The following is a 138,763-nucleotide window of genomic DNA, read 5'->3' as shown; positions in this document are numbered from 1 at the left end:
CACTGCATCATTAAATTAAAAGTGCACATTGCCTGGAATGGACATAACATTTTCATACAATGTGCCTGTTATGAACACCACAACAGAAAGTTTCGGGAATTTTTTTTTCTCAGTTATTCCCCTAATTTCTTGTCGGGTCTTCATGAAACTTGGCCCTGGATAAATTGTGCAAACGTTTCAGTTTCATGTCTTATTATTTTCATTGACAGATTACACTGTTCGTTTCCGGCTTGGCGCCTACAAATGTAAGTTCCCTCTGAAGTTTCCTTTTTGCAAAAGACTTAGATCAGCTTTCATGTTTGATTGGATTGGCTGTCGAGGGGTGTGGCCTATTAGCATGATTAGTAGCTAATGCTAATCAATTCCAACCAATCAGAATGCAACACACAAAAAGATTGACAGGTGTACATATTGTGCATTGTCTAATATGTCTGTCAGGAATTAATTATTGAAATAAAAGAAACAAGCCACAAAAGACTTAAACCCTTGTCATCCTCTTTGCTAACCAATATGTTGGCTTACTTTTGTGGCATGAATATTGAGGGTATATGTTTGTACTTTCAACATTGACCAACAAGCTCTTTTACCCAGGGATTGTTCAACAATTACATTTGTACAAGCAAGAATTAGGTTTTAAATACAAAATTCAGGAAAATCACTTTTTGTTTAAATGTTGCTAGTGTACACTTTTATTTATTTTATCACTGATCTTGCTTTTACACGCAAATTTGTTTGTCCTATAAAACGTATGTGACTTTTAGAAACATGGTTTGCCCTGCAATTTTTTTTTCAAATATTACAAGGTATCAGAAAGACATAAGAGCTCAAACACTGATTTGGTGATAGTACATTTCTGTATTATTTGTGTTTAGAGTTTTAAATTACACAAGGAAATAGCAGCTTTAATGAACATATAAAAAGCAGCAATTCCTCGGATACTGTGCAAATTAAGATACATCTTGTATGATGCTAACTTTACAACGACATTCATATTTTACAGCATTGATTTTTCAATTACCCAAATTCGAAGTACCCTTGAGTCCATCTAAAAAATGGAAAAGAATTGTAGAATGTTGCTTTGCATTCAAACATCATACAGACATGGAGCTCATAATGTAATACAACAGACTAGTGGTGCTACACAGATTATGTACAATTATAGAGCGTGCAAGTCTCGCCAGTTCACATTCACTTTTCATGTGAACATCTTGGTACCAAACACTGACTAGTCTAGCCACAGACTCCCGTCTTTGAATTCACCCAATGAACGGAAGTGGAGGTCAACATTTTTTTCAATTTACTATAGTAATCAACTTGCAATATTTTTTGAATGTGTTGTAAATTGGAATGATTTGGTTCTTATTCAGAACCCATTCTTTGCCCTTGACTGGATAAACCTAGTAAAATCACCTAGGTTTTTGAGGTCAACTTGCACATTCTATGGACAGAAGTGGAGTACAAAATGCTGACTTTAACTATCAACTACATTTTTTTCCAGCTAGTAGCTGTGAAGACACCTTTGATCCACCAGACTTAAATCCCATACTGTACATCTAAAGCCTACAATGGTCTCGTATATTATATATATGCATTTCTCCTTGCTAAAGGGTTTTTCAAGAAACTTCGAACAAAACAACAGCACTTTATTTGGTCTTCAAATAAAATTAACCACATTGTGCATAGCCTTGGTCAAGGCGCTAGTTGTTATTAATCCCGGCCGTAGCGCGGTAAACGATATCCTCGCTAGCGCTATGCATGCGGTGCTAAGTACAGCGTGATCAGCGACCTCACGCGGCCACCATTTCTATGCAAATCAGTTGGACCAAATCTAGCGCCTTGGTTCAATCGTCGGCAAAAGCTTCTGTTTTTCTTTATTTTGCGCTGGATTTCTAGCGCACGATCTCGTATGTGAATACAGATAAGTGTAGGCGGGGCTAATATGTGGAGTGTCCAATCACACCTTGGTAAATCTGGACGTCATCAAATTATTTGCAGGCATTCGCCTTTTGCGGACGTGACAGGGACCACAGTTTTTGTGCATTGGTGCCGTGTGCAGAGACACACAACGTGTACGTGTATGGATTATGTACGGTGCCACGTTTCACTCTGCAAGTTTCCACGCAACGATAGACCAATAAGAAAACGACATTTAAGGTCAGCTAAGGCTATTAACATAATGAGCACCACCCCCAAAACCTCACATGGACGATTGAACCAAGGCACTAGATTGGGTCCAACTGATTTGCATAAAAATAGTGGCCGCGTAAGGTCGCTGTTCGCGCTGTATTTTTAATGCACTGCATGCATAGACATATGACTGCATGCATAGCGCTAGCGAAGATATCGTTTACCGCGTTACGGCCGGATGAATAACAACTAGCGCCTTGACCAAGGCTACATTGTGCAACATGTATGCACAAAGATTGGTATACATTTGGAATCAGATGCTCCTAATGCATAACTTGCAACTTTGTTGATCTGTTACTTAGGCTGTGTCTGAAACGGGCTTCTAGAGCTATGGCTACGGCTATTGTCAGATTGTTCCCATGTAATTGTTTTGGGTGAAGACCAAGAAAATATAGCTTTAGCCATATCAATTTTTTTTAATCTGTTCATTTGTGCATCAGGTCTTGACCCACAAGATAACCATTCCACCAGCACCTCTGACGTACCAGTGACTGGCGCTGCCATAACAGATCCTTATCACTATCTGACACAACAGCACTTCACCTCAGAGATCTTCAAGGTTGGGATCCTAAACCTCCCAAGACATTTTGGATTTGGGTGAGTTTACTCCCTAAACATTCAACCCTCGATAATGATAATCATGCGCGGATCCAGGATTTTTTAAGATGGGTGGCACATTGTTGGAACATTTGCTCAGAGAACTATGCGAGCGCGGGAAATTTTGGATTATAGATGCTCTGTAGTGCAATCTAAGGTGATTCCTGGCCCCTGTTATACCCCGACTTATTTGAGCAAAACATTTAAAGATTACACAGCTATTGTCAGATTGTTTCCATGTAATTGTTTTGGGTGGAGACCTAGACAATATAGCTCTAGCCATATCAATTGTTTAATCTGTTCATTTGTGCATCAGGTCTTGACCCACAAGATAACCATTCCACCAGCACCTCTGACGTACCGGTGACTGGCGCTGCCATAACGGATCCTTATCACTATCTGACGCAACAGCACTTCACCTCAGAGATCTTCAAGATTGAGATCCAAAACCTCCCAAGACACTTTGGATTTGCGGTGAGTTTGCTCCCTATTAAATATTGAAGCCTCAAAAACGATAACCTTGCAGTTTGTGCCTTTTTAGGAGTATGTATGTATTGTGCTCCATGCTTGGGATTTGTCAAGGTTTGTTCATAACAGAATCAAAAGGCTGTCAAATGAATTTCACTAAAACATGAAATATCCTAGCCCTGTGTTTGCCACATTTTACGCACACTTTTTTGCAATGCCCGTGCACATGTTCACAATTGTTTCTAATGTTGCTGTGATGTTGATTTAGGTATTTTACACTTTACAGCTTTGGGATTTTCTGTATAATTTATGGGTTATCCATATGTAAGTACCAATACATGTATATTTTCACACTGAAAAAAAGTAACAAACTTGCTCATTTAAAGGAAGGGTAGATCATTTGTCATTTGTGCATTTTTTTTCGTTTGAAGCAACAAAAGTGCTCAAAATCTAAAAACGGGTGCTTCACAACTAACACGATGAAGTTTTAGCTCTGTGAATGCAGTATATTCCAAAATTATATTCTAGGATCTCAGGTTCAATTCAAAAGTTGCTGAGTCATGTTTTATATTGCGTCCGAATTCAGCTTCAGGGACACATTCTCATTCAGTCAATTGCAGCCACGCGATGTCATGCACTGAACTGACGTATAATAGCAACCTAGTGTGCGTGTGCATTGTGTCAACGCTTGCGCGCACATATTCATGGATTCACCGAATTTACAAACCAACTACGTGAACTAACTTGATGCATCGTTGGAAATAACTTTCTTTCATTGTTTCCTTCAAAATGACAGCATGCCAGAAAGAATGATATCACAAGGAGTTTAGTGCCATTAAAACCAAAAGCCTTTTAACAATAATTTTGTCAGTTACTTTTTGGATAGCTGCAAATGATCTACTCTACCTTTAAACACGAACAACAATTTGATTCAGATAACAATTAAATTATTTGGGATTTGTTAATTTCTGAACCATTTACATACATACATTGCATGAATACCAGCTGTTCCCTTTACTGATAGTTGGTTGCAATCTGCTCTGGGCAGGCCTGCACATTACTGATGTCATGTATTGGCAATTCGCTGAAGTAAATTACATTTCAACTCCAGCATAATGTGCTGTGAATGTTTCTCGATGTCATCAAATGTACTTGGCATTGCATTCCAATGAAGAAGATGTATGAAACAGCCTTAAATCTGCTGTACAGTTTAAACACGACAGCAAGTTCAAAAGCACATTGACTCTGCACATTGCTGCCCTTACATGGATAGCTTGCACTCATCAGGTACCAGAGAACATTTTTCCTGACAACTTTCCAAAGATTGACTCCCTTCTGGTTCTGGATGTGCATACTGCTGCCCTTGTGCTGATGGCTCAGTGCCAGTCAGCCCAGGACATTGTTCCTGAGTACTTGCAAGTGACTGCTGGCTCTCTGCTGGTTCTGGATGTACACACTGTTCCCCTTGCATGGATGGCTTGCAGTCAGTCAGACTAGAGCATTGTTCCTGATAGGAACTTACAATCGCTGGGGTCCCTGCTGGTTCTGCATGTACCTCAACATGCACTTGAACATGCTGCTGACTGTGCATGGATGCCTTGCTGCTGCTTGGCCTGGAACTTTGTTCTTGACAGCTGTCCAGTGACTGCTGACTTGCTGTGTGTTGTGCATGCCTTTGGCTTGGTGGCTTGCTGCTGCTTGGCCTGGCAGCACGGTGCTCTTGGTCATTTTCTGCCTGTGGAATCACATGAAGCTCAATCTGCTTCCCTGGCTGCGATGGTCGGCTGGGATTCCGTCTTGGGCAGCAACGACAACACAGTTTCAGAAATGAGAAAGCCTTGACTACAGCTTCACGAAAGTCAGTGTTTGTGGCACTGTAGACTAAGGAATTAATTGAGCTATTGATCAGTTGCAAAATTATAATGCATGTAGTCAGAATAAATATTATCTCTCCAAGTTCCAGATTGGCAACAATCTGACCAGTTGAAGTATACTTTGATGCCACTACAAGTACATGAATTGTCATAATTGCCTCTGCAGTGTACAGTGAGTTCAGAATGAAGAAAACAGCAGTATTGATGATAACCATGCAGAGGACCTTGCCTGCTCGCTTGGGACGGTTTGGCAACAGGGCTGATTGCTTGCATACTTTCACTACTACATAAATGTACAAAGCAAGAGTTGCTATCAAAGAGGCAACGTTGATAATGGAAAGAATCCCAAAGATGACTTTAGTGAAGACAGCGTCTGTTAATGGTAAGAAAATCAGAATCACACCAACAATAATTGTTGGCACCCAGAGTCCTGCTGATACCTTTGCTGCTCGAGATTTAGAGGCTTTTTCCTTGAATGCCAGAGGATTACGCACTGCAGAGAATCTCTCAGCTGCTATGGTAACCACAAAGAAATTAGAAGTTGCGATGAACGTGTATTGGACACTTGATATTGCATTGTTGACCAATAAGTTGTACTCTATAGGTGAAAACAGTGCAAGTATGAAGAAAGTCATAAGGTAGAGGGAGTTAGCCACAGCCAGATTGGATAAGTAGATGTTGATGATTGTACGCATGGACTTCACTCGAATGACTGTGAAGAGAAAGACAAAGTTTAAGCAGAGGCCGATTGGAGCAATGATTTCAGCACTTAACCATAATATTTGATTAGTTCTTTCTTCACTCATGTAAAGGTTCTCAAGATGCTTTTCAACTTCAGTGTTCCACCCAGTTGATGGAGTGGAGCTGTTTTGGTAGCCATCACCCATAGTTCATGCACAATGTCGCATTGAGCTCCGTGAGCTACATTTTATTCAGAAGCAGCAAAGAATGTTCTTTTCTATTTCAAGATCACTCCAGATTTATACTTACAGGGATTGTAAGACATTGAGCAATTGAAACAGAAAGTTTCTTGTTCTTTTTTCTCTGTTTCCCCCCAACATTTCTGTCCGATTTTAATGCATGTGACTATCTTGTGGTATCAGTTCCTAAACCAAAGCAGATGCATGTAAGTCAGTTTCACTACTTGCACTGACATGAAATCTGAGAATTGAATTTGTTTCAGTTTTAATAATTGGCTCCTGATTAAACATGCGTATTGTGTACATGTAATTGTTTTTATTTATGCAAGTCGTCCCTTCACAAGGCATAAATGCCACTCAATGTGAGGGCTACAAGAAGAAAAGACAGAAAAAAAGAGGATGATAGAAAATGAAGACAATTAAGTTTAGTGTGTGAGAGATGCATGTTCACATTGTGTTTACACAGGGTGAGTTAAAAAGAAAGTGACCCGCACTCAAAATTTGTTTTTTCTTACAAAGCAATCAAATTAGATACACCAAAGAAGTATGTCTTAAAAGAGCATGTTCTTCCACTCATCTGAAAAAAAACACAATCACTAACATTGATCCATGCCATCCAAAGTTATGCATGTTTTACTAAAAAGAACCCATTTGTGTAGCTGTCCAAGGAATGCGATAATATTTCAAGCTAAATGAGCTAAGTGAGAATTACAGATTACACACAAGCATTCAAATACAAATGAAATTGTAATGATTGAAATCAAGACAATTGTTACTATCAGGTTGTGTGTTTTGAATATGAGAAACAAGTCAACTCTCTTTTGTCTTCGAAATACTGATGGTGATTTTTGTATATTTTCCTTTGTAAGTTCTCGTTCATTCATGGAGGTGGGAAAACGATGGATGTTTCATTGTCCTCAATGGGAACATGTATTATCAGTTCACAGCACGGTAATTGATAAGTGGTGGACAGCCAAGTTTTGGGATCATTTTATAGAAATAGACATGAATTGGGAATAGAGTATGCAATTTAAGTGAAATTTTCACAGTTAATAGTCAATAAGATGTACTTTATCCGTGTTTTTTTTTTATTAACATAGAACGAGCCAAATATTTTAAACATTTTTTTCAAATTTGGTCACTTTCTTTTTGACTCGTCCTGTAGTTGGTTCAACCGGTCACGTGGGAATGAACTTGATGAATACATCGTGAAAATGGCTTTGGGGATAATGACAGTATGTAGATGTGATTGGACAGAGGAGCAGGTAGTTGGTAGTTGGTTTCAATTTGATCATGTTACTGACGATGGAAGTAACATTCACTCAAAACATCTTTAAAGCACTAATTTTACTATGTACAAAGGTAGATGTAGACAACAGCAAAAAAGAGGAGATTTTCTTTTCTATCAATCCATGCTGTCTTTTTTTCCCAAAATGAATTGTGTTCTTCCCTTGGATGTTGATTTATTTACCCATACAACAATTCTGTACTTCCCTTCTGTTTGATATTCAATTTGATCTGATAAGGAATGAAGTCAAATGGAAGTTTTTATTCACAAATCACGATTTGATTTCTGTTCATCAGTTGCCTTTTTTTCCTTTCCTGGGCGAATGTTGGTTGTCATCTGATCAGAGTTTTTTTTCACTTTCTGGGGTTGTTGTCATTTGCAATCAGTCTCTGCCTTGCCTGACAATCAAGTTGACATTGTCATATTCTCAGTTTTGTTGATGGAACATCTTTGCAAGACAATTTGCAAGGGCTAACTACTTGGTCTAACTACGTGGTGGCAGGATTTAGTAAAGGTTTGTGGTACCACTATGTAGAAGGAAGATATGTGGCTCTGAAAGAACCGGTTGGTTCTTTTCAGAACCACACATCTTCCCAAAAGAGACTCTACATGCCTACACGGTGTTACTGCAAACTGCAATTCTTCACTAGAACACTGTCTTCCACAAATGTGACAATTGGGAAGGGGAAAGTGTGTTTGTCTAAAACAAATTGGGGGGGGGTGGGAATGTAATCCCCAACCCCTTTTCTTCGCCTGACATCCCCCCCCCCCCCACGCACCTGATACTATGTAAATGTTTCAATAATTGCATTGTTTATGTTTCAGTGATAGATATAAAGTGTTTGAGGACCTACGTGGATCTGTTTGGGCCTACAACGTCGCCCATTCACTGAGCGGATTCGGGATTACCCATTGAAAACTCGAAAAGATAGGAGAGACCAAGGCCAGTTTCTTTGATAAAATTATCCAGTCAGGTAAGACAAACATCTGTGAAGACTCATTTGCATTGGTCCGCATCTCAATTCTATGTGGATGATTGTGAAATTTGAAAATGTGAATCAGAAAGTAGGAATCAACTTCAGTGCAAGTGGTTTTCATCCATTTATTTATTGCTATTCTTTTCATTTATGTACTTTTTGTTGCCCTTCCCTGAAGTATTTTACAAACACTGTACACATTGAGTTTTGTCAAAGGGTTTGCAAGAAAAAAATCAACAAGCTTACTTCTGGTTGGACACGAACCCCCAATCTTCTGCTTCCTAGTGCAGATGCATTAACCACTCGACCACTGAGCTTGCTGTGGCAAGCTGGTGGTTTGGAGTCTGATGTATCAGCGCTTAACCCAACTTTGTTTGTGTAGGAGATCATTAGTTGAGTCCCACCTAAGCCTTCGAACAACACTAAGTGTACAGTGTTAACAAAATATGTCGGTGAAGGGCAAACAAAAATCCAATATAAAAAAGATAATTTACATCTCGTAATTTTTTTTATCCAGCCCAGGTTCCCATCTGAAGTCCATCCAGATGATCCTTAATAAGACAGCAGACGGTACAAGCATCGACTCCAACACCCTGGCCTTACAGATGAAGGCCCATCCTGAGCTGAGGGACAAGCTTCATGTCGTCACCTCATGGGGGCCTTTGCCTGTCTACCCTGGGGTGGTCAACTCAGAATTACCTGGTGGGTACAGTGGACTCTTTGACCAAGTACCAGTGTTGTAGTCAGGTCACCAACGTCGAGTCCAAGTCCGAGTCTCCAATCATAGTTCATACCATGTACTGTTTAAGAGAAAACCCACGGAGAAGTATTGCCCAGAAAAAAAAAAAAAAAAAAATTAATCGCAACAAATCCAAAGAGTGGTCGGGTTGTGCCCGACCACTCAAAAATCTGATTTTAAATCAAATAAATCTGATTTTTTTTAATTTTTTTTTTTTGAAATCACAAAAATCACCAACCAGTTGGTTTAAATTTGTTCATGTTACTGATTATGGAAAGTAGAATTCACATTGTTCATGTATGCGGATCTTTGTATGGTAGATAACAACAAAAAGACAATTTTCATTTTTAAAAGTCGGTGCTACCTGTCCTCAACAATGTTTTCTTCTGCTGATGAATTTTTCAACTGCTATGTCTTTTTTAAGGGAAAAAGTACTTGTACTTGTTTTGCCAGTTTAGTCATCTGTATGCAACCCTCTGAAAAAAGTTCTTTTTGGTTGTATTTGCACACTATGAGACCCGCCTGCTGAGTAGACTGGTTCCTGGTCATTGTAAATTCTGATAGGGTTGGGAAACAGTCAACCACATGAGAACTGAATAAAAGTCAGGCTGCATTTGTTCCTTCATTTTCATTGTTGTGTCCCCACTCACAGCCAGTATTATACACAAAAAGTGTGAGTTTACCATGGGCAAGAGTGTAGATGGCATCGGTGAGTTAAACTCACATTCACTTTTATTTATATCCAATCTGTTCATGTTTGTACTGCATCCTTTGGATTGGATGATTTCTGGGCAACTCTGAAGTGTCATTGGTGGGATGTGAACCCCATCCCCCTGCTTATAGAAACTCTCTCATTCAGGGGTAGATTGAGACCAACTGTCCCTGGACTTACTGGCAAACTGGGTCTCATGGCATGAACACCAGGGGGTGGGGGATTTATCCCCACCCTTACCATGTTTTGGCCAGGGCAGTGGGGGATGGGCAATGGCATCATCATGTGTTAGGGGAAAATGCTGCTCGTTGAATCCTGTCAACATTGCTTTACAAAGAAGTTGAATTAGTTCTGAAATAAGCAAAGAGTAACCCTAGGCACTCTTAAATGAAAGTAAAATTTGACATAAAAACGTTTCTTTTCTTGGTTTTTTTTAAAGGATAGAGCACACCTATCCACCAGTATTGGTGTTCAAGGCACTGCATCATTAAATTAAAAGTGCACATTGCCTGGAATGGACGTAGCATTTTTATACAATGTGCTTGTTATGAACACCGCAACAGAAGGTTTCAGGAATTTTTTTCTCAGATGTCCCCTAATTTCTTGTCGTGTCTTCGTGAAACTTGGCCCTGGATAAATTGTGCAAACGTTTCAGTTTCATGTCTTATTATTTTTATTGACAGATAACACTGTTGGTTTCCGGCTTGGCGCTTACAAAGGTAAGTATTTCCTCTGAAGTTTCCTTTTTGCAAAAGACGTAGATCAGCTTTCATGTTTGATTGGATCAGCTGTCGAGGGGCGTGGCCTATTAGTAGCTAATGCTGATCAATTCCAACCAATCAGAATGCAACACAGAAAGATTGACAGGTGTACATATTGTGCATTGTCTAATATGTCTGTCAGGAATTAATTATTGAAAAGAAAGAAACAATCCACAAAAGACATAAACCCTTGTCATCCCCTTTGCTGACCAAAAAGAGCCCAAACACCGATTTCTGTATTATTTGTGTTTAGAGTTTTAAATTACACAAGGAAATCGCAGCTTTGATGAACATATAAAAAGCAGCAATTCCTTGGATACTGTGCAAATTAAGATACATCTTGTATGATGCTTACTTTACAATGACATTCATATTTTACAGCATTGATTTTTTCAATTTCCCAAATTCGAAGTACCCTTGAGTCCATCTAAAAGAAATATTAGAATATTGCTTTGCATTTAAACATCATACAGACATGGAGCTCATAATGTAATACAACAGACTAGTGGTGCTACACAGATTATGTACAATTATCTGCCAGTTCACATTCACTTTTCATGTGAACATCTTGGTACCAAACACTGACTAGTCTAGCCACAGACTCCCGTGTTTGAATTCACCCACTTCACCCAATGAACGGAAGTGGAGGTCAACATTTTTCAATTTACTATAGTAATCAACTTGCATCCTAAGACTTAAAATGCAGAGGTGGATTTCATAAAATCAAAAACTGAAATATGTTTCAAAGGCACCTAAAAAATTACATATTTACAGTGGAAAAATGTCGGGTGTATCATATATGTTAGTGCCAATATGTGTATATTTTCACACTGAAAAAGTAATAAAAAAAATTGTTCTTTTAAACATACACGAAAAGCTCATTAAAGTAACAATTAAAGCTATAGTCCATCATTGGCAGCCGTCCGAAAAGTAACTGGCGTAATTACTGTTGAAAAACAAACTTGGTTGAAAGATAGTAAGGGAACTAAACTCCCTGTGAAATTATTCTTTCTGGGAAGCTGTCATTTTGAAGTAATCAACGAAAGAAGGCATTTCCGAGGGTGATTCTTAAGAAGCACCGTTGGAAAATTTAAATTAGTAGTTCGTTTTGTTATTCAGCGCAGCGCGCACAAGTATTGGAACGACGCACACGCGCGCGCGGTTGTTATAATTCGTCGGATCAGTGCGCGACGCCGCGTATAGCTGCAATTCAAAACATGATTCAGTAACTTTTGATTTGAAATTGAGATCTTAGAATGCTGGTTTTCTCGGAATGTACAGCTGAAGCTTAGCTGAAACTTCATCAGGTTAGTTGCTCAGTATCCTTCATTAGATTTTGAACACTTTTGTTGCTTCAAACGAACAAAATGCACTAATTACAAATGATGGACTATAGCTTTAACATAGGCCCTAGTGGGATTTGTAATTTTTGAACCACTTGCATACATACATTGAATGAGTTCCAGCTGTTCGCTTCACTGATAGTTGGTTGCAATCTGCTATGGGCCTGCACATTACTGATGTCATGGCAGGTTCAGGTATTGGCAATCTGCTTTTACTAAAATACATTTGAACTCCAGCATCTTATGCTTTCAATATTTCTTGACATCAAATCTCCTTGGCATTTCAGTGAAGTAAATGTATGAAAAAGCCTTAAATCTGCTCTACAGTTTAAACACTACACAGCTCCCCCTACGTGGATGGCTTGCACTCATCAGTTACCAGAAAACATTGTTCTTGACAACTTTCGAACGATTGACTCCCTTCTGGTTCAGGATGTGCATACTGCTGCCCTTGTGCTGATGGCTCGGTACCAGTCAGCCCGGGACATTGTTCCCGAGTACTTGCAAGTGACTGCTGGCTCTCTGCTGGTTCTGGATGTACACACTGTTCCCCTTGCATGGATGGCTTGCAGTCCGTCAGACTAGAGCATTGTTCCTGATGAGAACTTGCAAGTGCTGGGGTCCCTGCTGGTTCTGCATGTACCTCAACATGCACTTGAACATGCTGCTGACTGTGCATGGATGCCTTGCTGCTGCTTTGCCTGGAACATTGTTCTTGACAGCTGTCCAGTGACTGCTGACTCTCTGTGTGTTGTGCATGCCCTTGGCTTGGTGGCTTGCTGCTGCTTGGCCTGGCAGCACGGTGCTCTTGGCCATTTTCTGCCTGTGGTATCACACGAAGCTCAATATGCTTCCCTGGCTGTGACGGTTGGCTGGGATTCCGTCTTGGGCAACAACGGCAGCACAGTTTGAGGAATGAGAAAGCCTTGACTACAGCATCACGATAGTCAGTGTTTGTGGCATTGTAGACAAGGGAATTGATCGAGCTATTGATAAGTTGCAGAATGTCTTCAGATATAATCAGAGCTTGTAGTTTTTCTGCAAGTTCTAGATATTCAACCTCTTGGGCCGGTCTAGTATAACTGTTACGTATGATTCTAATAATTGCACTTGCAATTTCTAGTGAGTTCAAAACGAAGAACACAGCAGTATTAATGATTATCAAACGGAGGACCTTGCCTGCTCGCTTGGGACGCTTTGGCAGCAGGGCTGATTGCTTGTGGACTTTCACTACTATGTAGATGTACAAAGCAAGAGTTGCTATTAAACAGACAATGTTGATAAGGTGAGCAATCCAAAAGATTATTTCATAGAAGACGGTGTCTGTTATTGGTAAGAATATGAGAATCACAGCAACGATAATTGTTGGAACCCAGAGTCCTGCTGATATCTTTGCTGCTCGAGATTTAGAGGCTTTTTCTTTGTGTATCAGAGGATTGCGCACTGCACAGAATCTCTCAGCTGCTATGGTAACCACAAAGAAATAAGAAACCGTTATTAACATATAACGAACGCCCCGGGCTGCGACTTGCAAGGAGTTTATTGGCTGAATAAACAGTACATATAGCAAGTCTCTTGAAAGGAAGAGCGAGTCAGCCACAGCCAGATTGGATAAGTAGATGTTGATGTTTGTACGCATGGACTTCACTCGAATGACTGTGAAGAGAAAGACTATGTTGAGTAGGATGCCGATTGGTGCAATGATTTCAATACTTAACCATTTTATTTGAAGAAGTCCATGTTTAGTCTCGTGAAAGTTGTCACGAAGCTTGTCAATGTCACTTTCCCTCCCAGTTGATGGAGTGGAGCTGTTTTGATAGTCATCACCCATAGTTCATTTACAGTGTTGTATTGATCGTCATGCCGAACATTTTGTGCACTATTGGAAGATCACTCCTGTTTTGCCTTTTAACTGAAAATTTACACTGTACATTTCTTATGAAAAATTTTCATAATTGTTTGCATTTGTAATGTTTTTTTGGTTTTGTTTTTACAGCAGTGTTACAAAAATAATCAACACAGTTTCATAATTGACATTGGCATGATAGTTGCCATTTTTGTATAAGTTGTGTATACATCCTTTTAGTTTAGTGTCTTTCCCTCCCATACATTGCATACACATGTGCGCCTTGTTCTCCAACCCAAACTATCCCGAAACCACAAAATCCCAGCCCCTGAATAAAATTGTACTTTGATGGATTCAGAATTTCAGAACACATGTGTTTCCGTTACAGATAATGTGATATTAGTTTTTGTTGGGATTTTGGAGAATTGATAAAGCTTCCTTGGAGTTAAAGAGTTAAATCTTGGATTAACCCTAACCTTTCCCAAATCCTTCAAAACGTGGTTTGCAAAATGGAGGATTTTGCAGGATTGTGGCTCTGTGGCAAAAAAATGTGTGGCTGTTTTTTACGGATGTACTGTTTTAATATCTTTATGGGCCAGACCTTGTTTATATGCTCAGCCGTGTTGTTTATATGCTCAGCCGTGTTGTTTATATGCTCAGCCGTGCATAAATTTAGGCCTAGATTATACTTGAAATCCTCCACACTGCTCCAGGATGTCCCTTGCCCTGTCTCAACATATTGACAGTGATTGCTGGAGGATTTTGCAGGATTGAGGCAGTGGTTACCCCATTCTAGAAATAATTGATAATTTTGCAGGATTAAGTTTCCCGTTTTCTAAGACCAAAATTCCGTTTTCTTAACATTGAAATTTCCATGTTCTTCGGGTTTCTTGAAAAACAGAAACCACGATCACAAACAACACTTGAAGTTTCGCTCTAGATGTCAACGCACGCACGCGGCTGAGGGGGAATACAGAAAATCATGTATAATACATACACGTCCATGGAATACAATGGAATGTCATTCTGTGATGCATAATTCGTGACGGACGGCTTGCCTGTGCACCAATTCGGAACCACTGTGCGCGCTGTGAGAGCCGAGAAGGTCGTTTAGTAGTTGTGATGCAGACGATGTGGTATTCTTGGTTTCAAGACGTTCTTTGCGGTATTCAGCATTTGAATCGCATGATACTGTGCGTGCGCATGTTGCACGGACCGCACTGCGAAAAGCGTCGTGGAACCAAGTTATGTACATCCAGTCGAGTGTCCATATTTGAAAAGATGGTAAACTGAAACTGTGTTGTAAATCAATCTGTTCAGCAAAATGTTGCAAATATTGCAGCAGTATTTGCTCTGAATCGAACACGATACAGTTTAGGGCAATTTCAGCATTATGTAATGTTCATGGCAGGGATTTACAAAGCTCAGTGATTTAACCTAAAAGCCTAAAAACTTACACATACATGATCTACATGTAGTTATGGTTATGGAATACACATTTTTTGGAGGGGGGGGGGCAAAAAAAAGTTTTGGTCCTCCAAAAAGTTGGTCCCAAAAATTACGGTGTGGGGTTCAGGGCCTGCAGGGAAGCGAACATTTTTTGGACTCTAGATGATCTGTGGTGTGATCTGAGGCAATTTCTGACCACTTAAACCAAATCTTTTTGAGGAAAAGATGATGGTGTATGTGGTACCTGCCTTTATTGCGACGTCACATTAAAAAATGGGTTCGTTTTGGAGGGGAAGAGTCATGGCCCTGTTGCCCCCCCCCCCCAGGATCAGCCCTTGGGTCCAGGAGATTACAAACTAGGAGTCTTGGATCAAGAAAGGAATCATCAATTAGATATCACGGTTAACTGGCTCTGTCTTGGACGTTACACTTCCTTTCATAATGCTAGAATTGCCCATGTGTGTATTTCTTTTTGTTCTGACAAGAGTCACAAGGGAGCTGTAATCTATTTTCAGCTGCACTAAATCTTCACAAATCGTCGCGTCAGTACAACAAGCTCGTATCTCCTAAAATGGCATGAACGACACAAAATGCGAGTTTTAGAATGTCAAAAGGTTGTATCTCGCTTAAAATAACCCGGATGTACACGCTAAGGTAAAAAAAAAAAGGTCTCTGGTTTCTGGTATGGAGCTTGCCCAAAAAGTCGTGCGGCGACGCGTTTTTTTTTTTTTACCTGTTTTTTTTTGCTTCAAATGTTGGCTGATGACTGCAAATGGTGCCCGACTAAACCTAGTACAAATATATGGGAGTCTAGAGAGGCCACATAACGCTTATTCTCGATCATAACCCCATCTTAAAACACGTTAAAATTGTGCAGCTGCAGAATTCCAGTCAAACTGGCCTGTGAGTTTGGCGGTTTTGAGACGTCGTCTTTTATTGGAAAAAAAACTTTTTCATTTTGCAGACGCGCATGGCTTCGGCGACGCGCGCGCCTACCAGAAACTGGAGACTTTTTTTGGCCAAAGTCAATGGACGTGGAGATACAACCTTGTTGCACGGAGCGTATTCGCGCGTGATACGACTTTGTTGCAGAACGGAGTTACGACCTTGTTGCACTGACGTAGCTTGCTTGCGTGTAATTTGTCTGCTCTTGATAAAATTGAGGGGAAAGGTTTTATTTTTTAACTTCCCAGCAAAAAGGGAATCTCTTACTTTTTTCTTTCAACGTGATTGTTGCAAAGACTGTACCATGGGTTTACTACACAGAGTTGGAATTTGGAGTGTTCAGGAAACTTGCTAGCACAAATATACAGCAAGATAGGGATGAATGTTTGAGACATGACAGAAAAACTGGCGCCAGAAAATTCTAGTCAGGAATGAGTGACATGGGAGCTTGTTAAAGAGTGAAAGTTGAGTGTGCTGATGTAATGAAACACAAATAAGAGCACAGGGAAACTTGATACAAGTTTTAGTTTTGATGTTTGGATAATCAAGAAAGAAATTTAAAATACAGATATAAATAGTCACTACATCAACATAGCATTGAAACCACACTCTCCTCCTTGAAATGGAAAGTGTACTTAGACTTCTGTTTTCAATTGTTATATTTAGAAAGCATCCGTGAACTTTTCTTGGTTTGGGGACAAACTGATCCACTTTGCTAGCAGACTGGTTCCTGGTCCACGCTTTATCGATACTGATTGTGGGGCGGGAACCAGGCTACCTCGCCAGAACAGAAATATCTTCTGACAGCCAATAATTTTAAATTGTAAAGTAAATAATTCAATAACTAAACATTAGCTGATTGTTTTGTGTTCAAAAGTGAATAGCTGTTGTATTGCTAAAAAAAAAAGCAAGTCAGAAATGAGTATACAGTGTTTATACATCGGAGAAGGGCAAAGCCTAATATTGATTTACATCACCCCAACGCAAAATTCCATCTTATGAATACAATGTAGTTAGATGTGGTACTCACTTCTATGTACAATGTACATCAGATTCGAACCAGCCAACCGATCCCACAAGCTTGGTGTTTTGAGTGGAGACATCTGCACTAGAAAGCAGGAGGTTGTGGGTTAAAGTCCAACCCGAGTGATTTTTTCCAACATTCACTTTGGAGGTAACACACTGAGCATACAGTGTTTATATGTCAGTGAAGGGCAAAACCAAATATTAATTTAGAAAAGAAATCTAATTTTTGGGATGAAACTCGAAAATAGCACAGGGAACGCAACTTTAAATCCCCCCCCCCCAACACACACATTCCATCTTGCAAAAATTCATCTCCTTTCCAGTTACATTCAGTACTTGCGATGGATTAACTGATGGAAATCCAATTGTTTGTTTCATCCCTCAGCTGCCAAGAAGATAAGGAGGAGGCATTGAAAGTACTCAACGGACACAAATGCAAAGGACAAGTGCTCAAAGCCAAGGTATTCACTATTAGTCAATTGTGGTTTTATTATTGACACAAGTTTCTGTTGGCACTTGTCATTGGATTTAAATGAATAAGAACTGCCTCAGCATTGGCTACCAGTGCAAGGGGTCTAGTGGCTGATATTGCTGTGGTTACAGGTTCATGTTCCTGCAATAACTCTTTTCCCGTAGCTCGCCAAGCCAGTTGAGGACCCGTACACTAAGAGCCTCGCTCGGAAGAGAAGCCAAGAGGAATCTGATGGAAACACCCAAGAAGCTAAGAGGAGGAAGGAGGAGGACAGCTTACCAGTAGAAGAGAGGTGAAGACATTGAGATAGAATGCAGGGTTGGGCTGGATTCGAACCACCAACATAGAAATGTACTGCAGTTCTAAACTCAGATATCGTGAATACAATTGGTGCTATTTGTTTGGGTCAAGTATTTTGTATTGACCCAAAATTTACCCAAACCAGCATCCTGAAATTGTGTCTGCCATATCTCAAAAAGGCTAATAGCAGTTGAACCATTTACTACTACTAAAACTTGATTAAGACTCTGAAATACTGAGCGCAATTTTTTCATCCTTTTCCAATCTGCAGGTTAAACAACACGGTGACTCCACTATGGAACCAGCTGTATGAGGACCAGTTATCCACCAAACAGACCAACACCAGGGAGTGTCTTGTCTTGATGCATGGCCAGTGTATGGAAGGACAGCAACCGGCATGTCCGGTGTGTTCGGGGTCTGAGACTGGTTCCTATTCGGTAAGAAGTTTTGATGTTTAGGTCTGTACCCATTGTCTCTTAGTATTGGATTGTTTGCGTAGGGGAGTTATCAATGTTAATATCTAGTTCTGCTCTTCACCAATGTAAATTTGAAAGCACTGTATAGGCCTACTTAGAGTTTTCTGGAGATAACTAGCAAGAAATTCCCTAGCTTTCTTGGGTGAGATTTGCACATGTTTTAACCACTTGATAACCAAGCATATCAAAGTTTGTTGGATAAATATCCCTGACATTGAAGATGATGTGTATATCCTTTGGGTTTGATGATTTCTGTCATTGGTGGGATGTGAACCCCAAGTCCCTGCTTATAGAAACTCTCTCATTCAGGGTCAGATTAAGACCAACTGTCTCTGGACTTATTGGCAAATTGGGTCTCACGGCATGAACACCAGGAGGTGGGGGTTTATCCCCACCCCCTCCCATGTTTTGACCAGGGTTGTGGGGGATGGGCAATGGCATCATCATGTATTAGGGGAAAATGCTGCTCATTGAATCCTGCCAACATGACTTTACAAAGAAGTTGAATTAGTTCTGAGAGAAGCAAAGAGTAACCCTATGCACTCTTAAATGAAAGTAAAATTTGACATAAAAGCGTTTCTTTTCTTGTTTTTTTTTAAGGATAGAGCACACCTATCCACCAGTATTGGTGTTCAAGGCACTGCATCATTAAGTTAAAAGTGCACATTGCCTGGAATGGACATAACATTTTCATACAATGTGCCTGTTATGAACACCGCAACAGAAAGTTTCAAGAGTTTTTTTTCTCAGTTAGTCCCCTAAATTTCTTGTCAGGTCTTCATGAAACTTGGCCCTGGATAAATTATGCAAACGTTTCAGTTTCATGTCTTATTATTTTCATTGACAGATAACACTGTTGGTTTCCGGCTTGGCGCTTACAAAGGTAAGTATTTCCTCTGAAGTTTCCTTTTTGCAAAAGACGTAGATCAGCTTTTATGTTTGATTGGATCGGATGTCGAGGGGCGTGGCCTATTAGTAGCTAATGCTGATCAATTCCAACCAATCAGAATGCAACACACAGAAAGATTGACAGGTGTACATATTGTGCATTGTCTAATTTGTCTGTCAGGAATTAATTATTGAAAAGAAAGAAACAAGCCACAAAAGACTTAAACCCTTCTCATCCCCTTTGCTAACCAATATTTTGGCTTACTTTTGTGGCATGAATATTGAGGGTATATGTTTGTACTTTCAACATTGACCAGCAAGCTCTTTTACTTGATAGGGATTTTTCAACAATTACATTTGTACAAGCAAGAATTAGGTTTTAAATACAAAATTCAGGAAAATCACTGTTTATTTAAATGTTGCTAGTGTACACTTTTATTTATTTTATCACCGATCTTGCTTTTACACGCAAATTTGTTTGTCCTATAAAAAGTATATGACTTTTAGAAACATGGTTTGCGCTGCAATTTTTTTTTCAAATATTACTAGGTATCAGAAAGACGAAAGAGGTCAAATGCCGATTTGGTGATAGTACATTTTTGTATTATTTGTGTAATAGAGTTTTAAATTACACAAGGAAATAGCAGCTTTAATGAACATTGCAAGCAGCAATTCCTCAGATACTGTGCAAATTAAGATACATCTTGTATGATGCTAACTTTTCAACGACATTCATATTTTATAGCATTGATTTTTCAATTACCTAAATTTGAAGTACCCTTGAGTCCATCTAAGAGAAATATTAGAGTATTGCTTTGCATTTAAACATCATACAGACATGGAGCTCATAATGTAATACAACAGACTAGTGGTGCTACACAGATTATGTACAATTATAGAGCATGCAAGTCTCGCCAGTTCACATTCACTTTTCATGTGAACATCTTGGTACCAAACACTGACTAGTCTAGCCACAGACTCCCGTGTCTAAATTCACCCAATTCACCCGGTGAACGGAAGTGGAGGTCCACATTTTTTCAATTTACTATAGTAATCAGCTTGCAATATTGTTTGAATGTGTTGTAAATTGGAATGTTTTTTTCTTGTTCAGAACCCATTCTTTGCCCTTGACTGGATAAACCTAGTTAACTCACCTAGGTTTTTGAGGTCAACTTGCACGCTCTATTGACAGAAGTGGAGTACAAATTGCTGACTTTAACTATCAACTACATTTTGTCCAGCTAGTAGCTGTGAAGACACCTTTAATACACCAGACTTAAATCCCATACTGTACATCTAAAGCCTACAATGGTCTCGTATATTATATATCGGTGCTCTGCAGCAAAAAAAGTCTATACAATGCATTTCTCCTTGCTAAAGGATTTTTCAAGAAACTTCAAACAAAAAACAGCACTTTATTTGGTCTTCAAAAAAGTTATCCACATTGTGCAACATGTACATGTATGCACAAAGACTGGTATACATTTGGAATCAGATGCTCCTAATGCATAATTTGCAACTTTGTTGATCTGTTACTTAGACTGTGTCTGAAACAGGCTTCTGGAGCTATGGCTACGGCTATTGTCAGATTGTTCCCATGTAATTGTTATGGGTGAAGACCTAGACAATATAGCTCTAGCCATATCAATTTTTTTAATCTGTTCATTTGTGCATCAGGTCTTGATCCACAAGATAACCATTCCACCAGCACCTCTGACGTACCAGTGACTGGCGCTGCCATAACGGATCCTTATCACTGTCTGACGCAACAGCACTTCACCTCGGAGATCTTCAAGATTGAGATCCAAAACCTCCCAAGACATTTTGGATTTGCGGTGAGTTTGCTCCCTAAACCTACAACCCTCGATAATGATAATCAGGTGCAAATCCAGGATTTTTTTAGACAGGGGGAACATCGTTGGAACATTTGCTCCAAGAAATATGGGAGCGCGGGAAATTTGGATTATAGATGCTCTGTGGTGCAATCTGAGGTGATTCCTGGCCTTTTATAGTCTTAATAAATATAGTCTTAACAAAAATTATATGATGACGTTGAAGAACTCATTTTAAAACAAGGAAATGTTTTGGACTCCGTGAAAAGTATAATTTGTACTTTAAAAGTGCGCTTAAAAAATGGTGACCAATGGTGAGTTCCAATGGCTCTCCAGCTTGCTGTGTCATACAGCCAGTACACAATGTTTGCAGGATGATGTTTGATATCGGCGCCGGTATATTTGTAAGGAGGTTGCCCTCCTCCTTCCCTCCTTCTCGCTCTTCTCCCCCTCTTCTTGTCCTTTTTTTTCTTTTTTTGTTGACTCAATTTGATGGCAGCACGTGCCCCCGCAGACCACCCCTGGATCCGCGCCTAAATTATCATACAGTTTGCGCTATATCGAGAGTTCCTATTGCCAACAATGGTTGGAATTTCTCAAGGTCTTTTAATGGCATTAAGAAATTAAAGGGCCCGTGAAATGAAATATTGAAATATAAAATATTGAAATATATAAGCCTACTGTATTTATCAATGTAACAACTACATGTACTTATTTTTTTCTTTTTTTCAAGTGCACTTTTTACAATGTCCAAACAATTTCACTTTATAGCTTTGGGATTTTCTGTGTAATTGATGAACCTAAATTTCTCTGCATTGCACAAGTACACATAGCAGTTTCTACATTAAAGTATCACATTGAATTCAAGTTCAAGAGCAACTGCACAGTGCTCCACTTACCTGGACGGCTTGCACTCATCAGTTACCAGAAAACATTGTTCTTGACAACTTTCCAAAGATTGACTCCCTTCTGGTTCTGGATGTGCATACTGCTGCCCTTGTGCTGATGGCTCAGTGCCAGTCAGCCGGCCAGGGCATTGTTCCTGAGTACTTGCAAGTGACTGCTGGCTCTCTGCTGGTTCTGGATGTACACACTGTTCCCCTTGCATGGATGGCTTGCAGTCAGTCAGACTAGAGCATTGTTCCTGATGAGAACTTGCAAGCACTGGGGTCCCTGCTGGTTCTGCATGTACCTCAACATGCACTTGAACATGCTGCTGACTGTGCATGGATGCCTTGCTGCTGCATTGCCTAGAACATTGTTCTTGAAAGCTGTCCAGTGGCTGCTGACTCTCTGTGTGTTGTGCATGCCCTTGGCTTGGTGGCTTGCATCTGCTTGGCCTGGCAGCACGGTGCTCTTGGTCATTTTCTGCCTGTGGAATCACACGAAGCTCAATCTGCTTCCCTGGCTGTGATGGTCGGCTGGGATTCCGTCTTGGGCAGCAATGACAGCACAGTTTCAGGAATGAGAAAGCCTTGACTACAGCTTCACGATAGTCAGCGTTTGTGGCACTGTAGACTAGGGAATTGATTGAGCTATTGATCAGTTGCAAAATGTCAATGCATATAATCAGAATATGTATTGTCTCTCCAAGTTCCAGATTGGCAAAAATCTGAGCAGGTGAAGTATACTCAGATGCCACTACAACTACATGTATTGTCATAATTGCAGCTGCCGTGTGTAGTGAGTTCAGAATGAAGAAAACAGCAGTGTTGATGATAACCATGCAGAGGACCTTGCCTGCTCGCTTGGGACGGTTTGGCAACAGGGCTGATTGCTTGCGTACTTTCAATACTACATAGATGTACAAAGCAAGAGTTGCTATCAAAGAGGCAGTGTTGATAATGGAAAGAATCCCAAAGTTGACGTTATCAAAGACAGCGTCTGTTAATGGTAAGAAAATCAGAATCACAGCAACAATAATTGTTGGCACCCAGAGTCCTGCTGATATCTTTGCTGCTCGAGATTTAGAGGCTTTTTCTTTGAACGTTATAGGATTGCACACTGCAGAGAATCTCTCAGCTGCTATGGTAACCACAAAGAAATTAGAAGTAGCGAAGAAAGTGTATCGGACACTTACTATTGCATTGTTGACCAATAATTTGTACTCTATAGGTGAAAACAATGCAAATATGAAGTGAGTCATAAGGTAGAGGGAGTCAGCCACAGCCAGATTGGATAAGTAGATGTTGATGATTGTACGCATGGACTTCACTCGAATGACTGTGAAGAGAAAGACAAAGTTCAAGAGGAGGCCGATTGGTGCAATGATTTCAGCACTTAACCATGTTATTTGAGTAGCTCTTTCACTGCTCATGTAAAAGTTCTCGAGATGCTTTTTAACTTCGGTTCTCCACCCAGTTGATGGAGTGGAGCTGTTTTGGTAGCCATCACCCATAGTTCATGCACAATGTAGCATTGCGCTCCGTGAGCTACATTTTATTCAGATGCAGAAAAGAATGTTCTTCTCTATTTCAAGATCACTCCAGATTTATACTCACAGGGATTGTAAGACCTTGAGCAAAGTGTAATTGAAACAGAAAGATTCTTGTTCTTTTCTCTCTTTTCCCCCCCCCCCCAACATTTCTGTCGGATTTTAATGCATGTGACTATCTTGTGGTATCAGTTCCTGTAACCAAAGCAGATGCATGTAAGTCAGTTTCACTACTTGCACTGACATGAAATCTGAGAATTGAATTTGTTTCAGTTTTAATAATTTGCTCCAGATTAAACATGCATATTGTGTACATGTAATTGTTATTTTATGCAAGTCGTCCCTTCACAAGGCATAAATGCCACTCAATGTGAGGGCTACCATACAAGAAGAAAAGACAGAAAAAAAAGAGGATGATAGAAAATGAAGACAATTAAGTTTAGTGTGTGAGAGATGCATGTTCACATTGTGTTTATACAGGGTGAGTTAAAAAGAAAGTGACCTGCACTCAAGGTTTTTTTTTTCTTAAAAAGCAGTCAAATTAGATACACCAAAGAAGTGTGTCTTATTAAAAGGAGCATGTTCTTCCACTCATCTGGAAAAACCCAATCACTGGATAAGGAAAATGGTGGCTCAGACCCATTCAGAGATGCTCTTTCTTATAGACTGACAATACCCGTAAATATGTACGGGTATATTTGCTCGCCCCAAAGGAAATGAAATATTTTCCTAATGTCCATGTCATTTGCTCCAAGAAATATGGGAGCGCGGGAAATTTGGATTATAGATGCTCTGTGGTGCAATCTGAGGTGATTCCTGGCCTTTTATAGTCTTTATAAATATAGTCTTTATAAATATAGTCTTTACACAAATTATATGATGACGTTGAAGAACTTATTTTAAAACAAGGAATGTTTTGGACTCGGTGAAAAGTATAATTTGTACTTTAAAAGTGCACTTAAAAAATGGTGACCAATGGTGAGTTCCAATGGCTCTCCAGCTTGCTGTGTCATACAGCCAGTACACAATGTTTGCAGGATGATGTTTAATATCAGCGCCGGTATATTTGTAAGGAGGTTGCCCTCCTCCTTCCCTCCTTCTCGCTCTTCTCCCCCTCTTTTTGTCCTTTTTTTTCCTTTTCTTTTTTGTTGACTCAATTTGATGGAAGCACATGCCCCCGCAGACCACCCCTGGATCCGCGCCTAAATTATCATACAGTTTGCGCTATATCAAGAGTTCCTATTGCCAACAATGGTTGGAATTTCTCAAGGTCTTTTAATGGCATTAAGAAATTAAAGGGCGGTGAAATGAATTTCACTAAAATATTGAAATATATAAGCCTCCTGTATTTATGAAAGTAACAACTACATGTACTTATTTATTTTCTTTTTTTTCAAGTGCACTTTTTACAATGTCCAAAAAATTTCACTTTACAGCATTGGGATTTTCTGTGTAATTTATGAACCTGAATTTCTCTGCATTGTACATGTATGTATATGTACACATAGCAGTTTACACATTGAAGTATCACATTGACTGCCTGCCATGAGCTAACCGCGATCAAAACACTTTGGTAGCTATATTTTTCCTCAAACAGCAGTGAAACTGAAGCTCCAGCTCATGACATCACTGTATTTCTCATGAATATGCACCTTGGCACCATCATGAAAATATGTAAAAGCCTGAAACATCCAAAGACTTGGAATACAGAGGTGCATTTCCTAAAATGAAAACCTCCAAATCTGTTTCAAAGGCACTTAAACAAGTACTTAAGGTGGAAAATGTCAGGGTTATCCATATGTTAGTACCAATAGATGTGCATTTTCACAAATAAAAAGTAGCAAACTTGTTCATTCACAAAAACCTCATCAAGTAACAAGGAACAGATACGGAAAGTGTAATTTAATTCATTTGCCAAGAAGATCATTTGTAAGTATTTCAACACCACTTGAATGCATACATTGAATGAGTTCCAGCTGTTCCCTTTACTGATAGTTGCTTGCAATCTGCTCTGGGCCTGCACATTACTGATGTCATGGTGCGTACGAGTATTGGCGATCCACTAAAGTAAAACACATTACAACTCCAGCATATTATGCTGATAATATTTCTCAATTTCCAATCTACTTGGCACTCCAATAAAGATGATATATGAAAAAGGCATAGATCTACTCTACACTTTGAACACTACACAGCAAGTTCAAGAGCAACTGCACAGTGCTCCACTTACATGCATGGCTTGCACTCATCAGTTACCAGAGAACATTGTTCTTGACAACTTTCCAAAGATTGGCTCCCTTCTGGTTCTGGATGTGCATACTGCTGCCCTTGTGCTGATGGCTCGGTGCCAGTCAGCCCAAGACATTGTTCCTGAGTACTTGCAAGTGACTGCTGGCTCTCTGCTGGTTCTGGATGAACACACTGTTCCCCTTGCATGGATGGCTGGCAGTCAGTCAGACTAGAGCATTGTTCCTGATGAGAACTTGCAAGCGCTGGGGTCCCTGCTGGTTCTGAATGTACCTCAACATGCACTTGAACATGCTGCTGACTGTGCATGGATGCCTTGCTGCTGCTTAGCCTGGAACATTGTTCTTGACAGCTGTCCAGTGACTGCTGACTCGCTGTGTGTTGTGCATGCCCTGGGCTTGGTGGCTTGCTGCTGCTTGGCCTAGCAGCATGGTGCTCTTGGTCATTTTCTGCCTGTAGAATCACAGGAAGCTCAATCTGCTTCCCTTGCTGCGATGGTCGGCTGGGATTCTATCTTGGGCAGCAACGACAGCACAGTTTGAGGAATGAGAAAGCCTTGACTACAGCTTCACGATAGTCAGCGTTTGTGGCACTGCAGACTAGGGAATTAATTGAGCTATTGGTCAGTTGCAAAATTTCAATGCATATAGCCAGAATATGTATTGTCTCTCCAAGTTCCAGATTGGCAACAATCTGAGCAGTTGAAGTGTCCTTTGATGTCACTACAAGAAAATGAATTGTCACAATTGTAGCTGCAGTGTACAGTGAGTTCAGAATGAAGAAAACAGCAGTATTGATGATAACCATACGGAGGACCTTGCCTGCTCGCTTGGGACGGTTTGGTACCAGTGCTGATTGCTTGCGTACTTTCAATACTACATAGATGTACAAAGCAAGAGTTGCTATCAAAGAGGCAAGGTTGATAATGGAAAGAATCCCAAGGTTGACACTACCGAAGACAGTTTTTGTTAATGGTAAGAATCACACCTACAATAATTGTTGGCACCCAGAGTCCTGCTGATATCTTTGCTGCTCGAGATTTAGAGGCTTTTTCCTTGAATGTCAGAGGATTGCGCACTGCAGAGAATCCCTCAGCTGCTATGGTAACCACAAAGAAATTAGAAGTTGCGATGAACGTGTATATGACACTTGTTATTGCCTTTATGACCATTAAGTTGTACTCTATAGGTGAAAACAGTGCCAATATGAAGTAAGTCATAAGGTAGAGTGAGTCAGCCACAGCCAGATTGGATAAGTAGATGTTGATGATTGTACGCATGGACTTCACTCGAATGATTGTGAAGAGAAAGACAAAGTTTAAGCAGAGGCCGATTGGTGCAATGATTTCAGCACTTAGCCATGTTATTTGATTAGTTCTTTCTCCACTCTTGTAATAGTTCTCAATATGCTTTTCAACTTCAGTGTTCCACCCAGTTGATGGAGTGGGGCTGTTTTGGTAGCCATCACCCATGGTTCATGGACAATGTAGCATTGAGCTCCGTGAGCTACATTTTATTCAGATGCAGCAAAGAATGTTCTTTTCTATTTCAAGATCACTCCAGATTTATACTTACAGGGATTGTAAGACCTTGAGCAAAGCGTAATTGAAACAGAAAGTTTCTTGTTCTGTTCTCTCTTCCCCCCCCCCCAACATTTCTGTCCGATTTTAATGCATGTGACTATCTTGTGGTATCAGTTCCTGTTACCAAAGCAGATGTATGTAAGTCAGTTTCACTACTTGCACTGACATGAAATCTGAGAATTAAATTTGTTTCAGTTTTAATTATTTGCTCCAGATTAAACATGCATATTGTGTACATGTAATTGGTTTTTTTTATGCAAGTCGTCCCTTCACAAGGCATAAATGCCACTCAATGTGAGGGCTACCGTACAAGAAGAAAAGACCAAAAAAAGAGGATGATAGAAAATGAAGACAATTAAGTTTAGTGTGTGAGAGATGCATGTTCACATAGTGTTTATACAGGGTGAGTTAAAAAGAAAGAACCCACATTCAAGATTTTTTTTTTCTTAAAAAGCAATCAAATTAGATACACCAAAGAAGTGTGTCTTAAAAGAGCATGTTCTTCCACTCATCTAAAAAAAACCAATCACTAACATTGATCCATGCCATCCGAAATTATGCATGTTTTACTCGAAAGAACCAGTATGTGTAGCTGTCCAAGGAATGCGATAATATTGAAAGCTAAATGAGCTAAATGAGAATTACAGATTAGGCCAAAAAAAAAAGTCTCCGGTTTCTGGTATGGAGCTTGCCCAAAAAGTGGTGCGGCGACGCGGCTTTTTTTTTTTTTACCTGATTTTTTTTGCTTCAAATGTCGGCTGATGACTGCAAATGGTGCCTGACTAAACTTAGTGCAAATATATGGGAGTCCAGAGAGGCCACATAAAGCTTATTCTCGACCATAACCCCATCTAAAAACACGTTAAAATTGTGCAGCAGCAGGATTCCAGTCAAACCAGTGAGTTTGGCGGTTTTGAGACATCATCTTTCATTGAAAAAAACCCTTTTTACCCCTCAGCCGAGAGGCTCGAGGGGTATTGTCATCGCCTAGGGCGTCCGTCCGTCCGGACGTATGTCCGTCCGTCCGTCCGTCGGGCCGTCCGGGCAGCTTAGTTTCCGGATGATAACTTGAGTTAGAAATGTTGTTTGGGGTTGTAACTTCGGTAGGGGGTTGCCCTTGGGAGTAGGCAAGTTGGGATTGGTTTTGAGGTCAAAAGGTCAAAGGTCAAGGTCACCGTGGTGAGTTAAATGTAAATGGTTTCCGGATGATAACTTGAGTTAGAAATGAGATTTTGGTGTCTAACTTTGGTAGGGGGTTGCCCTTGGGAGTAGGCAAGTTGGGATTGGTTTTGGGGTCAAAAGGTCAAAGGTCAAGGTCACCGTGGTGAGTTAAATGTAAATGGTTTCCGGATGATAACTTGAGTTAGAAATGAGATTTTGGTGTCTAACTTTGGTAGGGGGTTGCCCTTGGGAGTAGGCAAGTTGGGATTGGTTTTGGGGTCAAAAGGTCAAAGATCAAGGTCACCGTGGTGAGTTAAATGTAAATGGTTTCCGGATGATAACTTGAGTTAGAAATGAGATTTTGGTGTCTAACTTTGGTAGGGGGTTGCCCTTGGGAGTAGGCAAGTTGGGATTGGTTTTGAGGTCAAAAGGTCAAAGGTCAAGGTCACCGTGGTGAGTTAAATGTAAATGGTTTCCGGATGATAACTTGAGTTAGAAATGAGATTTTGGTGTCTAACTTTGGTAGGGGGTTGCCCTTGGGAGTAGGCAAGTTGGGATTGGTTTTGAGGTCAAAAGGTCAAAGGTCAAGGTCACCGTGGTGAGTTAAATGTAAATGGTTTCCGGATGATAACTTGAGTTAGAAATGAGATTTTGGTGTCTAACTTTGGTAGGGGGTTGCCCTTGGGAGTAGGCAAGTTGGGATTGGTTTTGGGGTCAAAAGGTCAAAGGTCAAGGTCACCGTGGTGAGTTAAATGTAAATGGTTTCCGGATGATAACTTGAGTTAGAAATGAGATTTTGGTGTCTAACTTTGGTAGAGGGTTGCCCTTGGGAGTAGGCAAGTTGGGATTGGTTTTTGGGTCAAAAGGTCAAAGGTCAAGGTCACCATTGTGAGTTAAAGGTAAATGGTTTCCGGATGATAACTTGAGTTAGAAATGCGATTTTGGTGTCTAACTTTGGAAGAGGGTTCCCCTTGGGAGAAGGCAAGTTGGGATTGGTTTGGGGGTCAAAAGGTCAAAGGTCAAGGTCAGCATGGTGAGTTAAAGGTAAATGGTTTCCGGATGATAACTTGAGTTAGAAATGAGATTTTGGTGTCTGACTGAGGTAGGGGTTTGCCCTTGGGTACAGGCAAGTTGGGATTGGTTTTGGGGTCAAAAGGTCAAAGGTCAAGGTCACCGTGGTGAGTTCAATGTAAATGGTTCCGAATGATAACTTGAGTTAGAAATGAAATGTTGGTGTCTAACTTCGGTAGGGGGTTTCCCATTGGTACAGGCATGTTGGGACTGGTTCTGGGGTCAAAGGCCAAAGGTCAAGGTCACCACGTTGAGTTAAAGGTTAATGGTTTCCGGATGATAACTTGACTCTGGCTGAGGGGTTTCAACAGCAACGCTGTTATTTTTCATTTTGCCGACGTGCATGGCTACGGCGACGCGCGCGCATACCAGAAACCGGAGACTTATTTTTTTTGGCCTTACACACAAGTATTCAAATACAAATGAAATTTTAATGATTGAAATCAAGACAAATTTACTATCAGGTTGTGTGTTTTGAATACGAGAAACAAGTCAACTCTCTGTTTTCTTCGAAATATCGATGGTGATTTTTGTATATTTTTCTTTGCAAGTTCTCGTTCATTCATGGAGGTGGGAAAACGATGGATGTTTCATTGTCCTCAATGGGTACATGTATTATCAGTTCACAGCACGGTTATTGACAAGTGGTGGACAGCCAAGTTTTGTGATCATTTTATAGAAATGGACATGAATTGGGAATTGAGTGTGCAATTTAAGTGAAATTGTGACAGTTAATAGTCAGTAAGATGTACTTTATCCCTCTTTTTTTTTTAATTTTGGAAAATTATTTCGCTCCAAACGTGTGCAAATCAATCAGTGTGCATGTGTCCTACATAAGTTTGCGTGCTTAGTCAATGATCTTCTTTTTCATATATGTAATTTTTTGTTGCCCTTCACTGAAGTAATTGAGTCCCACCTAAGCCTTCTGACAACACTAAGTGTACAGTGTTTACAAAATATGTCGGCGAAGGGCAAACAAAAATCCAATATAAAAAAAGGATAATTTACATCTCGTACGTAAAATTGTTTAATCCTGCCCAGGTTCCCATCTGAAGTCCATCCAGATGATCCTTGATAAGACAGCAGACGGTACAGGCATCGACTCCAACACCCTAGCCTTACAGATGAAGGGCCATCCTGAGCTGAGGGACAAGCTTCATGTCGTCACCTCATGGGGGCCTTTGCCTGTCTACCCTGGGGTGGTCAACTCAGAATTACCTGGTAGGTACAGTGGACTCTGTGCCCAAAAACTCTCCCTTTTAAGGAAAAAGGTTAGGTGGAACTCTTGAACGCATTGTCGCCCAACACCTTGCGCTGATGTTAAGATATTGGATGATCGTAGTGCAGTGTTTATACAGCACTCTTATACCACACTCTTGGATTGCTCACACTTATTACCCCTGTTCATCAGGCCATGAGAACTCTTTCCTGTTGAAGCTCAAGATCAGCAGTATCTGGTCTGCACCCTCCACATATACTCAATGGAGAGAGGTAATTGTAGTAATGTATCTTGCCCAAGAACACCAGCGACGTGTCCCCTGTCAAGGTTGACCCAACATAACATCGTGCATGAGTCAAACACGGGAACCTTTTGACCACAGGATTCTGCATGCTGAAAAACCTAAATTGATTCACATCACCCCAACGCAAAATTCCATCTTATGAATGCGATACCCGCTGCTATGTACATCATATCCCCTTAGCTCAGTGGATGAGTGGTAAGACATCAGCACTAGAAAGCAGGAGATCGTGGGTTCGAGTCCCACCCGAGTGATTTTTTCCAACTTTCACTCAGGAGGCAACACACTGACCATTTATACTGTCCGTTTATACGTACCGTTTATACGTCGGTGAAGGGCAAAACCTAATTTGATTTACATCACCCGACGCAAAATTCCATCGTATGAATACTGCATCAAATAAGTCATACATCTTTTGCATAAAAACATTTGTTGTGTGGGAGAGGGAAGTACCTCAGACAGTCAGACCACCATTTAAACAGAAGATCTGACCTTACACGTGTACTTGAGGACATTCAGGGGCCTCATGATTCTGACATTTAGTACGCCTGTAAAACTTTAAATAACGTTGAACCCTGCATCATAGGTCAATCTAACAATCTACGCACTAGCCTGCTGACAATCTACACGCTTGCCAGTATCAGACTTTAAACGGCCTGCAAGAACCTGCCGTTTTGAGTCTGTGTTTAGATTAACCACCGTTTTGCTCGTCTCATTTTGAATATTCTTTGGTCTTTTTTTTTCCTCAGAGGATCTCAAGACATCTATCACCAGGCATCTTCTCAACATGCATCTCGACCCCAAATGGCAAGCTCAACTGAACCAAAACATGGTGTCCAAATTTGTGCCGGTTACACTGGATCAGTACCAAGGATTGTTAAAATAAACAAACAAATGTTCCAATTAACCAAAAAGGGAAACCGACGATTAGTGCATTATAAAATATATTGCATTATTATGATATAACAATTGTAACAAAATAAAGAGACAGTGTTATATTAAAAAAAAAAATGATTAATTCATTGTTGAAATTGGTACTCATAAATTGGAACTTGTCATGATGCAATTTTGTGCTCTAAATTAATAATGCAATATACATATTTATTATGTAAACATGTTTTTTATATATTTTACTGAAACCAAAGAGACTAGTTGTCAATGTACAAGCTATTGTCACATCTTGCTGTGTGCAATGAGTTCGTTAGCAGGGCTCAAATTTTGTGTGAAAATTTTGTGGACAACAGTACCTGAAAGTATTATTTACTGGACCAATGTACATTCACAGTTAAAATTGAAACATTGTTAACTCAAAGCCATTTGCCTCATTTGCAATGAGCTAGAGAAGCATTGATTTAATGACAAAACTCTGCTCAAAGTCAAGATAGGAGTGGTACCAAATACCCTTTGAAAATATTCCAACTGAAATTGTTTTGTGTGGATGAAAACTGAGGTGGTGTTGAAAGAGGGTGTCCACGGCACATTTTAACATTATGCATTTATAGCAATGGAATCCAGTTACAAGTGACTGTATTTCCTCGGTTTTCTTAAAACGTATACTATCCGATCAACCTTCAACAGGTTAGTTGTCATGCACCCTGCTTTAGATTTTTAGCAATTTTGTTGCTTCAAACGAAAGTAAAGGCACAAGAAGCAAATAATCATATGTACCTCTATGAAAGTTGCAGTTATTAGGACTTTACAAGAAGTGTATTTCATTGCTTCTGATGGTAAATGGGAAACATCAAATGTGAACATTTTTAATAGTCAAATGAGTCTTGCATGTGTATGATAAGTCATGATCACGATAATCTGAGACCAGATTTGGACAGCAAATGCAATCATGAAAGGCATGTATTCATCTGAGTGCAATGTGTAATTATAAAACATCAAGATGAATTTTGATTCCCTTTGTTTTAAGTTGCCAAATCTTCCAAAGAATTTATATACAATTTAGAAGTGTTTTTGTCATTTCGTATAACCTTCGAGAGTCAAATACATTTGAACTTCAGAACTATGTGTGTTACAGTGAAGTGCAAATTTGCCTTGTTAAGATTATTTATGCAAATGCGATAAGGTTTTCTGTCATGGATGTTGGTATGAACGTAGATGATGTGGATATGATTCACCTACTTTAATGTAGTTGTGTTTGTCATTTATAATACATGTACACCATATAATTATTAAACTTATCAGAATTTATGTGCTGTAAATTTTGGATTTTTGTGACTTGGTTTAAAAATTAACTGTCACTTCTTTCATATTTCAAAAAACTATATTTCCAATGGCAAATTATTAAAGTGGATGTGGTGTTTAAAATGAATCAGATTTTCTATTCTATAAATGTTCTAGTGTTCTGGCAACGTGATGTTAGAAATGAACTCTTTTGAACTTTTAATAAAATTGTATTTTCAATGGCAAATTTTATATTAAATACATGTACATGTAGCTCTGAGCCAATTTACTTGTTTCAGTCAAATTATTCTGTGTGAAAGATTGACCATTTTTTCCTCTTGCTTATGTCATTGTGTCACGCTTAATTTCTTGTTTACAGAATCCCAATGTTTTCAAGTAGATATCATGGCTGATGGAAAGTACTCAAGAAAAATAATCAAATCCAAATTTAAAATATCTTGAAAAATTTAAGTATCTTCCTTTTCTTGTACATATATTCAATGGGGAGTGCCCAGGGGAGTGCCGATAAAAGCCTACAATCGTGCACACTACATTACCTAATAGTGTACAGGGGCGGATCCAGGAATTTCGCAGGGGGGGGGGGTGTTACATCAGCCAAAAAATCCGATGTAAACAGGTGTTTTTTTCCGGACATTTGGCCTCCGTAAAATTAAAAACTAGGGGGGGGGGGGGGGGGGGGCTGGTTCCATATTTTAATAGGGGGCGCTGTTCAAATTCGACGATTAGTAACGCTAGATTACAGACTGGTGTGCCGTATTTTGAACAGGGGTACATTATACCAGTATAATTTTTTAGGAATTTGTATGATAATGTTTTTTTTTTACCCCAACCCCCCTCCCTCTAGATCCGTGCCTGGTGTAAAATTGATGGCCCCTGCTCACAACTGTTTTTTTTTAGGGGGAAGGGGGGGGGGGGGGGAGAGACCGTTCGAATGTAACATCACCTTAATTCTAACATTTGCTACCGTCTTTTTGTACGGAATTCCTTTTTTTTAATGGGGGGGGGGGTCTCAACAAACGTTTGGGTGCTCCCTGCCCCCCCCCCCCCCCCCCCCCCACACTGATGGAACCACATCTGAGGGTGAGTTCCCTCAAATGACTCGGCCCATTTCGGTTCTGTAGGCCACATTTCTTGCGTTTACCACAATTTGGTAAAAAAATAATGGACCCAGGATATTATACATATACTTAAACACAAAAACATACATACATAATCTTTACACCGTTCTAAAGGAACTTTGTTCTACTTTTCATTTTGAGGTAGCATTTTTGGTATCAGGGGTCAATCTCTCTGGGGGTAATCTTGCCACCAAGTCTATGTTAAAAAGTTTCTACCGGTAACTTTAACAGCGCCCTCTAAACAAATCTTTGAGAGTGGTGTTTTTGAAATTTCGGACTAGCTTCGGCTCGGTGTCGTAATCATTTCCACAACTAATTACATGTCCGATACAAGCAAGTCATAACATTTGGGCTGTCAACAACAAGAAATGTTCAAAGCAAAACAAAGACCGATACCAGTATATCCCGAAAGTGACAAAATAACATCGCTGGAAGTCAAAGCTAAATCTTTCAAACGAAACCAATGTTTACGAAAATTCCCAAGGTATGACGTATTGCCCACGTGAGGGCGCATACAGGTGGTGTTGTTTTGTGACACTGACAGGTGCAAAATGAATGATTGCAATTCACACGTGGCGGTTTGTTGTCATGTCAGTGCTGCATGCACATGTCACAATGAAAAGACCCTGTACTCAAGCCCTTCTCGCAAGTGTCGTCGCCATGTTGGGTCACTTTCTCCGGATGTTTTCATGGTTGTTTCTCTGCTAATTTGTGAGGTACTTGGTTCAGTACGTCCACCGTCAACTCGATTTTCTTAACCCCTGAAAAACTGCAAGAAGTTCATGGCCTGGTCGTGAGTATTTAACAGGGACAGAATCGTATTACCAAGGTTGCGATCATGGCGATGTGCATTCACAAAGCGCGGGGTTTGCAATCGAATCAACGTACAATTTTCCGTAAACCGTAGATCTAAAATTTTCACATAATCCTATTTAAACATTTTGGATTTTGAGCATGTTAAGGAAGTGACAGTTAAGCTAGTGGTTTCTCACGTTCGTCATGTGCATTTTCCCATGTTGAATAACTTGAAGTGTTCAACATATTTAATTGGGTAATCCTTATCTTTAGGACACCTCTCGAGTTCTGTTCAAAACTGACTTTTGCAGATGACTGTCCAGTACCAAAGTGACTTTTGCAGGCTTAAGCAGTCTTTTTTCTTCAGATAAACTCATGTTAGTTGTCATTTTGAAAGCACTTTCAAAGAAAATGTGACTTTCCTACCTTTTTTTGCAGTTCGCCATCTTGCTTTTTAAATATATTTTCTGTTTGTCATAGTCGTCTTGAACCCCTCATAAATCAAAGCCCTAACCTCTTTCCACAAAATGTAACCTGCTGATATTCAAGAAGGTGTCACTGCCAACACAACAGTTCAAATGTGTCAAGAAACATCAGAATGTGACTTTTGAGTGTCATTTAGTCAACTGTTTTGGTGAGTCTTAGTTTTAACCTATATAGGAACGGGGTCCTAAAAGTAAGGATTACCTTTAATTGGCCTGATCGAAGATCAATCTGATAATTGACAATTATTATGTACCAAAAACAGGGCTGATGGCTTTCAGGGACTTCATTCATCCTTGCAACATATCTCTCTCTCTGTTATTTTAGTCTCTATTGTATTGGAGTGGTGATGTGAAGTAGTTTTCTACAGGAAATAATTAATGCTGGGTTCCTTTATTTTCAATAGGACCCAAAGAAATATTGATTGTGAAAAGAATGCAAAAGTCATATCCGTCACACCTTTTGTGACGGAAATGACAATTATTATATTACTTGGCTTTTGGAGGTATAATTACCTTTTCAAGTTGTTTACGTTACAAATTATGGCAGTAGGTACATATTGAGAAATACACGGGGACATGCATTTTGAGGGGGTTTTGAGGGAGTATTGTAAAGAATGAGCATCTTGTCCATTATGTTAAAGAGTTTTTAACACTGCACATAATAGGAGTCGTGTTAATTTCACTGCTCAGAAATCTTATTTTCATTCTATATTTTTTCGAATTATAGTGCCTTAAAGTGTCGGGACATGAAAGTAGACACTTGATACTGAAGAATGACCCATAGGCCCCTTTTTAATAAAAACTTGCTGGGAGTGTACATGCGGGAAGAAATTCATGATAAACTATCTCCAGCATTTAGGATAGAGATAAACCCACGAATGATTTTAGCGTAAGGTTGATGCATTGGCAGTTGTACTGTTTAACTATGTTCACTATAGGGTGTCAGTGGGTACATTTAATTTTTTGAAAAGAAGCTGAAACAATTAGAAGCAGTAGGTGAAAATTAACAAAAATCCACTTTGAAAAAAGATGTATATCATAAATTTAATTTAGCTACTTAAACTGTGCCTATTAATTTACTTGTGCTTTTAACAAATTCAATAAATATATAAAATCTGATATCAAAAAGTATTTTTGTCCTCTGCAGGCTGAGTGTAAACATTAAACTGAAATCCACAGGCAAAAGGGGAACTATGTATTGGTGGAGTGAGGAAATTATGGATGTGACATTTACACATTTAAACATTTAAAATAATAAACAAAATTCTAAATCGTATTTTTCCAAAAGTTTTAACAAAACTCAAATTTTAAAAACAGGAACCTATTTTCGGCTATCTTCCTTTGAGTTGAGCATGCATAACAAAAATAATCCAAACCTATTCAATTTGCTAAAAGCTAAAGAGAACTGCAGTACTAGATTACTTTCAGGCTACGTGCTCATCTTTTTATTGTTTTCAATGACAGCCCTCTTTTTATTATGTTACTCATTTATTATTTGTTGTGTCGATCATGTTGGTCTGCACAATGGGCAGTCGTCAGTCTTTGTGAAAGGGCTCAACATTGAGATGGTTCTTTAAATGTTTGCTAAACATTTACAAAATGAAACGTCACATCCTTAGAAGACATTGGAGGAGGAGGTCTAAGAAATTGGAGGAGGAAGGCAATTGGAGGTCTGTGGATGTTTGAGCTACTATGTACATGTAGAGGGTAACAGATGTCTCTGATGGTGATGCTGAAGTTTTGCAGAGCTATCGTCTGTTTGCTGACCTTCATTGCTAGACGGACAGAGCATGGATGTAGCTGCTTGATACTCATGATGATGGTGTCCCTTTTGGTGAGTGCTGGGTGTTCACTGATTTCCTGTAATTCTCCCCATCTGCCATGTGCTCTGTGTTTGTGCTGTCTGGCGTTGAGTTCTCTTGCTGGTGTACCCAGTGTACACCTTCTGCATTCGCAGGGGATGCATCAGGTTCGGTCTTGGAGGCTTGCTTGTCCTGTGGGCTATTGTGGATCTTGTGGGTGTGGAAAGCCCGGATACCTTTGTCATTTAGGAAGTACTGGATGTGATGAGAACTGCCTGTGTTGGGCTGTGTAATAGGCGGGGTGAGCCTAGTGGGTTCGACCTTGGGTGTAGGGGACCCTTTGGTAGGTGAAAGACTTTGGATCTTGCGTCTTGACTGGATGAGCCTTGAATCTGTTGTGTTGTAGTGCTGTCTTGATATGGTAAAGTTGTTGCCGGCCAGGATTGTGGTTGCTGATGCAGGCTTCCCGGACAAGGTTGCTCTTTGACTGGTGTTTGGATTTCCGGGTGCAGGAAGGATTGGTTGTCGATGTTGCCAGTCAGTGTCTGTCGGTCATCTCTAATAGACTCAGGGGTCGAGGGTGTTGTCAGACTGTTTTCAGACCTTAGCATCCGGGGATGAGATTCAAGGCGCCTGATCCTCACTGCGCCAGATGCTGCTGTAAATCCAGTTGAAGTCTTTCAGGACCTGCTGGAGGTCCCATGCTGTATGATGAAGTGATGAGAGTCTCATCCATGTACTGAAGACAAACTCTTGGTCTCAGATCTACGAAGGCAGTACTCCTATATGAAGGCATTGACTAAAACTGGGGATAGAGTTGATCCTGTGGAAGTTCCAGAAGGCTGCTTGGACAACTGGCTGTTCATTGGAAGAAAGACAGCAGGATGTAGGTGGGTCGCAGATCATGAACCTGGTTTGGAGTGTGGGGCTTCATATTTCTGCAGGGCGTAGTCAAGTCGGAGTCCCCCTTGGCACCGAGGCATGAGTAGCCTGTGGGGATGGCAGTGAATATCTGGTAGCCTTCATCGGGGTTGACCATGGTGTCGTTGGGAACACTGTGAGGTTGCGCTCATGGTGTCATTGGGATCATCACCCTCACCATCCCCATCACCCCCACTGGCGGCCGCCACCACCCCCCTCACCCTCACCACCACCATCACCATCATCATCATGCTGCTGCTGCTGCACTGCGCTGCGCTGCGCTGCGCTGCTGCTGCTGCTGCTGCTGCTGCTGCTGCTGCTGCTGCTGCGAAAACCTTTACTTGTGATCCCAACAAAGCCATGTGCAGCTTCAGTGGAGACTCCAGGTATTCATCACCAATCCCATGGGTGAGGCATGTCTCAAGGTCTCGGTCAGGAAACCTTCATGAAGACAAGCTGTGTGAGTGTGAAACCCTCTCTCTGGATTAGGTTTGTGATCTCCTACCCATCTACATCCTGCCGTCCTTCATCCAGTGGACAGGTCAATTCTTCAAGCAGTCAGCTGGAACTTCCACAGGATTAACCCCATCTCCAGTTCTGGCCAATATCATCATATAGTTCTGTACAGCTTTCGTGGATTTGAGAGCAACAGTTATCTTCAGTTTGTGGATGACACTTTCATCATTTTATCACACAGCACAGTACCTCCAGCAGTTCCTGAGACACTTCAGCTGGTTCACACACAGCAGCATCTGGCTCACCTTGGATCGAATCTTCTTCCTGGATATTGAGGCCTCCAGGCAGTCTGGCAGTATTCTCAGCCCTTTTGTCTATCAGAGAGCCACACATTGATAGGCATCTCCACAATCAATCTGTCCAGTGCCCTGGGATCTATTCATCAATCATTGGCACTCTTGTCTGGCAATCCTTCATCATTGACCACGATCCTTTGCTGCGACAACTTTGCTATGTCAAGGCAACAATCCAACACGACCGATTTGGGGTACATCAAGTTGAGACACTTGATCCGAAGTCTTTCACTGACTAAAGTGTTTCGTATACTCAAAGTCTACCCATCAGGTTCATCTGGTCCATTACACTTCCCTTCATAGGCAGCTCTTATTGCATTTAGTCCTTCCTGAATGACACTGGCATCTAGGTTTTCCATGCCTAACATGATCTGCAATAGCCTACAAGGATGAGTAAGACTCTGAGACCTAACCTGATGTAACACCTGTGAATACAGAAAGGTCTGCATTGGGTACATCGGTGAGGATCTTAGCGCTGGACTCCATGAACACAAGGCGCATGGTTCTTTGGGGAGATTGCAGGAAATTTTTGATAATTCAGCATTTTACCGATCGGTAGCACCTCATCATAAGTATTGAGTGCCACAATCCTTGCCGAGTCTGAAAGGCCTTGGATGTCTGGCACAGGATTTTTCTGCAGGACATCAGTTCCATCATCAGTGATATCTGGAGTCCTTTGCTGTGCTAGCATCTCAATATTCCACAGGCCTCCAATACTCACTCCACCAATAGTTAACATCTAGTTCCCCTTTTAGCTTGTCTGTGGGTGTCTGTCCTCAAAACTCAGCTCTGTAAGTAACATTCATGTACATGTACTCACTTGACCTTCTATAGTGAACAAAAATTGCCCTTTCTTGCCTTATGTTAATTGTCCTGTCTTGCCTGCCACTTTCTTGCCTAAAGTGCCAATATTTGCCTAAAGTGCCACTTAATTCTTACCTAAAGTGCCAACTATTTCTTGCCAAAAGTGCCAACTATTTCTTGCCAAAAGTGCCAATTAATTCTTGCCTAAAGTGCCAATTAATTCTTGCCTAAAGTGCCAATCCTTGTCTAAAGTGCCATCTCTTGCCTAAAGTGCCATCTCTAGCCTCAAGTGCCATCTCTTGCCTCAAGTGCCATCTCTCGCCTAAAGTGCTAACTCTTGCCTCAAGTGCCAATTCTTGCCTCAAGTGCCAATTCTCGCCTAAAGTGCCAATTAATTCTTGCCTAAAGTGATAATTCTTGCCATGTTGTCTAATGTCTCTAGGCCTATTGCCATCACTTGCCATAATTACATCCCTTCTTTACCGATACTGTCCTACGTGCAAAATGTTATTCCAATCAAAGCTGCCATGCATCAACCCTCCTTGCCAGGCATGTACACTCCCATTCTAGACACACAATTCTAGTTCTAACCTCAGTTAGTTGCCTTCAACTTCAAGTCAATGGCTGGATTGAAGGTCTAGTTCATTAGGTTTTTTTAGGTTAAGATTAATTCAAATTAATCCCTTGCTAATTTGTTTAGTCATACAGAAAATTGGGTAAAAGTTCACACTGAAAGCCACAGCCCTTTACGTTGTTTTATTTCAATTAATTGTACTGGATGCTAGTATTGCTGCTGTTGCAAGCAGGTCATCACCCTTATTAGGTAAACCATGCAAAGCCAAACCATTGGCACCAGTTGTCTTTTATATGAACGGCCACACAAGTAATGTACTTGCATGCATATGGTGAGTAACCACTTAATTTTGTCACTTCCTTTGAAAAACATGTTCACCAGAGCCCTTGAATTAGAAATTGTTTGAAACAAAATAAAAAAACAAAAACAAGACTATGAAACCCCCCTCCCCCAAAACACCCCTACCCTTATCCTAACCACTGACTTTGTGACTCAGCATGGCAACACTTGTTAAATCTTTGATACTTGATAACAAATTACTTCTACTTTTTAAATACATTCAACGTTTTCAATCCTTTTTTGTTATAACTTCAAATTTGTGTTACTTTTTATTGTTGATTCTTTTTGATAGGCAATTTGTTGGTGTCATTTGACATTTCTTGATCTTTTAAAGAATTTGGGGTCAGAGAAGGCAAACCCATCTACATGTAACAAGAATTATGGTGTTTTCACTAGCTTATTAATTGAGTGTGAGTGTTGCCTCAAGGAGGCCTACTCAAGTCTAATCTTTGGGCTTGTCCATGTAGTAAGTGCGAGGGCATAAATGTCAAAACCAAATCATGATTTCTGATTTAAATATTTTTTTGGTATTTCCATCAGTTTTTTACAAAAAACTTGAACACCTTTGAATCTCCTGCTTTTGTCTGTTGATGGAATGGACTGTCACAGTGCCTTTAAACAAGATCTGACTGTTCGTGACTAGCCTGTGTAAAAGGCATGGCAGGGGAAAAGAATTGAAATTTTGACTGTCTGTGACCGATCACACAAAAGTTAGTGTTGAAGGCTACTTAACAGTAATGACCGAATTTAAATAAGTGTCAGCAGTTTATTACTTTACTTTGTCTTACATTTTATTTTGGTATTCAAAATCAAGAAAAACCAAATTAAACTAAAGTCAAAATTCAGGCATGCAACTTTTCCTTGGATCTGCTGATTTCCTTGTTTTTAACTTTTCGTGAATGCTATTGCAAATTGAAAATACCATACAAAGTCTTGTGTGGTTTTGGAGTTTCCTTTTTTCCCCCTAAAATGCCAGTTGCATGCCTGAAAACAGTAAACATACATAAGCATTTGAATAATCATTATCATTAGAAAAAAAGGTTCAAAATATCTTTTGATAAAACACCGAGGCACACAGTATTTCAAAAGGGTTTGTTTGACTTTTTAGAAATGATTCAGTACAATGTTAGGCTGTAATATGATTTATTTCAATTAATTATTTTGCTTGAAAAATATTCCTGAACTAGCAATTTGCTCCCTATGTTCCTCCAGTTACATGAATTAGGAAACTAGTATTTTTAAGTTGGTCACCAGTAATCCTCACCGTTTAGAGAAAACATATCCCCATCTATAGGCAAGAAAACTGAATGAGTCAGTGGACAATGCAGTAAAGAGACAGTGACAGCAGTTACTAGATTCAACACATTTATTAATAACGAACGCTAAAAAAACGATAGGTGAAATCTTTAGCAGCCTGGGTAGGAAATGGACTCACGCTTGGATTGCATGCCTCCACAATATGTGCTTCTACCCCAGTTTGAGTCAATACAGTGCTCGCTATGCAGCGCATCCAAGCCACGCATTAAATAATGAAAATGTGAGTCACAGGCCCAACCAATAAGCATGTCGGCTGGTCACACTGATATGGCGGTGCAGTCTGGACCTCCAGCTGTACACAGTGCAGCGTATGACTCGTAGCTGTCACAGTTACCCTTTTGTTTTAGGGACTGTGGCTGGAAAGATAAAATGATTAGATTGCAAACACCAAATAATCACAACAATGGACAAGATCAGTTCTATTTACACAATTATTATTTACAATTTAATTTATAAGTCCACTTCTTCTTGCAGTATTTACAATATTTCTCCTTAAGTCATAAAAAGGATTATAAATTTCTCTTAAGTCATAAAATGGATGATTAATGCGGAAAACAACAAAAATATCTCACAAAAAAACTATAAGTATTCTTTCTTCTCAGTTTTAAACTCTTAACTTGAAACACAACTGAACCAAAAAAATAGTAATTAAAGGAATATCTGTTTTTACTTTCTGAACAAATTAAACTCAAACAAGAACGCTAGGTGTGGATACTTTCAAAACCACTTCTACGTTTGTCCACTAAGTCATAAAAAAAAGCAATGTACCGGTATACTAACTTTGGATGTTTTCCAAAGGATCTATTAAAAAACAACAATGACCAGTTAACTACTACTTCCAAATTCAATTTCCAGTCAAATTTGCCAAAAACAAAATACCTCTTCAATTTATAAATCACAAAAAAACATGTCTTGTAAATCAAGATGATCAAAGAAATCTATCTAAATAGATTTCAATAACAATTAAATGTTATTGCAAATAATAAGAAATAATACAGTTCACCGTATTTTAAAACTTTGGTGTTCTGCTGCTGATTTCAGCCTCTCAGTGGTGTTACACTAGAGATGACAGCCTTTCCGGTGTCCTCTGTCGTCTCTGCGACTCTACGTCAAACTTGACGGTTGCTACTGCATTAATCCACGTCTTGAGCATCCCGGCTCATCAACCATCTACCTCAAATTTGCACCTCAGGCTACAGGCTACAAGGGCCAAGGGCCATGGTTTCCTTGTCATTCACGATCTTGGATTCGCTGATCCAGCCGCTCTTGGTCTCAGCTCCACACCACTATTTGCCTTAATAAGCAGTCTGTAATATCTGCTTCTGCAAGTTGCAGCAAATGCGGCAGCTATACCGGCTTGTAAGAAAGCGCGTGGCTCAGAGGATCAAAGCATGACATCCATGTCTATCAAAAATCAAATGTGCTCTGCCATGGCACACCCAAAAATCTCTCTTATACCAGCAATCACTGCAAACCAACCGTGATACCTAACATTCCTCTTCATTCATTACAACCTCAAGGAATTCAAACACAAAGATTGAGGAAGAATTGGATAAGCTTATTCAATTAAACACAAAAGGCATTACATGCTATTGGTATGGGTAACACAAAGGAAGAGAATTCTACTGCTCCTGTCAGTCCTGTATTGCTAAACAAAATAGTAGGTTATTTACATGTTGGCAAAGAAATCCATGGCCCTGTGTAAATAAGAGTCAGAAGTTAATGAATAAACATGAAGAAGTCTACAAGCACATTTGGAAATATATAAAACACTTCAAATCTAAGGGGAATTCTGACAGTAGCATAGTGTAGTGTAGACTTACCATCGGGTAAACTGTTCGTGTGCTCCGTGCCTTGGCTAGCAACAGACTGATGTGCTGCGCCTCTTCATGCAAGTATGCCCTCAACGAAAGCGCACTATGCAACTGTTCACGTGACGTGCTTCATAGCAACACTCGTAGCGATGTATGATTTGCATTACAATGGGCCCTCTTTAATTAAGCCAGGGTGTCCCGACCTGAAAGCTTATACACAATAACTCACAAATTACATTAATAAAAAATAACAATTTTGCCAACATGAAAAGTTACCTCTTGTTAACTGTGGTACTGGAGATGTCTTACAGTTTAATTTGTTTTAATTAAGAGAATACTTTAAAGAACATTTTCGTAACAATTTAAGAACCATTTAAGAACCTTTTCCAAACAAGTTAAGAATGATTTTAGAATATTTTAAGAGCACTTTAATCACACTTTTAAATTATGGGACGTCTCTAATGGGAGCAGTACTCAGAAAGAATAATTTGGGACCTAATGGTTCATTTCTTCTTAAGCTTGGCATTGAAGATGATGTCAAACATCCACATCCTTTTCTGATCTTGGTTGCTATGCTGGCTGAAACTTGGTGACGATGAAGGTTTTTGTCATCTTGGTAGCAGTCCAGCTCAATGTCTCCTCAAGATCGATGTCTGGCACCAGCTCACCCGAACTGGTCCCAGTTGGACCAGTAAGTTTTTGATGCTGGACCATTTATTGATACGGCACTCTGGTATGGTCGACTGCTGCATTTTTCTCCTTCAGAACCCAGGTTATGGTGTCGTTCTTTAGTTGGGCCTCACTTGTTTTGATTGGCTCTGCATGTTTTGATTGGCTCTGCACATCCCGCCTGCATGGCTTCTTCTACTGGTGACTCAGCCCTAGAGGTGTTGCGTTCGATGCTTGAGGAAGCTGGACAACAGCTCGCAATTACGCCTTGTTACACAGTAATTAGGTTTGGGTTTGGACAGGGTCTACCCGATGTTCCCCAATACCTGTTCCCCAATACCTATATATGTTCCTCAAAATCCTCAGGGTTAGGCTTAGGGTTAGGGTTAGGTTTAGATGGTTAGGGTTGGATGGTTAGGTTTAGATGGTTAGGTTTAGATGGTTAGGGTTAGGGTTAGGTTTAGATGGTTAGGGTTGGATGGTTAGGTTTAGATGGTTAGGTTTAGATGGTTAGGTTTAGATGGTTAGGGTTAGGGTTAGGTTTAGATGGTTAGGTTTAGATGGTTAGGTTTAGACGCTTAGGGTTAGACACTTAGGGTTAGATGCTTAGGGTTACATGCAGATGCTTGCAGGGTCAGGGTTGTGGAACATGTAGGTATTGGGCAACATAGGTAGGCACCTGGTTCGGACAATGCCAGACTTGCATAGGCGATAACTCTTTGTTTCCCTTCCTAAACTTGCGAGAGAACTCACTCATCCCATCCCTGCTAGCATCAGATCGAGTATGTATTGGCCCTCCAATTGAGAGTAACCCAGGGTATGGGCCTCCTGCAATTCTTTCTTGAGGGTGTTGAAAGAGCTGTCACACTACTCGTCCCATATGAAATCACGATTCTTCTTGGTTAAACAGTGTACGTAGTGGCCGTGCTTGTAGTGAGTGTATCTCGTTCTTCCAGTAGGAAGAAGACTTTGAAAAGTTCCGCACAAAGGTTTGAATGGTCTTTGTATGTTTGAAGGGTTTGTTTTGCATGAGGTATGCAATTCTCATTCGTCTTTGGTAGTGGTTTGGCCGGAGTGGGAACAAAGTTTAAATCTTTACTCAGGGCTGTTTTCTCTGATGTGGAGATGGATAGCTTATGATAGGTTGAATATAACGTGTTCATTGTTTTTGTTTTTGGCCAAATAAGCTCGGGATTGGGTTTTATTTACTCGGTGGAGTTCCATGTGAACTTTACAAGGAAGCTTGAAATATTTGAAATGATATATATTGTAGGTTGTGTTTCCAGATGTCGAAGGAGTTGACAGTTTCATTCTTGTCCAAACACCATTGTTTTGGTGCTCGATGTGAACTGGCAATGGTGATTGGAAGGGCAAGGACACTCTTGTTGGTAAAAACTGAAAGTTAGTGTTATTACGCAGCTGTAGTATCAGCTGGCTAGCTGTTCACCTGTTTGTGAATGATGCATATGGGTCAGAAGTCCAAATGTAGCACTCAAAGTCGGCGGTTTGTTGTGACCAGTCCTTTTATGAGCTGAAAAGTGCATGGAAATGTTTCCAACGTTGCCACCATGCAACAATAGTAGTTGAATGGGGGATACCACATGAATGAATCACCATTGCAGGCCTGCACCAGAGACGGGTACTAATACATGTACCGTTGAAAAGTGTTATTTAGCTAAATCATATTTTTGTTGTGTGATTTATATCTTGCAGACACGTTGCTTCCACAATTTAAGTCTTTACAATTTGCAATAATTAGGTTTTGCCCTTCACCGACATATAACCACTGTCTACTCGGTGTGTTACACCCGAGTAAAAGTTAAACAACCTCACGTGCTTGGTGGTCGAGTGGTAAGACGTCTGCTCAACAAAGCAGAAGGTTATGGGTTCGATTCCCACCCGAGTGCTTTTGCTGACTTTCACTCAGGTTGAACACACTGAGTATACAGTGTTTGTACGTCGATGAAGGACAAAACCTAATATTGATGCAAATTCTATCTTATGAATAGTCTTTGCTACTTGATATGAACACTCCCCGATAGAAACGATACATGACACTCATTTGAAAATCCTCTGTACAGGCCTGGCATATCTTTTAAAAGTAAAGGCCTCAGATGCAGATGCTTCCAGGGTTAGGGTTGTGGAACATGTAGGTATTGGGCAACATAGGTAGGCACCTGGTTCGGACAATGCCAGACTTGCATAGATGATAACTCTTTCTTTCCCTTCCTAAATTTGCGAGAGAACTGACTGATCCCATCCCTGCTGGCATCTGATCGAGTATGTATTGGCCCTCCAGTTGAGAGTAACCCAGGATAGTGACCTCCTGCAATACTGTCTTGAGGGTGTTGAAAGAGCTGTCACACTACTCGTCCCTATGAAATCACAATTCTTCTTGGTTAAACAGTGAACGTAGTGGCCGAAGGGGGGATGCCACATGTTGAATGGGGGGTACCACATGAATGAATCACGGTCAAGTACCTCCCTCTCTCTTCAGTCCGATGGCGCAATTTGCGCTCAGTGGCCATTACTAGTCTACGCCAACAATCTTGATCCACTGCCGATCTTGATGCTGCTGCAAGTCCCTGTCTGGTCCACTGCTTTATGTCGTTGGTTCCATGATGTTGTTGGATGACGTCTCTTCCCATAGACCAATCCCTGGATTATTTCTTTGTCGATTCCTTCGCGGCGCATGACGTGGCCAAAGAAATGCATCTTCCACACAGCCATCTGTTGCCTCAGCATCAACTCACTCCCTGTGGTATCCAATACCCAGCGGTTGGTCCTCCTCTCCATCCACGACACTCGGAGAACGCGTCTGTATGCCCAGATCTCAAAGGCATCCACTCTACGCTAGTCTGCCCTTGGACTCACAACCATAGGAAGCTATAGCTATTAATAGTGACACACACATGTTACAATAACAATATAATAATATAAAGGACATCAATACAGTGAAATAGTAAATGATAAGAATTATGCATGAAGATACATGTGCCACAATATTGCACTATGAGACAAAACAAAACAAGAAAAAAAAAACATGTTCACATCACAAAATCACCACATTCTTAAAAAAGTAAAATATACTGAAAGAACAGAACAAGGATTACAAATGACGGGCCTGGTGTGCTATTACCCCGATTTGAGTCTATGCAGCACTCTGTTCCCTGGCTAGCAACAGACTAATGCGCAACGCCTCTTTTTCCCACAAGTACGCCCTCATTGATCGTGCGCTTCCAAACTGAAAAGGTGACGCGCTTCATAGCAGCACTTCACATGCTTTATAGTTGTCAACTCTAATATGTCTGAATCTACATGTATACTGTATACTCACCAGCTTAAATTTCGTTGGAATAATTCCTTTGTCAATGAAGGGGGGGGGTTATGTTACTGCAAAAATAGATTTAACATTAATGCCACCATACTCTGTGTGCCTCAGTGTTTCATCGAAATATAATTTGGAAACTGTTCTCTGATTATTTCATTTAAACACGATATAGACCTACCTTGACAAATAAAAATGGTAATCTAATTCTTCTCACATATGGATCATGTGCCAACTTTCTAACCATAAATATTTTACTTTCTTCAATTACCGACTATCAAAAGCCATTGAAAATACCAGTAAAATGTGAAATTATTCTTTTAAATTAGAAAACTCTGGAAATGTTTGAATAATATAGTACTCAAGTTATTACTCGTACGCATATATGTTATTGATAATTCATAGCATAATATGGTAATATTTATTGTCCTTTCATGGTCAACTTGAATATGTCTGAGTCAATACTTTATACTCATCAGCTTAACTTTGAAAGTTTAGTTACATGTGAATATTGCATGGGAATAATACTGAAGGCAATGATGAAGGATTAACGCTACTGCGAACATTGATTAAATGAGATCAATATGGCACCATACTCTTTGAAAATATATTAAAAATGGCATTTTACTATATTAGAGTATTGGTATACAGAACAGGTCTTAATATACATGTAGGACACTTAAGTTGGGATTTGCTTTCTCTGACGATCAAATTGCTTGAGAGTCAACAAATTCAAATCAATGTTGACTCCAATGAAATTCAGCATAGTGCTAAACGCCAAATTGAATGTCAGTTGGAAGACCACCTTACCACTGGCCAGTTGTTTGGTGGTTTGCTATATTATTTTACAAGGGCACACTAATCAGTATTCACAGCCTTTTACAATCCCACAAGGACAAGCAGGACCTGAAGTGCAGACTTGGAGAATCTGCTGCGAATGTGGTGAAGTGCAAGACATCACCTACGGGACTCAGTGAATAAAGATCCCTTGGCAGACATGGGATAGTGATAAGCTGCCCAACCTGGCACCAGCAAGGATCTATTGGCAGCAAGCTGACACTGGTTCCTATGGCTGAGCCACCAGTAAGATATCGACATCCTGGTGGTGACATGTTTTAGCCCATCCTCACTGGACAGTCCGATGGGTCACCTATACCCAAGGACTCGGCACCCATAGCAATGTGTCCCCACTTTAGCAAGCCTACGGTCTTCTATACCCATGGCATCTTACTCCTGTGCTGGGCCCAGGGACAAGAGACCTGCTTCATTTACCTTCACTGGAGGAGCACTAATGATTGACTGCACTCTGTGAGGAGCATCTCCATAGCCAAGGAGTCAGGAGTCATCCAGCCCTCAAGGATAGCCCAAGCTTCTCTCGTCTCATTAGCATCTCCTGTCACTGATGATGCACAGAATGGAGACCAGGAGTCATGGAAACACGAGCTCGTCCCAATTGCAGTTGCTAGGTAAGACTGTGCCATACTTTTTAATCATTCTTAAAAGAAAATATCTCAAAAGAAAAATGTGTAATTCCCATGGTGAAAACTTATCTGAATAACACAATGCTTGTTGGCCTCTACTTTTGAATGCCCTCATGTAAAGTTGTTTTTGTCCTGTGGATTAATTGTCTTGGTCCTGTGGATTACTTGTCGTGACTTTGAAACATTGCAAATCACAATAGGCATCTAGTCAATATCTATGTTCGTTCATTTTCCTGCCAACTAAGTTGGCATGTAAACAGTAAAAACATGATATTTTTTCCATCGTAAACTATGTACCTTTCCACCCAGCACTTTGTCCAGTCTGGAGGTTGGCTGCCCTTATATGCTTGTACCTCTTTCCTGTTTGAATCAATCTTTCACCGAGAGCTTGGTCCTCTTTGATTCACTCAGGCCACTTTTTTCCCCTGTGTCCCTTTCTGTTGCCTTGATGAATTTTCCCTGCTAGTGTGTCATTATGTAGGTTGTGTTGCCTGACAAAATGACCAAATGTGGCCATATTCAAGGGAAGGTGTCACTGTTGCTGTTAGGCATACAGAGTGCATACTCCCATAAATATCACTTTCAAACAAACGTTTGATCTGAAGTGTAAAATCTCTTTAAAATGCTAATTAAACCAAACTATGTCATCCGTCACTGACCAAATCTTGGTCAGCAACAACGTTTTCTGTAAAGTTACTGGACAAGCATTATCAGATAGTGATTTTTCTGTGGCTTATATCTCTTCTCTTTTATACAACTGCAACTCCTCAGAGAGTTTTATGTACATGTCAACCATTGCAAGAATGTAAAAAGAAAACAGTTTTTGATCGGGTTTTTAACAATTGTGTAACATGGTGCACAACTTAAAAACAAAAAGAAAGAAAAGTTAGTACCACTTGATAAAAAAAGTCATTTGTGGAAGTCCCCCTCCCTATTTTTCACGTAAAACACCTCATAGTTAGGATTGAATGATGAAGATCTAATTTCCTATTAGTGAGAATATTTTTCTAGCTAAAGCTGTAATAGGAAATGTTTGTTGTGTGGTGTATGAACATATGAAGAGTGTATTTCCAAAATGCGATGTACGCCATTTTCTTCCCTTTGAGAATCCTACTCTCCCCTGGCTGCCCAAAAGCACTTTAAATAGCTGTTACACAGGGTGTGCATAAAAAAATGCATCAGTTACAAAAACTGTGCTTAAATAAACAATCAAGGAACTATGATGATATAAGCTTTGGTAGTGTGTAACGCACTTGACCATAAGCTTTAATTTGAGACCAATTGCAATTTATGTTCTTCTGATTGGCTGAGCAATCTTTTTTTAACTGATGAATTTTATATCTGTCGTTCAATATAATTAACCCATTAGCATCTTGGTCTGTATTTTATTACAGTGTATTTATTCACTGAAAAAATTAATCATAGGGTGCCTTTAAGTAGCTCACTGGGATCGACTCTGTAAAGGGAGACATTAGCTATGACAGCCGGACTAATCAAATATTCAACCGTGGGCCATCACGATCCTCACGTGATGTCCGTACAAAATGCCCATTTCAGACTGCGTGTTAAGTTTGAGATTTACTGCTTTTTAGAGAGTTGCAAAAGTAAAATGTTGGGCTGGAATTACAGCCTCTAAAGTTGAAATTAACTAAATAAATAATTACCCTTTTGCTTGAAATAAGTTGATTTTTGGATCCGCTCGACATTTTCGCTGTCTAGCCGCCAAATTTGTTCGTTTCTTGAAATGAACAACACTTGTATGCATGGGACCTGTTTCCTCCACTGAGTTTGGTCCTTGAGCAGTTTCTTTGGTGGCTGACTCGAGACGTTGGAGCGAATTGAACGGCAAGGGGCTAACCTGAGACATCGATCCGGGTGAGCTACATGTACATTGTACTCGAATGTACCCTAAGAGTGCTAGGGCAGTTTTGGTGCTACAGTGAGTAACAGGCAGGGCAGTTTTGGGCGCTACAGTGATTAAAAGTTAAAATAAAATATGCAGGCCTGCACCAGGGATGGGTGTTAATACAAGTACCTTTGAAAAGTGTCATTTGAACAGCTAAATTATATTTTTGTTGTGTGATTTATGGCTTGCATACATTTTGCTTGCACAATGTAAGTCTTTACAATTTTCAATAATTATGTTTTGCCCTTCACCGACATATAACCATTGTCTACTCGGTGTGTTACCCCCGAGTGAAAGTTAAACAATCACACGTGCTTGGTGGTCGAGTGGTAAGACGTCTGCTCAACAAAGCAGAAGGTTGTGGGTTCGATTCCCACCCGAGTGCTTTTGCTGACTTTCACTCAGGTTGAACACACTGAGTATACAGTGTTTGTACGTCGATGAAGGGCAAAACCTAATATTGATGCAAATTCCATCTTATGAATAGTCTTTACTACTTGATATGAACACTCCTCGATAGAAACGATACATGACACTCATTTGAAAATCCTCTGTACAGGCCTGGCATATCTTTTAAAAGTAAAGGCCTCATTGGCCTACATGTAGGTTGGAAGTAACATGGCTTGATAGGATCATTTGCAAGTGCTCAAAAATTTGCCTTCTGAAATACCCTGTTAAATAAAGGCACACTTTTTGTTCATGGTCTTTAAAAGATGTGACACTTGAGCTGAATAGTCAGCTATTTTATTTACATTTCTGTAATTGCAAATGATACTATTGGCCTTTCAAGATAGCTTTTGCTATTGATTTTAATTTCTGTTGAAAAGCACTGATTATACAGTGCCCGTAATTATAGTTTACAATTAATGAATGTTTGTGAGTGCAATGGTAAGAATAATTTCATGAAATTGAAATTATTCTTTCCATTGCACAATCGTGAAACATTCATTATTTGTATACATGTAATATAAATTATCCTGATGCAAATTCCATCAAAAGTCAAAACTGACAAAGTGTGATTTTTCTAATGATGAATGGAAAGAAAGCCCACATCATAGTGGCTTGGTGTAAGAGTATGGTCTTGTACTTGTAACTGCCCTTGGGTATGTTGCAGTTGGAAGTGGATTGCACCAGATTCCTGGTGTCAGTTTTACAGGACAAAAAAGCAATGACAAAACTGTTCAATGAAAAGTATGCGAACATTCAGTAGTCTGCTTTTACAAATAGGCCTATGTCTAAAAATAGGGAAATTGTTCAAACTATATGTTGACCAGTTATATAGCTCACCATGTCAATGTCATACTGTGTATTTACTCATGTGGGGCATTTATTGCTCAAGGTGCATGGCACTCAAACACAAAGCTGAAGGTACCATGGAGTACTTGGTCTTGGTAAGACACCATGCCCCACACCACAGGAGTCTTACAATATTGATCCAATTTCATACCAGAGGCCATCTTCCCATTCACTGCTTGTACACATTATACCGTGATCAAAGCAGGGTACATGTGCACTGAAAATAAAAGTGAGATAGCATTGGCACCCAAATCATATTTAAGGATGACCTCCTTGGTGTGTGCAAGATACAATTATTACACATTATTGATGTGCAATGCAGTACATTATTTATTTATTGGCAAGATGGCTTTTGTGCCAAAAGTAAGCCACTACTTTCTGCATCTTGGTGCCAAGACATGACATGACAGTGCATTTATTTCGGTGAAAGTAAAAACTTTACCCTTGGTTAAAGCCAAATTTATCAGATTTATTAATAAATGGAGTTTGGACCCTTCCCGTGTCGATCCCCAGGTCCAACTGACTCAGTCGCTAGTACCTGATAATAAAAAGGGTCTCGATCTCAGGGTGACAAGTTTACAGTGCAGTGGAAACAATCATAGGTGAACTTTGCGCCATCACAGTTCAACACGAGGCACTGATGCACGGTGGAATATTTGTCTCTAAAGAAACACGGCAGAGCTCTTCACGTACAGTTTAAGTTAGCAGGGAAATGACAGTGACAGCTCATCAGATCCTGGTCGACTTTTACCCGTATTATGCAGCAGAACACCTGCAGTATTAGAAATCCAGGATAAGCCTTACTGGATGATATGCAAGTAACTTGGCATAAACACCTGCAGACTCAACTAGGCCTGAAATGATTGCAAGTAGTACAAGCTGCCCCTTGCTTACAGCTAATTGGGTAGGCCGAACTACATGTATACGCCTAGTGAGATGGTTTTTCCCCGAGTTGTCACATCGGTAATCCTGCTGAACCTCCACTAACGGTGTAACAGATCAGCATCTAGTTGGCTGTTTAAAGATGTCTGTATCCTAGGATACATGTACTTCAAAGCCAGAGATGATGTAAATCGGAGCTGTGCTTGTACATCAGAGATTCTGCCATTGAAGTAGCTCAATAAAAACTGTACGTGGACATGTTTTCTTGAGCCGTAGAGATGTTGCAGAGACTCTGCTTAAAACTGGAAACTTTGCAGCAGAACATGGAATACCTGCATGTCGATGATTTTGTTCTGATGTTTTCTGAGCTCGTTTGCATGGCAGTGACTCGGCTCATTATCCTCAAGTATTGCAGCGGGACATCTAATACAGCAGCTTTGTGTATGTCCTGGGTTAGTTTGAGCTGTGGGTCACTCTGCAGAAATCCGCTGAACCTGAAACTTTGCAGCAGGACTTGGCATAGATGATCAAGGATTCAGCTGTGATAGTGATACTTTCTGATGAGCTCTTCGGCATTACAGAGACTCAGCTAGATCGAGACCCTTAAACAATGCAGTGGCTTTTGGCATAAAGGCGAGATGCTTGTAATTAGCACAGAGTTTAAAAGAAGAGGTGCCTGATCCTTGGAATAACCCAACATCAGGGTGACAGTGGGGTATCAGTATCTGGCTGTCGGTGAAGGCAGTGTTTTGGCTCATTATCCTCAAGTATTGCAGCGGGACATCTGATACAGCAGCTTTGTGCATGTCCTAGGTTCATTTGAGCTGTGGGTCTGGGTCACTCTTCAGAAATCGGCCGAGGCTGAAACTTTGCAGCAGGACTTGGCATAGATGATCAAGGATTCAGCTCTGATGGTGATATTTTCAGATGAACTCTTCAGCATTACAGAGACTCGGCTGGATCGAGACCCTTAAACAATGCAGTGACACTTGGCATAAAGGCGAGATGCTTGTAATTAGCACAGAGTTTAAAAGAGGAGGTGCCTGATCCTTGGAATAACCCAACATCAGGGTGACAGTAGGGTAACAGTATCTGGCTGTCGGTGAAGGCGTAATCCATACTGTCATTTGAGACTGAAGTATCACATGATATATGCATAATTCATCGGTTGTTTTATTAAAACAAAAAACTTAGATTCTGAAAAGTGACAGTTTAATATTTGATCCAGCAACATTCAAATGTATTGCTGTTTTTATGCTTTATGAATCAGCATTTAAAAGCTGTTATAATTTAGCAATTGTATACTTATGTGGTTACTTTTCATTGATGAATTCTTTTTAATTGATACTTTATGTAGTGGTGACTTTTGATGGAAATTGCGTCAGGTTGGTGTATATGTAAGGTTTTTCACAATGACATGATTTCTCAATTTCAGACAGTAAAAAAATAATCCTCTTCCTCTGCCATGCTTTTTACACAAGCTAGTCACCAACAGTCAGATCATATTTCAAGCAAGCTAGCATCTGACTAGTCAAACTCAGTCATCAGGCAACAGCAGGCAGGAAGTAGGCACAGCTGTCTTATCAATCATCTACAGTCAAAGCATAGCTGTATCAAGTTATATAAACAGTCATAGCCAGTTAACCCTGCTTTATGTGGGCTGGGAGGCTGGATTGAAACCAGTCACTTGTGAGAATTAGACTGAAAGGACAACTTTAAACAGAATGTATGTTTGCAAAGGAGGGTTAAATGTTGGGTTTTGCCAGAATTTGCCCTTCACTGATTACGGCAGTGGAGGGCAAAATCCAGTGAAGTATTGGCTTAAATACATGTAGGTGTTCAGACCAAATGCCTTTGTAGAAACTAATTTGATGCATAAAAAGGGCATAAAAAGTACAGTATATTTAGCTCGATGGTGGTGGGGGAGGCCCCTGGAAGCATTTGATGGTCTCATAAAACAACAGTCTTTTTAAGAACTTTTAAGATGCTTCAGACACCCCCCCCCCCGCCACAAAAAGCAATGCTATGATTACATTCATACATGTACACTAATTTGTGTATTAATTAATTTCATTCACTTGTGCCTGCCAACTTACATGTACCTGAGATTCATGTTTGATTACAACCAATCTTTTTTTCTAATTTTGGGGTAAACATTCCTTTTAGTTTTAGTGGCAAACGCAAGCAGAGGTGCTGGTTTGTTGTATAGCCTAACCATAAAGCCAAGGCCACTAAAATGTGTGGGCTACAAACCATCTAGGAAGCACACAGAAAGACATAAAGTCATAGTGATTTTTTTTATTTAAGTACAGGCACATAAAGTCATGGCTCATGGAATTGAACATGAAAGTTCATCATGCCAATGTGGTTTGTGTTGCCTGTGAATGTGCTTTCCATGAATATGATGCCATTTTCTGCAACATTTTGTGTGGTATGTAGAAATAAGGAATAGGCGCCCAATCCTCGGAATAACCCAACATCAGGGTGGCACTGGGGGTATCTCCAGCTGTCGGTGAAGGCGTCGATGACCCTACACTTCGGTTTTGGAGCCTCTTGTTACATGATATGACTGTTTTTACTCTTCATTAAACTCATGCTTTTCATCTGTTGCTTATTAAAGCTATACATGTACCGGTACTTTATTTGAAGGCAAAGTAAAGCCATATTTTTTCTGACTGTGTACCTCACTCGTTACAGTAATGAGTTCAAGGGCTTTTAAAGTTAATGTTTTAACTTATTTTATTGATAAAGTGTGAATGGGGTTTACAATAAAAATTCTTTAAGTAATGAAGGCTAATCCTTCTTATGGATGTACATGTAACTTGACATGTACATCCATAAGAGGGATTAGCCTTCATTACTTAAAAAATTTATTACCCAACCCTTAAATAGGCACTGTAGTGTCCAAAACTGTCACGCCTAAGTCACTGTAGTGTCCAAAACTGCCATGCCTAATCACTGTAGTGTCCAAAACTGCCATGCCTAATCACTGTAGCGCCTGAAACCACCTGTGCACTCCATGGTTTTATTGATTAATTTTTCATTGATTACAAAATACACAATGTAGTACAAGTGCTGATAGAATTAACTTTTATTTTAAAATATGACCAGGAAGGAATGCATAAAATTCTGTCATTTTCTTTGATACAAAATTAGTCAGCTGATGCTGTTTTCCTGGATGAACTTTTGTGTCAAGTGACTGTAAATATTAACATTCTTGGGACAAACCAAATTTCCTAATTATTTGAGCTAATTATATTTGAATGTAAACAGGAGGTCATGGGTTCACTCCCAGCTGAGCAAGCTTGTGATTTGTTTTCCTACCAAGCTCTTAGAAAAAGCACTGGTGTACATATACATGTACATATACCCACAATGAAAATCTATCCAAATCATAAAACAGGTCTTCATCATTCAATCCTTTACCTTTCCTTTCTTATCCGTTGAATATTGTCCCTTGCAATAGTTAAGGTCGTTCGCGTAATAGGTACTAACAGGTACTGAAATAGTCTTAAATATATGAACGATTCCATGGGAAACTGTAAGTGTACTCTTGGCCAAAGAAATCTTGTCTACTTGACCATCGTGAAAGCTAATTACATTGAGCTATTAGCAGACACCCTTCTAGATATATTCTTGGCTGGTTCATATTCTGATTCCGAGGAAGTGCAGTTGAACCCTTTATGATATCTTTCACATTGCCTCTTGTATTTTCTTTGCTGTCCTTAACTTCAACAAAGACTCTGATACAAAATCTGGACAGGGTAAAACTTGCTTTGATGATGGCTATAATCATATATCTCCTGTTTTTTGAGCAGATAAGACTGCTCTTGCCAGTCTACTCTAATGATACATCCTTTCCTATGAACACAACACCAAATTAATATACAACATATATCACCATTTAGGGTATGGCTTGCCGAGGGGCAGTCAACCAGTTGGAGCTGGTTCTTTAATTGATTAAGTACAAACAATAACTATACAGATATTCAATGTAATTTAATTGTTTAAACACCGCAACAAACTCCCGAAGAAACCCACTGGATTAAAAACCAGAGATAAAACTCCATGAGCAAAAGCTCTGGGAAAACCTTGTGGTTGCCAGCAAAACAAAACATTTCGAATGTTTACACGAAGCTATTTTTAAAGCTGATCCATTCTCAGTTTGTCCTTAACTGAACTGAAGTCGCAAGCTAGAACGATCCCACCACGCCTCGTGCGTTCTATGTACGTTCTATGCACGTTCTTGCGTATGCAAATTTGACACACCCTTACGTAACACCGCCTCCCAGAATTCATTCCTCCACCGATTAGACACATTTTGCCTGCTATACAACTGTAATGCAGGCAAAGATAATTCTTATCCTGGAATTAATCGTGACAGGGCCAACACATGTATCCCCACAGGAAACAAAAGGGGACGCTGCGCCATTAAGCCAACAATGCTGTGTTATTTTGATAAGTTTTCACCAATTTTGTATTGTGTGCAGAATGCTTATTTTTGCTCTGCACTGCCAGTATTTTTTTGCAGAACCTAAAAATATAGGCCTAATCCCTTGAAATAATTAATTTCTTGTATAGCAACATGAGAACTACGTGTGTAGCCCTCTTAAGCAGGGACACTATATTGTAGTTGCAGCCCATGAGGTCTTGGTGAAGTTTACAATGTATTTTGCTGACAAACACCAATGAGGAACAGGGTGATGATACCATGTCACGTAGATACCCTGGATTACTTGCAGATGGGGTGCAGTGAGCTTGTCATAATTGCCTGTCCATACAGCTGGGCATGATATGATGATTTCAGGTTGATCTGTTTGGACTCTGCATGAATGCCACTAAAAGAGTAGCACATCAGTGGAGCTTGGAAAGATCAAGACGATCAGAACACAAACACCAAATATTGGACAAGTACAGTTCTATGTACACGTTATTATGTACCATTTAATTTGCAAACCTACTTCTTACACTTGCATTATTTACAATTATTATTAAGTCATAAAAAGATTATCAGTTGGTCAAAATTTAAACATGTACGTCAACTTATGCAGTACTCCGAATCACTAGGAAGGTGGAAAACAATTGCAAACTAAACTTGGTATATTTCTTAGTTATGAACTCTTAATTCAAACAATTCGAAAAGAAGAATTGATATGAAATAAATCTCTGGTTTTAATTTCTGATTAAACGCAACTTAAAGTAGAATGCAATAGGCGTGGGTACTTTTCATTTGCTTTTCCCACTAGCATATAAAGACATTACTGTTCTATACGTTTAAAAATATCAGCAACAACTTCAAATCTCAATTCTCAATAAAAGTGGGGATAATGGATACCCCTGCTTGAAAGGGGCCGGACATAAAAACCATTCATTAAAAGCCTGCTTGAAATGTCTGTATAAAATAATTTCATATAACATTAAAAACAGGGCCGAAACAGGTTCCAAAGCTTGAAAAAGAAAATTCCAATGAACTGTATCAAAGGTTTTCTATTGATCTAAGGAAATGATCATGGAATTGAGACTCTACAGTCGACTCGCGTTACTACAAGGTCAGCTGTTGTTGCCCAATCATATTACTCTTTAAGCCATCTAGTTCAAATTGTTGATTCAGACATGGAAGCCTGCATTTTGAAAGCCTTTCGAAAAAAATCTCAGCACTATATTTGAAAGTCTGTTAATTTACACTCAGCACGTGAACTGTTAATGGACTGTTGAAACTACTAGACTGTTAAAGGTACTTAATGTTCTACATGTTATTTTTTAAAACAAAAAATTGTGCGCATTTTCCCACAATCTCAAAAAGGGGAGGTTGTTACAATATGTACAGTACACCCTTTAGCCAACAGAGGGCACTGTGTATGTGTCATTCTCAGAAACATGGCTGCTTCCCGAAAGTTATAATCTGTGTCAAACATTACAAACAGTTTGTACACGACGAGTCGCAACATGAACAGCAGTGTTAAACTTTACTAAGTCAGTTATTGATAACGTGAAGTACGTGTGGAACGGTTTTTGTCGCAGCAATTGGGTTTATCACTTGCATGTCTGTATACACCGTGTGTATCAGTACAAGTCTACCATCGCCTTTTGTAACAACACAGTGGTGGAGCATAGTAAAAACTGATGTTCGCCGTGTTTTATGGCAGCCAAAGGACTGATGAGTAGACAAATTTGTTTGTCCTTGGTACGGGGTCTTAGTTTTACCAACTGCATTGAATGACCGATCAAAATGAAGCCTACAAAATCCTCTGTACAGTGCCAAGTGTGCATGTATTACTTGAAGTAACGGGGCATCATGAATCCGGGGACTTTCGAGCGCAGTGCGCATAAGATGGTAGCCCGCTGGTCATGCTGTCAATTGCGTGCAAATCTCCGTAGCTCATTCTGCTGTTAGTCAAAATGTGTGTGTTGTCACAAGTTGGAAAATGTACCAGGTACGGATGTATGGTTGTTCATTTTGTAAAATTTTTCCTCCAGAATGTTTAAGTAATATATCTTCTAGTTTAAACTCGGTGTGCATTAATCTGAAAGTCTTGGAAACAGCCACGAGGCCGTCTTTTTCTTTGCTTTGTGTAGAATCGCTATGGAGTACAGCGCGTCGTGTTCATGCCACTACATGTACACGTGCGTGGTTGTCTATGGAAGATGCGACTGAACTGTTTGTAATGACTCATGTCATTATTTATGCTCTACCCGCGCATGAAACACTTGGGACTTACGACATTGCCTCGTTTTATCCGACACCTCGTTTTAAGCGATGAACATTTTTCATGCACTCGCCGACACGCACCATGGATTGTTTATGTAGCTAATGCATGGGCCACATGCTCTTGTTGAAATGGTAATGAATTTGCCTACAAAACATTAAATCTTGTTCTCCTTGAAACTATGATGTATAAGAAAGGAAGTCACGACAGTATGTAACAGTAAAACTTGTATGGTATTTGAGAAGAATAAAGAAAACAAAATAAACCGACTTTCAACCCAACAACCTGACAACGGGGCAAGCGGAAGCATCGCCACCCGCGTACCGGTACCGTACCAAATGATGCAATGTCACCAACCTCGCGAAGGCACGCACATAAGTACATTAACATTTTTAGTTGGTGACCAACAGAAGAGTTGCACTCAGTGTGCACATAAAGATGACAATTCAAATTTGGCAATGTCAGGCTTGTTCTTGAGGATGGTTGACAACGTGATAGAAACAATGCCGTACTGGTGCCTGACATCTGCTTTCTTCCGACCTGAATCCACGGCTCTGATGATTTCCATCTTGGTTTCGATGGAGAGTCCCTTACGGGTAATCTTAGTTGAAGCCATTGCAAATCGGTTCTCTCACTAATGAACACTGTCTCAAAGGAAGGTACAATATACGTATGAATCATATGAAAATATCCGCCTTATATCCACTTTAGGTTGCTGTTGCTTGCATCAATGAAAGATTTCCATTCATCACTGTCTTAAACATGCTACCACGTTTGCGTGGCACGCGCTTGCGTTCGGGCCTAATCGGACCAAAATCCGCCGTATCAAAATCCGCCGTAAGGATTTCCCCTTTGATGGCATGGGACAAACGCCCATTGTCAGCCTTCCTCGTTTGGGCGGCACCATAAAGAAATCCTGGGATGGCGCAGGAATCGCAAATGCCTATTGTCTGCCTTGTTCGTTCGGGCAGCACAAGAGACATCATAAAGAATCCCTCTGATATCCTGGGAACCACAAACGCCCATTGTCCACGTTTCGATCGCCCCCCTCATACAGCACGAGAAAACACAAAAAATTGTGTGCTAGTGGTATAAAAACCGCAGTGCTGAAGTTGGTGAGCATCATCACGGTGCCAATTGAAACTGAATAGGTTCGTTGATTGGCAAGTTGTTTTCCCAAATGCACATGGAAAGTGACAGATAACAATAGATTTGCACTTGCCAGACCGCAAAAAGTGCTCGTCTTAACTGTCAATTCGTATCACCCAAGCTCGTATTAAGCACTTTTTTCCCAGGCAAAGGCAAATAGCTATAGAGACAATCTTGTAATCTACATTGAGTAAGGAAATAAGTCTTTCTTTCTGAGGATAAAGCTGATCTCCAGCTTTTTCAAGCAAAGTTATCACAGTTCTGTATTGGGAAGTTGGCAAGATGTTATCAATACACTTTAAGAAGTTAATTTTCACCCTCTGCTTCTTGTTGCAGCTTCCTTTCATTAATTCAATGTACCCACTGACACCCCATAGTGAACAGAGCTAAACAGTGCAACTGCCCATTGCATCATCCTTTGGCTAGAATCATTCGTGGGTTTATCTTTATCCTAAACCCTGGAGATGTTTATCGTGAATTTCTTCCTGCATGTACACTCCAAGCAAGTTCTTATCAAAAAGGGGCCTATGGGTCATTCTTTAGTATCAAGTGTCTACTTTCATGTCCCGACACTTTAAGGCACTATAAATTGAAACATATAGAATGAAAATTAGGTTTTTAAGCTTCTTCTCTCGTATGTTACCATCGTCTCTTCATCACACCTGCAACTTGGTGGAAAAAGCCATGTCTTTGTGTCAGCGTCCAGGGTGATAATGCCATGTTCGCCGTGGGGTGGCCGGTGCTGTGGACAGGACTCGATTATATGGTCAACTGACTGCTCTGGGTGGCCACAGTCGCATGCGGCAGAGTCCCTGAGCCCCCAGCCTTTCATAGTCGCGGCGAAGCGGCCTATGCCAGTTCTGAGGCGGTTCAGCATCGTCCACTGTTTGCGCGGCAGGTCTTCGCCGAGCAGCTCGCCGTTTGAGCCACAGGCTTTTGGAAATTTCTGGTGGTACGGAGCACAGAAGCTGGTGGGCGTGCTCCTTGAAAGGACGTCGTGACTTTAGGCGGGTGCGATGTGGGATCTCTGTGGCAGTTTTGTGGAGAAGATGGTTGTCGTCATTGGTGGCCTTACGCGACAGTGCCAGGACGGCGGTTTCTCGACGTAGAGATGGTGGGGCAATGCCTGCGAGGATCGGTAGTTGGTTGACTGGTGTGGCGCGCAGGCAGCCGGAGACCGTGCGCAGGGCATTGTTGAGTGTAATGTCCAGCTTCTTGGTGTGGGTGCTCCTACACCAGACTGGGGCGCAATACTCAGCGGCGGAGAAGACCAGCGCTTGGGTGGAGATGCGCAGTGTCTTAGTCGATGCACCCCACGTTGTGCCAGCTAGCCATCGTATGAGGGCAACGTGGGCTGATGTCTTTGCTGACACATTTCCCAGGTGTTGGCGGTACGTCAGGGTGCGATCGAGCTTGACCCCTAGGTATGTCGGAGTGGCCTGGAACTGGAGTCTGTTGTTGTTGACGATGATGTTGAGCTCGCGGCTTGCCTCTCTGTTGTTGAGATGGAATGCGGAGGACATGGTTTTGGCCACAGAGAGCTTCAAGCGCCAGTTCGACAGATACGTGGACAAGGTGTCCATGTCGGCCGTGAGCCCCGATATTTTTAAGCTATAAAATTAACTTAAATATGACTCTGATTATGTACAGTGTTAAAAACTTCTTAAAAATAATGGACAAGATGCTCATTCTTTACAATACTCCCTCAAAACCCCCTCAAAATGCATGTCCCAGTGTATTTCTCAAAATGTACTTACTGCCATAATTTGTAAAGTAAACAACTTGAAGAGGTAATTATACCCCCAAAAGCCAAGTAATACTGGTCTCTTCAAAACGTAAAATTAACGTTGCACCAATTAAACCATATTTTCATGAAATCTGAGCTTTTTTCGGGTAAAAAAAAACCTGTCCCTGCATTTTTTGTCATCTCTGTCACAATATTTTGGAGCACCATATCTGGTAGAGAAAGGACGTTAGTAAGACTTTGATCAGTCCATTCGATACCTGGGAGCATTTACAGTAAGAAACAATCCATTTCAGTGCAGTGCAGTTCAGTAGCCGAGGAATTGTGGATTGTCAAAAACAGTCACGAGAGTACCTTTATTTGGCGTCATCTCCAAAAAAAAAAACAAGTTCTGAGTTGGCTTGTAACTCTTATTTGTCAATGTAAAAATTACTATGAAGTGAATCAAATAATCCAGAGTTATAGCTTTGTTGGCATCAATGTTGATTCCCTGACTTACTCTTCAAACTTTGGAATTAAAAAATAATAGACATGTATGTTGCCTCTGAACTATGCAATAATAAATCAGACAATGGTTCTATTTTGTATTATATATGGGACTGCCATAAAAAGATTAATGTCTTTAAACAAAATCAGGTTTTCCCTCAATTGACAAGATTTTTTTTCCCCTCAATAAATTTAACTTGTCATAATCTTTCCATGTGTGTGTGAGGAAAAATTCAAACCAGGAATTGTGTTCTTAGTCAACTAGCTGTTTTCCCAACAGTGGAGAATTTATATGAAAACACAATCAATTAATATTACTTTGGGCCCTATTCAAAATAAAGAAACCCAGCATTATTTCCTCACATAGAAAACTACTTCACATCACCACTCCAATACAATAGAAACTAAAATTACAGAGAGATCATGTTGCAAGGATTGAATGAAGTCCCTGAAAGCCATCAGCCCTGTTTTTGGTACATAATAATTGTCAATTATCAGATTGATCTTCGATCAGGCCAATTAAATATGTTGAACACTTTCAAGTGCTTCAATATGGAGGGAAAATGCACATAATGTGATGTATGTGAGGAATCACTAGCTTAATTGTCACTTCCTCAACATGCTCACCATCCAAATTGTTTCACTTCCTTGACATGCTCAAAATCCAAAATGTTTAAATAGGATTATGTGAAATCTTAGATCTGCGGTTAATGCAACAGGATGGGATCGGTGCGATTGAAAACCCCGCGCTTTGTGAGTGCACATCGCCATGATCGCAACCTCCTTGGTATACGATTCTTTCCCTGCTAAATACTCACGACGGGCCATGAACTTCTTACAGTTTTTCAGGTTTTAAGAAAATCAAGTTGACGGTGGACACACTGAAACCACCTCACAAGCAGAGAAAATTGAAACTTTATTATTAATTTGTAACCACTAAAAAGTGTGAAATTATGCTTAGAACAATGGTACGGACTGCTGACTCTAAATCAGGAGGTTGCGGGTTCAAATCAAGGGTGGGAATTTTACATTTTAACATTTTTTTGGGTGGGGGTAAATTGAAACTTTATAGTTAATTTCGTAACCACTAAAAAGTGTGAAATTATGCTTAGTGCAGTGGTTCAGACTGTTGACTCTAAATCTGAAGGTTGAGGGTTCAAATCCAGGATGGAAATTTTAGATTTTAAAATTGTATTTCTTTTTGGGTAAATTGAAACTTTATAGTTAATTTCGTAACCTCAAAAAGCATGAAATCATGCTTAGTGCAGTGGTTCAGACTGTTGACTCTAAATCTGAAGGTTGCGGGTTCAAATCCAGGATGGAAATTTTACATTTTAAAATTTTATTTCTTTTTGGGTAAATTGAAACTTTTTTGTTAATTTTGTAACCGTTAAAAAGCATGAAATCATGCTTAGTGCAGTGGATCAGACTGCTGACTCTAAATCTGAAGGTTGCGGGTTCAAATCCAGGATGGAAATTTTAGATTTTAAAATTGTATTTCTTTTTGGGTAAATTGAAACTTTATAGTTAATTTCGTAACCACTAAAAAGTGTGAAATTATGCTTAGTGCCGTGGTTCAGACTGCTGACTCTAAATCTGAAGGTTGTAGGTTCAAATCCAGGGTGGGAATTTTACATTTTAACATTTATTTCTTTTTGGGTAAATTGAAACTTTATAGTTAATTTCGTAACCACAAAAAAGTGTGAAATTATGCTTACTGCTGTGGTTCAGACTGCTGACTCTAAATCTGAAGGTTGTGGGTTCAAATCCAGGGTGGGAATTTAAGATTTTAAATTTTAATTCTTTTTGGGTAAATTGAAACTTCATAGTTAATATTGTAATCACTAAAAAACATGAAATTATGCTTAGTGCAGTGGTTCAGACTGCTGACTCTCAATTTGAAGGTTGCAGGTTCAAATCCAGGGTGGGAATTTTAGATATTAAAATTTTATTTCTTTTTGGGGCAATTGAAACTTTATAGTCAATTTCGTAACCACTCAAAAGTGTGAAATTATGCTTAGTCCAATGATATGGACTTTTGACTCTCAATCTGAAGGTTGTGGGTTCAAATCCAGGGGGGAATTTTACATTTTAACATTATATTTCTTTTGGGGTAAATTGAAACTTTATAGTTAATTTCGTAACCACTAGAAAGTGTGAAATTATGCTTAGTGCCGTGGTTCAGACTGCTGACTCTAAATCTGAAGGTTGCGGGTTCAAATCCAGGGTGGGAATTTAAGATTTTAAATTTTAATTCTTTTTGGGTAAATTGAAACTTTATAGTTAATTTTGTAACCACAAACAGCATGAAATCATGCTTAGTGCAGTGGTTCAGACTGTTGACTCTAAATCTGAAGGTTGTGGGTTCAAATCCAGGGTGGGAATTTGAGATTTTAAATTTTAATTCTTTTTGGGTAATTGAAACTTCATAGTTAATTTTGTAACCACTAAAAAGCATGAAATTATGCTTAGTGCAGTGGTTCAGACTGCTGACTCTAAATTTGAAGGTTGCAGATTCAAATCCAGGGTGGGAATTTTCGATATTAAAATTTTATTTCTTTTGGGGGCAATTGAAACTTTATAGTCAATTTCGTAACCACTCAAAAGTGTGAAATTATGCTTAGTGCAGTGGTTCAGACTGCTGACTCTAAATCTGAAGGTTGCGGGTTCAAATCCAGGGTGGGAATTTAAGATTTTAAATTTTAATTCTTTTTGGGTAAATTGAAACTTTATAGTTAATTTCGTAACCACAAACAGCATGAAATCATGCTTAGTGCAGTGGTTCAGACTGTTGACTCTATATCTGAAGGTTGTGGGTTCAAATCCAGGGTGGCAATTTAACATTTTGAAATTATTATTTCTTTTGGGGTAAATTGAAACTTCATAGTCAATTTTGTAACCACTCAAAAGTGTGAAATTATGCTTAGTCCAATGGTATGAATTGCTTACTCTAAATCTGGAGGTTGCAGGTTCAAATCCAGGGTGGGAATTTTACATTTTAGCATTTTATTACTTTTTGGGTAAATTGAAACTTTATAGTCAATTTCGTAACAACTCAAAAGTGTGAAATTATGCTTAGTCCAATGGTACGGACTGCCGACTCTAAATCTGGAGGTTGAGGGTTCAAATCCAGTGTGGGAATTTGATATTTTAAAATTGTATTTCTTTTGGGGCAAATTGAAACTTTATAGTTAATTTCGTAACCACTAAAAAGTGTGAAACTATGCTTAGTCCAATGGTAAGGACTGCCAACTCTAAATCTGGAGGTTGTGGGTTCAAATCCAGGGTGGGAATTTTATATTTTAAAATTTGATTTCTTTTGGGGTAAATTGAAACTTTATAGTTGATTTCGTCACCACAAAAAGCATGAAATCATGCTTAGTGCAGTGGTTCAGACTGTTGACTCTAAATATGAAGGTTGTGGGCTCAAATCCAGGGTGGGAATTTTAAATTTTAAAACTTTATTTCTTTTGGGGTAAATTGAAACTTTATAGTTAATTTTGTAACCACTAAAAAGTGTGAAATTATGCTTAGTCCAATGGTATGGACTGCCAACTCTAAATCTGGAGGTTGCGGGTTCAAATCCAGGGTGGGTATTTTATATTTTAAAATTGTATTTCTTTTGGGGTAAATTGAAACTTTATAGTCAATTTCGTAACCACTCAAAAGTGTGAAATCATGCTTAGTGCAGTGGTTCAGACTGCTGACTCTAAATCTGGAGGTTGCGGGTTCAAATCCATGGTGGGAATTTTACATTTTAAAATTTTATTTCTTTTTGGGTAAATTGAAACTTTATAGTTAATTGTGTCACCACAAAAAGCATGAAATCATGCTTTGTGCAGTGGTTCAGACTACAGACTGTAAATCTGGAGGTTGTGGGTTCAAATCCAGGGTGGAAATTTTATATTTTAAAATTGTATTTCTTTTGGGGTAAATTGAAACTTTATAGTTAATTTCGTAACCACAAAAAGCATGCAATCATGCTTAGTGCAGTGGTTCAGACTGTTGACTCTAAAACTGACGGTTGTGGGTTCAAATCCAGGGTGGGAATTGTATATTTTAAAATTTGATTTCTTTTGGGGTAAATTGAAACTTTATAGTTAATTTTGTAACTACTAAAAAGTGTGAAATTATGCTTAGTCCAATGGTACGGACTGCAAACTCTAAATCTGGAGGTTGTGGGTTCAAATCCAGGGTGGGAATTTGATATTTTAAAATTTTATTTCTTTTGGGGTAAATTGAAACTTTATAGTTAATTTCGTAACCACAAAAAGCATGAAATCATGCTTAGTGCAGTGGTTCAGACTGTTGACTCTAAATCTGAAGGTTGTGGGTTCAAATCCTGGGTGGTAATTTTAAATTTTAAAATTTTATTTCTTTTGGGGTAAATTGAAACTTAATAGTCAATTTCGTAACCACTCAAAAGTGTGAAATTATGCTTAGTCCAATGGTACGAATTGCTGACTCTAAATCTGGAGGTTGCGGGTTCAAATCCAAGGTGGGAATTTTATATTTTAAAATTTTATTTCTTTTGGGGTAAATTGAAACTTAATAGTTAATTTCGTAACCACTAAAAAGTGTGAAACTATGCTTAGTCCAATGGTACGGACTGCCAACTCTAAATCTGGAGGTTGCGGGTTCAAATCCAGGGTGGGAATTTTATATTTTAAAATTTGATTTCTTTTGGGGTAAATTGAATTTTCATAGTTGATTTCGTAACCACAAAAAGCGTGAAATCATGCTTAGTGCAGTGGTTCAGACTGTTGACTCTAAATCTGAAGGTTGTGGGTTCAAATCCAGGGTGGGAATTTTAAATTTTAAAACTTTATTTCTTTTGGGGTAAATTGAAACTTTAAAGTTAATTTTGTAACCACTAAAAAGTGTGAAATTATGCTTAGTCCAATGGTATGGACTGCCAACTCTAAATCTGGAGGTTGCGGGTTCAAATCCAGGGTGGGAATTTTATATTTTAAAATTGTATTTCTTTTGGGGTAAATTGAAACTTTATAGTCAATTTAGTAACCACTCAAAAGTGTGAAATCATGCTTAGTGCAGTGGTTCAGACTGTTGACTCTAAATCTGAAGGTTGTGGGTTCAAATCCAGGGTGGGAATTTTAAATTTTAAAATTTTATTTCTTTGGGGTAAATTGAAACTTTATAGTTAATTTCGTAACCACTAAAAAGTGTGAAATTATGCTCAGTCCAATGGTTCAGACTGCTGACTCTAAATCTGGAGGTTGTGAGTTCAAATCCAGGGATGGAATTTTATATTTTAAAATTTGATTTCTTTTGGGGTAAATTGAAACTTTATAGTTAATTTCGTAACCACAAAAAGCATGAAATCATGCTTAGTGCAGTGGTTCAGACTGTTGACTCTAAATCTGAAGGTTGTGGGCTCAAATCCAGGGTGGGAATTTTACATTTTAACATTTTATTTCTTTTTGGGTAAATTGAAACTTTATAGTCAATTTCGTAACCCGTCAAAAGTGTGAAATTATGCTCAGTCCAATGGTACGGACTGCTGACTCTAAATCTGGAGGTTGTGGGTTCAAATCCAGGGTGGGAATTTTATATTTTAAAATTGTATTTCTTTTGGGGTAAATTGAAACTTAATAGTTAATTTCGTAACCACTAAAAAGTGTGAAATTATGCTTAGTGCCGTGGTTCAGACTGCTGACTCTAAATCTGGAGGTTGTGAGTTCAAATCCAGGGATGGAATTTTATATTTTAAAATTTGATTTCTTTTGGGGTAAATTGAAACTTTATAGTTGATTTCGTAACCACAAAAAGCATGAAATCATGCTTAGTGCAGTGGTTCAGACTGTTGACTCTAAATCTGAAGGTTGTGGGCTCAAATCCAGGGTGGGAATTTTACATTTTAACATTTTATTTCTTTTTGGGTAAATTGAAACTTTATAGTCAATTTCGTAACCCCTCAAAAGTGTGAAATTATGCTCAGTCCAATGGTACGGACTGCTGACTCTAAATCTGGAGGTTGTGGGTTCAAATCCAGGGTGGGAATTTTATATTTTAAAATTGTATTTCTTTTGGGGTAAATTGAAACTTTATAGTTGATTTCGTAACCACAAAAAGCATGAAATCATGCTTAGTGCAGTGGTTCAGACTGTTGACTCTAAATCTGAAGGTTGTGGGCTCAGATCCAGGGTGGGAATTTTACATTTTAACATTTTATTTCTTTTTGGGTAAATTGAAACTTTATAGTCAATTTCGTAACCCCTCAAAAGTGTGAAATTATGCTCAGTCCAATGGTACGGACTGCTGACTCTAAATCTGGAGGTTGTGGGTTCAAATCCAGGGTGGGAATTTGATATTTTAAAATTTTATTTCTTTTGGGGCAAATTGAAACTTTATAGTTAATTTCATAACCACTAAAAAGTGTGAAATTATGCTTAGTCCAATGGTACGGACTGCCGACTCTTAATCTGAAGGTTGCGGGTTGAAATTCAGTGAGGGAATTTTACACTTTAACATTTTATTTCTTTGTGGTAAATTGAAACTTTATAGTTAATTTCGTAACCACTAGTGTGAAATTATGCTTAGTTCAATTGTACGGACTGCCAACTCTAAATCTGGAGGTTGCGGGTTCAAATCCAGGGTGGGAATTTTATATTTTAAAATTGTATTTCTTTTGGGGTAAATTGAAACTTTATAGTTAATTTCGTAACCACAAAAAGCATGAAATCATTTTAGTGCAGTGGTTCAGACTGTTGACTCTAAATCTGAAGGTTGTGGGTTCAAATCCAGGGTGGGAATTTTAAATTTTAAAATTTTATTTCTTTTGGGGTAAATTGAAACTTTATAGTTAATTTTGTAACCACTAAAAAGTGTGAAATTATGCTTAGTCCAATGGTACGGACTGCTAACTCTAAATCTGGAGGTTGCGGGTTCAAATCCAGAGCGGGAATTTTATATTTTAAAATTGTATTTCTTTTGGGGTAAATTGAAACTTTATAGTCAGTTTCGTAACCACTCAAAAGTGTGAAATCATGCTTAGTGCAGTGGTTCAGACTGTTGTCTCTAAATCTGAAGGTTGTGGGTTCCAATCCAGGGTGGGAATTTTAAATTTTAAAATTTTATTTCTTTTGGGGTAAATTGAAACTTTATAGTTAATTTCGTAACCACTAAAAAGTGAGAATTAATGCTTAGTGCTGTGGTTCAGACTGCTGACTCTAAATCTGGAGGTTGCGGGTTCAAATCCATGGTGGGAATTTTACATTTTAAAATTTTATTTCTTTTTGGGTAAATTGAAACTTTAAAGTTAATTTTGTCACCACAAAAAGCATGAAATCATGCTTTGTGCAGTGGTTCAGACTACAGACTCTTAATCTGGAGGTTGTGGGTTCAAATCCAGGGTGGAAATGTTATATTTTAAAATTTTATTTCTTTTGGGGTAAATTGACACTTTATTCTCAGACAACACACAAAACCACACAGTGAGAGTTGATTTGACTTTTCTGGCATAGATTTTTTGAGCCGCTAATTTATTTCTCCTCGGTCAATGTTTAACTGTATTAAATGTCCGTAAATACGTTAACAAGCTATAACATACCAATAATTACCTATTTGCTAAAAGATATTTGCCTTAGAAACATTTTAAACAAGCTAAAAACGGGGCACGCTTGCCCCAAATACTTGCCATGCTTGGCATCACTGGGCCCGAAAACTTGGCACGCTTGCCAACCATTCACTAGCCCCACCAGAACAAGTGGATGCTAGCCAAAGTGTTTTGTCACATGACTTAAGTATTTGTCACGTGACTTTAGTATTTATATGCCTATATTACTCAAGAAGTTATTTGTAGTTAAAGCACACCGATTTGGTCCACCGCTCGTAGATACGGTTGGCATGCCCCATCAGTACAAATGGGTGCTTGGCGTACTTTTTTACAAAGATTAAACACAACTTGTTAAATGTTTAACGTCCAAATTCAAAGGTTTTACTTAAGAACTATTCACCCAACTTGTTTATTTAGTTTGAATTGAGGCACTGCCCGTCGCTCCCAGCCAACTTCGCCAAACGCGCGACGCGCGCCCCATGGGACGACAGGCAGTACCCTCACACCCTTACCCCGAAGAGTAGAACCCCAAAAGAGAAAGACTGAACGAAACAAATACTAGCGCCAGGGCCCTACTGGAGTTGTGTATAACTATTACCAACTGAGGATAGAGTGCGAACTGCTACCATTTTTTTTTTCTTTTTTAAAGAGTTAATGTTGCAAACATCATTAATGCTGTAACCTCATCGGCATGCTTGCCACAAATCTTAGGCACTCTTCCTAAACCACACAAGCTGCCTCTTTGAAATTTTTGAAAATTAAACATGCATTATAATAATACACATTACAAAGTCAGGTATTATAATCATACGCCACAACTTGATCATTGGATAACGTTGTCAAAAGAGGTAAAACTAATTACAAATGTTGATTAAATGCTTTTATATATTTCTCAAACCAATCCTGATCGATATAGATTCAATTGATACAAAGGGGGAAATGTTAGTGGCTACCTTCTAAGCTGGCCTACAAAGTGGCAAAACCATTCGTGGACAAAAAGAGGACGAAATGTACTATTCTCCCGTGGGTAGATCTAATATAAATCAGTAAGGGGAAATATCCCCAACATATCAACCTCCTATTGTGAGTATCACTAACGTGAACTAAACAAATTAGCTATTATTGCTCCTGAAAAAGGTGAAAAAGCCAGTACGAAACCCATCCTGGTGGAAAAGATCGAAAAAATTCCCTTCCGGCCCCCAAATAGGCGACCAAGTTTTCTTTGTAGTTTTTGGAGCAAAATTATCTGGAGGCATAAAGATTTTTTTTTTTTTTTTTTTACTTTTTAATTGTTTACGTTAACTTCCAAAAGTACAATTATTACTTAAATCCCCTTAAAACAATGAACTTGTTGAAGTAGCCGTTATTAAATGTAAACAGTCAATGTATAGCTATAGCTAGTCATTCAAACTGTTACCTGAAGATAAGTATTCCGTGTTCAATATAAAATACAGTACAAAATAGCCAGGACTATGTACAACCTACAACCCCATACAATGACATCAAAAGCATGAATGCAATTTAGAAAATTCCAAGTTGTAATTAACTTAGCAATATTCATTTCATGTCAAGAAATGTTTCTAACCAGCTTTATCTGTTTCTTGTTTTTGAAGCCCAATTTTCTTTTTTTTGAAAAATCATAACCAGCAGGAGGCTTAAGTACGGTGCATCAACGTTAACATGACAATGGGAAATATTATTACACTTACAGGTAGGCCTACATATGAATAGTACAATTGGGCTGCTAAAGATCTGCGTCAAGCACGTAAACGCGCAACGTGTGGTTAAATGTATGTGTCTACGGATCATATAACTTAGCGTACACTTTATGTTGTATTATCCTCCTCAATGCCATCATGCTTTTAAATCGCGTCAACTTAATTGAAATGGATGTCCATAGAATTTAATAGGTCATGGTCAAAAAAGTGTGCCGCTTTTTCTGTTGACAGCTTTTTCCTGTTGACAGTTATTTTCCTGATATTCGCCTTTAGGCAACAGTTTATAATCTGGACGCCAAACTGGCCAAATTGCTGGACGATCAGTACCAACCGAACTTGACAAGATGTCCAACCTTGGAAGACCTCAATGTTGCAAATCTGAAGAGCATTCGATGGTTTGAGTCCCGGTCCCAAACCAATTTGTAGCGTGTGCTATCCCCTGGCATCCTGCAACAGAAAATACTCAAAGCAGCAGCTATCCTTTGCAAACATATCTATCTTTTAAATGTATTCATTTATTTTTTGTTTATGTGTTCGTTAGGTTGTTTGTTTGTTGGGGTGTTTATTTGTTTTGTCAGGGTGTTAGTTATCATTATTATCATTATTATTATATAATCTACAGCATCCCACAAATGGGCGACAGGTTCTTTTTTTTTTTTTTTTATTTATTTGGCAAGTCACATCTGGATTTTGGCAACATGCCATGTGGGGGTGACAAATTGGAGTCACCCTATTGTTAGAATGACCCTTAGGACAAGGAATGTTTGTGTTGCAAATTATCTAGCTCGAGAAAATCACCAAATTTCGTGAAGAAAAGATAAAAGGTAAACTTGGATTAGGTGATAGTTTAGGTTTGTGCACAAGTCTATGGTAAAGTCTCGCTGTTATAGCATTAGTAGAAATTTTTACTATTTAATTATTAAAGTTTGTAGTATAGTATTTCATTATAATTTTGAATGTCAGTATAAATTCCTATGGCTTCACAAGTTGGCCCAGGTGACAGAAAAGGATGTCAAGCTAAACAGGAGAGAAACTATACCTCGAATGAATAGGTCCCCCTTAATTGTGTGAAAAAGAATCTAGCATTTTGCTGCAATCATACAAGGTTGGGTTAATTACACATTGTCAAGCGGAGCCTACTGCGTTTTTGGACTCTTTGGCCAGGTTCCTTGGGTTAACAATTAACATGCCTTTTCAAAATAGGTTAAGAAAGTGCCCATCCAGTGATCTCAGATCTGCCAACCTGCTCCGAAAGCAGCTGCTCTGACAAACAGCGATCATGTCATGTTTGGCCAAAATCGCAAATTTATGTGGAAGTACTATCTTATCTTAGGAACTGTCAAGATTAATCATGCCAGTGGGGACACTGTCACTCCTCTTCTTCTTCTTGTTTTTTTTTTTAAATTTGCATTAAAGTGCTTTCTTTACATTTAATTGTGTAGGCCCTACAATTAATATCATCATGATTATGTTTATAACTATGTAATTAGCATTACATGCACTGGCTAAAAACTGCTCAGGTTGCACCGCGGTGTTATTATAGGCCCGGGCCCCTATTTATTGTATTAGGAACCAATGCCGAAAGATCGGCTCAAATTAGCTGCAGAACAATAACATTTGTCAGACTAGAAATGGTCTGAAAAATTAATTAATTGCCCAGGGCTGTTTTAGCTCTAGTATCTTATTGGATTTTTTTTTTTTTATATATATATTTGTGTGTTTGTTAGTTTATTTATTTATTACTATATTAGGCTATTCATTTACTTCTTATTATGTTTTACGGTTACATTTGCACTCTGGCCACGATTTGAGACAAATACAAATGAAACAAATGAAATAACTGAATAGGCGCAAGAGCCTAGCCCCTGCTAATTCTTTCATGAGTTTTAGTCCTATATGTTAGGAAAACAAAACAAGCCCCCAATGCATGCCTCAACATGTCGTAATATAGGGCCAACAAAGGCCTATTAATTATATTATTAAACATAAATGGCTGGCTGCAAAAACAAAACTATTGATAAAATTCAATAATTATTATTTTTTTTTTTTTAAGAAAATGAAGTAGGGACCAGGTATCTCCGTTGAGGGAAGTAATTGCAAAAGTGAATGAACAAGTCAACTGCACACTTAGAATAGCTCACGCTCATAGTCATAGCTTTAAGGAAACCAGGATGTAGGCCTAGGCTTATTAATTATGGCAAACAATTAAGCTACCCAGGTATAAAGTTGACTCAGTAGGCTACCAAAGTTAAGGCCTCGGTGATCAAGTGATGCCTAATCGCCATGATTCGCCTTCAGCTTGCAGTGGATAGGCATTTTATTATCGCGCTTAACGGTCCCCGAATGATCGAATTTGTATCAAATCGGCCTAGGCCTATGCCGACGTCAACACCGATGCCCCGTCTGAGTGATCATGGTGATATTACATTCAATGTGCCGTAAAACTCATCAGACATATTGGACAATTTTTTCAGTTTAAATATCAAAATCATTAATTCAACTATCCAAATTAGGTCAAACCATGAAGGTATGAAAGTAAATTGTAGGATTCAATCAAATGTCGATCGATCTCCGCACTTTCAATAGGGCCCTACCGCTGGCTGCGTATAATTGAGGCCTAGCGTTAAAACTAAAATCATAGAAACGGTGAACAAAAACTTCACACGATATTGCACAGTACAACAAACAAACGGGCCCAAAACAAATGCTGTGTGATTGGAAAATTCTCACCTTGAATTCCATCATGCCTGGCATGTTTGAGCATGATGTCCAAGCCATTGCACGAAGCGGGAAATCTCGAGAGAGGGTCGTGACGAACAAAGATCCAGCGTTCACACTGTACTGCAGGCCGACACGTTGCCGCGGTCAAGCATGCCGAGAACACCAGCCACCAGCACCGGGGCGGATTGAAAGCTGGGCGGGGATGCACCGCCCGGACTCGGCTGGAACGCACCGTCATGACCGTTGATTTAGCACCTGGACTTCGGTGTCCGTAAACTTATGAAGGGCCATGATTCAAATAGGACTACACAAGCTTCAATCATGGACGGCTGACATAATCCAGTGGTGATTCAGCATTCCAAAAAGTACGAGTAGGCCTAGGCCTATAACGCTGAGAATTCATGTTCTGGAAACCTTGGACGGCTGTGACAAATCGCATGAAATGTCGACAAGCGAGCGGATCGCTTGGGCTGACGTTCTGACGAGGCATCTTGTAAAAGCTGTATGGTCGTACTCGTTGGATATACGTAAATGCCGTCTCCAAAACCCCCAAAGATCACTGAAGTCAGCTGCATAACATTTGCAAATCATAAGTTCACTAACCGAAGTTCAAATGTGAACGAAAATCCATGGAATGTAAGCAAACAAACGCTTATTCCAGGAGAAATTTATTTTTGTTGTTGCGGTCTCAAAAAGCTACGCCGAACTGGCCTTTCATCCACGGCGTGCACGTAGTGCGTCTGTGCGCGCGCGTGGACTTATCACATTTGTATCAATATTTATATCTCCCTTGGAAGTTACATCAACTTCTGCCTATGAACAGCACTTTTGGCTTGATGCCAGCAATGGATGGCCAGCTGCAATTTGGGCAATCAAAATGTTTACTAATTCCATACCATAGCAACCATCCGCTGATTAACAGAGAGTTTGAAACTCAGCCAGCCGTGTGTTCGTGGAGAATAATGTATTTTATCTTTCAGTGATAAAATGAATTATAGTCAATTTCGTAACCCCTCAAAAGTGTGAATTTATGCTAAGTCCAATGGTACGGACTGCAAACTCTAAATCTGGAGGTTGTGGGTTCAAATCCAGGGTGGGAATTTGATATTTTAAAATTTTATTTCTTTTGGGGCAAATTGAAACTTTATAGTTAATTTCGTAACCACTAAAAAGTGTGAAATCATGCTTAGTGCAGTGGTTCAGACTGTTGACTCTAAATCTGAAGGTTGTGGGTTCAAATCAAGGGTGGGAATTTTATATTTTAAAATTGTATTTCTTTTGGGGTAAATTGAAACTTTATAGTTAATTTCGTAACCACAAAAAGCATGAAATCATGCTTAGTGCAGTGGTTCAGACTGTTGACTCTAAAACTGACGGTTGTGGGTTCAAATCCAGGGTGGGAATTGTATATTTTAAAATTGTTTTTCTTTTGGGGTAAATTGAAACTTTATAGTTAATTTTGTAACCACTAAAAAGTGTGAAATTATGCTTAGTCCAATGGTATGGACTGCAAACTCTAAATCTGGAGGTTGTGGGTTCAAATCCAGGGTGGGAATTTGATATTTTAAAATTGTATTTCTTTTGGGGCAAATTGAAACTTTATAGTTAATTTCATAACCACTAAAAAGTGTGAAATTATGCTTAGTCCAATGGTACGGACTGCTGACTCTAAATCTGAAGGTTGTGGGTTCAAATTCAGGGAGGGAATTTTACACTTTAACATTTTATTTCTTTTTGGGTAAATTGAAACTTAATAGTCAATTTCGTCACCACTCAAAAGTGTGAAATTATGCTTAGTCTAATGGTACGGACTGCCGACTCTAAATCTGGGGGTTGCGTGTTCAAATCCAGGGTGGGAATTTTATATTTTAAAATTTTATTCTTTGGGGTAAATTGAAACTTTATAGTTAATTTCGTAACCACTAGTGTGAAATTATGCTTAGTTCAATTGTACGGACTGCCAACTCTAAATCTGGAGGTTGCGGGTTCAAATCCAGGGTGGGAATTTTATATTTTAAAATTGTATTTCTTTTGGGGTAAATTGAAACTTTATAGTTGATTTCGTAACCACAAAAAGCATGAAATCATTTTAGTGCCGTGGTTCAGACTGCTGACTCTAAATCTGGAGGTTGCGGGTTCAAATCCATGGTGGGAATTTTACATTTTAAAATTTTATTTCTTTTTGGGTAAATTGAAACTTTATAGTTAAAGGGAATATACATCATTTGCTTTTGCTGTAATTTTCAGAAATGGATGGAATTGGGGGGTTGGAAATATAAAGCAAATATAGTTACAATGACTTTTTGGAGCTTTTGGGTTCGAAAATGCTATAAAAATCAAGAAAAACGATCATTTTCCTGTAGTCTGGTTCCCTGACTCCATATAAGAAGAAACAGAGCAGTTTACATACATTGGGTAATTGTAAGGTCAGGGAACCAGTCTAGCTGGCTCGTACCCGTTCATAGGTTTGTAATCGATTGCAAACAAGTGCAATGGTCAATAGGGGCCAGTATTTGAAAAAAAAGCCAGTTGTTTCCAACGCTGATCGGCCGATCAGCGTTGGAAATTGATACAAAAATACCACTTTTCTTGAAAATGACAGTATACCAGGTGCCATAATTTTACAGGATGCTTTAGACTGTCATTTACCAACATCCTATTAAGGTATTTCGCAAAAACTTGGTAGTTTTATTTTTCGATGTTTGCAAATGTTGTATATTCCCTTTAATTTTGTCACCACAAAAAGCATGAAATCATGCTTTGTGCAGTGGTTCAGACTACAGACTCTAAATCTGAAGGTTGTGGGTTCAAATCCAGGGTGGGAATTTTACATTTTAACATTTTATTTCTTTTTGGGTAAATTGAAACTTTATAGTCAATTTCGTAACCACTCAAAAGTGTGAAATTATGCTTAGTCCAATGGTACGGACTGCTGACTCTAAATCTGGAGGTTGCGGGTTCAAATCCAGGGTGGAAATTTTATATTTTAAAATTTTATTTCTTTTGGGGTAAATTGAAACTTTATAGTTAATTTCGTAACCACAAAAAGCATGCAATCATGCTTAGTGCAGTGGTTCAGACTGTTGACTCTAAAACTGATGGTTGTGGGTTCAAATCCAGGGTGGGAATTTTATATTTTAAAATTTGATTTCTTTTGGAGTAAATTGAAACTTTATAGTTAATTTCGTAACCACAAAAAGCATGAAATCATGTTAAGTGCAGTGGTTCAGACTGTTGACTCTAAAACTGACGGTTGTGGGTTCAAATCCAGGGTGGGAATTGTATATTTTAAAATTTGATTTCTTTTGGGGTTAATTGAAACTTTATAGTTAATTTTGTAACCACTAAAAAGTGTGAAATTATGCTTAATCCAATGGTACGGACTGCAAACCCTAAATCTGGAGGTTGTGGGTTCAAATCCAGGGTGGGAATTTGATATTTTATAATTTTATTTCTTTTGGGGTAAATTGAAACTTAATAGTCAATTTCGTAACCACTCAAAAGTGTGAAATTATGCTTAGTCCAATGGTATGAATTGCTGACTCTAAATCTGGAGGTTGCGGGTTCAAATCCAGGGTGGGAATTTTAAATTTTAAAACTTTATTTCTTTTGGGGTAAATTGAAACTTTAAAGTTAATTTTGTAACCACTAAAAAGTGTGAAATTATGCTTAGTCCAATGGTATGGACTGCCAACTCTAAATCTGGAGGTTGCGGGTTCTAATCCAGGGTGGGAATTTTATATTTTAAAATTGTATTTCTTTTGGGGTAAATTGAAACTTTATAGTCAATTTCGTAACCACTCAAAAGTGTGAAATCATGCTTAGTGCAGTGGTTCAGACTGTTGACTCTAAATCTGAAGGTTGTGGGTTCAAATCCAGGGTGGGAATTTTAAATTTTAAAATTTTATTTCTTTTGGGGTAAATTGAAACTTTATAGTTAATTTCGTAACCACTAAAAAGTGTGAAATTATGCTTAGTGCCGTGGTTCAGACTGCTGACTCTAATTCTGGAGGTTGTGGGTTCAAATCCAGGGATGGAATTTTATATTTTAAAATTAGATTTCTTTTGGGTTAAATTGAAACTTTGTAGTTGATTTCTTAACCACAAAAAGCATGAAATCATGCTTAGTGCAGTGGTTCAGACTGTTGACTCTAAATCTGAAGGTTGTGGGCTCAAATCCAGGGTGGGAATTTTACATTTTAACATTTTATATCTTTTTGGGTAAATTGAAACTTTATAGTCAATTTCGTAACCACTCAAAAGTGTGAAATTATGCTTAGTCCAATGGTACGGACTGCTGACTCTAAATCTGGAGGTTGTGGGTTCAAATCCAGGGTGGGAATTTTATATTTTAAATTGTATTTGTTTTGGGGTAAATTGAAACTTTATAGTTAATTTCGTAACCACAAAAAGCATGAAATCATGTTTAGTGCAGTGGTTCAGACTGTTGACTCTAAAACTGACGGTTGTGGGTTCAAATCCAGGGTGGGAATTGTATATTTTAAAATTTGATTTCTTTTGGGGTTAATTGAAACTTTATAGTTAATTTTGTAACCACTAAAAAGTGTGAAATTATGCTTAATCCAATGGTACGGACTGCAAACCCTAAATCTGGAGGTTGTGGGTTCAAATCCAGGGTGGGAATTTGATATTTTATAATTTTATTTCTTTTGGGGTAAATTGAAACTTAATAGTCAATTTCATAACCACTCAAAAGTTTGAAATTATGCTTAGTCTAATGGTACTGACTGCCGACTCTAAATCTGGGGGTTGCGGGTTCAAATCCAGGGTGGGAATTTTATATTTTAAAATTTTATTTCTTTGGGGTAAATTGAAACTTTATAGTTAATTTCGTAACCACTAGTGTGAAATTATGCTTAGTCCAATTGTACGGACTGCCAACTCTAAATCTGGAGGTTGCGGGTTCAAATCCAGGGTGGGAATTTTATATTTTAAAATTGTATTTCTTTTGGGGGAAATTGAAACTTTATAGTTAATTTTGTAACCACAAAAAGCATGAAATTGTTTTAGTGCAGTGGTTCAGACTGTTGACTCTAAATCTGAAGGTTGTGGGTTCAAATCCAGGGTGGGAATTTTACACTTTAAAATTTTATTTCTTTTGGGGTAAATTGAAACTTTATAGTTAATTTTGTAACCACTAAAAAGTGTGAAATTATGCTTAGTCCAATGGTACGGACTGCTAACTCTAAATCTGGAGGTTGCGGGTTCAAATCCAGGGTGGGAATTTTATATTTTAAAATTGTATTTCTTTTGGGGTAAATTGAAACTTTATAGTCAGTTTCGTAACCACTAAAAAGTGTGAAATTATGCTTAGTCCAATGTTACGGACTGCCAACTCTAAATCTGGAGGTTGCGGGTTCAAATCCAGGGTGGGAATTGAACATTTTAAAAATATTATTTCTTTTTGGGTAAATTGAAACTTCATAGTCAATTTCGTAACCACTAAAAAGTGTGAAATTATGCTTAGTCCAATGGTATGGACTGCTGACTCTCAATCTGAAGGTTGTGGGTTCAATTCCAGGGTGGGAATTTAACATTTTAAAAATATTATTTCTTTTTGGGTAAATTGAAACTTTATAGTAAATTTCGTAACCACTAAAAATGTGAAATTATGCTTAGTGCATTGGTTCAGTATGCTGACTCTAAATCTGAGGGTTGTGGGTTCAAATCCAGGGTGGGAATTTTACATTTTAACATTTTATTTCTTTTTGGGTAAATTGAAACTTTATAGTCAATTTCGTAACCACTAAAAAAGTGTGAAATTATGCTTAGTCCAATGGTACGGACTGCTGACTTTAAATCTGGAGGTTGCGGGTTCAAATCCAGGGTGGGAATTTTATATTTTAAAATTGTATTTCTTTTGGGGTAAATTGAAACTTTATAGTTAATTTCGTAACCACAAAAAGCATGAAATCATGCTTAGTGCAGTGGTTCAGACTGTTGACTCTAAATCTGAAGGTTGTGGGTTCAAATCCAGGGTGGGAATTTTAAATTTTAAAATTTCATTTCTTTTGGGGTAAATTGAAACTTTATAGTTAATTTTGTAACCATTAAAAAGTGTCAAATTATGCTTAGTCCAATGGTACGGACTGCTGACTCTAAATCTGAAGGTTGCGGGTTCAAATCCAGGGTGGGAATTTTAAATTTTAAAATTTTATTTCTTTTTGGGTAAATTGAAACTTTATAGTTAATTTCGTAACCACAAAAAGTGTGAAATTAGTCTTAGTGCAGTGGTTCAGACTGCTGACTCTAAATCTAAAGGTGCCAGGTTCATTCCCACGCTGGGAATTTTAGATTTCAAAATTTTATTACTTATTAGGTCAATCGAAACTTAAGTTAATTTTGTAACCACAAAATAGTGTGAAGTTGTGCTTAATAAAGTAATACGGACTGATGACCCTAAATCTGAACTTCTGAAGGTTGCAGGTTCAATTCCCACAGTTGGAGTTTTAGATTTTAAAAATTTTATTAATTTTGAGGTCAATTGAAACTTTATATTTTTTTCAAGTTTGAAACCAGTCCACACTTTTAGTCTAGCAAAAGCCAAAAAGTAAAAAATCAAATACTTTTAGCTTGAAGCAAATAGTGAATGCATTTGCTCTCATTTTTATTTATGCAAATAAAAGTTATGCTGAAAAATATGTAGTAAAAAAAAGCAAATGCTAGTTTTTATACATACGACCGAATGTTTCAATGTTAATCATAATTGCATCGTTTATGTTTCAGTAACAGATATAAAGTGTTTGAGGACCTACGTGGATCTGGTTGAGCCTACAATGACACACATTCACTGAGCGGATTCGGGAATGCCCATCAAGAACTCGAAAAGATAGGAGAGACCAAGGCCAGTTTCTTTGGTAAAATTTTTCATTCAGGTCAGACAAACTTCCATGAAGACTCAACTCATTAGTTCAAGTCCCCCCCCCCCAACTATGCCCTAAGACAACACTGAGTGTACACTGTTTACAAAATATGTCCGGTTTTATTTAGTTAAGTGGCTTTCAGGCTGTTAGTTCTCCCACATTTTAATAGTGGTCCCTCATTTGACATGTTGTCCTCAAATGTTCTTTTGTCAAAGCCATCGGGGCAGAGTATTTTTGGCGTGCTGTTGGAAAGAACCAATTTCAAACTTTTGTTCTTGTAAAAATCCTGTTGTGTGACATCACAGCCTGTATTGTGACGTGGATGAGTTCTACCTGATTGATAAACGTGACCCGACTCGGAGGTGGCACGTCTTGGTGACAGTCCCTCGCTTGTCAGTTGGTATGGAATGTCATTTGGTGACAACTGAAAGTCCTTATCCAAAGGCAAGACGTCGTTTCCCACGGTATCTCCGGGTTATCCACGATGTTGACGAGCGGCTCCGAATCCTCCTCAGACGTTATCGTCATGACGACTGTCTGCTCCATGTTCTGAAGGGTGCCCTCCGAGGACGACATCATGGCCATGTGTGAGATGTCTTGTGATTGGTCAGCCAGGTCTGGTACCAAGACTGTAGATTCAGCTGCAGATTCCTCGGGGGCTGATTTGGATAATGCGCAGGCCTGAGCGTACAGCCGCAGCTTTGCTAGATGGTGGTGCAGCAGCTGGGTGTGCTCCTCAGACATGTGTTACAGTAACTCTTGCAAAATGGCTGTCGTTGGTCAGACGTTTCAAACTGGACGTGTGAATCATGGACAGCTGCTGCTTGAGTGACGTGTTTGTGTTGGACAAATACTCAACCTGGAGGGCAAGAAGGATGGGCAGAGAAATTATTTGTTTACAGATGGAATTTTACTAGACCAATCCATTAGGCTCTGCCCCATGATGTGTAACCAATCACAACCATGACAGCACACACCAAAGTCCGACATTTATGCACTTTATGATGTGTGCAGTTGGAGCATGAATGCTTAAGAAGGCACATGTGTTGTTGCCCAGTTATTTAGTGCAACTAGAGTATGAGTGAAACCACGAACCCTCTACACAAGGATAAACGACACATCTGAGCTTGTGTACAAAATATGTGGAACGGTTTGTCTGCATATATGATATGCAGCGTCAGCGCATAGAACAACGTAGAACGTGTAGAAAATGTAGAACAATGACAACAACAGTGCACACCATGATCGCCAAAAGCTGGCATCCTGACAGAAATCCGACCACTGAAAGAACGCAGTCGCATTAGTGTGCCTGCATTAGTTTTCATCAAGGTATGTCCCCCACCTCCAACTTTTGAGAAGCCTTTGATACCTGTTGCATTCAGGGAACAAGATCCAAACTCATTCTTAGACCAAGACCAGATGGAATGCCCACTCACCTTTGTACGAAGCCTTTCTATAGTGCCTTTCATCCTGTGCTCTGTCTGGGCCCACGTGGTCCGCTCCTCCTCAAGAGTCTTTTCCAGACGTTCCTTCTCCTGCAGCAGCAGCGACAAGTTGTGCTCTGTGTAGCAAGTCTCGTCCTCCAAATCCCTTTGCTTCCTTCGTCTGGTATCTCAATAAGGACAACTGTTTACGAGAGGACAGAATGGTCGAGGGAAAGGTTGAGTAATTATCCTGGATACTGATTCCTGTATTGTAGAAAGTCCCTCGGGCCACTCCGGGTGAGGGCTACACAGAGGGGAAAGACAGGAGTTTATAGAGTAGAAATGTCGACATGTATGTTGCGCTTCAATGGGACAGATAATCTGTAGCCTTAAAAACAGGATACAGGCAAGGAAGTCCCAAGAGATGCCGTGCGTGTCAAGAACACATAATTTCATGTAACTGGGTGTAAGCAATCACTCATTTTTCAAACCTTATTCCTAACATTAGGTGGGCAAGGTGAAGGACAAATTCCAATATTTAATTAACTGTTGAAGTCCGCTTTCAAAATGTATTGCCACCCTGACTCTTTTTTTTTTTCAATTTGCTTAGAATCTTCTTGAATACTCCAAAATCCATCAACTTAAAAACACAAACGGCACACTCTGTGCACCTTTAAATTCCAATTTGTAAAATCCACTGACAATATCGGCCCTCACCCGCTCCAACCCCCTCAAAAAAATGCTGAAATTTTGGTTGTTGTTTTATTCATTTCATGACTAAACAAGCGCAGGAGTGAAGACAACTGTTTTAAACATACTGTTGTCTACCCATTCCCTTCTTCCGTATGGATTCATGATATATCAATTGTGGGGGGGGGGGGGGGGGGGGGGGGGATGGGGGAAGAATCCTTCCTTGCATCAATTGCTTCCCTCTTGGCTTTTAGTCAGCTTCTTCTAATCATCCTTCACTGCTGGTGGCATTATCCTCCCTAACCTCTGGGTAGATGCTGCAGAATTCTTGGCGGGACAGGGTTAATATTCTTACCATCTTACCTTCCCCATTGGCAGTGCTCTGGCTCGGATCATTGATGCAGGCGTACTGGTACTCGATCTACGGCTGCTGCCTGTCAGTCTGCTCATAGCTCGGGGATGATGTGTCCGTCTCCGATGGCTGCTGTGACTGGGGGACTATGAGGTGTGTTACCAGGCTGGTACTGTTGGGTGCTGGGTCAGTGTATGTGGTGAAGATCTGGTTGACATCCTGGGTAAAAATGGTGGAGTGAAGTCGTTAAGGTTGATAAAATGAGACAAAACCTGCAGGGTTGCAAAAGATTCAATTTACGACACAAACGTACAGTGATAAAATTAGGTTCACAATTAATTATGTTAAAAGGCACGAAGTGTTGGCGTTTGATATAATCCACCCAAATCCTTGTAAAACTACCATACCTGCTCACAAGGTACATAAATTTCAACTGATTAAATTTATTTCATGGTTTTTTGTTTCCATGCAGATTCAAGGGGACCATTACATTACAGGAACGGCATACTCAGTTATCTTGAAGCAGCACTGAAACTGTGAAGGTTAAAAATAAGTGCATTTTCAAACATTTTCAGCCAAAAGGGTGTGTCTAATCATTCTCAAAAGAATGGATACTTGAGTCAAATGTTTGATTGCGAAATTTATTTCAGAGAGTCTTTTGACCCTCAATCCCTAGCATGATTTACTAGGAACCATACCCATCCTGGCAAATTCCAACACCATATGGGAAACTGCGCACACACATATTTCTGACTTTGATTCTGGAGGTGTGCCAACCCAATGTAAAAGACTGTCAGTTTAGGGGTACTGTACCCATCCCGACAGATTCAAACAAAACATGTTGCTGGAGTTTGATGGGTTGAGTTCTGTTATGGTTAAAGCTATAAATAAGTCCAATGAGTTTAGGAATTCAAGCATCAGGAATTTACAACATTTTCTGAGTGAACCATGGTAGTTTAACCACATGTGCAAACATTGATCAGCTTATTACTGTTGATGCAGTTTAAAAGGAATAAATGTGTGCTTGGTCGGTTTTAATCCGAGCCGTAGGCGAGGGTAATTATCAGCACCCAGACTCCAACCAGTTTTTAAACAGAGTGATTAATACCGACCAAGCACATATTTATTCCCATTCATAAATACTTTTTCGGTAAAAGAAATCAAAACTTTTTGGTCAAAAAACCTCAATTTTGTTCAACAAGTTCACTTCATGTTTTTTAAACACCCCTCTATAGCTAAATAATGGAGTGTCTAGCTCGCGAGTAAGATGTACACAACTCCTTTTATGGAGATTGGTGCTCGCGTTCGCACGTACTGCGTGATGTCGTGCAAGACGCACCTGGAGATTGCGTTGTTAATTTCGGTCTTCTTCTTCTGTTGTACATGTATGTCCTTAGACTTGCAGCTCTGTCGAGGTGAGCCAGGCCAGTGTGTCATCCTCCAGGTTGATCAGGCGGCCGGTGTTTTGGGCAGGTGGAGATGATGTGGTCTACTGTCTGGATTGGTTCTGTGCAGTCGCAGGAAGTGCTGTCTGCCAATCCCCAGCTTTTCATGGAAGTACCATAGCGTCCGACTCCAGTCCTCAGATGGTTGAGGGTCGTCCACTGCTTTCGTGGGAGGTCTTGACCGCACACATCCTTAGGGTCGTTTATGAAGCGGTGTAGCCTAGGTAGATGGTTCTGCTGAGGTCCACCAGACTCTCCAGCTGGTTTTACCCAGGCGGCCTTAGAGACATCTGCCGATGTCGTGAGCAGCTTGTGGGCGTGCATGGCAAACAGCCTGGAGCCTTGCCGGTCTCTAGCCGTTGGATGGCCAACTGGAGTTTGTGTGCCGTGAAGTCACCAGAAAGGTTGGGATCACACCCCTGCGCATGGCGCAGCTCCTTGACTCTCGCCGACGTGATTCTAGTAAAGTTCTTGTTCATGTTGGGGAAGCGACTGTTGCTCAACAGCTGATACACGATGGAATTTGCAGTAATTGGACATTGTGTTGGGGTTGTGGACCTACCCGTGAGTTGTTGATGGTTTGCCATGCCCGACAGCTGGAATGGGTGAAATCCATCTATTCCACAGTCTCTGTCCATCTCTGCCTTCATTTCTCATAGAGCATACCGAAAAGATCATTGGCTGCTTTATCCCTGTCTTCGTTGGTCGTTGCTTCTTCATGGGTGCAACGTAGATTTTCACACTCGCCATCCCAGCAGGGGACGTAGGCCGTGAATGATGCCGTGGACGATGCAGGATCTACAACACCGCAATATTTTAAGACCTGGGGAGGGATACAGTAGAAGATTGGTTTGACAATTATGACAACAGCTGACAGCCATATGCACTTTGACAAAACATGAACTATGGATCTTTTTATATGGTTCTCTTGCTGTAACAGGCACAAGTAAGCTATTGACCTGAGTTAGGACTCTTGTTCAGGCAGGGATGCAAAGCTTTCCCCAGGACACAGTCGGCGTTTGGGCATGGCCTGTGACAATTGAGTTTATCGAACACTGATATCTGCTAAGAATAACCAGCCCAGGCATCTGTCAATTTCATAAAACTCCCACAAATGCCACTACCTTGTCCTGCTGTCCACTACCTTCAACTTATCTTAATTCAACTCACAAAGCTTTTCACAAACACGGACCACAAGTCATCTTGTAGCATGACTCATGAAGAGAAAGTGAAAACATTGTCCTTAACCTAAAACTTATTTCTTGGGATCCAGTCACAAGTATGCGAGAGCTTGGTCTTGTTCCCAAATGCAAACTCACCCCCAAAGTTGATGCCTTTATTCACGTGCTTGACCCTGTAGTGCGCCTTGAGGAGAATCTCATCAGTGAAGAGACTGTCCTGGGAGCAGAATGGACAGTGCAGATGCGGAGCCTTCATCAAGGAGTGGCTACACTCCCTGTCTGTGCATTGTATGGGCGTCCAGTCTGCCTCAGCGCCTTTCATTCGCACTGATGGATGCGCCTACAGTTGCAAAAAAATTGAGACAACCGTCAAGTTTACATGTATGATGTAAAAAAAAAAAATGTAAATGTATGAAACGGCAACACCAATTAAATCTTCACAGAAGTTTTCAAAGTGGAGAGGGGGAAACAAATTAGGCCAAATAAAAACAAAAACATGTCTAGCGTCCCCGCCTGCTTCCTTTTTGGAGGCTGCCTCCTTAGGTTTTTTTTTTTTAAACCAAATTTTTTTTAAGTTTTCAATAGTGACATCAGTTTGGCATCTTACATTGTATCTGTTGCATCATGAAACTATAAATACATTTCAATTTAAAGCTGGTATGTAATTTGCCAAGTCCAATGGCGGCCATTAAAAAAAAAAAATGGCAGCCATCTTGAAAAATAGCCCGGTCGGGCGACCATTGGGGAGGACCAAAAAAAAAGAAGGGTCTCCCGCTTCCTTTTTTTTTTGAAAAAGCAGGACCCTAACCTAAGCATATTCTTTTTGGAAAGATTCCCACATAGGCCATCACTTGTCATCCTGTGCACAATGAGACTGGTCTGAAAATATTTAAGTGTTTTCTCAGTAAATACCCCAATAAATTCCCTGCTAAATTTGACATACTTTCTGATGGCTGATAGGTCGCTGAAGGAAAACATTATTGATGGCCAGATATGGGAATCTTTCCAAAATATTGTGAAGTGTCCGGAAACTGGGCGATTTCACATTTTGCTTTTTGTTTAAAAAAGTCATATGACGAGGTGTCCAACTTAAAAATATAAATAATTTTCCAGAATATCTTGGGTACCTACCACATGAATAGCCATATTCAACAACTCCTTTGCCTTGAATAATCACATAAATAAATTCTGGGGCAAAATAAGGGGAAAAACTAGTGTTAAGCGTAAACAGCGCCCTCCAGAAAAAAAAAGAAAAATGTGGGTTTAAAGGGTTTTCCAAAATTTGATTCATTCCCAGTGCGGCTTGTTCTATTAAACCAATTTGAAGAAGAATAATTATGTAATTTCCACACAGCTACTCAGAAAGCGTGGGGTGTCAAATAAGAAGAGACAAATAGGTATTATTGGGCTTCCGTTACGGGAGACGCAGGCATCTCGTTAAAAAAAGAAGGATGCCAGTTCAATGATGAAGCTGCGAATCTGCGACGAAGGCCGAGGTTTCGAAACAGCTTGCATGTGAGGGACACATGAGGGCAGCATTCAACAACATTACAACATAAACACGCGACTCTTGAAAATCTGGCGCTACCCGTATTCTTCCGAGTGGCTGAAAACTTTCTTATTACGTCAGTATCAGTACTACAAGTTTGTTTTAATTAAAGGTAACATTAATTTGGTTGTTTTTAATAGCTATTGGTGAAATCTGCATTATTTTATTTAGTGAAACGTACTGCAGAAGTAGCCGTCATGGCCGCACTGCACTCCCGTCATGCCCGTAGACGCACTGGCACTGCGTTTATCAAGCGTTGTATCATTGTATCTAATTCGTCATGTGTGTTCGTGAAGAGTTTGAGATGCTGGAAAAAAGTCCACACTGGGCCACCACTCATATTCCTTAATATGACCTGAAAAGTACCAAACATTGCCAAAAGTTGTAAATCTGATGAAGAAACAATTTTTTAAGGAGAGCGAAAATTCTTTGATAATACGTGTTCTTAGTGTCATTGCCCATAGACTTTGTGCAGGAACTCTGAGTGGTGGCCCAGTATGGAATTTTGTTCGACCACCCCAACTAGTTGGCAACATTGAGAACATATATAGGGGTACTTCTGAAATCAGAAGGCTTCTCTCCGTCTGAGAAGCCTTCTGATTTCAGAAGTAATATAAAAAGGGGTAATCCTTATCTTTAGGACACTTCTATTTTTTTATGAGTTCTAGCTGTTCAAAACTGACTTTTGCAGATGACTGTCCATTACCAAAGTGACTTTTGCAGGCTAAAGCAGCATTTTTCCCTCCGATAAACTCATGTTTGTTGCAATTTTGAAACACTTTCAAAGAAAATGTGACTTGCCTACCGTTTTTTGCTGTCAGACTTGAGTACTCCTAGAACAATCAGGCTCCACGTAGTGGAGCCTCATAGGTTCAGAACCCCGCAAAATTGTTGTCAGCACAAAACACTAATTAAGTACAAAAACGTCCATCCCAACCAAGCCGTTTCCCACAGAACCGCTAGGCCGCTGCACAGTTTGCCCCTAAACTCCGTACAATACCTCATGACATACTCACGCTATGTGCACCCAACAAACATCGGTGGATTCTGTCGGTTTTTTGCAAAAATGATGGAAAATATGCCCTTTCTGCACTGAGCCAACCTGACACTTGAAATTTGCACGCGCGCAGAATGATCGCAGTCATTTTCGGTCCGATCGCTCGGAGCGCGCCGCGGGGGGTATGGTATAGGAGCGGAACGATAGTATGCGCATGCGTACAAGTGCGAGTACGTACCCCGCGCGGCGCGCTCCGAGCTAAACGAACCCGAAAATGACTGCGATCATTCTGCGCGCGTGCAAATTTCAAGTGTCAGGTTGGCTCAGTGCGGAAAAGGCATATTTTTCATCATTTTGCCGAAAAACCGACAGAATCCACCGATGTTTGTTGGGTGCACATAACGTGAGTATGTCATGAGGTATTGTACGGAGTTTAGGGGCAAACTGTGCAGCGGTTCTGTGGGAAACAGCTTGGTTGGGATGGACGTTTTTGTACTTAATTAGTGTTTTGTGCCGACAACAATTTTGCGGGGTTCTGAACCTATGAGGCTGGGGGGGGGGGGGGGGGGGGGGGGGGGCTAGGGGGGGGGGCTGTAGCCCAGCCAAAATTTTGTCAAGCTCCCCCCCAAAAATAAATTTCGTAAAAAAAAATTGCATTAGCAAAAAGAAGGATTGTGATGAACATGCGAACGGTCTCCCCCTAAAGAAGAAACAGCTGTGACAAGGATGCATTAGTTAATATAGTGTGAATGATTTTAGGATTTTATTGGTGCTCCCCATTGAAAATATGGCATGAGCCCCCCCCCCCCCCCCCCCCCCCCCCCCCCCCCCCCCCCCCACCTATTCCAGACACCTATAAGTGTCTGGAGAAAAATACCGGTCAACAATTCAGCACGCCTCTCTGAAAAAATTCTGGATCCACCGTGCTAGCCCCCAAAAATATTGGTTCTAGAACCGCGCCTGGCTCCGAGTGAACCGAAAAATCATAGCTGGATCATATGCGAGCACATTTCAAGTGTCAGGTTGGCTCAGTGCGGAAAGGGCATATTTTTCATCATTTTAGCCTAAAACCGACAAAATCCAGCGATGTTTGTTCTGCGTATATTTCGTGAGTATGTCATGAGGTGTAGTACGGAGTTTAGGGGCAAACTGTGCAGTGGTTCTGTGGGAAATGTCTGCATTTTGATGGATGTTTTTGTACTTAATTAGTGTTTTGTGCTGCAAACAATTTTGCGGGGTTCTTCATCTACGTGGAGCCTCGTGGAGCCTACGTGGAGCCTCATAGTTCTAGGAGTAAAACGTGAGATGTGCCCATTGTATTTCTCACAACACGAGTGAAAGCCCAACACAATGAAAGCCCAACACAATGAAAGCCCAATGCTGATTGGCTGCTAAAACAAAAATGAGTAAAACATTTTTTTTTGATCAGCCAATCAGCAGTGAGCTTTTACATTGCATCTAGCTTTCACATTTGCCATCTTGGTTTTTGAGTCTGTTTTCTGGTTGTCGTCGTCTTTTAGTTCTACCCCTTAATTTCCCTCATAAACAAAGCCCTGCCCTCTTTCCACAAAATTAAAGTTTTGATAATAAAGAAGGTGTCATTACCACCTGTTCAGATGTGTCAAGAAATATCAGAATGTCACTTTTTAGTGTCATTTAGTCGGCTGTTTTGATGAGTCTTTCTAATATAGGAATGGGTCCTAAATGTAAGGATTACCCATATAGGTATGTCATAGATAAAGGGCAGTGTTTTTAATAATATATGAAGAAAATTTGGGTGTAAACTGACGACGACAACGACAAAATGCAACACGAAAATAAAGATGGCGATCACCGCGCGATGGACCATGTGTACCATGAGCACACAAGTCGTGCTGCACGACACCAACTGGCCTGTAAACGCGTAGGACAATCGTAATTTCTACCCCAAGAAACTTTTCAAAAATTGCCAAAAATGTGTCAAAACATTGAGAGAAGTCTGTTTAAGTTGACAATGTCATTTTTTAGAAATAAAAAACATTCTTGATTCTAATTTGATAAAAACAAAACAGGGGCCCTACACTACACGATTGCCCTAATTTTTCCCTTCAGTGACCTATCAGCCATCAGAAAGTGATAATAGGCCTGTGTCCTAAACAGTCAGATTTAGCAGGGAAATGTTGAAGTAGGCCTGTATTTGAAATTGAGAAAACACAGAAATTTTCGGACCAGTCTCAAACGATTTGTGCTCAGGGTGAAAAGCGATGGCCAGATATGGGAATCTTTCCAACCCCAGCTCCAATGCTCATCGGGAATTCAACATGATATGAGCTGGTGGTAGTCCAAGTAACTTATCGCTTTTTCAACATTCAGACATGGTCTGGCAAGCAGGTCACCAGACCATGTCCGAATGTTAAAAGGGCGATAAGTTGGGTCCAAGTTACTCGGACTAAAGCTGGAGGCACACATCTGGTTTTTGTCCAGCAACCAAAATATGGCAGGGGCCGTAAAAAATGGCCTCGAAAAAGCCATTGAAATCAATTTGTTTCTTCATATTTTAGTTTAATAAAGCTAGTTTGAGTAACTCCAGCTCCAATGCTCATCAGGAATTCGATATATAGCGCTAAAACTGTGTTGTGCAGACACAGGAATACATGGGAACATGGGAATCTTATGCTTTCAAGGTTTTGCCACCTCAAGAGACCTTTATATTTTAATACTTATATTATTTTTAATTTCTGTCATGAAGAGGAAATTCATGTGTTTGAAATTGATACTAGATTCTAAGAGACCCTAAAAACGGGACTCTCTGTATAGGTATGTATCACAATATGGTCCTTTTCCCCTCTATTAATCCCAACCCAGATTGTGATACAGATACAGAGAGTCCTGTTTTTCAGGGCACCTTAGAATCTACAACATACTTTTAGCTCCATGCAGCTCTATATGTCGAATTCCTGATGAGTATTGGAGCTGGAGTTACTCAAGCTAGTGCTAAGCATTGTTCTGTTTCAAGTCAACCATTTGCTTCGTAAATGATTGCTGCATGGCGTGAAGTAAGTTTAATCTTATCTGGGTTTGGATAATAGGGGAAAAGGTAAAGTTTAGTATAGGCCAAATTTCACGGCCTCCGCCATTTTCCAACTGCTGGACAAAAACTAGATGTGCCTCCAGCTCTACATGTCAAATTCGTGATGCGCATGGGAGCTGGAGTTTCTCATCTCCATCTTGTATGGCAAGTTTTCAATACCTTAATTTTTGGGTCTCTCATAGACAGTATTGAGAGTCCCAAATTTTTGGACTAGAGTTTCTCAAGCTAGAGCTGGGGGAACAACTATTGGAAAGAGTTCCACACCTGGACATCACTTGACACCCGGTGCACAAACCCTATGAGACTGGTCTGATAAATTTGAATTTGAAGTGTATTCTCAGTAAAAACTTCAATATTTTTCCTGCTAAATTTGATTTTTAACTTGTAATCCCTTTCTGATGGCTGATGGGTCACTGTGGGGAAATATTAGTGATGTCCATGCAATATGTATGGAATTCTTCCCCAACTATTTTTTCCCCAGCGGTCAGAAAATGGCGGAGGCCATGAAAAACTGAAATTGTCTTTTTCCCCCATTATCCAAACCTAATTGAGATTAAACTCACCTAATACAATGCAGAACTCATCACAGAGCAAAGGATCGGCTTGAAACAGAACTACACCGACTAAAAGATGGGGGAAAATGATGATTTTGGTGGCTTTTCAGATAGAACCGTTGCGTCACAGCTGTGTTGTGGCGACATTTACAGCGCGCATCTAAAACTGGTATGGTAACTACATGTACATCATGCTGCATAGAGACATGAACACGATATGGTTACCGTACTAGTTTCAGGTGCGTATTGTGATTTCAAATTTTGACCCCTCCCCCTAGATATCCCACTGGTCATGGCTTCCAATAGTTTGCAACTGCTTTATGTGCAGTTTCTTTATACTTCCAGTGTGTTTTGGGTCCAACGTAATAACACCAAAATGGATGAAAAGCAGGGAGCAACTTCTGATGATGTCCTAACTGGGGAGGTAACGTCAACCACAGTTACGGAGGGTGATGTTGTCAAGATGCCAACAGATGTGGCCATCACTATGGATGCTATTCCCAATGAAGATAAGGAGGCAAATCCAAAGGTGACTTGTTATTCTTTTACTTGGCGAAGACGTTTGCCCCTTTGCCAGGTCAGCTAAGTGTAATCCCATTCGTGTGATTTTGTCCATTCTTGCCAATTGCAAAACTTGATACTTTGAGCCACGAGAATTAAATTCGCTTCAAAACAGTTTCATTGTTTTCCGGTTTTTTTTTTACATTGGGGGATCGATGGTTCAATTTCATAAAAATGTGCACCCTTTTTTGAAGTGTCAAACTTGTCAATTTCTGATGAATGAATGCAAAGTTTACAAAGCCATTCATATCTTACAATGTTCTTTTGATCAATTAATTAATCCAAAACACATTAAAAAAAGGAAAATGAAATATCAAAATATTATGAGGCATGAACAAAGTGTCAAGTATCAGAAAGCCATACCAGCTCAAATACCAGAATGGTGATAGTTGTATAACATTATTTGTGTTTGGTAGTGTTGAATTACACACACAAAAGAAAAGCGGCCTAAATGAACTTTAAAAATAGGTCATTTTTGGGAACCATCCAAATTAAGATATATACAGGCTTATCTCTAACTTTACAAAGACATTCATATTTTGTAGCATTCATTTTTCAATTATCCATGGGTTCGTTACAGTGTATACATGTATGAAGACTATTGAACTTTGGAATACTTTTTATTCAAAGTTTGAAGTTTATTGATCTGTTTGATAGTGTGAACTGATTTTCTCGTGCAGTGTCTCACTTGAAAACTCATAATTAAACTCAGAAATATATCATGCTTTAAAAATTAAAGTAACTTGATTTTATCTGATTGGTGTTGGTCTTTTAATTTGTTCGTTTTTGTCTATCAGGTCTTGACCCACAAGAAAACCATTCCACCAGCACCTCTGACGCACCAGTGACTGGCGCTGCCATAACGGATCCTTATCACTATCTGACGCAACAGCACTTCACCTCAGAGATCTTCAAGATTGAGATCCAAAACCTCCCAAGACATTTTGGATTTGCGGTGAGTTTGCTCTCTAAGCATTCAACTCTCGATAATGATAATACAGTTTGTGCTCTATTAAGAGTTCATGATGTTCTCCATGGTGAGGATTTCTCAGGGTCTTTTTGTAATTTTGTATAACAGAATTTAAAGGCCATTGGATGAATTTCACTAAAACCTGGAAATATCCTAGCCGGATGTCTATATGAAAGTAATGGTAAACTGCATGTAGAAAGTTGTAATCTTTTTTTTCAGTGCACTTTTTACAATGCCTGTACACTTTAATAGTTGTTTCTACTGTTGCTGTGATATCGCTTTAGGTATTTCACATTTACAGCTTTGTGATTTTCTGTGTAACTTGTGAAACTAAAATTCATTGCTTTGAAAATGTACATGTACACATAGCAGTTTGTTGTTAAAGTATCTGACTGACTGCCTGTGCCTCGTGCACAATGAACAAACAGACACATCAACCTCAACCAAAACACTTTGTAACTTTTTGTCCTTAAACAGCAGTGACACTGAAGTTCCAGCTCATGACATCACTGCATTGCTCATGAATATGCAACTTGGCACTTTCTTACAAATATTTAAAGCCTGGAGTATCGTAACCCTTCATCAACTAAAAACCTCAAGATCTGTTTCAAACGCACTTAAGTATCTGCAGTGGAAAATATAGGGTTATACATGTACAAATGTAGATGTTTGTGCCAATTCATGTAGATTTTCACAGATACAAAGTTTAAAAACAAACCTCATTCAAGTAACAGTTAACATGTATTTGCCTAGACACTCATTTTCAAGTATTTCTGAACCACTTGCATGCAAGTTTTTCATGTGCATGTAGCTGATAGTTATCTCACACTTGGTTGATTATTTACAATTTGGTTCATTTTCCAATACTCTGTGACCACACTTTTTACACTTCACTTGGGCATCTACTCAAATAATCAGCCCCAATATTGTCACTTCCCTTGATAGCTTTCACAGTGAATCTATATTGCTGGAGGCTGAGTGCCCATCTCATGACTCGACTGTTATTGACCTTTGCAGTTGTCAAGTATGCCAAAGGGTGGTGGTTTGTTTCTACAACAAAATCTGTTCCATACAAGTACATGTGGAATTTGGAAATTGCCCAAATCAATGCGAGACATTCTCTCTCAATGATTGCATACGCGGGCTCTCTTTCAAGTAGTTTGCGACTTTCGTAGCACATGGGAAATAGCATGCCTCCATCTTGTTGCATAAGAACTGCTCCTATTCCCACATCAGAAGCATCAGGTCTAAGAATGTAAGATTTGCTGTGATCTGGCAGATGCAAGATAGGCGCAGATACAAGTGGCGCTTTCAGCGTGCTCAATGCATGTTCCTGTGCCTCTTCCCATTTCACATGATTTGTTTTTCCTTTCTTAGTCAGATCTGTATTCAGCACTGCAATGGATGAAAAGTGTGGAATGAATTTGCGATAGTAATTCAAAAGGCCCATAAGTGTTTTCCAGCAATTTTTTCATCATGCGTATGAAAGTAGCCGGTGCATTTACCGTTCCAAGAGGTAACACAGTGAATCGGTACAAACCCTCGGAGGTAATGAATGTAGTCTTATCTTTGTCTGCATCAGTAATCAGTATTTGCCAGTCCCCTTTTGTGAGGTTTAATTTCGTGAAAAATTTCGCGGTGCCTACTTGTGCCGTGAGGTTTTTTGGATTTGGGATTGGTTCGGGATCGGAAATGGTGACTATGTTTAGTTTTCGAAAATCTATGCCAAACTGATTTGAGCTGTCTTTCTTTCGCACTTTCGGTGAGGCGTACTTCGACTCTGATTTTTCAACAACACTGAGTTTGATCATGGTATCGATTTCCTTCTTGATTACATCTTGATTTGAAAACGGTACTGGATACGCTTTGGAGTAGATTGGGTCATCCGTTGTGAGTTTGACATTATACTCAATGTGATCTGTGCAACCAGGAAGATCGGTTAAGACGTCGGTGTATTCTACGAGCGTTTCTGTCAGTTGCTGTTTCTGTGCTTCTGTTCGAGTCTCACAGATCTGCACATCTTGCCAAGTTTCAGTTTGTGTTATTGGTAGTAGTTTTACCTCCATCGTTCCTTCTTTGATCTCATCATCGATTACGCTGTGGCTAACGTAGGTGAGACTTGCCACGGCATGGGTGATTTCTGGTGTGTTTTGGGTTTCTGATCGAACTATGTACTTTTTGAGGAGATTTATGTGAAATGTACGCAGCTTACCGTTCATCTCGATACAATGTCACGTTGTGCAACTTTCTGTAATACAGGAAAAGACCCTTTCCATTGCATGAGTAATTTGTTTGCGTCAGTTGGCAGGACAACTAATACTCGGTGGCCGGTATCAAACTTTCGATCTCAAGTACGCGCGTCGTAGTATTTCTTATAGCGAGTACTGGACTTCGCGAGTTCTTCTCAAGCTAGTTCGCAAGTAGACTCTAGCCGTTCACACAAGTCTATGACATATTGGTAAGTTGTCTTTACCTCTTCATCTAATTCTTCTCCAGTCCATAACTCTCTGAGGATAGTAAGAGGACCTCGTACTGAACGACCGTACATGAGCTCAAAGGGAGAGTACCCCGTGCTCTCTTGCGGAGATTCTCAATACGCAAACATCAGCGCAGGGATATACCGATCCCAATCACGCGGTCTCTCACTGCACATGCGCCTTAACATTCGTTTCAGTGTACCATTGAATTTCTCAACAAGTCCATTACAGATTGGATGGTAGGGTGTTGTTTGCAGTTGTTTCATTAACATAAGTCTGCCTATTTCTTTCATTAGATCCGAGGTGAATTGTGCGCCCATATCTGATAGCATTTCATTTGGATCGCCCATTGGAGTGAAGATTTCAAACAAAGCTTCCACTACGCGTTCTGTTTCAATCCTAGGTAGGGCTACGGCTACCGGATAGCGCGTTGCATAGTCGACCAAAGTCAGAATGTATCTATTGCCTCGTTCCGTGATGGCGTGAATTGGTCCTATTAAGTCTATGGCTACTCGTCTAAATGGCGTATTTATTAAAGGTATTCTACCTAGAGTAACCTTGCCGACACAACCTTTCGCGACCGTTCTTTGGCATATGTCACAGGAAACGCAGTATCTTCGGATGTCGCCTTGCACGCCTGGCCAAAAGAAATTTGCAAGTACGCGGTCTGTTGTTTTCTTGATACCGAGATGCCCTGCCATGGTGAAATTGTGTGCATGCCTCAATACCTTCGAGTGCATTTTCTTTGGGAGTACCAACTGTGTGATTACACGATAGTTTTCTGTCGATGGTGAAGCCAATTCATGGTAGAGTAATCCGTCCGAGATGAAATACCTAGTTTCGTTATCCTTACCAGTTCGTCGGCTTTGACCTGTTTCCGCGAGGGTCAATAGCTTTTCCAACAACGGATTTTCATGTTGCGCTTTAATTATTTCCGTACGAGATTCGTAGAGAGATTTTGCACTTCGAGAAATTTAAGATGACGCAAGTTCGTGACTTTCTTTAGCTTTTGCGCTCTTGTCTCAACTGCAGCTGTTTTCTCGTCGCAAGGGCTTTGGCATTTCTGTTCCGGTGTGTCATTTCATTTACCTGACCAACTGGGATCAGGATCACGCGGGTCTCTAACACCTGTTATGTTTCCCTATAAGATCGTACAAGGGATTTGGCATACACAATGCATTCACGGTTCCTACAAAATACAGCGAATCTATTTCAATACGCGCGACTGAAACATTCCGTGTACTGTCTAGAAGAACACACTTTTGTTTTGTCTCCAACATTTGTTCCTTCTTAACTGAACTCTGTTTGACGACAACCGTACTACATCCGCTATCACGGAGAACCTTAACCGTTTAGTTGCCTTACTGGAATTTGATTACCGATTGTACACGCGACACTAATCATGGGGACTTCATGCCCACAAGACAGTTTCAAGTTTTCTCCTATTTGACCTGCACATTCGCATAGTGATGACTTTTTGGTTATGCACCCAGCAACTTCTTGTATTTCTTGCCCTGTTTCTTCGTCGGTTCGTTCTGTTACTTGCAGATTGCAGATTGAGCTAGATAGCCCTATGAACAAGAACAATACAAGCACTATCAAACTAATCCTATCACAAGTGCGTTTGTGAGGGGAGATTCCAGAAATACCTAACTTACGCAACAACAGCTTGGTTCCATGTGACTTAGTGCGCGTTACACAATCGCCAACATGACATGACAATCTGTCTATAGGCATCGCAATTTGGGCTTCTCAATGCACGCTGCCTAGCAAGGGCTTCCATAAACCACCTTGAATATCTATCCTGTATAACCACACACCTGAGACTACCGGCTTTTCTCAATTTGTTTTTTCATTTCCCGGACGAGCCCCCATTTGTCACATTCCCTGGTTTGCTCCTCCCCAAGAAATATAACCCTCAGTAGTCTGGTACACCGTCACACAAAATGAATTGTCAATTCACTTGAATGAATTGATAATTTATTTTGTGTGATGGTGTACCAGACTTCTGAGGGTCATATTTCTTGCGGAGGGGCAAACCAGGGAATGTGACACTGATAGTTGGTTACAATCTGTTCTTGGCCTGCACATTACTGATGACACAGGAAGTATTGACAATTCCCTACTTTAAAGTAAAATACGTTTCTATTCTTGATAATATGCTGTGAACTTTTCTCGTTACTAGTAAGGTGTTTCATGGTAATATGCGCCAATCACAAGATGGAATTTTTGCAGATGAAAATCAAATTCCCTTCTCCGACATATATACACTGTTTACTCAGTGTGTTAAGGGCCTGTCACATTATATGCGATCTCATAGGAGACCTTACGGCGACCAAAAATGTTTCATAAATTTAACAATCGCAGCGAGGACGCAAGAGAATGACAACTTTCTGTATCAAAGAAGCTCAAGCTACGCTCATACTGTGCTCTTTCCACGCTTACGATGCGCTCAACTTGCTCTCTATGCACCCCTGTCAAGCTCAATTACTCGATCTAGTCGCTGCCGCTGCGCTGTCACTGCGTTCACAATACGCTCTGCTCGCTGTTGATACGTCCTAGTAGCTCGCGTCGCGCTCTCTATTCGACCAAAATACGCTCATTTGACGTCACTTGCGCTGTATAAATACCACGACAAAACGGTCAATACACAGTCCAGTTTCAAAATTATTCTACAAGTTCACCGCATTCGAGTTACTTTCTCATGGAGACTACATCGACTGTCTTGCGCCTAGGCTGCCTCAATGCCACTTCAATATCGCACGATTCACGCTCGCACAGCGCCCGAGTTGCGTCATTGCCACGCCCTGGCCAGAGCGCAGAGGTGTTGCGATTGTTTTGGGCATGTTCAAAGACCTTGGCGCTCATCGGAGACCATTAAGACCCTCCGGTCGCTGCGATCTAGTAGTTGTTTTTGAGCCCCAGCTATTTTTCAAGGACGCAGTAAGAGCACACATAAGATCACAGACAGTGTGACAGGGGTTTTACCTCCCGAGAGAAAGTTGCCTCATACACGAACATCAATGCGTTGTGTACCGTGTGTGCGAGCACTGAGAAAAAGGAACATTGTTCTTGACAGCTTTCCAGTGACTGCTGACTCGCTGTGTGTTGTGCATGCCCTTGGCTTGGTGGCTTGCTGCTGCTTGGCCTGGCAGCACGGTGCTCTTGGTCATTTTCTGCCTGCCTGTGGAATCACATGAAGCTCAATCTGCTTCCCTGGCTGCGATGGTCGGCTGGGATTTCGTCTTGGGAAGCAACGACAGCACAGTTTGAGGAATGAGAAAGCCTTGACTACAGCTGCACGACAGTCAGCGTTAGTCAGCACTGTAGACGAGGGAATTAATTGAGCTATTGATAAGTCTGAAGATTTTCTGCAAGTTCTAGATATTCAATAGCTTGGGCAGGCAAAGTATAAGTTGTTCCCAGAGTATAAATAATTGCAGCTGAAACGTTCAGTGAGTTCAGAATGAAAAAAAAATGGCAGTATTGATGATAACCATACAGAGGACCTTGCCTGCTCGCTTGGGACAATTTGGCAACTGTGCTGATTGCTTGCACACTTTAACTACTACAAAGATGTACAAAGCAAGAGTGGCTACTAAACAGGTAGTGTTAAAGGAAATTAATCCAAAAAATGATGTCTTTAAAGACAGTCTCTGGCAAGAATATCGGAATCACACCAACAATAATTGTTGGCACCCAGAGTCCTGCTGATATCTTTGCTGCCCGAGATTTAGAGGCTTTTTCCTTGAATGTCAGAGGATTGCGCACTGCAGAGAATCTCTCAGCTGCTATGATCACTACAAAATAACTAGAAACAGCAACAAACATGTATTTGACACCCTGGAATGCTTTGTACACTTCGGATGAACACAATACAAATATACATTGAGTCATAAGGAAGAGCAAGTCAGCCACAGCCAGATTGGATAAGTAGATGTTGATGATTGTACGCATTGACTTCACTCGAATGACTGTGAAGAGAAAGACCAAGTTTAAGAGGAGGCTGATCGGTGCATTGATTTCAGTACTTAACCATAGTATTTGTTAATTTCTTTTGTGAGTCTTGATAAAAATCTCAAGGTGCTTTTCAACTTCATTCATCTCCATATCCAACATTTTATTCAGATGCAGCAAAGAGTGTTCTGTCCTATTTCAAGATCACTCCAGTTTTATACTAACAGCAAATATAAGACCTGGAGCAATGTGTAGTTGAAACAAAAAGCTTCTGCATTTGTTCCCCTTTGTGTATTTCATCTCTAAGATTTGTAAGGATTAGTTCTTTGTTTCTTGTTTTGAATGCATACTAAACCAAATTAGACAATAGAGTTTCACAGTTGACTTTGGCATAGATGTGCTTCAGAATAACTTTTTATTTTCTCTTTAAGACTTTTTTACATGTACATTGTGTAATTCGTCGTTAAGGTTTTGCTCATACATGTATCTAGGTTACTTAAAGAAAAAGTGAAATGGCACTCTGCACTTTTTACAGAGTTTTACAGCTCATAAAAGATCACAGACATAACGTAACGCTCGAATTATCTATAACTGAATAAAATTAGATGCAGATCAAAAAATGACACAAAATCTTTCAGGTCGTTCACTACGTTTTGCTTACTATATATAACTCACATATAGAAACTTGTCACAAGCTTTAGATTTGGTGTTTGGATAATCAAGAAAGACATTTAAAATACAGATACAAATAGTCACTGCATCAACAAAGATTTGAAACCATGGAATTCCTACACTCTCTTGCTTGAAATTGAAAGTGTACTTAGACTTCTGCTATCAAATGTTATACATGTACTAAGAAAGTACCCATGAACTTTTCTTTTTGTTCTTGGCCCAAACTGATGACCAGCTTTGCCAACAGATTGGCTCCCGTCCGTACATTATTGATACTGATTGTGGGGGGAGGGGGGAACCAGCCTACCCAGCAAGAACAGAAATAATGTTTGGCAGCCAATAATTTGGAATTGTAAAGTAATAATTCAATAACTAAACATGAGCTTTTTTGTGTTTGGTGTTTCATTCAAAAGTGAATAACTTTTGTATTGCTTGAAAAATAGCAGATTGGTAAAGAAATCTGTTTTCAGGATGAAACTCGAAAATAGCACGGAACTTAAAGTAAATTTAGTACTTCATCTGGCATTTGTTGAGTAAAACTGTTATGTGGTCAGTTTTCCTTGTTTTTTTTCCCTAGAAGGTACAGCATTAAAGGTTGCATGTCTGTGTAGAGTGTGTGTGCGATTCACAGTTTCAGATGGTTCTTATTGGCGAGCTGCGAAGCAGATGCCAGCCTATGTAATACCAATTTCCGTCCGTCTGTCCGGGCGCCCGTTCTGACCAGACCACCCTTGTGGGGTGATGTTCCTTTCAGGACACATCACCCCACTTTTTACACAATGGAAAAACATCACCCCAGAAGGGAATCTTTAGAAAAAGGGATAATGGGAACACAATGCTATCACCCCACAAGTCCGTCTGGCTAGAACGTCCGTCCGGCCGTCCGCGTTCAGATAAAAATGTTGAAGTTTTTGGTTCTAGTTAACTTGGGGGAAAAAATTAAATGCAGTTGTCATGTATCATCTCTAGGCCTATAACTTCAGTTAGGTTCATATCATTGCAGTAAATTTTATTAATTTAATTCAAGGAAATGTTAGAGTTTTTAATTGTTACTTGTATATGTATACTGGTATAACATGTACGTGTGTGTATACCGGTATAACATGTACATGTACACTATGCATTTTGGGAATGTGCCTGAGCTTCTGGTTTGATCTTTTAGTTTATGGGGTTGGAGTAAGGATGGGGTAGGGGAGGGTGGGGTGGGGTGGGTTGGGGATAGGGTTGGAGTTAGGGTTTGTGTGAGTAGGATGAGTAGGGGAGCTAGGATGGGTGGCGCGGGGTAGGTTGGGGTGGGGTGGGGTGGGGAGAGGGGTTGGAATACTGGGTTTGGGTAGGGTGGGGATTTGTAGGGGTGGGGTGGGAACAGGTAGGGAGAGACAGGTAGGGAGAGGATGGGCATGGATGTAGGGGTTGGGTTAGGAGGGGGTTGGGCAGGGGGCGGGATATAGGATCGGAGTAGGGGTTGGGTTGGGGATGTGTAGGGATGGGTAGGGATGGGTTGTTGTAGGGGTTGGATAAGGGGAGGGGGCAGTATATAGGGATCAGAGTAGGGGTTGCATGGGGTCAGGTGGGGATGTATGGGTGGGGGAATGGGGTGGACGGGATATTGGAATGTGAGTAAGGGTTAGGGTGGGGATGTGTAGGGTGGGTAAGGACAGATAGTGGAAGATAGGGTAGGTAGGTGTAGGGGGTTGGGGTAGGGGAGGGTACGGGTCAGGGGAGGGGGAAGGAGATAGGGATTGGAGTTTGGTTGGGGTTGGGATGTGTAGGTGATAGGGTGGGGATGGTTAGGGGAGGATGGGATGGGTGTGGGTAGGGGGTTTGGTGGGAGAGGGGGCGGGTTGGGGATGGGGTAAGGTTTTGGGATGGAGTAATTAAGGTTTGGGGGAGGTGGTGATGGTGCTGTGTCTTAATGTACATGTACATGTATACCCATTCTTGTTCTGCATTTGTGGCGACTACACAAGAGTTTTCCCATGGTAATACAAGTATGGGGAGCAGAAGACACTGTTGGCGCTGCAAAAATCCATAACTGGGTCCTAATTACCCTAACAATGGAAAACTCCCCCATAATACAGTGACGGCTAACCTATATACACATGTATTTATTAGGTAATCTGTTGACTTTTTATGTTGACATTTAAAAATTGACCCCTTCACCTAGGCACATCAACAAGAATCCTGATCCCCTTCCATCATGCCCATCCCCAACCCTACCTTCAGCCTCCCTTCCTGCCTTGGACAGCGAGCCATGGCGGCTTCGCCGTTCTAGTTTTATCTGATAAACTGTCTAAGTTGAACACATTACCCTCATTGTTTCAAGCTTAAACTTTAATTTGCACATGCACTACCAGAACTATGAACTGTAGTTAGGAGAATGGTTGTATGTAGAAAGATCACAAGTTCCACACACAATCCATTACCCTTTGGAGATACGGTGGACACAATACGAGAGCGCTATTTGGTTTAGGTCTAGTCTTTTGCATAAGTTACCCCAATATACCCAAATCAAATAACACCCTTGTATTGTGTCTGCCATATCGCAAAAGGCTTAGAGCAGTTGAGCTATTCACTTTTTCCAAAATTTGTTAAGACTCTGAAATACTGAATATGTGCTTTTCACATCTTTTCCCAATCTACAGGTTAAACAACACGGTGACTCCACTGTGGAACCAGTTGTATGAGAACCAGCTATCCACCAAACAGACCAACACCAGGGAGTTTCTGAGGAATTTATCCAAGATGCTGCAACGGAACATTGGGGAGATGTCTCCCTGGCTGAAGCAACAAAGGTGAGCTACTCACCAAAGACACGGGATGGTTGTGGGCTAGAATGGAAATGTGATCTTCGTTGACAAAAAACTGTTTCCAGACACAGTTTTCTGGCAAGTGGACTTACATGTACAGCTGCCCTGAAATTTTGTTAAAAGTCCAGAAAATGATGCCTCATTTTTCTTGAGAACATATGAATTTCTTAGCGCAACCTAAGCGACAGGCTTCCGCTGCATTTTGTGCAAAGCGGAAATCCTCCAAAAAACCTCAAAAAACGCACAATTTTGAACCCTCGATGCTTTCAAGTTCGTTCTTTCGGCAAATTGCAAGTTCATTATTCCTCTTTTTAATGATATGTTTAGATTATTTTTTAATTACTTTAAAGATCCGTCATTTTTCAAGTACAAACAGTCGGTATCTCCAATTTTACAATGCAAAAACGATGTTCACGAAAAATCGTGTCACACAACGCGGCTCATATGAACTCACAACTCTGGACGCCCTCTACCGATTTCTTACGTTCGAGCTAAAAAATAAACAGCATGAGTTTGTCCAAAGCTGATGTAAAAATGAAGTTGATTGGCCAATGTTAAAGCCCGTCCATTTCAGCCTAAAGTTTTTGCGCTAATCAGAAGCGTTGTTTGAAACTGCATTGGAACGTGTACGATCAACAGATGATAATCGACCTACTCCCATCGTTGTGCTGCCAACTTGCTGTTTCTCTCCGGTAAGTTCTCCCCTTTACAATTCCTCAGGGACTCTAAAAGCTATATGATATTCAAGCTTACAGTATAAAGATTCTCTGCATCTAAAAAAATATGAAGATACTTTATCAGAAGACATTGTAACTGTGATGTAAAAGTTGGCTTCTTATGCGATGGAAGCAGCTTTCTTGGCACGCCATGCGTGGCTTGAGCAAGGCACGCTGTGATTTCTGGCCAAGTCTACTTTTGTTTAGGTGTGATTAGACAGTGTTTGTACGTGGGTGAACAATGGTGTGCACTAATTGCACACGTTTTATTGACTAAATATTATTAAATGTAGATATTTCTGTAATGTTTGGCAGCCTACTTGAACTTGGTTGGAGGTATCAACTCAAAAAGGAACGCAATTTACTGTTTAGAAAAGGAAAAAATAAAATATAAATGTTTTTTAATTCCTTTCTTTCCTTATTAGAATCCGATGGAATTAAGGACGAAGAAAAAGATAGACTATTGTGCCCTTGACAGAGGTGAGCCCATCAAAGCTGTGGCGGAGAAGATGTGGCCAACAGCAAAAGCTGTGGTGATTTGAGACAATAGACCGCCCAATCAGAGGAAGTCAGAGCTGCCATATCTTTAGCCACATTTATCTCATTGCCAGAGCTTACTTTTGCCACCAAATTCGAACTATTTTATGTTGAAAAATTATGTATGAATATATATGTACGTATGTTAGTTGTTCCTGATAGCCATTGTAATTGTATTGTGTATTTTGATGTTTTATATTGCATGTTATAATTGTCTTTTATCCATACGCCTTGTTTGATGTGTATGAAATAAAATAAAACAGGAATACATGCAGATAATTTTTTTTTAGTAATAAATGAAGTCACCATATCAGTACTTGTGTCGCCAATTGTTTATGTTCAACAACCACTTCCTCTTATGCAGCCTACTCCCCCACCCCTGCTTTGAAAGTGGGATATTCCATCAGCTCATTGCCCTTCTTCATGGATGAACGAACACCTCACAGACCTTGTATGAGATAAGGGCACACGTAACTCTAACACCGCGTTCCCACTTGAATTGGTAAAAGGTGGATCAAGATCCGGCATTTTGGTGTGATCGTTATCTTACCGCAACGAAACCGCAAGTCGCGTTCCCACTTATGGCTTGATCCACCTTTTCGTACGGAAATGTTGGGTCCGAAAGGTCACTGAGTTCGGAATTACGCGCGCTCTGTGGGAGTGCCATTGTTGCATGGTTGCATGCTAGGCCAGGATGGGTCAGTTTTCAAACAGCACTATCAGAATTCACCGACAAAAATTACGCGAATTCACCAACATAAATCACGGATCCGTAGAGGATTCGTGCGTGCATAAATTAACAGGTGAAATCCAACAGAGCCGCTCATTGTGTGACATCACGGCAGAAACCAATGCATCGATAAGGGATTCCCTGGTTCTGAAGCTTCTCATTGGTTAGAAACGGTCACTTGATGTACTACGACATCATTTTCCAATTTTCTATAATCAATACTTCAGATTTGTCACCTCCGTACGTGCCGCGTTATCAGCACTATTCTCATCGCATACTTTTTCCGTAAGCTTTTCCAGGATTCTGTGCCAAAGTGAAGTCTTTTGGTGAGTGCGGACTCAGAGTCATTTATGGATGGAAAAATAAGTACAATTTCAGGAATGAAAAAGGTTTAGTAATGGACGAACACGCAACAAAAATAAGGCCTATAGTGTAGTTTTAGGATACCACGTGCGCTTTTGCATGCGCGGTGCTAGCCCGTAGTTCAGCGGTTGTTTATTGTGCATGTTGTATACGCTGGAAATGTTCACATGAGCTACACGCCTGAAAACGTGTTTCTTCGTTCATGAGACCGCAACATTTTCGCGCCACTCGTGCACCGGGCGGATGTTAACAGGTCAAATTGCCGGATCAGATCCACCTTTTGCGTTCCCATCTGATCGTGATCCGGCAATTGCCGGATCTGATCCACCGTTTCCCACTTGATCCACCAATTGGGGGATCTGATCCACCTTTTGCCAAATTGCCGGATCAGATCCCCCAATTGGTGGATCAGATCCGGCAATTGTGTGTAGTGGGAACGCTAACCGTTATAAGGTGGATCAGGATCAGATCCACCTCTGGACCAGGATACAGATCCCCCAATTGGTGAATCAGATCCGGCAATTGCCGGATCACGATCAGATAGGAACGCAAAAGGTGGATCTGATCCGGCAATTTGACCTGTTAACATCCGCCCGGTGCACGAGTGGCGCGAAAATGTTGCGGTCTCATGAACGAAGAAACACGTTTTCAGGCGTGTAGCTCATGTGAACATTTCCAGCGTTTACAACATGCACAATAAACAACTGCTGAACTACGGGCTAGCACCGCGCATGCAGAAGCGCACGTGGTATCCTAAAACTACACTATAGGCCTTATTTTTGTTGCGTGTTCGTCCATTACTAAACCTTTTTCATTCCTGAAATTTTACTTATTTTTCCATCCATAAATGACTCTGAGTCCGCACTCACCAAAATACTTCACTTTGGCACAGAATCATTGAAAAGCTTACGAGTATGCGATGAGAATAGTGCCGATAACGCGGTACGTACGGAGGTGACTAATCTGAAGTATTGATTATAGAAAATTGGAAAATGATGTCGTAGTACATCATGTGACCGTTTCTAACCAATGAGAAGCTTCAGAACCAGGGAATCCCTTATCGATGCATTGGTTTCTGCCGTGATATCACACGTGAGCGGCTCTGTTGGATTTCACCTTTTAATTTATGCACGCACGGATCCTCTACGGATCCGTGATTTATGTTGGTGAATTCGTGTAATTTTTGTCCGTGAATTCTGATAGTGTTGTTTGAAAACTGACCCATCCTGGCCTAGCATGCAACCATGCAACAATGGCACTCCCACAGAGCGCGCGTAATTCCGAACTCAGTGACCTTTCGGACCCAACATTTCCGTACGAAAAGGTGGATCAAGCATAAGTGGGAACGCGACTTGCAGTTTCGTTGCGGTAAGATAACGATCACACCAAAATGCCGGATCTTGATCCACCTTTTTCCAAATCAAGTGGGAACGCGGTGTATGGGCAGATGCACAGCATTTGTTGAAGCTTCTTAAGTGTCGAAATTGGCTTTGAGGAATTCATATGCAATTAAAACTCAGCAAAGGTTTAACCAACTTCTGAAATAAACTTCCTTTCCACACACAAAAGTCCCAAAGATTAAGGGGGGGGGGGGTTGGTAAAAAAATGTTTACAAACAAAGAGCAAAAAATGAACACAAAACCAAAACTTCACAATTCATAAGCTGCTCGAATGAGACTCGCATCAACAATCTCCTGCTTCCTAGTGCAGATGTCTCAACTACTTGACCATCAGGCTTGCTGGGGTGGGTTGGCTGGTTCCAATCTGATATAGCAGGTGCCACAATCAATGAGTTTAATTAATTGTTTACTTAGGGGAGTTGTGAATGTGAATACCTGGTTTTGCCCTTCACCAATGTAAATTTGAATGCACTGTATATTCAGTGCTGTCCGAGAGCTTACGAGCAAAGGTTCTGCCAGCTTGCTTGGGTGGGATATGAACCCATGACCTCCTGCTTACTAGTGCAGACATCTTAACCACTCAATAACAGAGCTTGCAAAGGTTAGTGGGCCAGTTTGAATCTTGTGCATATATTGCTTTGGTTATCACAAGAAATTCACAAGCCTGTTGGAGTGGGATTCGAACCCACACCCTCATGTTTAATAGTGCACTCTTCATTTGATTGACAGGAACAGCCACAGTGGGATGGCATGTGAGTTGGAGCCAATTAAGCCATCGGTGAGTAAGCTAGGTGACAAATATTTGTTGATAAAAATATAGATTTTATTTCAATTTATTTGTAGTATTGTTAATGATTCTATGAATTTCAATCTGAATGATAGTTCACTTTGGCACATAGTGTTAGCTTAGCTTGACTGGTGTGATCTTTAAACTCGGGTAGATAGATAGAGACACCTTACTTGTACTAAATTAATATTTCAACCTGGATTTCTTGTTAGATAAACTATACAGCATGTGAATCTTTTGTGGGGTAAATATTCCTGACATTAGAGATGTCTGATTTGTACCTTTAATTTTCATTGTTTGTTTGCACACTCACAGCCAGTATTGGAGAGTTATCGCAACAAGTATGAGTTTACCATCGGCAAGAGTGTAGATGGCATCGGTGAGTGAAACTGGCATTTATTTTTATTTATCCAATCTCTAAATTTTTTGTGTGTATCCGCTCCGTTCACAAGTACGCCTTTGCCTGGATATAAAGTGTGCACACTGGTACATAGTGTGCCTGTTATGAACACCGCAACAGAAAGTTCAAGGATTTTTTTTCAGTTATCCCCCTAATTTCTTGTCAGGTCTTCATGAAACTTGGCCCTGGATAAATTGTGCAAACGTTTCAGTTTCATGTCTTATTATTTTCATTGACAGATAACACTGTTGGTTTCCGGCTTGGCGCTTACAAAGGTAAGTATTTCCTCTGAAGTTTCCTTTTTGCAAAAGACGTAGATCAGCTTTTATGTTTGATTGGATCGGCTGTCGAGGGGCATGGCCTATTGGTAGCTAATGCTGATCAATACCAACCAATCAGAATGCAACACACAGAAAGATCGACAGGTGTACATATCGTGCATTGTCTAATATGTCTGTCAGGAATTAATTATTGAAAAGAAAGAAACAAGCCACAAAAGCTTAAACCCTTGTCATCCCCCTTGCTAACCAATATGTTGGCTTACTTTTGTGGCACTTTCAACATTGACCAGCAAGCTCTTTTACTCAATAGGGATTTTTCAACAATTACATTTGTACAAGCAAGAATTACATTTAAATAAAAAAATTCAGGAAAATCACTGTTTATTTAAATGTTGCTAGTGTACACCTTTATTTATTTTATCACTGATCTTGCTTTTACACGCAAATTTGTTTGTCCTGTAAAAAGTATGTGACTTTTAGAAACATGGTTTGCCCTGCAATTTTTTTTCTTCAAATATTACTGGGTATCAGAACTTAGACGTCAGAGATCAAACACCGATTTGGTGATAGTACATTTCTGTATTATTTGTGTTTAGAGTTTTAAATTACACAAGGAAATAGCAGCTTTAATGAACATATAAAAAGCAGCAATTCCTCGGATACTGTGCAAATTAAGATACATCTTGTACGATGCTAATTTTACAACGAGATTCATATTTTACAGCATTGATTTTTCATTTACCCAAATTTGAAGTACCCTTGAGTCCATCTAAGAGAAATATTAGAATATTGCTTTGCATTTAAACATCATACAGACATGGAGCTCATAATGTAATACAACAGACTAGTGGTGCTACACAGATTATGTACAATTATAGAGCATGCAAGTCTCGCCAGTTCACATTCACTTTTCATGTGAACATCTTGGTACCAAACACTGACTAGTCTAGCCACAGACTCCCGTGTTTGAATTCACCCAGTGAACGGAAGTGGAGGTCAACATTTTTTCAATTTACTATAGTAATCAACTTGCAATATTTTTTGAATGTGTTGTAAATTGGAATAATTTTTTCTTGTTCAGAACCCATTCTTTGCCCTTGACTGGATAAACCTAGTAAAATCACCTAGGTTTTTGAGGTCAACTTGCACGTTCTATTGACAGAAGTGGAGTACAAAATGCTGACTCTAACTATCAACTACATTTTGTCCAGCTCGTAGCTGTGAAGACACCTTTGATCCACCAGACTTAAATCCCATACTGTACATCTAAAGCCTACAATGGTCTCATATATTATATATTGGTGCTCTGCAGCAAAAAGTCTATACAATGCATTTCTCCTTGCTAAAGGATTTTTGAAGAAACTTCGAACAAAAAACGCACTTTATTTGGTCTTCAAATATAATTATCCACATTGTGCAACATGTATGCACAAAGATTGGTATACATTTGGAATCAGATGCTCCTAATGCATAACTTGCAACTTTGTTGATCTGTTACTTAGGCTGTGTCTGAAACGGGCTTCTAGAGCTATGGCTACGGCTATTGTCAGATTGTTCCCATGTAATTGTAATGGGTTAAGACCTAGACAATATAGCTCCAGCCATATCAATTTTTTTAATCTGTTCATTTGTACATCAGGTCTTGACCCACAAGATAACCATTCCACCAACACCTCTGACGGACCGGTGACTGGCGCTGCCATAACGGATCCTTATCACTATCTGACGCAACAGCCCTTCACCTCAGAGATCTTCAAGATTGAGATCCAAAACCTCCCAAGACATTTTGGATTTGCGGTGAGTTTGCTCCCATACTTACAACCCTCGATAATGATAATCAGGTGCAAATCCAGGAACATTTGCTCCAAGAAATATGGGAGCGTGGGAAATTTGGATTATAGATGCTCTGTGGTGCAATCTGAGGTGATTCCTGGCCTTTTATAGTCTTTATAAATATAGTCTTTACAAAAATTATATGATGACGTTGAAGAACTCATTTTAAAGCAAGGAAATGTTTTGGACTCCTTGAAAAGTATAATTTGTACTTAAAAGTGCACTTAAAAAATGATGACCAATGGTGAGTTCCAATGGCTCTCCAGCTTGCTGTGTCATACAGCCAGTACACAATGTTTGCAGGCTGATGTTTAATATCAGCGCCGGTATATTTGTAAGGAGGTTGCCCTCCTCCTTCCCTCCTTCTCGCTCTTCTCCCCCTCTTCTTGTCCTTTTTTTTCTTTTTTTGTTGACTCAATTTGATGGCAGCACGTGCCCCCGCAGACCACCCCTGGATCTGCGCCTAAATTATCATACAGTTTGCGCTATATCGAGAGTTCCTATTGCCAACAATGGTCGGAATTTCTCAAGGTCTTTTAATGGCATTAAGAAATTAAAGGGCCCGTGAAATGAAATATTGAAATATATAAGCCTCCTGTATTTATCAATGTAACAACTACATGTACTTATTTTTTTTCTTTTTTTCAAGTGCACTTTTTACAATGTCCAAACAATTTCACTTTATAGCTTTGGGATTTTCTGTGTAATTGATGAACCTAAATTTCTCTGCATTGTACAAGTACACATAGCAGTTTCTACATTAAAGTATCACATTGAATTCAAGTTCAAGAGCAACTGCACAGTGCTCCACTTACATGGACGGCTTGCACTCATCAGTTACCAGAAAACATTGTTCTTGACAACTTTCCAAAGATTGACTCCCTTCTGGTTCTGGATGTGCATACTGCTGCCCTTGTGCTGATGGCTCAGTGCCAGTCAGCCCAGGACATTGTTCCTGAGTACTTGCAAGTGACTGCTGGCTCTCTGCTGGTTCTGGATGCACACACTGTTCCCCTTACATGGATGGCTTGCAGTCAGTCAGACTAGAGCATTGTTCCTGATGAAAACTTGCAAGCGCTGGGGTCCCTGCTGGTTCTGCATGTACCTCAACATGCACTTGAACATGCTGCTGACTGTGCATGGATGCCTTGCTGCTGCTTTGCCTGGAACATTGTTCTTGACAACCGTCCAGTGACTGCTGACTCGCTGTGTGTTGTGCGTGCCCTTGGCTTGGTGGCTTGCTGCTGCTTGGCCTGGCAGCACGGTGCTCTTGGTCATTTTCCGCCTGTGGAAGCACACGAAGCTCAATCTGCTTCCCTGGCTGCGATGGTCGGCTGGGATTCCGTCTTGGGCAGCAACGACAGCACAGTTTCAGGAATGAGAAAGCCTTGACTACGGCTTCACGAAAGTCAGTGTTTGTGGCACTGTAGACTAAGGAATTAATTGAGCTATTGATCAGTTGCAAAATTATAATGCATGTAGCCAGAATATATACTTTCTCTGCAAGTTCCAGATAGGCAACAATCTGAGAAGTTGAAGTATACTTTGATGCCATTACAAGTACATGTATTGTCATTATTGCAGCTGCAGTGTACAGTGAGTTCAGAATGAAGAAAACAGCAGTGTTGATGATAACCATGCAGAGGACCTTGCCTGCTCGCTTGGGACGGTTCGGAAACAGGGCTGATTGCTTGCGCACTTTCAGTACTACATAGATGTACAAAGCAAGAGTTGCTATCAAAGAGGCAAGGTTGATAATGGAAAGAATCCCAAGGTTGACGTTAGTGGAGACAGCGTCTGTTAATGGTAAGAAAATCAGAATCACACCAACAATAATTGTTGGCACCCAGAGTCCTGCTGATATCTTTGCTGCTCGAGATTTAGAGGCTTTTTCTTTGAACGTTATAGGATTGTACACTGCAGAGAATCTCTCAGCTGCTATGGTAACCACAAAGAAATTAGAAGTAGCAAGGAAAGTGTATCGGACACTTGCTATTGCTGTGACCAATAATTTGTACTCTATAGGTGAAAACAGTGCGAATAAGAAGTCAGTCGTAAGGTAGAGCGAGTCAGCCACAGCCAGATTGGATAAGTAGATGTTGATGATTGAACGCATGGACTTCACTCGAATGACTGTGAAGAGAAAGACAAAGTTCAAGAAGAGGCCGATTGGTGCAATGATTTCAGCACTTAACCATGTTATTTGATTAGCTCTTTCACTGCTCATGTAAAAGTTCTCACGATGCTTTTCAACTTCAGTGTTCCACCCAGTTGATGGAGTGGAGCTGTTTTGGTAGCCATCACCCATAGTTCATGCACAATGTAGCATTGAGTTCCGTGAGCTACATTTTATTCAATGCAGCAAAGAATGTTCTTCTCTATTTCAAGATCACTCCAGATTTATACTCACAGGGATTGTAAGACCTTGAGCAAAGTGTAATTGAAACAGAAAGTTTCTTGTTCTTTTCTCTCTTTTTCCCCCCAACATTTCTGTCGGATTTTAATGCATGTGACTATCTTGTGGTATCAGTTCCTGTAACCAAAGCAGATGCATGTAAGTCAGTTTCACTACTTGCACTGACATGAAATCTGAGAATTAAATTTGTTTCAGTTTTAACGATTGGCTCCAGATTAAACATGCATATTGTGTGCATGTAATTGGTTTTTTTATGCAAGTCGTTCCTTCACAAGGCATAAATGCCACTCAATGTGAGGGCTACGGCACAAGAAGAAAAGACAGGAGAAAAAAAGAGGATGATAGAAAATGAAGACAATTAAGTTTAGTGTGTACGAGAGATGCATGTTCACATTGTGTTTATACAGGGTGATTTAAAAAAAAAGTGACCCGCACTCAAGATTTTTTTTTTTACTTAAGCAATCAAATTAGATACACCGAAGAAATATGTCTGAAAAGAGCATGTTCTTCCACTCATCTGAAAAAAACCCAATCACTAAATTTGATCATGCCATCCAAAGTTATGCATGTTTTACTAAAAAGAACCCATTAGTGTAGCTGTCCAAGGATTGCGATAATCTTGAAAGCTAAATGAGCTAAGTGAGAATTACAGATTACACACAAGTATTCAAATACAAATGAGATTTTAATAATTGAAATCAAGAGAAATTGTTACTATGTTGTGTGTTTTGAATATGAGAAACAAGTCAACTCTTTTTTTTCTTCGAAATATTGATGGTGATTTTTGTATCTTTTCCTTTGCAAGTTCTTGTTCATTCATGGAGGTGGGAAAACGATGGATGTTTCATTGTCCTCAATGGGTACATGTATTATCAGTTCGCAGCACGGTAATTGATAAGTGGTGGACAGCCAAGTTTTGTGATCATTTAGAAATGGACATGAATTGGGAATAGAGTATGCAATTTAAGTGAAATTTTCACAGTTAATAGTCAATAAGATGTACTTTAGGCCAAAAAAAAAATAAGTCGGTCTCTGGTCAGCGCGCGCGTCGATTTTTTTTTTTCCAAAATGTTCCGCGGTAGCTCCAACAGCGCCCTCTATTTCCGCACCTCAATTTTTTTTTACCACAGAGCATCAAGGAATGGGAAATTGCACCAAGGCAAATGATCGAAAGCACCAAGGCAAATTATGGAGGACACGAATGTACATGAGGACACCAAAAAAGCAAAATAGTACCTACCTTGTCTGTACAATCCAAGCTTGAAGAAAAAAAAAAAAAAAAGCCAAAAAAAAAAAAAAATCCGCGTGGCCGCGTCAATTCCGGAACTTTGGTCTGACCAGAGACCGAATTTTTTTTTTTTGGCCTTATCCGTGTTTTTTTTTAACATAGAACAAGCTAAATATTTTTAATATTTTTTTTTCAAATTCGGTCACTTTCTTTTGGACTCATCCTGTAGTTGGTTCAACCAGTCACATGGGAATAAACTTGATGAATACATCCTGAAAATGGCTTCGGGGATAATGACAGTATATGGATGTGATTGGACGGAGGAGTTGGTAGTTGGTAGTTGGTTTCAATTTGGTCATGTTACTGATGACGGAAAGTAACATTCACTCAAAACATCTTTAAAGCACTAATTTTACTATGTACAAAGGTAGATGTAGACAACAGCAAAAAAGAGGAGATTTTCTTTTCTATCAATCCTTGCTGTCTTTTTTCCCAAAATGAATTGTGTTCTTCCCTTGGATGTTGATTTATTTACCCATACAACAATTCTGTACTTCCCTTCTGTTTGATATTCAATCTGATAAGGAATGAAGTCAAATGGAAGTTTTTATTCACAAATCACGATTTGATTTCTGTTCATCAGTTGCCTTTTTTTTCCTTTCCTGGGCGAATGTTGGTTGTCATTTGATAAGAGGTTTTTTTTTCACTTGCTGGGGTTGTTGTCATCTGAAATCAGTCTCTGCCTTGCCTGACAATCACATTGATGTTGTCATATTCTCAGTTTTGTTGATGGAACATCTTTGCAAGACAATTTGCAAGAGCTAACTACTAGGTCTAACTACGTGGTGGCATGATTTAGTAAAGGTTTGCGGTACCACTATGTAGAAGGAAGATATGTGGCTCTGAATACTATGTAAATGTTTCAATGCTAATCATAATTGTATTGGTTATATTTCAGTGATAGATATGAAGTGTTTGAGGACCTACGTGGATCTGTTTGGGCCTACAATGACGCCCATTCACAGAGCGGATTCGGGATTACCCATCGAGCACTGAAAAAGATAGGAGAGACCAAGGCCAGTTTCTTTGGTGAAATTATCCAGTCAGGTAAGACAAACATCTGTGAAGACTCATTTGCATTGGTCCGCATCTCAATTCTGTGTGAATGATTGTGAAATTTGAAAATATGAAACAGAAAGAAGGAATCGACTTCAGTACAATTGGTTTTCATCCATTTAATTATTGCTATTCTTTTTTATTTATGTACTTTTTGTTGCCCTGGCCGAAGTATTTTACAAACACTGTACACTCGAGTGTAGTCCGAGGGCTTGCTTGGAACAAAAACACAAGCTTTCTACGGGTTGGACACAAACCCACAATCTTCTGCTTCCTAGTGCAGATGCATTAACCACTCGACCACTGAGCCTGCTGTGGCAAGCTGGCGGTTTGGAGTCTGATGTAGCAGCGCTTAACCCAACTTTGTTTGTGTAGGAGGTCATTAGTTCGAGTCCCACCTAAGCCTTCGGACAACACTAAGTGCACAGTGTTAACAAAATATGTCGGCGAAGGGCAAACAAAAATCCAATAAAAAAAAGATAATTTACATCTCGTCAACTTTTTTTTCCTGCCCAGGTTCCCATCCAGATGATCCTTAATAAGACAGGCATCGACTCCAACACCCTAGCCTTACAGATGAAGGCCCATCCTGAGCTGAGGGACAAGCTTCATGTCGTCACCTCATGGGGGCCTTTGCCTGTCTACCCTGGGGTGGTCAACTCAGAATGACCTGGTAGGTACAGTGGACTCTGTGACCAAGTACCAGTGTTGTAGTCAGGTCACCAACATCGAGTCCGAGTCCGAGTCTCCAATCATAGTTCATACCATATACTGTTTAAGAGAAAACCCACGGAGAAGTATTGCCCAGAAAAAACAAAAAAAGAAAGATTAATCGCAACAAATCCAAAGAGTGGTCGGGTTGTGCCCGACCACTCAAAAATCTGATTTAAATCAAATAAATCTGATTTTTTTTATTTTATTTTTTTGAAATCACAAAAATCACCAACCTGTTAGTTTAAATTTGTTTATGTTACTGATTATGGAAAGTAGAATTCACATTGTTCATGTATGCGGATCTTTGTATGGTAGATAACAACAAAAAGACAATTTTCATTTTTAAAAGTCGGTGCTACCTGTCCTCAACAATGTTTTCTTCTGCTGATGAATTTTTCAACTGCTATGTCTTTTTTAAGGGAAAAAGTACTTGTACTTGTTTTGCCAGTTTAGTCATCTGTATGCAACCCTCTGAAAAAAGTTCTTTTTGGTTGTACTTGCACACTATGAGACCCGCCTGCTGAGTAGACTGGTTCCTGGTCATTGTATATTCTGATAGGGGTGGGAAACAGTCAACCACATGAGAACTGAATAAAAGTCAGGCTGCATTTGTTCCTTCATTTTCATTTTTGTGTCCCCACTCACAGCCAGTATTATACGCAACAAGTGTGAGTTTACCATGGGCAAGAGTGTAGATGGCATCGGTGAGTTAAACTCACATTCATTTTTATTTATATCCAATCTTTTCATGTTTGTTCTGCATCCTTTGGATTGGATGGTTTCTGGGCAACTCTGAAGTGTCATTGGTGGGATGTGAACCCCATCCCCCTGCTTATAGAAACTCTCTCATTCAGGGGTAGATTGAGACCAACTGTCCGTGGACTTACAGGCAAACTGGGTCTAATGGCATGAACACCAGGGGGTGGGGGATTTATCCCCACCCTTACCATGTTTTGGCCAGGGCAGTGGGGGATGGGCAATGGCATCATCATGTGTTAGGGGAAAATGCTGCTCATTGAATCCTGTCAACATGGCTTTACAAAGAAGTTGAATTAGTTCTGAAATAAGCAAAGAGTAACCCTAGGCACTCTTAAATGAAAGTAAAATTTGACATAAAAACGTTTCTTTTCTTGGTTTTTTTAAGGATAGAGCACACCTATCCACCAGTATTGGTGTTCAAGGCACTGCATCATTAAATTAAAAGGGCACATTGCCTGGAATGGACGTAGCATTTTTATACAATGTGCTTGTTATGAACACCGCAACAGAAGGTTTCAGGAATTTTTTTCTCAGATATCCCCTAATTTCTTGTCGTGTCTTCGTGAAACTTGGCCCTGGATAAATTGTGCAAACGTTTCAGTTTCATGTCTTATTATTTTTATTGACAGATAACACTGTTGGTTTCCGGCTTGGCGCTTACAAAGGTAAGTATTTCCTCTGAAGTTTCCTTTTTGCAAAAGACGTAGATCAGCTTTCATGTTTGATTGGATTGGCTGTCGAGGGGCGTGGCGTATTAGTAGCTAATGCTGATCAATTCCAACCAATCAGAATGCAACACACAGAAAGATTGACAGGTGTACATATTGTGCATTGTCTAATATGTCTGTCAGGAATTAATTATTGAAAAGAAAGAAACAAGCCACAAAAGACTTAAACCCTTGTCATCCCCTTTGCTGACCAAAAAGAGCCCAAACACCGATTTCTGTATTATTTGTGTTTAGAGTTTTAAATTACACAAGGAAATCGCAGCTTTGATGAACATATAAAAAGCAGCAATTCCTCGGATACTGTGCAAATTAAGATACATCTTGTATGATGCTAACTTTACAACGACATTCATATTTTACAGCATTGATTTTTTCAATTTCCCAAATTCGAAGTACCCTTGAGTCCATCTAAAAGAAATATTAGAATATTGCTTTGCATTTAAACATCATACAGACATGGAGCTCATAATGTAATACAAGAGACTAGTGGTGCTACACAGATTATGTACAATTATAGAGCATGCAAGTCTCGCCAGTTCACATTCACTTTTCATGTGAACATCTTGGTACCAAACACTGACTAGTCTAGCCACAGACTCCCGTGTTTGAATTCACCCACTTCACCGAATGAACGGAAGTGGAGGTCAACATTTTTCAATTTACTATAGTAATCAACTTGCATCCTAAGACTTAAAATGCAGAGGTGGATTTCATAAAATCAAAAACTGAAATATGTTTCAAAGGCACCTAAAAAATTACATATTTACAGTGGAAAAATGTCGGGTGTATTATATATGTTAGTGCCATATGTGTATATTTTCACACTGAAAAAGTAATAAAAAAAATTGTTCTTTTAAACATACACGAAAAGCTCATTAAAGTAACAATTAAAGCTATAGTCCATCATTGGCAGCCGTCCGAAAAGTAACTGGCGTAATTACTGTTGAAAAACAAACTTGGTTGAAAGATAGTAAGGGAACTAAACTCCCTGTGAAATTATTCTTTCTGGGAAGCTGTCATTTTGAAGTAATCAATGAAAGAAGGCATTTCCAAGGGTGATTCTTAAGAAGCACCGTTGGAAAATTTAAATTAGTAGTTCGTTTTGTTATTCAGCGCAGCGCGCACAAGTATTGGAACGACGCACACGCGCGCGCGGTTGTTATAATTCGTCGGATCAGTGCGCGACGCCGCGTATAGCTGCAATTCAAAACATGATTCAGTAACTTTTGATTTGAAATTGAGATCTTAGAATGCTGGTTTTCTCGGAATGTACAGCTGAAGCTTAGCTGAAACTTCATCAGGTTAGTTGCTCAGTATCCTTCATTAGATTTTGAACACTTTTGTTGCTTCAAACGAACAAAATGCACTAATTACAAATGATGGACTATAGCTTTAACATAGGCCCTAGTGGGATTTGTAATTTTTGAACCACTTGCATACATACATTGAATGAGTTCCAGCTGTTCGCTTCACTGATAGTTGGTTGCAATCTGCTATGGGCCTGCACATTACTGATGTCATGGCAGGTTCAGGTATTGGCAATCTGCTTTTACTAAAATACATTTGAACTCCAGCATCTTATGCTTTCAATATTTCTTGACATCAAATCTCCTGGGCATTTCAGTGAAGTAAATGTATGAAAAAGCCTTAAATCTGCTCTGCAGTTTAAACACTACACAGCTCCCCCTACGTGGATGGCTTGCATTCATCAGTTACCAGAAAACATTGTTCTTGACAACTTTCCAACGATTGACTCCCTTCTGGTTCAGGATGTGCATACTGCTGCCCTTGTGCTGATGGCTCGGTGCCAGTCAGCCCGGGACATTGTTCCTGAGTACTTGCAAGTGACTGCTGGCTCTCTGCTGGTTCTGGATGTACACACTGTTCCCCTTGCATGGATGGCTTGCAGTCCGTCAGACTAGAGCATTGTTCCTGATGAGAACTTGCAAGTGCTGGGGTCCCTGCTAGTTCTGCATGTACCTCAACATGCACTTGAACATGCTGCTGACTGTGCATGGATGCCTTGCTGCTGCTTTGCCTGGAACATTGTTCTTGACAGCTGTCCAGTGACTGCTGACTCTCTGTGTGTTGTGCATGCCCTTGGCTTGGTGGCTTGCTGCTGCTTGGCCTGGCAGCACGGTGCTCTTGGTCATTTTCTGCCTGTGGTATCACACGAAGCTCAATATGCTTCCCTGGCTGTGACGGTTGGATGGGATTCCGTCTTGGGCAACAACGGCAGCACAGTTTCAGGAATGAGAAAGCCTTGACTACAGCATCACGATAGTCAGTGTTTGTGGCATTGTAGACAAGGGAATTGATCGAGCTATTGATAAGTTGCAGAATGTCTTCAGATATAATCAGAGCTTGTAGTTTTTCTGCAAGTTCTAGATATTCAACCTCTTGGGCCGGTCTAGTATAACTGTTACGTACGATTCTAATAATTGCACTTGCAATTTCTAGTGAGTTCAAAACGAAGAACACAGCAGTATTTATGATTATCAAACGGAGGACCTTGCCTGCTCGCTTGGGACGCTTTGGCAGCAGGGCTGATTGCTTGTGGACTTTCACTACTATGTAGATGTACAAAGCAAGAGTTGCTATTAAACAGACAATGTTGATAAGGTGAGCAATCCAAAAGATTATTTCATAGAAGACGGTGTCTGTTATTGGTAAGAATATGAGAATCACAGCAACGATAATTGTTGGAACCCAGAGTCCTGCTGATATCTTTGCTGCTCGAGATTTAGAGGCTTTTTCTTTGTGTATCAGAGGATTGCGCACTGCACAGAATCTCTCAGCTGCTATGGTAACCACAAAGAAATAAGAAACCGTTATTAACATATAACGAACGCCCCGGGCTGCAACTTGCAAGGCGTCTATTGGTTGAATAAACAGTGCATAAAGTAAGTCACTTGAAAGGAAGAGTGAGTCAGCCACAGCCAGGTTGGATAAGTAGATGTTGATGTTTGTACGCATGGACTTCACTCGAATGACTGTGAAGAGAAAGACTATGTTGAGTAGGATGCCGATTGGTGCAATGATTTCAATACTCAACCATTTTATTTGAAGAAGTCCATGTTTAGTCTCGTGAAAGTTGTCACGAAGCTTGTCAATGTCACTTTCCCTCCCAGTTGATGGAGTGGAGCTGTTTTGATAGTCATCACCCATAGTTCATTTACAGTGTTGTATTGATCGTCATGCCGAACATTTTGTGCACTATTGGAAGATCACTCCTGTTTTGCCTTTTAACTGAAAATTTACACTGTACATTTTTTATGAAAAATTTTCATAATTGTTTGCATTTGTAATCTTTTTTTGGTTTTGTTTTTACAGCAGTGTTACAAAAATAATCAACACAGTTTCATAATTGACATTGGCATGATAGTTGCCATTTTTGTATAAGTTGTGTATACATCCTTTTAGTTTAGTGTCTTTCCCTCCCATACATTGCATACACATGTGCGCCTTGTTCTCCAACCCAAACTATCCCGAAACCACAAAATCCCAGCCCCTGAATAAAATTGTACTTTGATGGATTCAGAATTTCAGAACACATGTGTTTCCGTTACAGATAATGTGATATTAGTTTTTGTTGGGATTTTGGAGAATTGATAAAGCTTCCTTGGAGTTAAAGAGTTAAATCTTGGATTAACCCTAACCTTTCCCAAATCCTTCAAAACGTGGTTTGCAAAATGGAGGATTTTGCAGGATTGTGGCTCTGTGGCAAAAAAAATGTGTGGCTGTTTTTTACGGATGCACTGTTTTAATATCTTTATGGGCCAGACCTTGTTTATATGCTCAGCCGTGTTGTTTATATGCTCAGCCGTGCATAAATTTAGGCCTAGATTATACTTGAAATCCTCCACACTGCTCCAGGATGTCCCTTGCCCTGTCTCAACATATTGGCAGTGATTGCTGGAGGATTTTGCAGGATTGAGGCAGTGGTTACCCCATTCTAGAAATAACTTATAATTTTGCAGGATTACGTTTCCCGTTTTCTAAAATCAAAATTCTGTTTTCTTAACATTGAAATTTCCATGTTCTTTGGGTTTCTTGAAAAACAGAAACCACGATCACAAACAACACTTGAAGTTTCGCTCTAGATGTCAACGCACGCACGCGGCTGAGGGGGAATACAGAAAATCATGTATAATACATACACGTCCATGGAATACAATGGCATGTCGTTCTGTGATGCATAAATCGTGACGGACGGCTTGCCTGTGCACCAATTCAGAACCACTGTGCGCGCGGTGAGAGCCGAGAAGGTCGTTTAGCAGTTGTGATGCAGACGATGTGGTATTCTTGGTTTCAAGACGTTCTTTGCGGTATCCAGCATTTGAATCGCATGATACTGTGCGTGCGCATGTTGCACGGACCGCACTGCGAAAGGCATCGTGGAACCAAGTTATGTACATGTATCCAGTCGAGTGTCCATATTTGAAAAGATGGTAAACTGAAACTGTGTTGTAAATCAATCTGTTCAGCAAAATGTTGCAAATATTGCAACAGTATTTGCTCTGAATCGAACACGATACAGTTTAGGGCGATTTTAAGCATTATGTAATGTTCATGGCAGGGATTTACAAAGCTCAGTGATTTAACCTAAAAGCCTATTTTTCAAAACTTACACATCGATGATCTACATGTAGTTATGGTGCAGGTAAGGGCGGATCCAGAATACAATTTTTTTGGAGGGGGGGGGGGGCCAAAAAAATTCCTCCAAAAAGTTGGTCCCAAAAATTACAGCGTGGGGTTTGGGGCCCGCAGGGACACAAACTTTTTTTTTTATTCTGATCTGTAGTGCGATCTGAGTCAATTTCTGACCACTTTTACCAAATCTCTTTTAGGAAAAGATGATGGTGTACGCGGTACCTGCCTTTATTGCGACGTCACATCAACCAAAAAAATGGGTTTGTTTTTTGGGGGAGGGGCCATCCGCCCTTGGGTCCGGCGATTACAAAGTATCAAGAAAGGAATCATCAATTAGATATCACGGTTAACTGCTCTGTCTTGGACGTTAAACTTCGCTTCATAATGCTAGAATTGCCCATGTGTGTATTTCTTTTCATTCCGACAAGACTCACAAGGGAGCTGTAATCTATATTAAGCTGTACTAAATCTTCACAAATGTGCAATGTACCGTAGCTTGCTTACATGTAATTCATCTGTTCTTGATCAAATGGAGGGGAAAGGTTATATTTTCGAACTTCCCAGCAAAAAGGGAATCTATTACTTTTTTCTTTCATTTGGTGATGATTGTTGCAAAGACTGTACCATGGGTTTACTACATAGAGTTGGAATTTGGAGTGTTCAGGAAACTTGCCATCACATATAACCAGCAAGATAGGGATGAATGTTTGAGACATGAAAGAAAAACTGGCGCAAGAAAATCCTAGTCAGGAGTGAGTGACATGGGAGCTTCTTAAAGAGTGAAAGTTGAGTGTGCTGATGTAATGAAACACAAATAAGAGCACAGGGAAACTTGATACAAGTTTTAGTTTTGGTGTTTGGATAATCAAGAAAGAAATTGAAAATACAGACATAAATAGTCACTACATCAACATAGCATTGAAACCGCACTCTCCTCCTTGAAATGTAAAGTGTACTTAGACTTCTGTTTTCAATTGTTATATTTAGAAAGCATCCGTGAACTTTTCTTGGTTAGGGGACAAACTGATCCACTTTGCTAGCAGACTGGTTCCTCATCCAAGCATTATTGATACTGATTGTGGGGCAGGAACCAGGCAGCCTCTCGAGAACACAAATAACTTCTGGCAGCCAATAATTTGAAATTGTAAAGTAAATAATTCAATAACTAAACATTAGCTGATTGTTTTGCGTTCAAAAGTGAATAGCTGTTGTTTTGCTAAAAAAAAGAAGCAAGTCAGAAATGAGTATACAGTGTTTATACATCGGAGAAGGGCAAAGCCTAATATTGATTTACATCACCCCGACGCAAAAGTCCATCTTATGAATAGTTAAATGTGGTACTTGCTGCTATGTACAACATACATCAGATTAGAACCAGCCAACTGATCCCACAAGCTCCGTGTTTTGCGTGGAGACGTCTGCACTAGAAAGCAGGAGGTCATGGGTTAAAGTCCAACCCGAGTTATATTTTCCAACTTTCACTTGGGAGGTAACACACTGAGTATACATTGTTTATACATCAGTGAAGGGCAAAATCAAATATTGATTTAGAAAAGAAGTTTAATTTTGGGGATGAAACTAAAAAAACAAGCACAGGGAATGCAACTTTAAATCCTCCCCAAAACTCAAACATTCTGTCTTACAAATATTTATCTCCTTTCCTGTTTCGTCCCTCAGCTGCCAAGAAGATAAGGAGGAGGCATTGAAAGTTCTCAAAGGACACAAATGGAAAGGACAAGTGCTCAAAGCCAAGGTATTCACAAAGTGACTTGTGGTTTTTACTATTGGCACTTGCTTCTGTTGGCACTTTCAATGAATTTACATAACTGATCAACAGTCTTAGTATTGGCTACCAGTGCAAGGGGTCTCGTGGCTGCTATAGCTGTGGTTACAGGTTCACGTTCCTGCAATGACTCTTTTCCCGTAGCTCGCCAAGCCAGTTGAGGACCTGTACACTAAGAGCCTCGCTCGGAAGAGAAGCCAAGAGGAAATTGATGGAAACACCCAAGAAGCTAAGAGGAGGAAGGAGGAGGACAGCTTACCAGTAGAAGAGAGGTGAAGACATTGAGATAGAATGCAGGGTTGGGCTGGATTCGAACCACCATCCATTAGAAAAGTACTCCGGTTCTCAACCAACTGAAGTCATTACAACACTCATTTGCTCTGTGGTATTAAAATCATGCAAGTGTAGAAAAAGGCTCATTTGATGGAATTTATCAATTCTGTTCAGTCTATTTGTTTTGGAGGATTTTGAAGGATATAGGAAGGTAGACCCCTGCCTATACTGCCATTTAGGCTTGATACCCCTTGAAAGTGGAAGTTCAAAGAATGTGATTTCCTTCACTGTAGTAGATTTTTTGAGTAGTTCAAGTAGTTCATGATCATCACAAGAAAACCATTGTTACATCCAGAGATTACTATTTTAAGAGCCCAACCAGTCAGTTCAATAGCTCATTTGACATTGTGATCATGAAATTTGTTGAGTGGAATAGTTACGTGGTCAGTCATTTATTCTCCTTGAAGGGAGAGCATCAAAGCTTCCATGTCTGTGTAGAGTTTGTGATTCACGTTTTAAATGACACTTATTTTATCTGATAAACTTTTCAAGTTGAACACATTTCCCTCAGTGTTTATCCTAAAATTTACTTTACACACGCACCACCAGAACTACAAACTGAAGTTATGAGAATGGTTGTATGTAGAAAGATCACAAGTTCCACTGACTATCCATCACCCATTATGAGATATGGTGGACACAATACGAGGGTGATATTTGGTTTGGATGAGTCTTTTGTATTGACCCCAAATATACCCAAATCAAATGGTGCCCTCCGATTGTGTCCGCCATATCTCAAAAAAGGGTAATAGCAGTTGAAGCATTCATGATTATGAAAATTCTTAAGACTCTGAAATACTGAATGTGCTTTTCGCTATTCTCCCAATCTGCAGGATAAACAACACGGTGACTCCACTGTGGAACCAGCCGTGTGAGGACCAGCTTTCCACCAAACAGACCGACACCAGGGAGTTTCTGAGGAATTTATCCAAGATGCTGCAACGGAACATTGGGGAGATGTCTTCCTGGCTGAAGCAACAAAGGTGAGCTACTCACCAAAAACATGGGATGGTTGTGGGCCAGAATGGAAATGTGATCTTCGTTGACAAGAAACTGTTTCCAGACACAGTTTTCTGGCAAGTGGACTTACATGTACAGCTGCCCTGAACATTTGTTAAAGCCCCAGAACATGTTTCCTCTTTTTCTTGAGAATCAGTTGAAACTCGCCAAAGTTTTACCCAATTTTTCTGAAATGAGCTGTCTTCCCTACACACAAAAGTCACAAAATAAAAAAAAAAACCAGGAAAACCCAACTCAAAGCCAATCAATTCACAGCTGCTTGAGTGGGACTTGCACCGGCTACCAATGAGAGTTGAGGTGAACCCCAACCCCCTGCTTAGAGAGACTCTCTCATTTAGGGGCAGATTGAGACCAACTGTCCTTGGACTTACTGGCAAACTGGAAAAATACTGCTCATTGAATCCTGTCAACATGACTTTACAAAGAAGTATGAATTAGTTCTGAGAGAAGCAAAGAGTAACCCTAGGCACTCTTCCAATGAAAGTAAAATTTGACATCAAAGCGTTTCTTTTCTTGTTTTTTTTTAAGGATAGAGCACACCTATCCACCAGTATTGGTGCTCAAGGCACTGCATCATTAAATTAAAAGTGCACATTGCCTGGAATGGACAAACAGTGTGAACACATGTAGATGTACATGTGATGTGCCTTGAATGAACACCGCAACAGAAAGTTGCAGGATTTTTCTCAGTTATTCCCCTAATTTCTTGTCGGGTCTTCATGAAACTTGGCTCTGGATAAATTGTGCAAACGTTTCAGTTTCATGTCTTATTATTTTCATTGACAGATAACACTGCTGGTTTCCGGCTTGGTGCTTACAAAGGTAAGTATTTCCTCTGAAGTTTTGTTTTTGCAAAAGACGTAGATCAGCTTTCATGTTTGATTGGATCGGCTGTCAAGGGGTGTGGCCTATTAGTAGCTAATGCTGATCAATTCCAACCAATCAGAATGCAACACACAGAAAGATTGACAGGTGTACATATTGTGCATGGTCTAATTTGTCTGTCAGGAATTAATCATTAAAAAGAAAGAAACAAGCCACAAAAGACTTAAACCCTTGTCATCCCCTTTGCTAACCAATATGTTGGCTTACTTTTGTGGCATGAATATTGAGGGTATATGTTTGTAATTCAAACATTGTCCAGCAAGCTCTTTTACTGAATAGGGATTTTTCAACAATTACATTTGTACAAGCAAGAATTAGGTTTTAAATACAAAATTCAGGAAAATCACTGTTTATTTAAATGTTGCTAGTGTACACTTTTATTTATTTCATCACTGATCTTGCTTTTACATGCAATTTTTTTTGTCCTATAAAAAGTATGTGACTTTTAGAAACATGGTTTGCCCTGCAATTTTTTTTTCAAGTATTACTAGGTATCAGAAAGACGTAAGAGCTCAAACACCGATTTGGTGATAGTACATTTCTGTGTTATTTGTGTTTAGAGTTTTAAATTACACAAGGAAAGAGCAGCTTTAATGAACATATAAAAAGCAGCAATTCCTCGGATACTGTGCAAATTAAGATACATCTTGTATGATGCTAACTTTACAATGACATTCATATTTTACAGCATTGATTTTTCAATTACCCAAATTTGAAGTACCCTTGAGTCCATCTAAAAGAAATATTAGAATATTGCTTTGCATTTAAACATCATACAGACATGGAGCTCATAATGTAATACAACAGACTAGTGGTGCTACACAGATTATGTACAATTATAGAGCATGCAAGTCTCGCCAGTTCACATTCACTTTTCATGTGAACATCTTGGTACCAAACACTGACTAGTCTAGCCACAGACTCCCGTGTTTGAAGTCACCCAATTCACCCAATGAACGGAAGTGGAGGTCAACATTTTTTTCAATTTACTAAAGTAATCAACTTGCAATATTCTTTTAATGTGTTGTAAATTGGAATGATGTGTTCTTGTTCAGAACCCATTCTTTGCCCTTGACTGGATAAACCTAGTAAAATCACCTAGGTTTTTGAGGTCAACTTGCACGCTCCATTGACAGAAGTGGAGTCCAAATTGCTGACTTTAACTATCAACTACATTTTTCCAGCTAGTAGCTGTGAAGACACCTTTGATACACCAGACTTAAATTCCATACTGTACATCTAAAGCCTACAATGGTCTCGTATGTGCTCTGCATGTTTCTCGTTGCTAAAGATAGAATTCAAGAAAGTTTGTACAAATATTTTACACTTTATTTGGTTTTCAAAAAGTATTTGGTGTTTGTATTTTGAATCAGATGCTCCTAATGCATAACTTGCAACTTTGTTGATCTGTTACTTAGGCTGTGTCTGAAACGGGCTTCTAGAGCTATGGCTACGGCTATTGTCAGATTGTTCCCATGTAACTGTAAAGGGTGAAGACCTAGACAACAGCCATAGACATCTCACTTGCTCATATTAGACTTTAAAATAAAATAGCAATTTAGTCGTTTTTTCTTCTCTAATTGTAGTTGGTCTTTTAATCTGTTCATTTGTGCGTCGGGTCTTGACCCACAAGAGAACCATTCCACCAGCACCTCTGACGGACCGGTGACTGGCGCTGCCTGACACAACAGCACTTCACCTCAGAGATCTTCAAGATTGAGATCCAAAACCTCCCAAGACACTTTGGATTTGCGGTGAGTTTGCTCTCTAAGCATTCAACCCTTGATAACGATAATCATACAGTTTTGTGCTCTTGTAAGAGTTCATATTGTGCTCCATGGTTGGGATTTCTTCAGGTCTTTTTATGCATCAGAACTGATTAAAAGTCCATTGAATGAATTTCACTAAAACATGAATATATACTAGCCTCATCTTTATATGAAAGTAATGTTAAACAACTAGATACTTGTAATCTTTTTTCTCAGTTCACTTTCTACAATGCCCGTACACTTTAAGGGTTGTTTCTAATGTAGCTGTGAAGTTGAACTAGTTGTTTCACATTTACAGCTTTGGGCTTTTCTGTGTAATATGAACCTAACATTCATTGCATTGTGCATTTATACATGTACAAAGCAGTTTGTACATTAAAGCATCTCATTGGCTGCATCATCATGCCATGTGCTAAATGAGCTCAACAGTCGCATCAAACTCAACCAAAACACTTCTGTAAATTTTTTGTCATCAAACAGCAGTGGCCCTGAAGTTCCAGCTCATGACATCACTGCACTGTTTCGTGAAAACATTTAATCGCCTGGAACATCCTAAGACTTAAAACGCAGAGGTGGATTTCATAAAATCAAAAACTGAAATATGTTTCAAAGGCACCTCAAAAATCACATATTTATAGTGGAAAATGTCAGGTGTATCATATGTTAGTGCCAATATGTGTATATATTTTCACACTGAAAAAGTAATAAAAAAAACTTGTTCTTTTAAACATACACGAAAAGCTAATTAAAGTAACAATTAACATAGGCCCTAATGGGATTTGTGATTTTTGAACCACTTGCATACATACATTGAATGAGTTCCAGCTGTTCGCTTCACTGATAGTTGGTTGCAATCTGCTCTGGGCCTGCACATTACTGAGGTCATGGCAGGTTCAGGTATTGGCAATCTGCTTAACTAAAATACATTTGAACTCCAGCATCTTATGCTTTCAATATTTCTTGACATCAAATCTCCTTGGCATTTCAGTGGAGTAAATGTATGAAAAAGCCTTAAATCTGCTCTACAGTTTAAACACTACACAGCTCCCCTTACATGGATGGCTTGCACTCATCAGTTACCAGAAAACATTGTTCTTGACAACTTTCCAAAGATTGACTCCCTTCTGGTTCAGGATGTGCATACTGCTGCCCTTGTGCTGATGGCTCGGTGCCAGTCAGCCCAGGACATTGTTCCTGAGTACTTGCAAGTGACTGCTGGCTCTCTGCTGGTTCTGGATGTACACACTGTTCCCCTTGCATGGATAGCTTGCAGTCAGTCAGACTAGAGCATTGTTCCTGATGAGAACTTGCAAGCGCTGGGGTCCCTGCTGGTTCTGCATGTACCTCAACATGCACTTGAACATGCTGCTGACTGTGCATGGATGCCTTGCTACTGCTTTGCCTGGAACATTGTTCTTGACAGCTGTCCAGTGACTGCTGACTCTCTGTGTGTTGTGCATGCCCTTGGCTTGGTGGCTTGCTGCTGCTTGGCCTGGCAGCACGATGCTCTTGGTCATTTTCTGCCTGTGGAATCACACGAAGCTCAATCTGCTTCCCTGGCTGCGATGGTCGGCTGGGATTCCGTCTTGGGCAGCAACGACAGCACAGTTTGAGGAATGAGAAAGCCTTGACTACAGCTTCACGAAAGTCAGTGTTAGTGGCACTGTAGACTAGGGAATTGATTGAGCTATTGATCAGTTGCAAAATTACAATGCATCTAGTCAGAATATGTATTGTCTCTCCAAGTTCCAGATTGGCAACAATTTGAGCAGTTGAAGTATACTTTGATGCTACTACAAGTGCATGTATTGTCATAATTGTAGCTGCAATGTCCAGTGAGTTCAGAATGAAGAAAACGGCAGTGTTGATGATAACCATGCAGAGGACCCTACCTGTTTGCTTGGGACGGTTTGGCAACAGGGTTGATTGCTTGTGTACTTTCAATACCACATAGATGTACAAAGCAAGAGTTGCTATCAAAGAGGCAACCTTGATAATGGATAGAATCCCAAACATGACTTCATCGAAGACAGCGTCTGTTAATGGTAAGAAAATCAGAATCACACCAACAATAATTGTTGGCACCCAGAGTCGTGCTGATATCTTTGCTGCTCGAGATTTAGAGGCTTTTTCTTTGAACGTTATAGGATTGCACACTGCAGAGAATCTCTCAGCTGCTATGGTAACCACAAAGAAATTAGAAGTAGCGAAGAACGTGTATCGGACACTTGATATTGCCTTGTTGACCAATAAGTTGTACTCTATAGGTGAAAACAATGCAAATATGAAGTCAGTCATAAGGAAGAGCGAGTCAGCCACAGCCAGATTGGATAAGTAGATGTTGATGATTGTACGCATGGACTTCACTCGAATGACTGTGAAGAGAAAGACAAAGTTTAAGAGGAGGCCAATTGGTGCAATTATTTCAGCACTTAACCATATTATTTGATCACTTCTGTCTCGACTCTTGTGATAGTTCTCAAGATGCTTTTGTAGTTCATTTGATGGAGTGGAGCTGTTTTGGTAGCCATCATCCATACTTCATGTACAGTGTAGCATTGATCTGCATATCCAACATTTCATTCAGATACAACAATACAACAAAGTGTGTGATACTGATCACTCAAGTTTTATACCAAAGGAATACATGTAACACCTACAGAAATGGTAGTTGAAACTGAAAGTTCATGATACTATGTCCCTTTCCCCCCGCTTTCCTCTGAGACATATTGTAATGCACGTGACATATCTCATGACAGCAGTAGCTGTAACCAAAGAAGACAACTCAGTTTCGTTATTACTGGCATTGACATGAAATCTGAGAATTAAATGGGTTTCAGTTTTAATTATATGCTCCAGATTATACATTTGTTCATTCAAGTGTTTAAATTTGTTCATGTTACTGATTATGGAAAGTAACACCCACACGAACCTTTGTTAATCACTAACTGCAAATTTTACATTGGTATAAACAAGTAGGTAATTAAAAAAATTACAATTTTCATTATTAAAAATACATGCTGTATTTGCTTTTCAAAATGCAACAGTGTCCTACTCTTGGATATTGATTTATTTACACATACTTGTCCATTAATTCATTCAGTGTTTCCTTTCTGTTTGATTATCAATTTGATCCGACAAGGAATGAAGTTAAACAGTTTTCATTTTTACATCACAAAGTGATTTTTTTGCTCATCTGCTGCTATTTCTTTCTGTCTGAGGCTGTTGGTTGTCATTTGAAATTAGTCTCTGCCTTGCCTGACAATCAAGTTGATGTCATATTTTGTTTTGTTGATGGAACATCTTTGCAAAACAGTTTGCAAGGGCTAACTACTTGGTCTGAATGTGAACCCAGAACCTTCAGCTTAGAGTGCAGGCATCTTAACCAACTCCACAACCAAGCTTGCTGGAGTCAGCTGGCTGATTGCAATCCTGTTGATCAGCAAATTGCTGCAGATATCCGTGTACATGGAGTGGTGCTGATAATCAGTACATAATATAAGATTGGAATCAGTCACACGACTCTAGCAGGTTTGCTACATTGCATAATAATGGTGTAGATTTTGGCAGTAAGTGTGGAAAATCATCATTTAATACAATCAAAGTAAGGTAAAATAATGTTGTTTTTTTCCTGATAAGAATTATATAATTACTGACTGTACAATTTGGATTGATGTCTAAGATGATACCTGCAGCGTCTTCTCTCAGACCGGTTTGACACCATCTACTTGGAGTTAATGGAGGTATCCCTGTCCATGATGGTTGATTAGCTAGTGCAGACGTCTTTACCACTCGACCACTGAGCTTGCTGTGGCAAGCTGGCCGTTTGGAGTCTGATGTAGCAGCGCTTAACCCAACTTTGTTTGTTTTTGGAGGTCATAAATTGAGTCCCACCTAAGCCTTTGGACAACACTAACTGTACAGTGTTTACAAAATATGTCGGCGAAGGGCAAACAAAAATCCAATATAAAAAAGGATAATTTCCAACTTGTAAATTTTTTTTTTTTCCTGCCCAGGTTCCCATCTGAAGTCCATCCAGATGATCCTTAATAAGACAGCAGACGGTACAGGCATCGACTCCAACACCCTGGCCTTACAGATGAAGGCCCATCCTGAGCTGAGGGACAAGCTTCATGTTGTCACAACATGGGGGCCTTTACCTATTTACCCTGGGGTGGTCAACTCAGATTTACCTGGTAGGTACAGTGGACTCTGTGACCAAGAACTCCCCCTTAACCCTAACCACCCCAACTCCATCAAAATCCATCCCCCCATTTTGGTGGATTTTGGGGGACTTGGTCCAGAAGGCCTGGGGTGTCTAAATATTGATGTAGTATGATGGACATGGGCCTAATGGCCTGAAGCAGTGCTAGGGGTGTCCGATTGATTTTGCCTAGCTTCCTGTAGTGCTATTGTCATAAAAGCCATGTGTAGCAAGTCCATGAATGTCAACCAGTGCGTCAGTGGTGGATTCCATAATGTCATGTACAGTTTTGTATTGGACGCACAGTGATTGATGGATTTTGATGGACTAGGTCCAGTTCCTAGTAAAAGACGCTATGGAGGTTTTAAGGAAAAAAGTTGGGTGGAACTCTTGAACGCATTGTCTCCCAACACCTTGCGCTGATGTTAAGATATTAGATGATCATAGTGTGTTTATGTAGCACTCTTATACAACACTCTCGGATTGCTCACACTTTACTTTATTACCCCTGTTCAGCAGGCCATGAAAACATTTTCTGCTGAAGCTCAAGATCAGCAGTATCTGGTCTGCACCCTCCACATGTACTCAATGGAGAGAGGCAATTGTAGTAATGTATCTTGCCCAAGAACACCAGCACCGTGTCCTCTGCCAAGGTTGATCCAACATAACATCGTGCATGAGTCAAACACGAGAACCTTTTACCACAGGAGTCTGCGTGCTGAATAAAACTCTAAGCAAATTAGGTTTTGCCCTCCCCGACTATAAACACTGTATACTCAGTGTGTTACCTGCTGAGTAAAAGTTGGAAAAAAAACGTCAGTGAGGGGCAAAACCTAAATTGATTTACATCACCCCAACGCAAAATTCCATCTTGTGAATAGTTAATGCGATACCCGCTGCTATGTACATCAGATTCAAACCAGCCAATCGATCCCCTTAGCTCAGTGGTTGAGTGGTAAGACATCAGTACCCGATTTCACGAAGCGCGGCGACGCGTCGCAACTCAAGTTACGATGTGTAACACATCGCAACTCGCGACGTGTCATATCTTCCATTTCACAAAAGTTGCAATGTGTTGAATGCGTCATAAGTTCCTTGACAACGGCTTAAAACACGTCGCAAGTTACGACATGTCTAGTGGTCATCGCAAAATAAGAAAAGTCTCTTTCTTAGCCAGTTTAACGTCATAAACATGACAAAAATGAGATAATAATACCTAGGCAATGTGTGTAAAGTTGTAAATGGAAAATTCATTGAATAATTATGAATTAGACTGGAATATTAGAGTTGAAATTTCAAAGTAGCTATACAGTCCAATGAGAGCTTGTTTTCCTTCAAAATTGCATCGCACGGCTGCCATTTTGTTTCACATTTTAACGAATTTCGAGCTGAGATCCGACGACTCTTTGTTGAATATCAGAGGACTATTTACTGAACGCTGACTAAATACATAAAACAGTCACCGAGTTGTGCTATAAAAACACCTACGACGCCTCGCACTTACGACGTGTTTTGTGAAATGGATCGCAGGACGCGTCGCAGCTGCGACGCATCGTAGAGATACGACGCGTCGCATCGCTGCGATACATCTTAAGTTACGAAGAGTTTGATGAAATTAGGTGCTGCACTTGAAAGCAGGAGGTCGTGGGTTCAAGTCCCACCCGAGTGCTTTTTCTAACTTTCATTCGGGAGGTAACACATAGACAGTTTATACCGACTGTGTATACGTCGGTGAAGGGCAAAACCTTATTTGATTTACATCACCCCGACGCAAAATTCCATCTTATGAATACTGAATAAAATTAGTGATACATACTTTGCGTAAAGATATTTGTTGTGTGGAAGAGGGAAGTACCTCAGACAGTCAGACCACCATTTAAACAGAAGATCTGACCTGACAGGTGTACATGAGGACATTCAAGGGCCTCATGATTCTGATATTTAGTACGCCTGTAAATATTTAAATAATGTTGAACCCTGCGTCATATGTAGATCTGACAATCTACGCGCTTGCCAGCTGACAATCTACGCGCTTGCCAGTATCAGACTTTAAATGGCCTGCAAGAGCCTGACATTTTGAGTCTGCGTTTAAATTAATCACCATTTTGCTCATCTCATTTTGACTATTTTTTGGTCTTTTTTTTTTCCTCAGAGGATCTCAAGACATCTATCACCAGGCATCTTCTCAACATGCATCTCGACCCCAAATGGCAAGCTCAACTGAACCAATACATGGTGTCCAAATTTGTGCTGGTTACACTGGATCAGTACCAAGGTTTGTTAAAATAAACAAGCAAATTTCCAATAAACCAAAAAGGGGAAACCGACTATTAGTGCATTATTAAATATATTGCATTATTATAATATAAAAATTGTAACAAAATAAGGAGACAGTGCTATATTTAAAAAAATGATATTAAATAATTGTTGAAATAAGTACTCATGAATTGTAACTTGTCATGATGCAATTTTGTGCTCTAAATTGATAATGAAATATACATATTGTAAACATGTTTTTTTATTAAATATTTTACTGAAAACAAAGAGACTAGTTGTCAATGTACAAGCTATTGTCATATCGTGCTGTGTGCAATGAGTTGGTTAGCAGGGCTCAAATTTTGTATAAACACTTCGTGGACAACAGCAGCTGAAAAGTATTTTTACTTGACCAATGAACAATCTTAGTTAAAATTGAACATCTGTTAATTGATATCCATTTGGAATCATTTGCAGTTGAACTATTGATTTAATGACAGAAACTCTGCTCAAAGTCAACATAGGACTGGTACCAAATACTAGGCCTGGGCGAGTAGTGGATTTCCTACTCAAGTACTAGCAGAGAAATTACTCACGAGTAGTGGAGTACTCGCGTGTAGTTACTAAATCCCCATAAAAACAAAAACATGGCATCAACATTATGAAGAAGGAAGTCACTATGAATAAAAAGCATGGAAGGCACACTGCATTCTTTAGCAATGAGATATCCTTACTCTGCAAAATTTTGGCTAATTTTACTTGAAAATTCATTGGTGGGGAGTGTTAGTGGAAACAGATGGAGGTAGTGATTCCTCTATTGCAGGGGATGTATTAAGACAAAGTACAAGTTTAGCGCAGAATGCGCAAAGTGGTTACTTTTTATAAGTCAGCACTTGTGAAAAAAATTGCTACTCGCGAGTACATGTACCTACCTCTACTCACGCAAGGACAAGTACTCGAGTAGCCAAAAATCCACAAACAGTACGAGTAGCAAACACTACTCATGAGTACTCGAATACTTGGGAAACTCGCCCAGCTTTACCAAATACCCTGTGAAAAAAAGTCCAGCTAAAATTGTATCGTGTGGAAGAAAACTAAGGTGGTTTCAAATAGGATGCCTGCTGACACACTTTTTAACATGTATTAGCAATGGAATCCTATTACAAGACCCCCCCAAAAGGTGCATTTATGTTTTCTCGGTTTTTTTAAACTGTACCCAATCAATCTACTTAGCTGAACCTGCAACAGGTTAGTTGTCATGCATGGTGCATGACACGATGCACCCTGCTTAAGATTTTGAGCAAATTTGTTGCTTCAAATGAAAGTAAAGGCACAAGAAGCAAATAATCATATGTACCTTTTAAGAAAGTTGTAGTCCATTAGAGACACACTCTCAGAAAAAATGGTCCGGTTAACATTGTTAACTTATTTCTTATGATGGGACTGCGGTTTGGCCGAAGTCAATTGAGCGTGATCGGCTGACTGATAAGGTTTACGTACAAAACCCCAAGCCAACGAGGTTTTTGTATAGAGAGCTGCCGGACCACATTTTGCGAGAGTGTGTCTGTAATGCATTAGGATTATACAAGAAGTGTATTGCATTGCTTCTGATGGTAAATGGGAAACATCAAATGTGAACGTTTTTAATAGTTAAATGAGTCTTGCATGTGTAGGATTAGTCATGATCATGATAATCTGAGACCAGATTTGGACAGCACATGCAATCATGAAAGCCATGTATTCATCTGAGTGCAATGTGTAATTATAAAACATCAAGATGAATTTGTATTCCCTTTGTTTTAAGTTACCATAACTTCCAAAGAATTTATATACGATTTAGAAGTGTTTTTGTCATTTCGTATAACCTTCGAGAGTGAAATACATTTTAACTTCAAAACAATGTGTGTTACAGTGAAGTGCAAATTTGCCTTGTTCAAAGTATTTATGCAAATGCGATAAGGTTTTCTGTCATGGATGTTGGTATGAACGTAGATGATGTGGATATGATTCACCTACTTTAATGTAGTTGTGTTTGTCATTTATAATACATGTACACCATATAGTTATTAAACTTATCAGAATTTTTGTGCTGTAAATTTTGGATTTTTGTGACTTGGTTTAAATATCAACAGTCACTTCTTTCATATTTCAAAAAACTATATTTCCAATGGCAAATTATTAAAGTAGATGCGGTGTTTGAAATGAATCAGACTTTCTATTCTATAAATGTTCTAGTTTTCTGGCAACGTGATGTTAGAAATGAACTCTTTTGAACTTTTAATAAAATTGTATTTTCAATGGCAAATTTTATATTAAATACATGTACATGTAGATCTGAGCCAATTTACTTGTTTCAGTCAAATTATTCTGTGTGAAAGATTGACCATTTTCTCCTCTGGCTTATTTCATTGTGTCACGCTTAATTTCTTGTTTACAGAATCCCAATGTTTTCAAGTAGATGTCATGGCTGATGGAAAGTACTCAAGAAAAATAATCAAATCCAAATTTAA

General features: G+C 39.8%; 2 protein-coding genes, 2 long non-coding RNA genes and 2 pseudogenes across 5 annotated transcripts; 3 read left to right on the top strand and 3 right to left on the bottom strand.

Moving 5' to 3' along the window:
* Positions 1–4,427: 4,427 nt before the first annotated feature.
* LOC119743337 lies at positions 4,428–13,697 on the bottom strand (annotated as a pseudogene).
* Positions 13,698–21,054: 7,357 nt separating this feature from the next.
* LOC119743084 lies at positions 21,055–32,056 on the top strand. Its single transcript, XM_038219430.1, has 3 exons — positions 21,055–21,103; positions 30,637–30,816; positions 31,865–32,056. Exons 2-3 carry the CDS (start codon positions 30,660–30,662, stop codon positions 31,999–32,001), a joined length of 294 nt encoding a protein of 97 aa, XP_038075358.1. The 5' UTR covers positions 21,055–21,103; positions 30,637–30,659; the 3' UTR covers positions 32,002–32,056.
* A 50,669-nt stretch (positions 32,057–82,725) lies between these two features.
* Positions 82,726–88,960, bottom strand: LOC119743052. 2 transcript variants are annotated; one of them, XR_005272953.1, is made up of 6 exons: positions 88,857–88,960; positions 87,864–88,065; positions 87,107–87,367; positions 85,111–85,318; positions 84,070–84,259; positions 82,726–83,492 (listed from the first exon to the last, which is right to left on the bottom strand). It is a non-coding gene; the product is annotated as an uncharacterized LOC119743052 (long non-coding RNA). The 2 variants fall into 2 exon arrangements; XR_005272954.1 differs by lacking the exon at positions 87,107–87,367 and having other exon boundaries at positions 88,857–88,955.
* Positions 88,961–89,204: 244 nt separating this feature from the next.
* LOC119743053 lies at positions 89,205–95,295 on the top strand. Its single transcript, XR_005272955.1, has 3 exons — positions 89,205–89,386; positions 94,241–94,424; positions 95,254–95,295. It is a non-coding gene; the product is annotated as an uncharacterized LOC119743053 (long non-coding RNA).
* Positions 95,296–95,376: 81 nt separating this feature from the next.
* LOC119743051 (tRNA (uracil-5-)-methyltransferase homolog A-like) lies at positions 95,377–127,053 on the top strand. The gene is made up of 9 exons (XM_038219384.1): positions 95,377–95,411; positions 105,178–105,327; positions 109,818–109,866; positions 110,191–110,254; positions 110,515–110,550; positions 112,196–112,353; positions 125,681–125,756; positions 125,931–126,058; positions 126,953–127,053. Exons 2-7 carry the CDS (start codon positions 105,278–105,280, stop codon positions 125,693–125,695), a joined length of 372 nt encoding a protein of 123 aa, XP_038075312.1. The 5' UTR covers positions 95,377–95,411; positions 105,178–105,277; the 3' UTR covers positions 125,696–125,756; positions 125,931–126,058; positions 126,953–127,053.
* Positions 127,054–130,843: 3,790 nt separating this feature from the next.
* On the bottom strand, positions 130,844–132,331 carry LOC119743336 (annotated as a pseudogene).
* Positions 132,332–138,763: the final 6,432 nt, after the last annotated feature.

Source organism: Patiria miniata, unplaced genomic scaffold (genome assembly GCF_015706575.1).
Source record: "Patiria miniata isolate m_02_andy unplaced genomic scaffold, ASM1570657v1 HiC_scaffold_6, whole genome shotgun sequence".
NCBI classification, from domain to species: Eukaryota; Metazoa; Echinodermata; class Asteroidea; order Valvatida; family Asterinidae; genus Patiria; species Patiria miniata.
Note: the sequence above shows the minus strand (reverse complement) of the source record. Positions and strands in the feature narration are given on the sequence as shown.

What these genes read in the sequence shown, in the direction of transcription:
- LOC119743084 (XM_038219430.1), top strand. Translation starts at nt 30,660, where the DNA reads ATGATCCTTGATAAGACAGCAGACGGTACAGGCATCGACTCCAACACC. An exon ending in GGTCAACTCAGAATTACCTG is followed by an intron (nt 30,817 to 31,864) that starts GTAGGTACAGTG and finishes TTTTTTCCTCAG; the next exon opens with AGGATCTCAAGACATCTATC.
- LOC119743051 (XM_038219384.1), top strand. Translation starts at nt 105,278, where the DNA reads ATGCTGCAACGGAACATTGGGGAGATGTCTCCCTGGCTGAAGCAACAA. An exon ending in CCCTGGCTGAAGCAACAAAG is followed by an intron (nt 105,328 to 109,817) that starts GTGAGCTACTCA and finishes TTTGATTGACAG; the next exon opens with GAACAGCCACAGTGGGATGG. An exon ending in CCGGCTTGGCGCTTACAAAG is followed by an intron (nt 110,551 to 112,195) that starts GTAAGTATTTCC and finishes TTTGTACATCAG; the next exon opens with GTCTTGACCCACAAGATAAC.